Consider the following 144,179-nt stretch of genomic DNA (forward strand, 5'->3'; position numbering starts at 1 on the left):
GACCATATGTCATCAATTCTAAATATGCAATTTTTCTCATATTTTTAACATCAATGGCTCACTTGGAGTTTCCAGCACCAGCATTTCATCTTCACATCAAATGTATGATGTGGATTTGCACTATTATTATTCTCATCCCATGGAGGCAGAAACAGGCTTAGCATGATAGTGACGTAACTGGTAACTGGGGAGCTGGGATTTGAATAGACATCCATCCTCCTCCTGAGCCCAAGCCCTTAGACCGTACTCTATGACATAAAATATATACTTTTATGTGCATAGCTTTCATAAGACAATTTTAACCTCTTTGTCTTAAAAAATACAAATCAGGGATTTATTTCTCATGAAATGAACATTGCTCCTCTGAGAGACACAGTCTGGACTAAATAACCCATGTTCCCTTCATCTACGTGATTTTTCTTCATTGTAGTACCTAATAACTATATCCTTTAAAAAGGGGGAGGGAAAGCAATGCAACGATGAGTCATCCCCTGTGCTAGGCTGGCTCCTCATTCTTCGGTGCTGAGAGGAAAAAGATCTGACCCAGAATCACCAACATGTTTGACTCTCAGATCAAAAAAAAAAAAAAAAAAAGACAAAAGGATGGGAGAGGAAAGATGTGATAGCAATATAAGCAAAAGAGTCAAAAGGAGTAGCTGGTCAGGAGCAGAAACTTAGTTGGGGTAGAGGCTGAGCTCTGTTTGGCGAACTTTATTCTCTCCTGCCCTCTCTCACCAGCTTAGATTTCAACATTGTCTGGAGGGTTTATCAGGTGGTACCAACAGAAAGATTCTCTTTCCTGCTCTGATCATTTCTGCTCCCTAATTTCCTCTCAGGAGAAGCTAAATCTCCTTCAAAATGAACATAATACTTCATTAACATAAAAAAAATTGAGCATTAACATAAAAAAAAATTGAAGACAATAATAAATCACCGACTGTAATCACTTCCCTCAGCTCCTGTCACCAAAGAAGAAAATGTCTAGAAGATCATTGGTCTAGGAATAAGGTGATCAACTTGTCCTGGGCTGCCTGGGACTATCATGGTTCTAGCATTGAAAGTCCCACATCCTGGAATCCTTCAGTGTCACCCAATCCAGGAATTACACTTGGATTCTAATCCTGATTCTGTTGTTGATTAGCTGTGAAAATCTGGGACAAAGCTTTGCTGAGCATAGTTTTCTATGAAACTAAAATGAGGGGAAGGGACTTCCCTGGTGGCACAGTGGTTAAGAATCCGCCTGCCAATGCAGGGGACACAGGTTCAATCCTTGGTCTGGGAAGATCCCACATGCTGCAGAGCAACTAAGCCTGTGCACCACAACTACTGAGCCTGTGCTCTAGAGCCTGCGAGCCACAACTACTGAGCCTGCATGCCACAACTACTGAAGTCCGTGCTCTGCAACAAGAGAAGCCACCGCAATGAGAAGCCCACACACTGCAATGAAGAGTATCCCCTGCTCGCCACAACTAGAGAAAGCCAGTGCGAAACGAAGAACCAATGCAGCCAAAAAAAAAAAGAAAAAACAGACTGTCAGATTAGATTGAATTTGATTAAATAAGTGAATTTTAATATTAAGTGTGAAAAGGTATAAAACTAGAATTTGATTTTTTTCTCTAAGTTTTCTTTGAAATGTTAATTTGCTTTTAATAACAGATTGTGAAGTTTCTTTACCAGTGACTTTCTGCACTTGCCTTTGAAATCGTTTACTGTCACTTTGGTTAAGTGAATAAATATTAAAAAAAAAAATGAGGGGAAGGGCTTATCTTTGCAGATTATCTCCCAAAGTGAGCTTATCCAGTTTAAATGCCATGTATTGCCAACACAATATTGTGGTCTATAACAATAAATACATATTTGATCTTCATCCCCATTCCTGGCCCAGAGCTCCATAAAACCCTCAAAATTTCCTAAGTGATGAGAGCAATAAAGCTGTCTTTTTTTATGATAATGAGATGACTTGGACCACTCCTAAGGATGGGAGCTGGTTGCCAGAGGAACCAACCACGTGATTAGAGGGAGGGGCTTTCAGTCTCACCCCTAGATCTACTGTGAAGGGAGAGGGGCTGGAGATTGAGTTCACTCACCAATGGCCAATGATTTTAATCAATCATGCCCGTGTGATGAAGCTTCCATAAAAACCCAAAGGATGGGGTTCAGAGAGCTTCTGGGTAGGTGAACACATGGAGGTTTGGGGGGAGCAGCAAGCTTGGAAAGGGCGTGGAAACTCCAAGCCCTTTCCCCTTACCTTGCCCTATGCGTCTCTTCAATCTGGCTGTTCCTGAATTATATATATCCTTTTATAATAAACCAGTAATCCAGTAACTAAAATGTTTCTCTGAGTTCTGTGAGCTGTTCTAGCAAATTAATTGAACCCAAGGAGGGGGTGTTGGTAACCTCTGATCTAGAGCAGATCTGTTAAAAGCACAGGTGACAACCTGGACTTCTGGTTGGCCTCTGAAGTGGTGAAGACACTATCTCCAAGTAGATAGTGTCAGAATTGAGTTGAATTGTAGGACACCCGGCTGGCGTGGGAGAATTGCTTGGTGGTGTGAAAAAAAACCCCACACATTGGAGCCAATTACTCCAAAATTTGTATCTCTAGGCCTGACCAAGCTCTCCTACCCACAAGCCACAGACCTGAACATCCAGCTGCCTTTCTGACAATATCAACTCGATGTCTAATAAGCATTGAACACTTCAGTCCCCAAACAAACTCTTCATTTCCCTCCCAAACATGTTCTTCCCTCTATCTTCTCTTTCTCAGTAAATGATACCATCAACCAGTCAATTGCCCTAACCCCAAATCTAAGAATCATCTTTGATTTCCTCACTTGTTCTCTGGCCCAATTCTAGGCCCAAAATCAAATTTTGAGGGCTTAACCTCTAAAGTGGATCCAAATCCATCTACTTCTCAAATCAGTAACCAGAGGGACCTTTAAAAAATAACACACACACACACACCCCACCAGTTCCTTGCTACAGCCCATGAGGCTTTGCCAAACCAGCCTCGGCCTTGCTGTCCCATCTCACCTCCCTCCCTCAGCTCAAGCCACCCTGGCCTTTCCCAATCCTCAACCACACTCAGAGCATTTGCACTTGTCCTTGACTTTGCCTGGACTCCTCTTTGCCCTGATCTCCATGCAGCTGGCTCCCTCTTGTCACTCTGATATCAGATCAAACGTTCCGTCAGTAGAGAGGCCCGCTCTGACCACGCATCCTGTACTGGGACAGATTCTGCCTGGGGAGTGAGAGCTGGGCTGGAGCCCTTTGGACTCCTGCTCAAGAGGACAGCTTGGGAAGGTGATGGGCTGCAACAGAGGGAGTCTATGGAGTGGACCCCTGGAACCAGAGGCAGAGTGGGGAACGGCAGCCACCCAGCCCCCAGCCCAGGAGTGGCAGTTAGAGAGGCCCAGCAAGGGAGTTTATGAGGACACAGAAAAGTTCTCAGGCAAAAACAACAACAAGGAAACAAATAAGAATTTACAGTGTCAGAAGACCCTGACAACTAAAGCAAGCTTTTAACTGTCAAGTAAGAACTCTCGATTCCTTTCCCCTTATTATTTGGCAAATTCTGGAATAGGGGAGTGAGCAGGGAAGTGATGTGAGCTGATCAGAACCCCTCCCCTACAGCAGGTTGGCCACTTCCAGCAGGCCCTAGCAAGGGGGAAGGTGAGGAGAAATCTCTGAGTGCAGACTGACTTGTTGATACCTTTGTAGGACTTGCCATTCTGATTTCTGAATTGAGACCAAGTTTACAATCTTCAGTGACTATAGGGCTTTCTCTTACCTAAGAGCGCTCAGAAAAGTCTTAGGACTGCTGGAAGTGGCAGGAGAAAACCTTCCCATTTAGGATACATTTTAAAGGAATGCCATATTGTAATCATGTCCCAGGAGCTGTGCTACCCACTGTGCTGCTTACAATGACAAGCAGCCCAGCCTGGAGCTGAGCCTGGGTCTGTCTGTCTCCCAGGCCCTTGACCTGAGGCTGTTAAATGTGATCAAGGCTTCAATAGTAAATGTAGGGTTACCAGAGTTTCACCCACTCTATCTGCTTTGTCCAGAGGCATTCCCATGTTTTAACCTTGAGGCAAAATGAAACGCAGAGGACTATGTACCCGGTGAAGGAACAAGATAAAATCCCAGAAAAACAATTAAATGAAGTGGAGATAGGCAACCTTCCATAAAAAGAATTCAGAATAATGAGAGTGAAGGACCTCGGAAAAAGAATGGAGGCAAAGATCGAGAAGATGCAAGAAATGTTTAATAAAGATCTAGAAGAATTAAAGAACAAACACCTAGAAGAATTAAAGAACAAACAGAGATGAACAATACAATAACTGAAATGAAAAATACACTAGAAGGAATACACTAGAAGGAATCAATAGCAGAATAACTGAGGCAGAAGAACGGATAAGTGAGCTGGAAGACAGAATGGTGGAATTCACTGCAACAGAACAGACTAAAGAAAAAAGAATGAAAAGAAATGAAGACAGCCTAAGAGACCTCTGGGTTAAACATTAAACACACCAACATTCGCATTATAGGAGTCCCAGAAGGAGAAGAGAGATAGAAAGGACTGGAGAAAATATTTGAAGAGATTAGAGTCGAAAACTTCCCTAACATGGGAAAGGAAATAGACACCCAAGTCCAGGAAGTGCAGAGAGTCCCGGCAGGACAAACCCAAGGAGAAACATACCAAGACACATAGTAATCAAATTGACAATTAAAGACAAATAAAAATTATTAAAAGCAACAAGGAAAAAATGACAAATAACATACACGGGAACTCCCATAAGGTTAACAGCAGATTTCTGCTGTTTTCTCAGCAGAAACTCTACAAGCCAGAAGGGAGTGGCATGATATATTTAAAGTGATGAAAGGGAAGAACCTATAACCAAGATTACTCAACCCAGAAAGGATCTCATTCAGATTCGACAGAGAAATCAAAAGCTTTACAGACAAACAAAATCTAAGAGAATGCAGCATCACCAAACCAGCTCTACAACAAATGCTAAAGGAACTTCTCTAAGTGGGAAACACAAAAGAAGAAAAGGACCTACAAAAGCAAGCCCCAAACAATTAAGAAAATGGTAATAGGAACATACATATCAATAATCACCTTAAATGTGAATGGATTAAATGCTCCAACCAAAAGACACAGGCTCGCTGAATGGATACAAAAACAAGACCCGTATATATGCTGTCTACAAGAGACCCACTTCAGACCTAGGGACAAATACAGACTGAAAGTGAGGGGATGGAAAAAGATATTCCATGCAAATGGAAATCAAAAGAAAGCTGGAGTAGCAATACTCATTTCAGATAAAATAGACTTTAAACTAAAGAATGTTACAAGAGACAAGGAAGGACACTACATAATGATCAAGGGATCAATCCAAGAAGAAGACATAACAATTATAAATATATACGCATACAACATAGGAGCACCTCAATACATAAGGCAAATGCTAACAGGTATAAAAGAGGAAATCGACAGTAACAGAGTAATAGCGGGGGACTTTAACTCCCCACATACACCAATGGACAGATTATCCAGACAGAAAATTAATAAGAAAATATAAGCTTAAATGACACAATATACCAGATAGATTTAATTGATATTTATAGGACATTCCATCTGAAAACAGCAGATTACACTTTCTTCCCGAGTGCACATGGAACATTTTCCAGAATAGATCACATCTTGGGTCACAAATCAAGCCTCAGTAAATTTAAGAAAATTGAAATCATATCAAGCATCTTTTCTGACCACAGCGCTATGAGATTAGAAATGAATTACAGGGGAAAAAACGTAAAAAACACAAACACATGGAGGCTAAACAATACATTACTGAATAACCAAGAGATCACTGAAGAAATCAAAGAGGAAATAAAAAAAATACCTAGAGACAAATGACAATGAAAATACGATGATCCAAAACCTATGGGATGCAGCAAAACAGTTCTCAGAGGGAAGTTTATAGCAATACAATCCTACCTCAAGAAACAAGAAAAATCTCAAATAACAATCTAAGCTTACACCTAAAGGAACTAGAGAAAGAAGAACAAACAAAACCCAAAGTTAGTAGAAGGAAAGAAATCATAAAGATCATAGCAGAAATAAATGAAATAGAAACAAAGAAAACAATAGCAAAGATCAATAAAACTAAAAGTGGGTTCTTTGAGAAGATAAACAAAATTGATAAACCTTTAGCCAGACTCATCAAGAAAAAGAGGGAGAGGACTCAAATCAATAAAATTAGAAATGAAAAAGTAGAAGTTACAATGGACTCTGCCGACATACAAAGCATCATAAGAGACTACTACAAGCAACTCTATGCCAATAAAATGTACAACCTGGAAGATATGGAAAAATTATTAGAAAGGTATAACCTTCCAAGACTGAACCAGGAAGAAACAGAAAACATGAACAGAGCAATCACAAGTAATGAAATTGAAACTGTGATTAAAAATCTTCCAACAAACAAAAGTCCAGGACCAGATGGCTTCACAGGTGAATTCTATCAAACATTTAGAGAAGAGCTAACACCCATCCTTCTCAAACTCTTCCAAAAAACTGCGGAGGAAGGAACACTCCCAAACACATTCTACGAGGCTACCATCACCCTGATACCCAAACCAGACAAAGATAACAAAGATACTACAAAAAAAGAAAATTACAGACCAATATCACTGATGGATATAGATGCAAAAATCCTCCACAAAATACTAGCAAGCAGAATCCAACAACATATTAAAAGGATCATACACCATGATCAAGTGGGATTTATCCCAGGGATGCAAGGATTCTTCAGTATATGTAAATCAATCAATGGGATACACCATATTAACTGAAGAATAAAAACCATATAATCATCTCAATAGATGCAGAAAAAGCTTTTGACAAAATTCAACACCCAGTTATGATAAAGACTCTCCAGAAAGTGGGCATAGAGGGAACCTACCTCAACATAATACAGGCCATATACGACAAACCCACAGCAAACATCATTCTCAATGGTGAAAAACTGAAAGCATTTCCTCTAAGATCAGCAATGAGACAAGGATGTCCACTCTTGCCACTATTATTCAACATAGTTTTGGAAGTCCTAGCCACAGCAATCAGACAAGAAAAAGAAATAAAAGGAATACAAATTGGAAAAGAAGAAGTAAAACTGTCAGTGATTGCAGATGACATGATACTATACATAGATAATCCTAAAAATACCACCAGATAACTACTAAAGCTAAGCAGTGAATCTGGTAAAGCTGCAGGATACAAAATTAATGTACAGAAATCTCTTGCATTCCTATACACTAACAACAAAAGATCAGAAAGAGATATTAAGGAAACAATCCCATTCACCATTGGAACAAAAAGAATAAAATACCTAGGAATAAACCAACTGAAGGAGGTAAAAGACCTGTATTCAGAAAACTATAAGACACTGATGAAAGAAATCAAAGCTGACACAAACAGATTGAGAGATATACCATGTTGTTGGTTTGGAAGAATCAATATTGTGAAAATGAGTATACTACCCAAAGCAATCTACAGATTCAGTGCAATCCCTATCAAATTACCAATGGCATTTTTTACAGAACTAGAACAAAAGGTCTTAAAATTTGTATGGAGACACAAAAGATCCCGAATAGTCAAAGCAATCTTGAGGGAAAACAATGGAGCTGGAGGAATCAGACTCCCTGACTTCAGACTATACTACAAAGCTACAGTAATCAAGACAATATGGTACTGGCACAAAAACAGAAACATAGATCAATGGAACAAGATAGAAAGCCCAGAGATAAACCCACGCACCTATGGTCAACTAATCTACGACAAAGGAGGCAAGGATACACAATGGAGAAAAGACAGTCTCTTCAATAAGTGGTGCTGGGAAAACTGGACAGCTACATGTAAAAGAATGAAATTAGAACACTCCCTAACACCATACACAAAAATAAACTCACAATGGATTAAAGACCTAAATGTAACGCCAAACACCATAAAACTCTTTGAGGAAAACATAGGAAGAACACTATTTGACATAAACCACAGCAAGATCTTTTTTGACCCACCTCCTAGAGTAATGGAAGTAAAAACAAAAATAAACAAATGGGAACTAATGAAACTTAAAAGCTTTTGCACAGCAAAGGAAACCATAAACCAGACGAAAAGACAACCCTCAGAATGGGAGAAAATATTTGCAAACGAATCAATGGACAAAGGATTAATCTCCAAAATGTATAAACAGCCCATGTAGCTCAATATTAAAAAAACAAACAACCCAATCCAAAAATGGCAGAAGATCTAAACAGACATTTCTCCAAAAAGACACACAGATGGCCAAGAGGCACATGAAAAGCTTCTCAACATCACTAATTATTAGAGAAAATCAAGTCAAAACTGCAATGAAGTATCACCTCACACCGGTTAGAATGGGCATCATCAGAAAATCTACAAACAATAAATGCTGGAGAGGGTGTGGAGAAAAGGGAACCCTCTTGCACTGTTGGTGGGAATGTAAATTGATATAGCCGCTATGGAGAACAGTGTGGAGGTTCCTTAAAAAACTAAAAATAGAATTACCATATGACCCAGCAATCCCACTACTGGGCATATACCCAGAGAAAACCATAATTCCAAAAGACACATGCACCCCAATATTAATTGCAGCACTATTTACAAATGCCCATCGACAGACAAATGTATAAAAAAGATTTGGTACATATATAGAATGGAATATTAGCCATAAAAAGGAACGAAATTGGGTCATTTGTAGAGACGTGGATGGACCTAGAGACTGTCATACAGAGTGAAGTAAGTCAGAAAGAGAAAAACTAATATGTATATTAACGCATATATGTGGAATCTAGAAAAATGGTACAGATGAACCGGTTTGCAGGGCAGAAATAGAGACACAGATGTAGCGAACAAACGTATGGACACCAAGGGGGGAAAGCAGCGGTGGTGGTGGTGTGATGAACTGGGAGATTGGGATTGACATATATATGCTAATACGTATAAAATCGATAACTAATAAGTACCTGCTGTATAAAAAAATAAAATTCAAAAAAAAAAAAGTTAGCCTTGATTTTGCTCAAGAAGTAGTAGGTGAACTGTCCCTATTCTTCTTTTAGAGTTCTCAAAGGTGTTTTAGAAGGATCTTTTCTTTTAAAGGATTAATTTCCTGTGCTCGTTCAAATATGAATATACATATTTAGTTGAATCTTTCCTGGTTGTGACAGCCAGGGAGAAAGCTGGGGTGTCTTAAGGACAGAACCAAACAGGTCTGCACAGGATCTGCAGGGGTGTTGCCAGCTTCGTCCAGTATGCTGGAATGGGGCATTCTGTCTTCCTAGAGAACAGCATCGCATATTTGATGCCAGCGGCTGGACATTATTAGTGCCAAGGAAAACTGTGGAAACCCCAAATCCATGGCTGTACCACTCCTCACACGGGACTCCTTTACATCTAAAATCATGTCTCACTTGCTAGTTACCAATCTGGGGACGACTACCCTCCGGAGAACTTACCAATGAAAGCTCAGACAAGTTTAAAGGGACAGCATAAAGTTTCCAGAACCCAAAACTAAGCAAGCTTTCTTCCTCTGCATTATCCTGGGTCAGTTCTTCTGCCCAGAGTAAAGCACAGGCTCCTTAGGAAGATTTCTTGAAGATGGTTGCTGTCTTCATCTCATGATGCCCAAGGTACATTTTGTATTGGATAAGAAGTACTTATCTTGGGCTTCCCTGGTGGCGCAGTGGTTGAGAATCTGCCTGCCAATGCAGGGGACACGGGTTCGAGCCCTGGTCTGGGAAGATCCCACATGCTGCGGAGCAACTAGGCCCATGAGCCACAACTACTGAGCCTGCGCATCTGGAGCCTGTGCTCCGCAATGAGAGGCCACGACAGTGAGAGGCCCACGCACCACGCATCATGAAGAGTGGCCCCCGCTTGCCACAACTAGAGAAAGCCCTCGCACAGAAACGAAGACCCAACACAGCCAAAAATAAAAAAAAATAAAAAAGAAGTATTTACTTGGGAAAAAGGTACATTTATGGTGCATGAGAAGAAACAAAGTACTTAAGTAAGGAGCCAGCTCTCTGGTACATTTACCTTTAAGAGCTGAATTTTATATGTCAGGCCTTGCCCATGTCCTAGAATTTTCAGGGCTGGATAACAGTTCAACAGTAATAAACAACCTTGTGTTTATCCTCATATGCTGGGCACTGTGCTAAGAGCTTTACATGTATCAATACATCCTTACTAAATCCTCCTGCTATCACTGAGACAGGCTGGGACCTGAAACATGGGACCTGAGACCATTTGCTGCAGTGCTTGCACCTGAACAAACATCTGCTGGAGCAACAAAATACAGAGAAACTATAAGGGACTAAAAATAACTGCAGTGCATGCTCAGTTGGGACAAATTATGAACAACAAGATACAAAAAGACCAAAGACTTGACTGCCACTTCTGAGGAGCTGGGAGCAAAAGCAGGGGACTGTGTATGCACCCTGCACACAGCACCACCAAGGAGGGGGTGGGCAGACCACCTAAGCTGCCCCTCCTGCCGACCAACCAATCAGCCCCCATCCTCACCCCATTTAAGGGACCAGCTCGCGCCCCCCCCCCCACCGCCCCCACTTCAGGGAGGAAGCAGGGGAACCTGCTACTTGTTCTGGCTCCACCCTGCTGAAGCAGGAGCCCCAGTAAAGCCTTGCCTGAATTTCTTGTCTGGTCTCTTGTCAATTTCTATTGTTTAAGGAGGCCAAGAACCCTGGTCAGTAACACCATGAGATACTCTTAGCTTCATTTTATAAACAGGCAAACAGGAACATGAAGAGCTTAAATGACTTACCCAAGGTCATAAACCTAGTCAGCGGTGAAAACAGGATCCAAACCCAGGGAGTCTGATTTAAGACCCTCTCAGAGAGTTTTGGAGACACTAATTCTGTCTGTGATCTGCTAAGGCACTGGTTCTAAATCCTAAATGCGCATTTGAACCCTCTTGGGAGTTTTGAAACGTCTTAATATACAGGTTGCACCCTAGACCAATTAAATCAGAATCTCTGGGGGAGGGAACAGGCCTGAATAGTCGTTAAAGCTTCCCAGGTGATTCCAATGTGCAGCCATGTTGCAAACCGTCAGTGCTAAGCAATCATAATTCTTTTCCACCTGCTAATTTTTTTTTTCCACTAGAAACTAATTCTATTCCATTTCATCCCTTTCTATAAGTCACAATGCTGCCCTTTCTCCTGGGGGACCCAGCTAGCCCAGGCCTTCATCTTCCTATTCTAGAACAAAGAGGAAGGAGGGATTACTATGATAGATCTATAATACTTAGGTTTGCAATACGTTTTAGAAAGACCCCCAAATTTACTAGTATTACCTTCAGAGGAATTTTAATATTGTGGCACAACCAAAAGATGGCTACTGCCTTTGCTGCTGTTAAGAAAAAAGTTTAAAAGAAACAATGATGAAATTCAACAGATTTGTATCCAGGGTGCTGTCATTGATCCTGGCATTAACACGGACAACTTGGTGGTGCTGAGACACCAATGCTATAAAAAGAGCTGTGAAGTCACTTGCCATCCATCATGACAGGAAGAAGATTAACACATTCTAGGTACTTACTCATGGTGCAGTGGCCAGAGCAGGGGTTTTCCCAGACAGGCAGACATAGGTTCAAATCCCAGCTCTGCCGTTTAGTAGCTGCATAGCCTTTGACCTTCTAGTCTCCATTCCTTTTATCTGTAAAGGGGGGCTAACAAGGCTCATGTGGCGGGACAGCTTTACTGATTACAAGTCGTGTGTGTGACACAGCAAGCACTGTACCTGGCACAGGGCCGTGATTATTACGTGGCACACAGTATGTTATCTACATGTGTTATCTCACTTAATCCTCACAACACACTCTCAGAAAGATGCTATTATTTCCCCTGAGAGGCTCCACCATTTGCCCCAGGGCACAAAGCTGTTAGATGCCAGGTTAGGATTTGTCTCCTGCACCTGAAGCCTGTCTTCTCTGCTTTTCCTGGCTGGCTGGCTGCAGCCCCTTGTTTCAGAGGCCATCCCATGGTTGATTTATCTATTAGAACAGAGGGAGACTTTCTCTGGATAATAAAATTTAAAAAGCGAACAAACTCAGCCACCTCCCTGGCACACGGCGATGTTATGAAAACGGCTATTTGGATCAGAAAGGGCAATATTATTTACCCCTTTTCCTTTTAACACGAAGTCCTACCTGGAGAAGGTCTAGTTAAGAAATTAAAACTGCAATGCTCGCTCTGGCAATACGTGCCCAGACTTAGCTCTCTGCTGGGTTGCAATCTGGGTGATCCATTGTCCGATAACGTCAGGACCGTTTCACTGTTCCATATTCCCAAGAGAATTAAGTATGCATCCCTTCTGATGCTGGCTTTTATGGTCTTCCATCAGGGATGGTTTTAAGGAACAATTTGAAGTAATTTAAGGAGAATTAAATATTGCTGAAGTAGTTTAGGAACTTACAGCAAGGCAGGCTGGTAAACATGGCCCAGCTGAGAGAGCCACCCACCCTGTCAAAAAACCCAAACAAGTTTTTTCACTTCGTCTTATACTATCTTACCAAGAACTCTGTTGATCAAAAAAAAAAAAAAAACTTAGGAATCACATTGGTTTGTCCCTTCTCTTCATTTCCTACAACCATGAGCAAATCTTAATGTTTCTATTTCCAAAATGTACTCAGCATCCATCCACTTCTACCCATCTTCACAACCATTATTCTGTTCTTTATATCTCTCCCCAGGGCTGCTGCAGTGGCCTCCTAAATGGTCCCTGCTTCCATTCCTGCCTCCCTCCAATCCATTCTCCTGTTAACATTATTTTTCAGCATTCATCACCACCTTAAATTATCGTAATAATTTCTTTCTTTATGTCGTTATTGTCTGTTTTCTCCACTAGAACACCAGCTCCACGAGGGCAGGGTACAAGTCTATTTTATTCCTCACCATATCCCACGTTCTGACACATTAAACTTCTTGGTAAATACGTATGGAGTAAGTGAAAGGGGAAGTGAATATAGAATGTTAACCATTAAATCATGTTTGTAGTTTGCCTACACATAAAATTCTCCTGAGATTGACTTTCCAGAATGTGGAATGGGGTAAAAGGACCTTCTATATTTTGATGACTCCTAAAAAGAACATGAAAACAATATATTGGGAACACAGTTTGGAGCAGGGGTTGCAAACACAAATGTCTCAGAGCTCCAGCAGGTAACAAATGGGAAGGCTGCCGTGTGCCGGCCACAGTGAGTGGTGGGGGCCCTCATGAGCTGGAGACCCCCAACTTCAGCTAACACAACCTTATCAGCTCTGGCTTACTGTATGTGAGTGATGACAAGGGCCCAAGGATGAAAGATCGTCCAAGTTTTCAAAAGAAGATAAAGTTTGTATATTAATTCGAATTAGGTTTGGCTGTGAGTAATGACCTGAAAAAGCAGCTTAAATGAGGTAGAAGTATATTTCTCTCTCACAAAAAGAGGTCTGGGGTGTATGGTCCTGGGCTCATGGAGACTCAGTGGAATCGGGGATCCGGGCTTCTTCTAACTTGTTGCTCAGCGTGGCATGTCTTCCATTCCCAAGGTTACCTCATGATCCTGGGGACTGCTGTGACTCCAGCCATTACCTCCTCATTCCAGGAAGCAGGAGGGAAAAAGGGGAAGAAAGGGCCTGATCATTCTTTTATAAGGAGACTTCCTGGAATCTTCCAAGCGTCATTCATTTCATTGGCCAGAACTTAATAATGTAGCTACTCCTAACTTTAAAGGAAGCTAGAAAGTATAATCTTTATTCTAAATGGGCAAGAGGAAGAGGAGAATGGATACTGGAGTTCTAAACCAGGCGTCTCTGCCAGAGCTGACTTTTCTGTGACATTCTCAAGCTTTTAACACCATAACAGCCAAACAAAGCCCACCTGCCATCTGGTTCAGCAGGGCTGACAGTTTTGTGAACCCTACTTAGGGGAGCAAATAAGGATGGGATACATTTCTGTGGCATGTGGGGCAGCCAGTGAGCAGGGCTGGTGAGGGTCATAAACAGCAGGGCTTAGACAGGGAGTGGAAGCAGCAGCGTGTTCAGGTGGCCTGGGAGGTGGGGGTCGGGTGGGATCACTGGGGGGGGGGGGGTGACAGCCGGGAAAGGATGAGGAGGTACAGCCCTTCACCTGGGCACCCAGAGAGGGCTCGGGTGTTGGCAGAAGTGGCTGCCCTGGCTTCCGTCTCTTAGCAGCTCTTCTGAGGGGGGCAATTTCAATCTCCTCTGAATCCTAAAGTCTCTCCTCTTTCTGACCTTCACGGAAGATGCCTCTCACACTAGGTCAGGGTCACCATCTCTGGAGGGAGAAGGGAGCCTGGCCAAACCCAAATGCCCCAGGAGCTCACCAGCCCTCTCTTGTCACTGTTGTCACCCTCTTAGATTTGTGCCCAGCTTAATCTCAGCTCCGTGGCAATTCCCCTCCAAATGAATCTCCCAGCCACGCCAGACCTTCCTGCTGGGAAAGGCCTCATATTATACAGTAGAAAAAGCACTGGATGTGCCAGCAAACTTCCCTCACTTGAATCCCTGCTCTGCCACTTACTGGATGCGTGGACCATAAATACTTTTTAAACTGTAAATGGGGGCTAATTGTGTTCCCCTTACCTATTTCACAAGGCTTTTTGGAGGATTCACTTAAAAGCCCTTTGTTTGAAAGAAACAAAAAATCTAACCAGCTCTACACACAAATTTAACATTCCAGTAAAGATTCTCTGTAACTGTCCGTGTGTTTGAAATTGATGACTTTACTGACACAAACTTTGCAATAGAAAGTGTTATGCTAATAGGACAGTAAGAATCGCTTCCTGTATCATACACACATGAAAAAGTTGCCAGATGAACTTCCAGTAACATGGTTTAACTTCTGGTCTTGGTGAAATCCAGATTGTTCTGGAGAGGGGAGGATCATATATGCCCTTCATTCTCCTCTCCTCCAGAAGTGAGAAACTGTTTCTATATAAGACAGAGACACCCTCTCAAGTTGATAAATTCCAAACAAGGAGCTGCAGTTAAGTGATGCAAAAACAAAGTTGCAAAGAGGAACGAGGTTAGCTAGTGACTGGTGAAGAAACACTCTGCACAAAAACACAGTGCAGGTGCCCTGGGACAGCAAGCCCTTGAACTTGCAGGATCAATGCCAAACTTTGGCAGTGGGTGGCTCCTGCTGAATCATACCAGAGGGGTCATGGAAGTCACAGGTTTTGCTTTATTATTATATTTAAAAGTTTCGGAACATGAAGTTCCCTAAAAGCCCTTTCTCAAAGAATCACAAAATGACAAAGGTTTGGGAAAGTGTAGTTTTGTGCACAGTAAAGGCCTGGACAGTGATTAGGAGAATGCCCATATCTGGAGTTTAGGACAGAAACCTATCCTGGCTATAAAATTAAAATTACACTGCAGAGCAATTCACACCATACACTATACCCCAGCGTCTAAGCCAGGCCCCTAGTTATTAAGTTCACCGTCAAATTCAGGATATACAACCGTGACTGGCCAGACTCCAGATCTCTCAGCACCTGCACGGTGACTGACACAGGGTTGGCATTTAATGTTTACTGAATAAATATACAATCCATGGAAGGAAGGAAGGAAGGAAGGAAGGAAGGAAGGAAGGAGGGAAGGAAGGAAGGGACGGACATTGCCCACTTGTGTTTGAGGAATAACAGAGTTGGCAGGTAAAGAGGCCAAGTATCTGAATTTTTAAACTTCTCCGGACTATGATAGATAAATACACACCATCAGACTACCTATTTCTGCTAAACATGGAGTTTATTGGTATCATTCGGTACAACTTTAGTCCTACCTTTCCTAATTCCAGGCATGTTGACAGTCCTTTAAAAATCATGCTACATTACTTCGGAGGAAAATACTTCTACCTTAACATGTTTAAAGAAATGCTAGAAAATTTTATTCCTACCAATTTTGGTTTTTTTACTGCCTCAGCTACAGATTTCTAACACAGTGCATGTGGATCTAATGTCCATGTGAACGCACACCAACTAGTTACTGACTTTTTAAAGCAATTCCTTTGCAGATACCAAATGACACAGTCCTGGGCTGTGCAGAGAGGCCAAAGGGAAGCCAACATGTTCCAGATTTTCTCCCTCTTGTGAGCCTGGTCTTTGATTAACAACTGCAAATGGCCTTATTGGAGAGAAAAAACACTCAAGAACACAAGCAAAGGGAAGTGGAAAGCTGGAAAAATGCAATGTCTGCTGAACCCTGAGGGCTCCGAGGTGACCACTACCGTGATACTATGGTTCAGAGGCTGACGTGGACCCTGGCCTGGGGGGATACTGAAAGCAGATGAGAGAGAAATGGGTGTGACTGTATTACAGAGGCCCTCCCTGGGACATACCATGGGTGTTGGTGGGGTTAGTTTGTGTGAAATTGGATCTGAATCCACCTCATCCTGAGCTAAGGAAACAAGGGTAACAGAGAGTTTTCCTGTTTCTTGATTCCTCATACATGTGGGTTTAGAGTTGGGTGAAAGCCAACGTTTAAGTGAACACAGTAAGCTTTGAGATGGTGGTATTTCAAAAAGGAAGAATGAAAGAATAAGCTTGCCTGAAACAGTGCGCACGACCATGGCCAGGAGAGCTCAGAACCGACTGTGCCTCTTTCAGCCAGGAACCTACCCCTTCTACTTTTCTGTTTCCTAAACTGGCCCGTGCTTTTGCTCGCCACTTTTCCATCAGACCACACTGCAGCAGTTGCAAGGGGCAAACTGAACATACATTTGCAGTTTATTACCCTATGGGAGTACCCTGCCAATACATTTACGTGATAAATAGGAGGCTGAGAACGTCCCAACAGGCTAAGACAGTCTCCCAAGGCACTCAGCAGCGTTCCCACACAGCAAGGACTACCCACGTCTTCAAGGTTCCGTGATGGGGTCCAGGATGTGAAGGGCACCAAAGAAGTCCCTCTGCCCTTCAACTGGCTGAACACTCTGCTAGTTGACGCAGTTCTTTGTGATTCTTCGACTTCTGTCCACCTGTCGGATGCTGTCTGCGACGTTAATGGTGACTTCTTTTCCAGACGTCCGCTTAGTGTCTCTTTTAGCCTGTTAAAAAGTTTAAACACAGTGAATTGAGTTACTAGGAAATATCCAAAGGTCCTGACATTTGCATTAACCTCTTGAAGTTGTTACACACACACACACACACACACACACACACACACACAGATGCAGGAAGAACGACCCACAAGGACACATGCACATATACTCCTTTTCATAGGCTGCTCTGTTGAATCTCTAATACCAACCTAGAGCAGAGCCTGGCATAGAAATGCTCGGTAAAGCACCGTTGAATGAATGGATGAATGAATTGGCAAAGGTCCATCAAAGGGCAATGTGATTCCATATATATGAGTCAGTATACGGTATTTGTTTTTCTCTTTCTGACGTACTTAACTCTGTATGACAGACTCTAGGTCCATCCACCTCACTACAAATAACTCAATTTCGTTTCTTTTTATGGCTAAGTAATATTCCATTGTATATATGTGCCACATCTTCTTTATCAGGAATAAAGAGGTAGACATAGAAAACGGACTTGAGGACATGGGGTGGGAGGGCGAAGCTGCGGTGAAGTGAGAGTAGCATCGACATATATACACTACGGAATGTAAAATAGATAGCTAGTGGGAAGCAGCCGCATAGCACAGGGAGATCAGCTTGGTGCTTTGTGACCACCTAGAGGAGTGGGAGAGGGAGGGTGGGAGGGAGGCTCAAGAGGGAGGGGATATGGGGACATGTGTATGCATACGGTTGGTTCGCTTTGTTGTGCAACAGAAACTAACACAGTATTGTGAAGCAATTATACGCCAATAAAAATCTATTTAAAAAAAGGGCAATGTGAGAGGTTTCACAGCTGGCTTTGGTAGAGCAGCTAAGGGTTTGAGCTTTGGAGTCAGACAGACTTTGGTTTGAACAATGACTATATAATTTCACTGTGGGCAAGTTTTTTCTAACCTCTCTAACCCTTAGATGAGTTTCCTCATCCATAAGATGGAGGATAATAATAGTACCTAACGCATAATGTTATTATAAGGATTACTTAAGGTAATGAATGTAAGGTACTTAGCACAATGCCTGTCATTAACTAAAAATGAGGGGAAAAAAAGACTTGACAAGTATAATAAGTAAAAGTAGGATATATTATCCATTTCTTTTTTTCAATTTTTTTACTGAATGAAAGGTTCTTTAAATTCCATGGTGCCTTGCAATTTTCAGAAGTTTCACATACATGATTTCATGTAATCCCATAATAACCCATTTTTCCCCCAATCTTATATTGCCCCTCCCTCCTTACCTCTCCCCACTGGTAACCGCTAGTTTGTTCTCTGAATCTGTAGATTATCCACTTATAAGTGAGGAAAGTCCAGAATCTATATTAAATACTAAAGTATTGACTAAATTGCAGGTTCTTCAAGCATATGTGCACAATTCTCCCATTCCCCCTCAAGAGAAGACAGCTGGACCACTGGGGGGTCATTCTGTGCCCGTTCCATTCAGTGATGTGTGCTTGGAGTGAGCCCGAGACTGGCCTCACGAGTTGTCTCCGTCGGGGATGGACAGAGATGTGTGCCCCCAACCCCACTCCAGGAAGGCCCTCTGCCCAGCTGCAGGGGGTGCAGCAGGCAAATAGCCTCCAACTGTCCCTTCAGGGCGGCCTCAGCTACAGAGAAACCCCTCACCCAGGGCCTTCCCTTCCTAGGTGGCCCAATGCAGGGGTATAAACGCCTGGCCATCTGACCCAAAGCAGGACAGCTCTGACCTGCCATTTAACTTCAGAGCTTCCCATGGGGTGGGGTCAGCCGTGGCTGTGAGCGGGCCTGCATTGTGGCTCCACTTCTCCCTCTGCCCGCTCCTGCTTCCGGCCCTCCCTCCCGCAGTGTTGACAGGGCACTTCCCAAAGAACATCTCATATAATGACATCTCAGAGTCAGCCTCCTGGAAAACAGTCAGTCTCAGATCTGTGGGAGCATCTCCCACAGCGTGAGCATCTCCCCATTCTGGATATGAGTCTAGTGTTGATAGATGCAGATTTTTCATACAATGTGGTCCCTGCACATAAGCCAAGTATCAATACTTCATCTGCAGTGCATCCCAAGAAATGGTGGTCTATCACACCACTGGAGAAAAATAAATTGCTCTGTTGTATTTGTTAGCAAATGATATGTAGGTTTTTAACAGGGCACATGTATCCTGTGTAGTAGCCGCTGCTGATGCCCCTTTCAGATTCCGTGTACTTGGCTGGTGCATCCAACCCTCAGCTGCTTTGTGTTTTGGCCGCTAATCACTCAGAGCTGCACCCTTCTTTTGAGACTTGCCCTCATCTGATCAGAGTCACCTCATCCAGAAATACCAAAGAGGTTATACCCTAATTTCCAGAGACAGCCTAAAGCCAATGCCTGATTATTGGGAATATAAAAGCTGGTCATTTTGCCTCAAGGGGGTATAAATCTATGATGCCATTCATGCTCTGGAGTTCCCTTTGGGATCAGGCTGAGGCTACAGCTGTTCAGTTGAGCTCACATATTTGCTGAACTCTGCCCTACCCTGTTTCCCACTACCTTAAGGGTTTCTTTCACCTGAGACTATGCTTTCACTCACTTACTTGCACAAGAATCCTCATCGCAGGCTCTGCTTCCAGGGACCCTGACCTAAGATAATACTCTATGGGTAATTTGAGGGATGTTTAAGGATCATTTTGACTATATGCAACTTTAGCCTTCTCCATTGATTTCATGAGATACGATTTCATTGCTTTCCTCTTCAAGTTCCCAGTGCCTAGCACAGTCTGAGACCTAAGAGGCCCTCCATTTAACTTTGCTTGAATAAATGGATGAATGAACGAATAAACACCATGCATTTCTTTTTTTTTTTTTTTTTTTTGCGGTACGCGGGCCTCTCACCGCTGTGGCCTCTCCCGTTGCGGAGCACAGGCTCCGGACGCGCAGGCTCAGCGGCCATGGCTCACGGGCCCAGCCGCTCCGCGGCATGCGGGATCCTCCTGGACCGGGGCACGAACCCGTGTCCCCTGCATCGGCAGGCGGACTCTCAACCACTGCGCCACCAGGGAAGCCCTAGGGGCTCTTTTTAAGAGAAGGTCAGATTTCAAATGTAAAATTAAATGGAGCTCTGAGGCTTGAGGTCATTAGCTTCATGGTAAATCTGCCTCTGCCTTCCAGTGAAAACACACAAGGCCTATTGTTTTAAACTATCCTGTTTCCCAATCCACATACCATGTCTGGAACACCAAAGCTCTCAAAAATTTTACATTCCATTGCTTCCGAAAGCCCACCTCCTCTATAAAATCTTTTCTACTGAACAGCAGAAACAGTGATATTTCTTTCATTCCAGTTTCTCTAAAATTTAATTCCATATTTTCCTCCACTTATCACCCTACAACACATACTTATCCCATTTGTTTTAAGTCCATTTCAGAAAATGACATATAGTCATGAGCAGCCCATGATGCACAATTAGGTATAAAGTTGGCTTTGCACATCAAAGGACATTAGTTATTATCTTTATCATTACATTTGAGGCAGAAGCCCTTTTCTAGGTGCAACAAGATTTAGGGAAATACAGTTTCTAGTATTTGACTTAATATAGCTGATTGGCTAGAAAAAGGGACAAAATATTAAATATTAAAGATGACCAGATGGAAGGTAGTGAAGCCACTAAAAACAAAACCAGGGCTTCCCTGGTGGCGCAGTGGTTGAGAGTCCGCCTGCCGATGCAGGGGACACGGGTTCGTGCCCCGGTCTGGGAAGATCCCACATGCCGCGGAGCGGCTGGGCCCGTGAGCCGTGGCCGCTGAGCCTGCGCGTCCAGAGTCTGTGCTCCGCAACGGGAGAGGCCACAACAGTGAGAGGCCCGCGTACTGAAAAAAAAAAAAAAAAAAAAAATCAGAAGTCAATGCTGTCTAAGGACTTAGTCTTAATGCTCAGCTCCTCCAGGCCTGAACCGGCACTCGGGCCTAGCAGTGACTTTTATGGGTTTATTTCCTCCTAAAAGCAGAGAACTCACAAAGTCCCACAACCAATTTTGTTTCCAAAAGAAAACGGTGGCAATTATGAGGCTAATTCCACCTGATTTCCATTTCGGGTGTTATTGCATAAAAGCTTCGAGGACTGGGACATGGAATAGAGACACAGAGGCCTTATTTGAAATGAGCCAAGTTGAGGGCAGCATTCCCCTCAAACCAGTGGGCAGTAAGAGAGCTTTCCAGAATGGAAATGTAAACTTTCTAAACTGCATAACTGCTTTTCTTTAGAGTTATTGGCAAGATTTCACAAAAAGTTATTAAAGATTCTACACAGAAAGTGCTCTGCTCTAAGTTTCAGTCTGCCTTCATAAGCTTAAAAATTCAAGCAAACATTCAATAGTTGGATGATTCTTAATTTTTCAGCCTGTTTAAGAATCAAAGGCTACAAAATAGTCATTCCCAGAACAGCCACAGAATATGTATGGTTTGCATCTCAAGTATAGTGGGGCAATCTCTTAAATCTGTGTAGCAAAAGCCTGACAATGGAGATGTTCAGAGGACAAGCTTCGGGGCCAGGCAGACCCGGATTTGGCACGAGGCTTTGCCATTAGTTAGCTGCATGAGACATTGCTTTAACCTCTGAATCTCAGTTTCCTTATCCAAAAGCGGGGATAATGCCTACTTCTTAGTGGGTTTTTTTGTTTGTTTGTTTGTTTTGGGGGGGGAGAGAATTAAGCATGTCACTTTGCATTAACAGGGTGATCAACTTCTTCTGGCTTGCCCAAGACTGTCCCGTTTTCAAACGGAAAGTCCCACATTCCAGGAACCACCTCAGGCCCCTGCAAACCAGGACAGTTAGTCGCCCCAATTATATAGCTTTTGACATTAATTCTATTCGCAAAATAATGTCAGTCAAACATACCAAATTTAAATCAAAAACTTTCTTGTTCTACTGAAACCATGACTATTGCTACGACTACTTCTAAATACCAATAATAGTAATAACTCTATAAGATCCACATTTGGATAAAGAACAAACTGGAGTTCTGTATTCTAATGATGGGCACAGAAGGTTCCAAGCCATAAACAAATCCACTTTCAAATAATTACACTGTATTTAATTTGGCAAATTAAACAATCAGAACAACAATGCATTGACTTGAAAGCGTTTTATAAAAGAGAAACTTCCGAGTCTGAGACCTCAGAGAGGCGCCCACCCTTTTTAAAGCAGCATGATTATCTAGGAGGTTGGTAGTTGCTGAAATCTAGTCACAGCTTGGAAACCTCAGATTTGAAGCCCAAATGAGAGGGACAAAGATGAATGAGAAAGAGAACCACAATGCCAGATAGTTTCTCTAGAAGTTCCAAGAAAGAAGTTGCTTTGCCCTCCTCTGAGAAAAGAGCTATATAGATACGTGGAACAATTACACCATTTGTACCTCTGGGACTATGGCATTTTGTATGACATAGATATTTTCCCCTCTGATGTGGTTTTTAGCCAGCCAAACCTTTTAATTTAACAGCCAACCCTCTTTATTCAATGACAGGAAAAGAAAACGTGTCCCTATTGCAATTACTGGCTTAAAAAAAATCTTATACTTCCCAACTCAATGCTGAGAGAAACCTATTTAGTACCTTTTCCTTTTGCAGCTGTCTGCTAATTTCACTTCTAAAATTCTTGTTTTGGGCTTCCCTGGTGGCGCAGTGGTTGAGAGTCCACCTGCCGATGCAGGGGACAGGGGTTCGTGCCCCGGTCCGGGAAGATCCCACATGCCGTGGAGCGGCTGGGCCCGTGAGCCATGGCCGCTGAGCCTGTGCGTCCGGAGCCTGTGCTCCGCAACGGGAGAGGCCACAACAGTGAGAGGCCCGCGTACCGCAAATAAAATAAAATAAAATAAAATGCTTGTTTTGTGAGTTTTATCACCATTAATTTTTGTTAATGGGCCACACTCTTGTTTCTCACCTGGTTTTACAGCTTTTCTATTCTTCCCTTGCCTCATTTTAACTTCCGCAGGTTTAGAATCATAGATTTTAGTCCTCTTGATACTGCCTCTTTAATTAAAAGTCATTTATTAGCTGTCATTTCTCAAAGGTAACCAGATTGACTGTGATAACTTCCTGGCAGATGGACATGTTTCTCTTGGGGTTTAGAAGTCAACCACCCAGCTCATTCTCGTGGAAGGAGGCCCGGACCCAAGAGGGCAGCTAAGTCAGCTCACCTTTTCTCATTTTCTCCCAAATGGAAAGAGCAATGTTCTCTGCTTTAATTTGACTGCACAAATATACCTAACACACGGCTGCACCAACCTTTTCACAGTTCCTTTTAGACAATGAAGAAAAAAGGCTTACTGAGTTCATGATTTATCAGACACCAATTTTCTGCATAACTAGTATTCTTTAATTATAGAAATGATACATAATCATGGTAAAAGAAATCCAAAGAATAGAGAAAAAGCACAGTGAGAAGTAACACTTGTTCCCATGCTCTGGCCACACTGTGTTTTCACCAGAGGTAATCACAGCCAGTCATTTCCTAGGGAGTGTTGCAGGGATTTTCTAAGCAGACACAGTACGGGGCCGCCTTATTCTCTCTCCCGGTATTCTGTACTTTCTGCTTGGCCTTTAACCAGACTTTGGATTATATATTTATTTGCTTGTTTACTTGCTTATTTCTACATCTTCATCAGATTAAAACTTCAAGGAGGGAGGGACCCAGTCTGTTGCGTTCACCACAGTGCCCTCAGCATCTAACTTAGTGCTCATCACATAATAGACCTCTGCCAAATAATTTGATGAAGAACATGTGTGTGAAGATTCATCTTCAGAAAGAAAGAGAAAAAAATCCTGGGGAATAGAACCTGTCTGCATTGCCCTGCCTAAACGTTCTAGAACTTTCCTAGGATTTCAATCATGCTCGTGATTGATTGTTCCTTGCACCATCCCTGAGACACGGCCAGGAATGTAGTTGTGTTCACTCTTCCCGAGGAGGCAACTGAAGTCACTCAGTCTAAAGCAATTTGCTTGAGGCCAATGTCAACAGAGGTGGTGAGTTGAACTAAAGATTGTGGGAGGCTGGACGTGGGCTGTGGGCCTCACACCCAGCCTCCCGCAACTGCCAGTGCTCACACTAAATTCTCCACCATTTTGCTTCAGGAAATGAGAAGGAAGATCATGAGGTTTAGAGGCAGACAGACCTGGGATTGAACTCCAGCACAGCCAAGTCACTACTCCCTCTGCCACGCTGGCCAAACACTTAATCTTCCCGAGCCGGTTTTCCCAGCTGGGGAGTGATGCTACTTACCACTCAGAGCTGTGAGGGTTAAAGAGGATGCCATCTATATAGGGTGTCTGGCTCACAGCAGACACTCTTGACAATGTTAGTTCCTTCCTCTCTGCCTTCCTAAAAGATTAAAGCCTGAGCCTTGTCAGCTGCAACTCAAGACATTTTTCTTCTTTTCAGTCAAGTCCCATTAAAAGGAGACACACAATAACAGACTCCGAGCTGTCCCCAAATTCCATGAATTTATTTGCTGCTGCTTTATTGGTATTAATGAGAGGTCATTCAGGAAACATCTGATCTTAGCAACTCCACCAAGGGCCAGGATGCTAGCCTCCAGAGGCAGGGATCAGACTATGCCTCAGGCAAAACTGTCAAGAACTTCCCAAACCTCAAGCAAATCCTGTGCAGACCACAGCCACTTGTACTAATTCAGGCTAACTCAGTCTAGGGGTTTTTATTTATCAGGTATCGGATGCCAAAGGGAGTTGTTGCTTCCCAACTTAAACCTCAGATCAAACACTAGGAAGGCAGTAGAACCTGCTTTAGAAGAGCAGTTGGGCTCCAACAGAACAGTCATCAATCTGCATTGCCCTGCCTAAACATTCTAGAACTTTCCTAGGATTTCAATCATGCTCGTGATTGATTGTTCCTTGCACCATCCCTGAGACATGGCCAGGAATGTAGTTGTGTTCACTTTTCCCGAGGAGGCAACTGAAGTCACTTAGGCTAAAGCAATTTGCTTGAGGCCAGTGTCAACAGAGGTGCTGAGTTGAACTAAAGATGGTGGGAGGCTGGACGTGGGAAGGGAGTGAGTGGGGAGTGGAGCCGTGGGAAATTTTTCTAATCTTTTTTTTTTGGCTGCGTCCAGTCTTAGTTGTGGCACGCAGGAATCTTCATTGAGGCCTGTAGGATCTTTCGCTGCGACACATGGGCTCTTCGCTGCAGTGCACGGGCTTCTCTCTAGTTGTGGCGCCCAGGCTCCAGGGTGCGTGGGCTCAATAGTCTGTGGCACTCAGGCACTCTAGTTGAGGTGCGAGCTCAGTAGTTGTGGCGTGCGGGCTTAGTTGCCCCGGGGATCGAACCCGCAGGTGGATTCTTAACCACTGGACCACCAGGGAAGTCCCAATTTTTCTAATCTTAATGAAGTCCTAGGCCGACCTCATTCAAGCAACAATCAGTGAGTACACACTAGGTGCATACCCCTGAAGCAGGCTCAGGGGGCAAGGGAAGAATACAAAGAAGAAGAAGGTCTCTGCCCTGAGAGTCTTCTAATCGAATTGGTTTTTCTGCAGACCCTCAGGTGAATACTGAGTTTTGCAATTCTTCGTCTACATAAGGTAACAGCTGATATATAGATGCATTGTGGAAATCACCACACACACACACACACACACACATCCCTATGCTGCTACATTGCTTCCTTTTCCCAGGCTTAAACTAGAATATGCACCAAAGTGTCCTTCTAAGAGGTTTCCCTCTCTGGTTGTCCTCAATGGTTTCTTTTTTTCACTCTCCTTTTAATGTCATGTTTTTGTTTCTCTAGGAGAGACTCATATTTACTTTCCAAACTCTCCTCACAGATCTCGTATTACCACCAACCAGGAGAAATTCTGGGCTGGTCCCATCCTCCTTTCCGGATTAGGCCTCCCTCTTTGGTCACATCCACGTCTCTGAGGCTTCACCTACCTTTCCTGGACCGCACCAAGACTTGCTGACAGACACTGGAGGGGGGGGGGGGGGGGGGGGGGCAGGAAGCGCAGAAGGATGAGGCTACTTAGCTGAGAATCAGTCCAGGCATCAGCTAATTTCTTTGGCAAGGTCCGGACACTTTGCCAAGAATAATAAAGCAACTAAAAGAGATGCAACCTCTGAAGACGTGAAGGCTCACTGGGAGGCCAGCCACAGACTCAGAGCTTCGTCTGCCCCGAGCTACATCCACCACCCACTTTTCTACCTTAGCTGAATACTCGAGGCTATACCTCTGGAGGAGAAATACAAGAGTCCTAAGCCTGAAGAAACGGCACATTCACGTTGGAGAGTAAATGTCTGGAGGCAGCCCAGAGTTCCTGAGGAATTAATTAGCAGGAGAGAACAAGCAGCTAGAGAGCTTCCCCTTGCTTGTTTGTTGAGCTCAGGGAAGGCGGCGGGGGGGGGGGGGGGAGGGGACAGTCGATGATTTATCGGGTGCTGCACAGTCAGAAAGGTCCCAAGTGACTGGAGCAAATCAAGGTTTACTAGAGAAAGAGCGCCCCACTGAGGCAGTTCTAATTTGTGAGACATCATTTTTGCCACAATCTTTCTGCCAGTTAGCACCTATCAACGCTGGGCATGAGACAGGGGCCAGAGGAAATTGAAAGAAGATGTAGTTTGTTTGATGAGACAGAGAGTGGAGAAGGGCTCCGAACGCTGCTGCTCCCAGCTGCTCCCAGGCATCAGCAAAGCCAGCTGGCCCTCGTGGCCCTTTGGAAAGTGCTCTGAACTGTGGACCACATCTATGTTAAATCGAGTAGCTGCTATCCCCTTCCAGGGGCCTTCTCTTTCCTTCGCAGCACCATTTCAAATCTATCTTCATTTATTCTGTATTATCTGCCTCCCCAGGCTCAGCGCCATTAAAATTGGCAGCTGCTGGCTTTGCAGGAGCAAAGGGTGTGTACTGAGAAGACTGCAGAAAACAGGGAGACTAAGCACGGTGGAACCAGATGACAGGATCAAAAAGGACAGACAGAGACATCTGGATTCCGAGGAAGTAGCACCACATTGCTCAACTCCAAAGGCAGCACCTGCATTGCAGGCTGTGACTGCCCTGTGCACACAGTGCAAGGGAGTGGTAGAAGCTGCTTCCTGAAGTTGCACAACAGAGGCCTGAATAGAAGACCCTACAGGGTCCCCGTGGTTTCACTGAGCACCTACTATGCACAACATCCTGAGCTGGGCACATGTTCCAGAACCTGGGAGAGTTCAAGGCACATTCCGCTGCTATATCACGTGCCCCTTTGTCCCAACCCTAGTCCACCACTTTCACCTGGCTAGCCCTCCCCCTTCCTTCTCCTGCTCTCAGATATGGCTTCTCTTCCCCCAGAAGGCTTTCTCTGACATCCAGGTTGGGTTTATTCATTCACTCCCTTGACAGACTTTTGTTGCTCCCCTGCTAAGTGCCAGGCGCTGTACTGAGCACACAAGAGGTGCCCCTCCTGGGGGTTCCCTCAGCATCACATGACCCCCTGTATAATAGCACTTACCACACTGTGTTATAATAGTGTATTCACTGCTATGTCTCTTCTACTAGACTGTGAACTCCTTGAGACCAAGGACTCTATTTTATTAAATCGTGCCTTTCTAGAACATCAAAAAAGAAAAAAAAATTGGCAACTGCTTCAGAGCAAAGGGCATGTGTGCCTGTTCCACTCTTGGATCCTTGGCATCAGAACAGTGCCTGGCACCCAGATGGCACTCAGTGGACGAACATTAGATGAAGGAATCTGAAGAGTGCTTATAGGACCTGATGAGGAAATCTTCCAGGCCCAGTGACTGGACAAACTTGGTCTATAAATCTGAATGGGGGCTTCCCTGGTGGCGCGGTGGTTGAGAGTCCGCCTGCCGATGCAGGGGACACGGGTTCGTGCCCCGGTCCGGGAGGATCCCACATGCCGTGGAGCGGCTGGGCCCGTGAGCCATGGCCGCTGAGCCTGCGCATTCGGAGCCTGTGCTCCGCAATGGGAGAGGCCACAACAGTGAGAGGCCCGCATACCGCAAAAAAAAAAAAAAAAAAAAAATCGGAACGGGAACACTGTGTAGACATGTGCATGAGGATGCATGCTTTATGAACGGGTTCTTCTGGAGAAGGAAAGCTTTTAAAAAAGTGCCCAAGAACCATCAGCCAGTGGCCCGATGATGCCCAGGGGAACGCGGTGAGGTGCTAATAGTTCATCCTGGGGGGGGCAAAGGCGGACCAGAAGAGGTGAGCCAGACGCTGCCTGAGCCAGGCACAGAAAACGCAGGAAGCTCTAGCCTGGAGTATGAAACAAGCTAGGAAGCGACAGTATGTCAAAGGCCCTGGATGGAATAGGAAGAAAATTATTTTCCTTAGGCAGATTCTAGGCAGCTGAGATCTGTGTTGGTACGAGATAGCTCTGCTGACAGAAGCTTCAATCAGAGGTTGACTTGTCTTGTAAGCTGACACCTTAAGTAGAAACCTTTGCCTTTGAGGAAGTCAGGATGCCTGGTGGCTGGTGAGGTCTCAGGACAGGAAGACCCCTGATGCATTTCAGCAATTGTCTGAATGCTTAAAACTGAAGCTATCCGCTCCCTGATCTTATTCTGGAAATACTTACAACACAGCATTGTTCACTGAATCGTGAAAACAAAATTTCACATTTGGTTTTGTGACCAGCTTATCAGTGTGTGGCATCTGCCCCCTGGTGCTGTTTGGTGAGGTGCATGGTCCTCACTCCCCTGCGACACAGTTTTCACTGTGGCTGGAGTCCGAGGCGGGCTGGCTCCACCCGGCCCCATTTTAACTACCACACAAGCTCCCAGAGTGCACGCCTGTGTGGTGTGCGGAGAGCTTTCCTGAGCCGCCTGAGTCTCCATTCTTATCTGTGAACTGGAGACAACAATATCACACTGTAGAGTCATTGTGAGGATCAAGTGAGATAATACAAGGATGTGCTTAGCACCCCCGGCGGCACCTAGAAGGCTGCTCTCACGGGCCTAAGAAAGACAGGACTAAGCACGACTTACTGGCCTTAAATTCTTATGGTCCGTAACTGGAACTTATCTGCTGCCCGTCAGCATGTAAAGTGGTATAACCACTTTGGAAAACTGTGTCAGTATCTATTAAAGCCAAATATATCCCCATCCTATGAGCCAGGAATTCTACTCCTGGGTATATATATATATTCCCCAGAGAAGTGAATGTCCACCTAAGGGTACAAGAATGTTAACAGCTATATTGTTCACAATAGCCCCAAACTGGAAACAACCCAAATGTCCTTCAAGTAGAAGGGTTAAATTGTGGTATATTCATTTAATGAAATATACATAGCAATGAAAATGAGGAAATTTTTGCAACTCACAACAACATGCATGATTCTCACTAGCATAACGTTGAAGAAAAGAAGCCGGACACAAAAGAGCAAATACTGTATGATGCCATCTATAAAAGTCAAAAATAAACAAAAGTGATCTGTGATGCTAGATGTCAGGACAGTGGTTATATTGTTGGGGTGTGGACAGTGACTGGCACATCCCAGTCACCGTGGTGAGGGGCACACAGGGGATTTCTGGAGTAGTGATACTGTTCTGTGTCTCCATATGGAAGATGGCTACACAGGTGTGTCACCTTATTAAAATTCATTGGACTTATGACAGACTTGTACATTTTTCTATATATATGTTATAAGTGGTAGATTGCACTATTGCCCCTAATCCTTTGCTGTCTCTCTACTGGGGACAGAGCACACTGCCTTGTCCTACTGATGTTGGGTTTGGCCAATAGGGGGTTAGATGGCATGGTGTGAGCAGAGACATGAAATGCGTTTGCCCTCTTGGGCTATCTGCCATAGCCATGATAATATACCTCAGAGGGCTGCTGCTCTTTTAGCCTGATTCACAGAATAAAATACACAGAACAGACTGAGCTAGACCTGGAGCCTGGAGCCTGAAGTCAGGCCTAGCCATTCAAATTGTGGCTGATTGTGAGGAGAAAAAGATGGTTGTTTTAAGCCACTGAATGTTGATTTGCTTTGTCATGCAGCATTATTGTGGCATTAGCTGACTAATACATTATTCTCTGACAAAAAAAGTACTTTAAGATCTCTACGCTCCACTTTTCTAATAGTCACCTGTTTCAATTTAAAGTTACCAACACTCATCTCTAGCACTTATATGACCTATTCATGTCATCAATCAAGTGCATCTCAGTTTCCTTGTCTTTGAAATGGGATGACGCTTACTTTACATGCTCTTGGGAGGATTCAATGAGCCACTAGAACTAAAAGCACTTTGTAAATTGCAGAACACAACTTGAAAGTGATGGATGACGGAAGTGAGGTTGGAAAGCAAGCATGTGACAGGCAAAGCCACTTCCTCCCATTCATGGAACATCTTGGCTCAAAAGGTGAGGGCACAGTGTGGGGAGGAGGTTAGGGTACAAAAGTCAGGGCCTGCCCTAGAGCAATGACCAAGCTTCTGAGCATAGTTCTGTGGGGCCCAGACTGCCTTGGGAGATGGCAATGATGCTTGGGCCTCTAGAAGGCCAGCTTATGCACAGACAAAGCAGGCAATACAGGACACCAGGAAGGCCACTGCTGCCCTCAGATCTACCCCCCACCCATGACCTCCTACATGTCTGAAGAGCCACCATCAGTGTTTCCTTTAATTGGCTTGTGGTGCTGGGTGCCTTACTGCCTTTCTCACAGCACCTCTCAGTTCACAAAGAACAGGCCCATCTGTTCTCTCATCTTGGTACTATTTCCATTGTGTGGATAAAGAACCTGAGACTCTGGGAGACTGAGTGATTCCTGCAAAGCTACTTACTTAATTGAATTTGCAACAGGTTTTCTGACCAAAGATTAGAAAGGGAACTCACTGATGTGGGCAAGAATTCCACCATTAGATAACCCAGTTGGATCCTCGAAAACAGACGGCGCTGGCCTGAGGGACAGGACCAGTAAGTTTTGACAGGGGAGAGGGGAAAAATGGATTTGGAGTATTGGGTAAGTAGTGGACTTTGAAGGTGGGAGCTAGAGGGGATGGGGAAGATGAGGGAGGAACGGCAGACGGCTGCGCTGGTCTGCTAAGGAGCGGTCGGGACAGCAGGAGAGAAAAGAAAGAATCAGACAGGATGCCAGGTAGGTCCAGGGACTCCGTAGCCCTGCCTCATCTCCAACAGCAATAGTGTGGGGTGATGCTGTCACCACATTCTGCAACAAGAACCCCCCTTGCAGACCCTCCCACTGCCCACCTGGTTGGAGGGTGTGAGGTAGAACACCAGGCTTGTCTCCCACCACGCTGGTCTTCTTCCCTGCCAACCCCTGCGACGGCCGACTGCCTGGCCTGAGACTAGTTCCCGTAGCCAGTACAGACCTCACTATCAAGATGCTGAGAGCTGCGACAGCAAAGGAGGTCCTTGAACAAATCTGTATTTAAACAAACACACACTTCCTTTAGAGCGCTAATAACAAGGACCCATTTCCGCTGATTCAACAAAACACAGCAACCCTCAAGGCAGGGGGTGGGAGGGGGAGCCTTGCTATTTTCTTTGCAACAATTTTCACACGGGTGGGTGGAGAATTTCCTTTGGCAAGGTGAGCTGTCACCGCTCCTTCCCTGGGTGCTGTCTCAGCTTGGCTCTGCCCTGAAGCAACCTTCTCCCCCTGTCTCCGGTCCCAAGTCTGTTCTGTGGCTGCGACCTACCTCTGTGGTCCGGAGGCCGTTCTGTTTCTGGGTCAGGGGGCCTGAGCTGAGGCCCTGGGGATTTGGGCACTGGGTCCCACAGCTCATCTTCTTCTCTGGGTTGGATATTCCACTTGGGGCTGTCGAACGGGGCACACTGTTGGAGGACATGCCATCTTCCAGCCCACCTGGGGGAGGGAAGCAGAGGATGCGACTAGAGTCTTGCACATAGCAGTTACTGAAAACAGTCTCCAAGAGTGTGGAAAAAAAGACAGCCAAAAACAAGAAAAAAAAGTCAAGCAGAAATCCCACCATGCAGAGCTACCATTTTCTATAAGAACATGTGTGGTGTTTTTTTTTTTTTACAAAAATGAGACTTTAAAATAATTTTGTAACCTGAAATTTCTACTTAATACATCAATGACATTTTTCTATACCCTTAAATATTCTGTCATATTATTTTTCACATACTTACTCTGTCATTGTATGGATGTGTCACCATTTATTTAATTAAACCCCTCTAATTGGATATCTGTTTTCACTTTTTCATATCAAATGTTACTATGATGAAACTCCTTGGGGTTAAAGCTTTATTCTTAATTACTTCCTTAGGATAAATTCCTAGAGGTGGGTTACTGGTTTGAAGTTTATATATCGTTTTTTACATAATTCCACCTCAAGGTATTGGACTGAGCATGTGTTCCTTCCATGAAATGCCAAGAAATGATAGAATGAAGTTTAAATATAGCCTAATTGAAAAGCAAGAGGAGGGAATTCCCTGGCAGTCCAGTGGTTAGGACTCTGCATTTACAATGCCAAGGGCATGGGTTCAACCCCTGGTCTGGTCAAGGAACTGAGATCCCACAAGCCACGTGGCATGGCCAAAAAAAAAAAAAAAACAAGCAAGAGGAGGACTACAGAGAGAAATTCATGGATAAAGAGTATCTGATTGAAAAGATAAAACGCGGTCCAGGGAGCGTGAGGGCGAGTGCCAAGTGGGAGACGAGAAGCCAGTAGAGGCTCTGTCATGGCCACAGGGAGGCCAAGGGCAGCCAGGTAGGTCAGTCATTCTATTCCTCCACCAGCTGAGGCCAGACGGCAATGATGGAGCAGTCTGTGAGGGTAGGACATTGTGATATAAAAAGAAATACATATTTGGTCTTTGTCCCCAGTTCCTGGCATAGAGTTCCTAAAACTCTTGCCATTTCCTGAGTAACAGGGGTGACAGCAGCATATTTTGTTACAACATTTGGTATTTGCTCGCACTTCGTGACACAGAGCTCCCAAATTCCTTGGAATTTCATGAGTGATAGGACACAGAGGAGCCCTATTTGTTATAACAAGGCAGCTCCTGGTGGGCCCTAGATAGCTTCAGATGGGGGCTGGTTGCCAGGAAGACCTAACCTTGATTAGGAGCTTGGAACTTTCAGCCCCACCTCCTAACCTCTGGGGAGGGGAGAGGGGCTGCAGATTGAGTTAGTAACTGACGATGCCTCACGATGAAACCTCCATAAAAATCCCTAAGTGACAACGTTTGGGGGAGCTTCCAGGTTGGTGAAAGCATGTATGTGCTGGGAAGGTGGCACACGCCAACTCCATGAAGTCAGAAGCTTGTCAGAAGCTCCTGCACTTGGAACTCTTTTGGAGGTCTTGTACCTCTTTATCTGGCTGTTCATTTGTATCAGTTATAATATCTTTTACAATAATCTGGTATACATAAGTAAAGTGTTCCTGAGTTCTGTGAGTCATTCTAGCATATTACTGAACCTGAGGAGGGGGTATGAGAACCCTGATTTATAGCCAGCTGGTCGAAGTACAGGTGGCAGCCTGGGACTTGCAACTGGTGTCTGAAGTGGGGGAGAGGCAGTCTTGGGGGACTGGGCCCTTAACCTGTGGGTCTGTGCTAACCCCAGAGAGTGTCAGAATTGAATTGAGTAGTAGGACACCCAGTTGGTGTCTGGAGAGTTGGAGAATTGGTTGATTTGGGGGATAAAAACCCACACATTTGGTGTCAGAAGTATAGTTGAGTAGAAACAGCACAGAGAGGGCCTTGGCTCAGAGAGAAGGGCAGTGCTCTCAGGGGCTAGTGACACCTGAGAGAAAGAGAAAAGTCATGCCAAGAAGCCTTGCTGTCTGAAAACAGTACCAGTAGAGTAAGCCAATAGTTGTTTCCATCCTTGCCTTCCAAGCTGGCTTCTTAAAGAGATGCAGCTGATGTTGTAACAGGAAATTTCAGTGACAGAAATTAGTACAAAAATAAGAATATACAAACAGTTGGAGAAGGTCAACACCAAAAAAGAGAGACAACAGACTCTATAATGGAGACCTCAAAGGAAATGGAATTAATACAGAATGTAGCACAGAATTTTAAGTAAGTGTATTTAATCTGCTCAGAAAAATAAGGGAAGATAATATGAGGACAAGAGTGACCAAAAAGGTTCAATCAGAAATATTTGGAATAATAGTTACGGCTTTTTAAAAATTTATTTAGTTTTGGCTGTGTTGGGTCTTCGTTGCTGCGCGTGGGCTTTCTCTAGCTGCGGGGAGCGGGGGCTACTCTTCATTGTGGTGTGTGGGCTTCTCATTGCGGTGGCTTCTCTTGTTGCAGAGCACGGGCTCTAGGTGCGCAGGCTTCAGTAGTTGTGGCTCACGGGCTCTAGAGCACAGGCTCAGTAGTTGTGGCGCACGGGCTTAGTTGCTCCGCAGCATGTGGGATCTTCCCGGACCAGGGATTGAACCCGTGTCCCCTGTATCGGCAGGCAGATTCTTAACCACTGCGCCACCAGGGAAGCCCCTGAAATAATAGTTTTAACTGTTGAAATGAAGTTTAAAAACTCAATAGAGAAGCTGAATAGCAGGACAGGCACAGTTAAAGAGCAATTTGGTGAACTGGAAGAGCAAGCCAAGGAACTCTCCTGGAAGGGGTAAGTGAACGTATGAAAAACACATTAAGAAACACAGAATAGGGCTTCCCTGGTGGCGCAGTGGTTGAGAGTCTGCCTGCCGATGCAGGGGACACGGATTCGTGCCCCGGTCTGGGAGGATCCCACATGCCACAGAGCGGCTGGGCCCGTAAGCCATGGCCTCTGAGCCTGCGCGTCCAGAGCCTGTGCTCCGCGACGGGAAAGGCCACAACAGTGAGAGGCCTGCGTACCTCAAAAAAAAAAAAAAAAAAAAGAAAGAAACACAGAATAGAAATCCAGAAATTACAACCTTAATCTAAGAGGAGTTCCAGAAAGAAGGAGCAGAAAAAAATTGAGCAGAAGCAATACTCACAGAAATAATACTAAGTATTTCTCAGAACTGAAGAAAGACATGAAAGCCCAAATTGAAATAGCCTACCAAGGGAATGTAAATTGGTGCGGCCATTATGAAAAATCGTATGGCGGTTCCTCAAAAAACTAAAAATAGAGTTGCCATGTGATCCAGCAATCCCAATCTTGGGCATATACCCAGACAAAACTATAATTCAAAAATATACATGCACTCATGTTCACAGTGGCACTATTTATAATAGCCAAGACATGGAAACAACCTAAACGTCCATCGACAGATGAATAAAGAAGATGTGACATATATATATACAGTGGGATGTCACTCAGCCATAAAAAAAGAATGAAATAATGGCAACATGGATGGACCTAGAGATTATCATACTTAGTGAAGTCAGAAAGAGAAAGACAAATATCGTACGATATCACTTATATGTGAAATCTAAAATACCCCACAAGTGACCATATCTATGAAACAGAAACCGACTCACAGACATAGAGAACAGTCATGTGGTTGCCAAGGGGGAGGAGAGGTGTGGGAGGGAAGGATTGGGAGTTTGGGATTAGCAGATGCAAACTAGTATATATAGAATGGATAAACAACAAGGTCCTACTCTATAGCACAGGGAACTATATTAAACATCCTGTGATAAACCATAATGGAAAAGAATATGAAAAAGAATATATATGTATAACTGAGTCATTTTGCTGTACAGCAGAAATTAACACAACATTGTAAATCAACTATACTTCAATAAAATTTTTAAAATGTATATGAAATAGCCTACCAAGCACTTGGCAGGACAAATAAAAAGAAAAACACAACCCAGAGAGATCTTAGTGAAATTTCAGAATGTCATTGATAACAAAAGTTTCAGAAGAGGGAAAAAAATCAAGAATGAGATTGACATCAGGCTTTTCATCAGCAACTAACAGATGTAAGGGAAGTATGCAACAATGTCTTCAAGATTTCAAAAGATATACACATTTTAAAGTCTTTTGCAATTCATTGCCAGATTTATCTCTATAAGTCTTTCTCCAATCACCCTATTGCCCTTCTGCTAACAGTATATGAAATGGCAATGTTCCCAAAACCCTCACAAACACTGAACGTTTTCTTGCTTCTTATCTTTGCCAATTTAAGAGGCAAAATAAATTATCTCATCGCTTTGGTTTATACTTCTTAATTTACTAGAGATATTTACGTGCCTGTTGGCTAATTGCGTGTATGTGTTTTATAATTGTCAAGTCATTTGCCTATCTTACTTTTGGGGTGATAGCCTAGGTTTGCTTTCAACGAAACTTAAAGAAAACAAACAAAATCCTTTCCCAGAGTGTTGAGAAATTATTTGCCATGAGGCAGGCACAGTGTATCTGATATACTAAGGGAGGAAGGAGCAGAACTAATGAGGCAGCAGTCCCAACGCAGCTGAGGGGGTAATGATCCAAAGGACACACATGTCCACGTGTCACCCACCTGCTCTGCAAAGTGCAGGCTCTCGACCATGGCCATGGGAAAGAAGTCAGAATTCAAAGCATTGTAAGTCACAATAGAAGATGCCTGGTCCAAAGTTTCCTGACTGGCATGCACTGTGATTAAGTTCCAGATGTGCAGAGAAATGGATTCCTTCAGCTGGGCTCGCGCCAAATCTTTGTGCCCCTCTTCCTCCACCAGCTGGAAGCCTGCCCCCCTTCTCTTCCCATCCTCCCACCATCCTGTATCAAGAGTGCCTCAATGCATGTGCATAGACACCCCAGTACACATACTCAATCTCCATCCCCACTGCTCCTGCAAACAGCTGTCCCTTGGCCTAGGGGAGTGCAAACCCAGAGAATGAATCAGGTGAAGAGGCCCATGAAGACCCTGGAAGCAGGTTTGGTGTGATTTGGGCTGGTAATTCCAGGGTCCTGGCACCCACAGAAGAGTCTAAAACAGAGCTTTGGGACTTCCCTAGTGGTCCAGTGGTTAGGACTCAGCGCTTTCACTGCTGTGGGCCCCGGTTCAGTCGCTGCTCTGGGAACTAAGACCCCACAAGCCATGCAGCATGGCATGCATAGATAGATAGATAGATAGATAGATAGATAGATAAATATAAATAAAATACAGCTTCTCATTTTGGTCCAGGCAAACTGTTGTTACTGGTCTGCTGTGGGATAAGTATAAAAACTGAACACAAGCATTTGGAAATATCTATGGCCATCTGACATTGGAACACCCAAGATTGAACTTGTCTGATCGAAGAGGGTATAAGACCAGTACCAGTGCTGTAAAACTCACACGGTGAGTCACAAGTGCTGTGAGCTGTGTATTAATCACGCTCATAGGATCACATATTTGTCTGCGATGGACTGGGGGAAAAAAGGCAACTGGTCCTGAAGGAGGGATGGAGGCTTTTGTAGGTATGATCCCTTGGCCCCTGGATAACCTGCCCCGTATGGAAGGGGGTGGTGGGCAGAAAGGGGGTCTCTAAAGCACAAGACCAAGGCAGGTACCTTGCTTACCTAAGTGTAGGGTGCTTCCTGCCCTTGGGGCTGCTGAGTGGAATTCAACATTGGCCAGTATTGCCTTGACTGTTTACCGCAAGGGGCCATATGGATGTTACCATTTTCTCTGTGGGTCATAACTTGGTACCTGGGTTGAGGGCAGGTAAGAGGCCCTCCTGAGCCATCCACTGAATGCACTATGGTGCTTCCAGCTTGCGTCCAGATGACCCCCACTTTGTCCCACCCTAAGACACTTCAAGATGCAAACCTGACCCCAGTCCTCCCCTTGCCCATGGCCAGGCCCCTAAGGGGGTTAGAGGACATGGAACACAGCTCCCTTCCCCCTTCCCCCACAAGGTAACCCAGCTGTTGACCCATGAGGAAGGTGGCAAGGCAGGAAGAGGAGGCTGAGGGCACCAGCGGCCAAGAGCAGACAGTGGAGAACACATCGAGGGAAGCAGAGAGGCGACAGGAAGTGGGACCAGGCATGATTTAGAGCTCCAAGCCCCTGGCACACGTGCCATCGTTCCATAGTATTTCACATACAAAACACAAATTCAAAGACAAAATTATTAAGAATTTCAAGATGGCGACTGCAGAGCATTAAACCCTAAGCACAGGCCCCTTCTGAACCCGGCAGGCCCTGTGGGGCTGCACTGGTTGCACACCCACGAAGCCAGTCCTGACAACACTTAAAAGAGATCAAGGCAGAGCTGCTGCGGCTGAAGTACAAATAGGCAGTCCTTCCCTCTAAGCAGCCCAGTTATTCCCTGGGCATCTCTACCGAGCCCCAGGGCTTCTAGAAACACCGCTGGAAAGTCACTCATTTGGTCTAGTGTTTTCAGTTTTCATTGGTAACTGAACAAAAGTTAGAACTCTGTTTCATTTTGTTTTTAATATTAATTTTTATTGGAGTATAGCTGTTTTACAATGTTGTGTTAGTTTCTGCTGTACAGCAAAGTGAATCAACCACACGTATACATATATCCCCTTTTTTGGATTTCCTTCCCATTTAGGTCACCACAGAGCACTGAGTAGAGTTCCCTGTGCTGTACAGTAGGTTCTCATTAGTTACCTATTTTATACATAGTAGTGTATATATGTCAATCCCCATCTCCCAATTCATCCCACCCTCCCTCCCCACCTTGGTATCCATACATTTGTCCTCTACGCCTGTGTCTCTATTTCTGCTTGGCAAATAAAGAACTTTGGTTTCTTAATCCCCAATCTAGGGACTTCGTCATTGATTAAATGGGAAGAACAATGCCTACTTCACGGGCTGTTTTAAGGATTAAACAAGACAATATATATTAAGGTTCTAACGTGTTTGGCACATACATTGTACTTATTATTACTTATGGTCCAACACCAGCTGCCTTGTCTCCTCATGGCATCTCGCTCCATTAGCCATATTAGTTACATTCTTGATTTATGAGTCACACAATCAGGCCCTGTGAAGTGCTAAAAGACTGGCCCACTGAGGCTGATACACAAGCAGGAAAGCTCTGACCATAAGCAGGGAGACAGGGCCAGGCTTGGGGCTGGCACTGCCAGCGAGCAGGCTCATCTGCTCAGTGTGGTCAAGGGTTCGCTGCAGGGGGTCAGGAATATGGGGTCATTTACTGTTACTTCTGCCTGCAATAAATCAGCTGGTTTTGCTGCATGGATTTAATTTGACTTGTATTTTCTAGTTCCAAAAATAATAAACTCAATATTAGAAAACCTGTAAACTACAGAAGCGCACAAAGGAAAAATAATTTTTACCTCACCATGCAGAGATAACAAGGAGGCGATGTCCTTCTGACAGATGCTACTGGTGCCCCCGCCAAGGTTCACTCACCCGACCCCTGCACGCATCCCCCGGCTGTGGTGGATGCTGGTGGCTGATAGCTCATGCCTGCCCTCTTCTCCTAAGGCTTGTCCTTGGCCAAAGGAGGCCCCCTCACGGGCAGAGGCTTGGCTGACTATGTCAGGTACAGCCCATGGCCGATAAGTGTCTAAAAGTGTGTAGGTGGGATAGGTGGGGGAGAGGTGTGTGTACAACAGCCCAGCCCCCTTGCCCCTGAGCAGGACAATTTCTACAAAGCAACTTTTCTCCAGAGCAACTCAGGGGATCAGGCCAGGGCTAGACTGATCCTGAAACTGCATCTTTGCCCAGCTCCCGCCCCTGGCCCATCCTGCTTCCCTTGTTCCCTCCCTCACACGGTTCTCCTCCAAGGAGCATCTCTAGGAGTCACTCACATAAAATCCCCATGTCGGGCTCTGCTTCTAGAGAACCAAACCTAAGACAGCATATATACCCTGCGTGCTGGATATGTTCCGTCTGCCCCTCTACACTCACCCTCCCCTCCCCTTCACCCTGCTCCAGGTCCCAGAACACTGACTTGAAAGCACCATATTAACAGGCTCCCTTGCCCACTGGCTTCTAGTTGGGTTTGCCAATGGGCGTCGCTAGCTACTGAGGTGGAGGCTCTTCAGCAGCATTCTGAGGTCGGGTCTTTATTTTTGTAGCTCCCTCCCGGCAGGGTTTCCACCGGTGCACCATGTCCTCTATACACTCCTCCACCAGAAAAGGGCAGAGAACCAAGAAAATCCAGGGAGGTTGTGCCATTAGGAGGTTCCTGAAGACTTCAAGGAGAGCTCATAGGAGTGGTGGGAAGAGAGAACAGATGGTAAGTTGCTGAGTAGGGGGGTACAGATGCTGTATCAGTCAGAGTGCATAGCTGCAAGCAACAAAAATTGACACCGGTGAATTAAAGTAGAAAAGTGACTCATGTGAATGATCTGAGGTGCTCAAAGAACATCTGGAAGGGCTAGAGGTTGAGACACAGAGGCTATCAATCAAGGAACAATGTCCCAAATCCTTCTGTGGACCTTGTCCCACCAACCCCTGGACCCTGGCAACTCACCTCAGGATTGCTGCCACACTTAATACTGAAACACTGTTGTTGCTTTTCTGAAATTCAAGTTTAATTGGGTGTCCTGAATTTTATCTGGCAACTCTACTGGGTGCCAAGTGCCCCAGACTGGGGGGACATTGTTGTGACAGTTGCATTGTACTAGACACCGATCTCCATCTGCATCTCTACTCCACACCACCCCTCTCATGCCTAGTGCGTGGAGGAGCGACCCTTATTTTATAGGAGAGAAAAACCGAAGTTTAACTCAGGTTACGTATATTTCCAAAGTTTGTGGTCTTAGTAAGTATTCACATTTCCTTTGAGGAAAAACTCCCAAGCAGGCAGTTCTCAAATTTTAGTGTGCATGAGAGCCACCTGAAGTGTCTTTTAAAATACAGATCCTTACATCTAATCTCCAGAACTCCTGATTCAGTAGGGGCCCAGGAACATGCATTTTAACAAGTTCTTTCCATCCTTCCTCACCTCCAGTGATTCTGAAGCAGGGAATTCTAAAGACTACACTTTTAGGCTCCTGACATAGAGATCAACACTCCTACTGGTTTTGAAGGTTGCCTGAAAAATGTCCATCTCTATTTCTCTCCACAGTGGTAGTAAATTGAGGGACATTTGTGTGCCCCTAGGGTATGTCTTTTTTGGACACCCTTCACAAAATGTTCATTCCACCCAGAAGACAAGCCAAATCACTGACTTTGCCAAAAGATGGCAAACAGCTGTGTCCAAAGCTTGATGACAAATTGCAGCCAAGGACTTCTTGCCAGTTTCTTGCTATTTTGGAAATGGAGCTGGGAGAGGGGCAGAACATAGAAGTTAAGGATGATAGCCAGAAGCCATGTCGGGAGCAGGACAAGGGGCAATTCCTCCTTAGCCCTCAGTGAAGGTGATCACAGATTTCAAAGTCACTGAAACAACCTGCAAGTCATTCCCTCAATGATCAAAATCCAAAGTATAAGTCATTAGCAGTCTGTTTGGGAAGAATCTCCTACTGTCACATCAGATAAAATTCTGGCTCATCAAACACTATCTGGGCTCAGGCTCAGAACACATAGGTGATGGTAATTCTGTGTGAACTGAGTTATAAATTAAATAAACTGCAACTACCCAGCCACTTACCGAGAATCTGTTTCCTCATTTTTCAAAATGAACTAGAATAGGAAGGTGCCTGTCATTTCTTCAATCTGATGGGTAATTTTTGAACATACATAATGTGTAAGAGGCTTATACGAAACTTTTTGTATGGCTAGTATAAGAAAATCCTTAAAAATGGTGAGCAACCCTTACATTTACTGTCAATTGATTTTGGGCAAGGGTGCAATTCAATGGGGAAAGAACTTTTTTTTCAAGTGTGTAGGATAACTGAATATCTACACGCAAAAGATTGAAATTGGAACCCCACCTCGCAATATATACAAAAGTTAACCCAAAGTGGATCAAAGAATTGCCAAACGTAATTGCTTAAACTATTAAACACTTAAAAGAAAACATAGGCATAAATTTTCACGGCCTTGGATTACACAATGGTTGCTTAAAAATGACCCCAAGAGCACAAGCAACAAGAACAAAAAGTAGACAAATTGCAGATCATCAAAATCTTAAACTTTTGTACTCCAGAGGACACCATGAGTAAAGTGAGATGACAGTTCACAGAAGAACAATTTTTGAAATTATGTATCTGGTAAGGGATTCTTACTCCCCAAAACCCATACAACTCAACAATAAAAAGACAAATAACCCAATTAAAACATAGGCAAAGGAGGTGAACAGACATTTCTCCAAAAAAGATATGCAAATAGTTAATAAGCACATGAAAATATGTTCAACAGCACTAGCTATCTGGAAGATACAAATCAAAATCACAATGAGGTATCACTTCACAACCACTGGAATGGCTACAAAAAAGACAATAAGTATTCACGAAGACGTGGAGAAGTTGGAACCCTCATACACTGCTGGTGGGAATGTAAAATGGTGCAGTCACTTTAGAAATCAGCCTGGCAGATCCTTCAAGGATTAGACATAGATATCATACGACCCTGAAATTCCACTCCTAAGTATATACCCAAGAGAAATGAAAACATACGTCCACGCAAAGACGTGCACATGAATGTTCATAGCAGCATTATTCATAACAGACAAAAAGTTGAAATACCCTAAATACCCACCAATTGATGGATGGATAAATAAAATAGGTATATACCTACAGTAGACTATTATTTGGCAGCAAACAAAATGAAATACTGATACATGCTGCAACATTGGTAAACCTTGAAAACATTATACTAAGTGAAAGAAGCCAGTTACAGAAGGCCACATATGGTATGATTCCATTTACATGAAACGTTCAGAAAGAGGCAAATCTATAGACAGAAACGTAAATTAGTGGTTGCCTGGAGCTGGGGTGGTTGGGTGGCGGGGATGAGGAGTGACTGTTAATAGACACAGGATTTCTTTTTAAGGTGATGAAAATGACCTAAAATTGTGGGGATGGTTTCAGAGCTCTGAGACTATACGAAAAACCACATAATCATACACTTGAAATAGGTCAATTGTATGGTATATGAATTACAGCTCAATGAAGCTGTAATTTAAAAAATGGTGAGCAACACATTTTGGAATGTTATACTGTTTAGAGAGAATGAAGCACATTTGGATTTGAACAGCAATAGTCAGGGAGAGGGCTTCCCTGGTGGCGCAGTGGTTGAGAGTCCGCCTGCCGATGCAGGGGACACGGGTTCGTGCCCCGGTCCGGGAAGATCCTACATGCCGCGGAGCGGCTGGGCCCGTGAGCCATGGCCGCTGAGCCTGCGCGTCCGGAGCCTGTGCTCCACAACGGGAGAGGCCACAACAGTGAGAGGCCTACATACCGCAAAAAAAAAAAAAAAAAAAAAAAAAAAGGCAGGGAGAGGGATTGACCAGTGATTTCAAGTCTATACGGACACCTGCAGTACTAGCCTCACAGTCCCCAAAGGTCATGGGGTCCTGACTAGGAGAGCACTGGAGATGAATCACCAGCCTGTCACATCTGCCCCTGGCCGTGGGGCTTGGTGGTGGAAATGGTTCCGCCACCGTGGTACCCAGCAGCGTGCAAGAAAGATGCCTGCTGACAGCAACAGCTGGAACGGAAAGGACCACGAGAAGGAAGGAAAGTCCCATCTGTCCTTGGTGAAATCAGGCCTGAATTCTTCTCTCCCCAAAGAGACACCCAGGAGACAGCAAACAAGCTAGAGAACTGGGAGGCAGCCCAAAAGGAAAACTCAAAACCTCATTTTTCTTCTCCCTACTGATGCCCTTACAACCTGTCAGTCTTACCCTTCCCTCTCTCTTTGATCCCTCAGTGGCACCTCCCTTCCTTGCGGCTTCCACCTCTGCTCTGAGATCATTACAGAGCAGATTCTCCAGGGTGGGTGAGGGCCATATCTCTGCGTTAATTACCATGCAGCTGTCTCAACTCTGTAATGAAAATTCAGTTCTCCAGCCCATCAAAGATATTACTTTTCTCTTCTGACTTACCTCACTCTGTATGACAGACTCTAGGTCCGTGTATGTATAGCTGATTCACTTTGTTATAAAGCAGAAACTAACACACCATTGTAAAGCAATTATACTCCAATAAAGATGTTAAAAAAAAAAAAAAAGATCTTGTTTCTAAGGTAGGCAATACTGCTATGTCCATAACAATACCTTATGCTTTTCTGAAGCCTTCCCCCCAAATTGCTCAAAACACGTCTCTGATGTCCTTCCCTGTCCTCTTTGTCTTTCCTTGAATAATTCTTTTTTTTTTTTTTTTTGGTGGCTATAAGTTTACAGGTTATTTTTGTTTGTATTAAAGAAATATTTTTTAATTGAAGTATAGTTGAAGTACAATATTATAAAAGTTACAGGTATATTGAATCTTAGACTTTAAAAATGTCTACCTTGTGTTTTAGTTTGCTAGGGCTGCCACAACAAAGTACCACAGGCTGCGTGGTTTAAACAACAGAAATTTATTTTCTCACAGCTCTGGAGGCTAGAAGTCCTAGATCAAGGTGTCAACAAGGCTGGTTTCTTCTTTTTTTTTTTAACATCTTTATTGGAGTATATGCTTCACAATGTTGTGTCAGTTTCTGCTTTATAACAAAGTGAATCAGCTATACATATACACATGTTCCCATATCTCTTCCCTCTTGCGTCTCCCTGCCTCCCACCCTCCCTATCCCACCCCTCTAGGTGGTCACAAAGCACTGAGCTGATCTCCCTGTGCTATGCGGCTGCTTCCCACTAGCTATCTATTTTACATTTGGTAGTGTATATATGTCCATGCCGCTCTCTCACTTCGTCCCAGCTTCCCCTTCCCCCTCCTCACGTCCTCAATTCCGTTTTCTACATCTGCGTCTTTATTCCTATCCTGCCCCTAGGTTCTTCAGAACCTTTTTTTTTTTTTTTCAGATTCCATATATATGTGTTAGCATATGGTATTTGTTTTTCTCTTTCTGACTTACTCCGTATGACAGACGCTAGGTCCATCCACCTCACTACAAATAACTCAATTTCGTTCCTTTTTAAGGGCTGGTTTCTTCTTAGCTCTCTCTCCTCGGCTTGTAGATGGCTGTCTTCTCCCTGTGTCACCCCTTTGTCTATCTGTATCCTAATCACCTATTCTTAGAAGGACACCAGTCATACTGGATTAGGACCCATCCAAATGACCTAATTTTAACTTAATTACTTCTTTAAAAGGTCTATCTCCAAATCTAATCACATTCTGAGGGTACTGGTTGTTACATCAATATCCCAATTTTGAGGGGACACAGTTCAGCCTGTAACACCTTGCTTTTCCTTTTATAAAATAATGTTTCTATTTTGCTGATATAAGAAATAGGTGTTTCATGTAGAAAACTTGACTATATTGGTAAGAAAAATATAAGAAAATGAAAATTATTCATAATCCCACCAACCAGGGATAGCTGTTAGTTGACGTTTTCCCTACTATGTCCTCAAACATTTTTCACTGCATTGACACACATCGTTTTTAAGAAATGAGATTATACCCTAAGCCTGTTCCATTTTCCCCCTTATCTATCACACCATTTCTACTCAGGCTCATTCCTCCTTCATCTGCTTCTTCCTCTTCATAGATCACTTATTCTTCTATCATCCGTCTCTCAATTATCCCAACATTTGAAAAATATTTATTCAGTGCCTACTATGTGCCAGGCGCTATGCTGGGTGCTGGGCTTATACCTGCGACTGATAGTCCAGTAGGGCTGCAGTTTCTCAGCTCAATCCTCCCCCCACCCACCTTCCTTTTCCTCCTGCCTCTCCCGGTCTCTTCTAAGTCCCCGAGTTCCACACCAGAAAGGATCCCGAGGATGGAGGGAAAGATTGAATTCTCATTGATGGGAGAAGGAAGACAAGAATTTGAACTGGTGTTGACACAATTCTCTGTGAGAGATGGAGGGTGAGGCAAGGCAGAGGACACTTAGAAGACAATAAATCAGATCCATCATGTATCTGACTCTGCCTTCCTCATCCACGTGGCCCAGTCTGGAGCCCACCTTCTTACTCAGGCTGAAACTGCCTCTCCAAGGAACTGTTCAGCTGAGCAACCACAGGCACCTTGACAAGCGGTGTCCTTCCCATGGAACACTCTCTCAGGGAGATGCACCAATGCCTCAGGATAAGGTCCCACGGACTCGGGTGGGAGGAGGACACTCCTCCAGTGGCTGGGGCAGTCCTTGGCCACAGCCCTGCCCCTCGAGATCCCATTTCTTGGTAAGTAAGCTTGAATGGGGAGGCTTACTTTGATCTTTTTTTCTTAGCTCATTTCCTTATGTGTCCAGACAGGCATCCTGCTTGTGGCCTGGCTTCTTTCCACAAAGTCTGCAGATCTAATCAGTCAGGGATTTAAAAACACCTGGGGGGCTTACACCTCACACTGCTCCAAAAGTGGCTGGCTCCATGTGAGTCTTCATGGCCTGCCCTAGACTCTTGCTTAGTCAGTGAAACTTGTCCTCAGGGAAAAAGTCTTCCAATGCAATTCTCTTTTTGCCTTGGTTCAATCACTTTTGGGGTGGTTAGCCCTTTAAGGAAGTGGCAGCTGGTTTCCTGTTTTTTGTTTTAAACTCCTTGACATTTTCTAAGTTTAGTACAACCAGCTTCTTCAGCAGGCTCTTTCCAGGCCAGCTGTAGCTGGTACTAAATTGTTCTCTTAGGTGGACATTAGAAATTTCGTGGTAAAGCCTTATTAGATGTAAGAAGTATATTTGGGTCAATCAGAATTAGGAGATTTAGGTCAATTGAATTGAAATTTTAATCTTGAACATTTAAAATCATCCAAAGAAATCTATCAGTCCTCTAGCATCTCTGAGTGCCTCCCCTGTGCCTACTAGCACTGGGCTGTCCTTAGGGGATATAAAAGACTTGCCTGCCTGGATCTTTCCTGCTTCTGTAATTTAATTGGAAATTTAATAGCTTATTTAAGAATTACTGGAAAATAGAGCCATGCAAACTTTAAATAACAAGGTATCATTTCTTACCCATCAGAGTGGCAAAAGTTAAGAAGTCTGATAATATTAAATGTTGAAAGGGTGTCAGCGAATGAGTTCTCTCATATATTTATTACTGGTGGGAGGGCAAACGGAACTATATATTTTGGAGGACAATTGGTAGAATCTACGCAAGTGTAAAATGTGTGCACATCATGACTCAGCAATTTCAGTCGTCAGTATCTACTGTAGAAAACCACTTACCAGAGGCCTGTCAAGGATGTTCTTTACACCCCCATAACAGTGAAAAATGGAATCAACGTAGCCATTCATCAGTTGGATAATTACTAAATTAACTGTGTTTTATCTATACTGTGGAATTCTATACAATAATTTAAAAGTATACAGATTTATGCAGATAGAAGTCCAGTATATAATAATGAATGGAATAAAGCAAGTAGAGGATAAATATGTACAAATGACAGCTTTTGCATAGGAAAGAAAAAACTATATTACATACTATGTTATTGTTATTTTTTTGCATAATGATACATACACACATATAGATGTGTATAAATATATCTATCTATATGTATATATATGTGTGTGTGTGTGTGTGTGTGTGTGTGTGGTGTGTATACACCCAACAAACTGATAACAATGTTTGTCTCTAGGGAAAAGACAGGGGACCAAGATCAGAGGGTGGTTATGGGGACTTATCTATTACAGTTCTACTTTTTAAATATATTACTTGTGAAATAAAAATGATTTTTAAAAAAACAGAGCTAGGTCATATTCTGTCTTTTCTCCTTGGTAACGGCTTTGGACCCACCCAGAATATTTGGCTATCTGTTTATTTATTGGCTGTGCTGCTCAGCTTGCAGGATCTCAGTTCCCCCACCAGGGCCTGAACCTGGGCCACGGCAGTGAAAGCATCGAATCCTAACCACTAGACCACCAGGGAGCTCCCAGAATATTTGGCTATTTAATTTTTAGTTGTTAGATTACATTTAATCATCAAATATGCTATCAAAAATGGTAATCAAATATAACGACGCCCAAGAACAAGGACGATACACAAGAATTACTGCATTGCTATTAGCCTATTCTATAAAGGCAGTTCAACCACTTTAAAATCAAGGGGTGAGGGACTTCCCTGGTGGTCCAGTGTTTAAGAATCCACCTTCTAATGCAGGGGATGCGGGTTCAGTCCCTGGTTGGGGAACTAAGATCCTACATGCTGCGGGGCAATTAAGCCCACGCTCTAAAGCCGGCGAGCGGCAACAAAGTTCCCACGTGCCACAACTAAGACCTGACGCAGCCAAATAAATAAATTTTTAAAAATACTAAATAAATAAAATCAAGGGATGAGATGTCTGACTCTCTGTGGGGCAGTCAGACAGTTCACTGAGGCACCCTAACAGTAAATGTGGATAGAGCAAATTATAGTTGTTGGTAAGAACCTGGGGATTACTCATGTGACTGAGTTCAGATGTGGTTAGTCCTCACAGGAGAGAGGATTCTTGAGCAGTGTTTAAAAGGAAAGACTGGGCGGTTTGGGCATGAAGGGTAATAGAAGAAATGAAACGAAATTCACATTTGTGGGCTCCCGATAAGTGCCAGCCCCATGCTCAGAGCTAAAGATATAAAGATAGGGCTTCCCTGGTGGCGCAGTGGTTGGGAGTCCGCCTGCCGATGCAGGGGACGCAGGTTCGTGCCCCGGTCCGGGAAGATCCCACATGCCGCAGAGCGGCTGGGCCCGTGAGCCATGGCCGCTGAGCCTGCACGTCCGGAGCCTGTGCTCCGCAACGGGAGAGGACACAACAGTGAGAGGCCTGCGTACCGCAAAAAAAAAAAAGATATAAAGATGGAAAGACTCCTGAAATAACTGATAGCTCTTAAGAGCATAGGTCTGGAATTTGATTCCCAACTCTACTGTCACACCAAGCTTCAGAGGACGTGTTATGATCCTCCCCCCATACTTTTTTTTTTTCCAGAAGAGGAAACTGAAGTTCAAGGAGGTTAAGTAACCTGCTTGAGGTCAATACCAGGCTTCTACCCAATGTCAGTCAGACTCCAGAACCTTTGCTTTCACATGCATTTGTGTTTACTCACATCATTAAAAAAAATCTACAACGAATCATATTCTCCCTTTTCAGGGCTAGGCAATAACAAGGAGATGTATGGTGCCATCGAAATAAATGAAAGGCTTTTGGTTTGTTGTTTTATAGATAATCCACAGCTCAGAGAGGTCTTACTCCTCCAGGGTGGAGCAGGTCTTTGGAATACTTCAGAATCCAAGTAACTTGCCAGCAGCATCAAGGTCACAGTGAAGCACAGACAGCCGGGAGATGAGTACATTTAATGAAACTACATTTGTGCATTTTCTACCCGTCGGACCCCTGATACTGTCCTCCTGCCAGGTGCTCAGCCCGCTGGTCCCCCATGGAAAATTCAGCATCTATTCCCTAACACTCATTTTCTACACTCAGCACCTCCCGTTTCAGGGATGCAGCCAGTTGGCCTTGGACAATATCTATTCCAGGTGGGAACATGACTACTTGCTTGGGGATGGAAAATAATTCCAGGGACGCTCACAAAGCCAGGGGGTTTCCGGCATCTGGTGATCCAAGCAAGAGGACAGAGAGAAGCAGCCAAACGAGGAGGAGAAGGGCTGGTGGCCTGTGGACTCCATTCCTCCCAGGCAGCCAGAACAATCTCTTAGAACCACGAATCTAATCCTGGCCGATCCCTCCACTGACTTCTCACCGCCTTCAGGCGAAAGACCCCAATCCCGACACGCCCACAAGGCTCTTGGTGGGTTCTCCTGCCTCCTTGGGCTTCACAGGTTCATGTCTGCTACGCTCCTGCCCTGTTGTGTGCAAAAGGTGCCTCACCCCCTACACACACTCTCCCTTCTACTCACAATGCTCTTCCCTCGGCCTGGCTGATTCTGTCTCAACCTGAGCGTCACTTCCTCGGGGGGCCTTCCCAGACTCCTCCCTCACACTGACTTGGGTTCTCCTGTTTCCCTCCCAAAGCACCCTGTACGTCTTTGAAGCATTCATCACTGTTGGGATTTTTTGTTCCAGACCTGCCTGCCCCACTAGTGTGGTTGCTCCACCAAGCCAAGGACCATGCCTGCCTTGTTCATGACCAGATCTGGCATGCATTAGGCATTCGAGAAGTGTCTGTTGGAAGAGTGGCGAACCACTGAGCAGGTTGCCAGAGCTCGTATCATCACTCAGGAAGAGGCTGCCGTAGAGACCTCTGTGTATTCAGTGTTTTCTCCCTTGATGTACCGAACAGCCGGAATTCCAAAGGAAGCAAGTGCAAACGTGCAACATGCCAGCAGTTCCAATGACTGTGGAGGTGTCAGGGAGTAGAGGAAAGAGCTCACATAAACAGTATCATCAGCCCCCAGGAGAGACGTGTCAGATGCCGCCAGCCACTCACCCCACACTCCTCTTCAGGTTACTGTGACTCCCAGGGGCTCCCAAGGCTGCCGTCTTTCCAGGATTTGGGGCTGCGTGCAAACCCGAAGGCAGTACTGTAGGTCTCCCCAGATTCCATTTGCCCTTTGGGGGCTCGTGCTGCAGGAAGGAGGGATGGCTTCCCCTTATCATGAATGTCACAGCCCTCTGGCAAAAGCAGTTCTCCCACAACGTCAGCCCAGTAAGGTCACCCTGTACCCACCTACAGGAAGGGCTGGTGACCAGACTGGGCAATGCTGCCTGGGGGCTGGTGACGGTACAGGCAAGAGGTGAGTCACACAGGCCCTTCCTTTCCCCTCTCTACAGATGGCTGCCTCACTGCTGGGAAGGGGAGTTTTGATGGTGGGGCCTGGGAAAGGTGCCAAGGGCCTGACCCCTGGGCCTTTTGAGTCCAGGCAGGAAGGTCTACAGGGCCAGCTTTGTACAGAAGAAGAAAAACCCCCCAGCCTCCAAACTGCTCCCTCTTTTCCACCAATACTTGAAATTCCTTACCCAGGGGACAGTATCTTTTATACTATGATTAGTGCTAAGGTTTAAATTTTAGTTCCAGGAGAGAGAGCATGGTAACTTAAATTCACCTCTCTCCACCTCTCCTAATCTTTTAAAAGCAGAGAGGACTCTTGCATGCTAGAATGATCTCATGGCTTGCTTCTGAGTTGAAGAATCCAGGTAATTAATGGGTAGAAAGGAAATCAAAGAACAAGGAGACATTAAGTTGATTTACTTATTAGGGTCTAGGTGGAGAAGGAGCAAGAAACAGAAAAGCCATGTCAGGGACAGAAAGAGGAAGGAGAGAGATTTACGGAGAAGGGAGCCACTGCCTGGTTTGTAAAAAATGTCTGGGTCAGAGGATTTCAAAGAGGTTTTGTTGGGCTTCCCTGGTGGCGTAGTGGTTGAGAGTCCGCCTGCCGATGCAGGGGACACGGGTTCGTGCCCCGGTCCGGGAAAAATCCCACATGCCGCGGAGCGGCTGGGCCCGTGAGCCATGGCCGCTGAGCCTGCGCGTCCGGAGCCTGTGCTCCGCAACGGGAGAGGCCACAACAGTGAGAGGCCCGCGTACCCCCCGCCAAAAAAAAAGAGGTTTTGTTGTGCATCAAAAGTAAACTCCTTCCAAAATCCTGCCATTTGTGACAACATGGATGAACCTGGAGGGCATTTTGCTTAGTGAAATAAGCCAGACAGAGAAAGACAAATACTGCATGGTATCACTTATATGCGGAATCTTAACAATAATAACAAAAAGTTAAACTCATGGAAATAGAGAGTAGAAAAGTGGTTACCAGGGGCTGAAGATGGGGGAAATAGGGAGAGGTTGGTAAAAGGGTACAAACTTTCAGCTATAAGATGAATAAGGTCTGAGGATCTAATGTATAACATGGTGACTGTTATAATCACCATATAATACTATATGGGCGGGTGATAGTATTATAGTGGGTGATAATACCATATTGTATAACTGAAATTTGCTGAGAGTAGAACTTAAGTGATGGGTATGTGTTAATTAATTCGATGGGGGAAAATTCTTTCACAATGTACGCATGTATCAAGTCATGTTGTACACTTTTAATATCTTACAGAGTTATTTGTCAATTAAACCTCGACAAAGCTGAAAAAAATTTTAAAAACTCCTTCTTTTGGGATACTTTTCTTGTAAGATAGAGCAGGACTTGAATTGCTTGTTTTCCCTTCATTCCATATCTCTGAATCTGCCTCCATTTTGAGACTGAACTTCTTGGGGCCCTAAGTGCCTGTGAGCTGAATGACTTAAGTTCATAGTCATTCAGCAAGCGTCACTGGTGGCCTGCTGGCTGTACGTCCAGGACACGCGTGCTACAGTGGGGCAGCATTGGAGCCAGGCAGGCCTGGGTTCAAATCTCAGCTCTGCCCCTTACAAGCTGTGTGGCCTTTCCAAAGTGACTTAACAATAACGTTCACCTCTTTTTCCTTTTTTGGCCTACCAAGTATCAAACTCTCTGCTATAACTATTTCCATTTACAGACTAGGACACTGCCTCGGAGAAGCCACGAAATTTGCTCAAAGACGAACAGCCTGCCAATGGCGGAACCAAGACTCAATACTCAGATCTGTGTGACTCCAAAGACATCTTGTTCCCATCTTCTGTTTCTGTCATTGCCCCACTACTTAGCATCACTAAGCCTCAATTTCCTTGGGTAAAGGATGAGAATTATGATATCTGCATCAAAGATTGGTGATCAAAGGGAAAAAGGGTAGGCGAGCCTGGCTCTGGGCCTGGCACACAATCAGGGTTGATTCCTCAACTTCCCACCCCCAGGCACAACAAGAGCTGATATCAGATCTTTTCTTAAGAATAAAGGGATGTGGGGGTACTAGGTGGGTGAAAGAAAATGGAGAAAAGAGATGGGGAAAAAGAGTATTATCAAAGATCAACTGTGGCAATTCTACAACTTTGTCCCAGAACCAGTCAGGGCACAGCAACTCCTAAAGGGTGTAGGACCCAGAGACTACAGGGCCCCAGGGAGCCCATCAAGAGGTCAGAAGGTTGAGCTAATGCAGGAGCCCCAGATTACAGAGCTGGCTGGTACATTAGGGTCTCTTTACTATATGTTATCAGAGGGCTGATATGTGACACATGTGACAGGGATAAAAGATAAAACACAGTATCCACAAGCCCTCACTGGGCCTCACCTTCTTTAGAAGGACAGATCATTTGGTGCGTGGCCAGCTATGGGCCTTTGTTGTGCTGAAGAGAAATGCACAGAGCCAGAGAAAACAGGCCATGGACCAGCAGTTCATGAATATTTAGTGCACTTTTCCGACGTGCCAGGCTCTGCTCTAGGGCTGGGATGCAGCAGTGAAGGAGGGAGAGAGTCAGTCCTTGCCCTTTGGTGGAGATATTCAGGATGCAGGCAAGAAAGATGTCCAAGAGGTACTGTTGGTGGCAAAGTACAAAAATAGGCCAAAGGGAGGCAGAGGCCAAATCATGGGTGGTCATAGGTACCTTGTCAAGGAGTTTGGACAGTGTCCTGTGGGCAATGGCAGCCTGAGAACAGTGTGGAGGATCCAGTTGAAGGGCTTGAGCCTGGAGGCAGGGAGTCCAACAAGGAGAGCCTTGCCTTTGGGGCTCTGCCCCCTTCTGGAGACTCCCTTAGCCCTCTGAATGCATTTTTAAGGTGATTATCTTCCCAGCTGGAGTCACCAAATTGGAAACCACTCTCAGAAGGCCGCGACTGGTAATTATGCCACTTCAGAAAGATGCCTTTTGCCGAAATACACACCTGACAAGTGCAACTGAACATTTAGAAAGAAAGGGGCAGAAAAGGAAAACAATAGTAAATTAATTAGGATAATCAACTGTAACCACAGTCTAGATGAAAAGGTTTTCAGTAACAATTTCAAAAGGACACAGCCAGAATGGACAGGATTAAGCTTCACAAGCCATTTTCTACAGCTCACTGTGAACGTTTAAGTAGTTGGTGAGATCTAAAATCCCTCTGTAGCAGTCACATAAGACAGATACCGTGAGATTTCTACCAGAAGCAGAAATAAAAACTCCCGTGGGGCTGCTTTGATTTTGTATTTCTAAAATGCACTAATTGGCCCTTATATCCCCAGTTCCTGTCTCTGATCTTTCCCTGGATAGTTTTAAAAGCAGGTTTAAGCTTAATTTTTTCTTCTTTGAAGTCAGGTTCAAGCTTCCCACCCTCAACAAGTTCCTGCAAGGTTCCAGGAGTAGGTGCAGTTGGCTTTGCTGTAAATCATATTACCGTTCTCGATATTTACAGAAGGAGGTGGCTCTTCCAATGGAAGGGTTTGGCCCACGTTATCTGTAAAGTCAGTAACCTGCTTGTGTGACCTGATTCCATCCCAAATGCACGGATTCCATTTTGAAACAGGTTCTGCTGAGTTTGGTATAATAGAACCAAGGGATGTGAAGCCTGAGAAAAATCAAAATCCCTTCTAGGGATTTTCTTCATTGTAAAACAATAGCAAAACGGATTTTTCTCCAAGTTTCCCGAAGTATCTGGATCAGACCTCAGGAACATACCAGAAGGTAGGTAGCCCTGTGGGAAAACTTCATGAGCCCAAGGCCATGCAGGGACTTAGACAGATGCAGTCCTGGGACTGGCATACTCAGGCCACTACTGACCCCTGGCTCTGCTGTTGCTGTCCAAAAAAATCAGCACATGGCGGCTGACACTTCACTGAGAAGATGGCTACTCTAAAAATCCTTTCCAGGGTGGAGCCTGTGCAGGGTGGCAGGGCGCCAAGGCCTGAGCCGTGGGACCCGATCGAAGGCGGCACTGAGGCTGCTGGGGCCCAGCGGGCCGCCCTAGCCGCTGCCACGGGCATCACATTTTTAGAAGTTATCAAACCTTTCTGTGCAGTTCTAACCAGAAATTCAGAAACCTGGAAGGAAAATCCAGTTTAGAGAGAAGGTACTATGGACTGCTATAATCTTCTTACTATGTTGTCAGATGCCACTATTTGGAATCATGTCATCAGATTCTGCAGATCCTTTCTTCTGGATGAGAGTTATTCTTGCATCCAACAGAGGAATTTTAATGGAATTGGGTATCTCCCCAATTGTAACATCTGGTTTGATTATGCAGTTGTTAGCAGAAGCCAAAATCACTGACGTTGGAGATACACACAATGATAGAGCCCTATTCCATGGAGCCCAGACACATGAGCATCAACACAATTAAAGAGCACTTTCCAAATTTGAGAAAAAAACAAAAAAAATCTTTTCCCCGCTCTGTTGTAATATATTCCTCCCTCAGAGACTACATCCATCTTCACCTTCAATTTCAACTTCATCTTCAACTGAGTTAAACTTCAATTTAACTCACATCCGATATCCAACCCTCTGCTGCTATCAGTTCACCTCAACCAGTACCTGCTGAACCCAATACATGCCAGACACTTCACCAGACTCTGGTGCCTCACAGAGACACAGTTACAGTCTTCACCCAACAGGTACTCACACTGAGTGAGAAAGTCAGATATACAAATCACTGCAGTCCTTATATATCAAGTCATCCTCGTGCTCCAGTCTCAGAATGACATCAGACTGAAGGAAACCACGTTCAACACTCCTAAATTATTAGAAAATAATCTAAATCCTTTACTTGCTTTCCTTAGAGATAAACAAAAGGAGTTCCAGTCATAATCCACTGCAACACTTTTTAATATCCCTAGATCCATACTGAATTAGTAATCTGGAAAACCAAATTATGGGCATAGTGGAAATAGGAGGAAAAGTTCAATGACATGGAAGATGATGGATTAAAGAGGATGAGACTGGAGGAAGGAAACTTGGTTAGGCCTATTACACTCTCTGGAGCCAGGAGGGGATGAAGACTTCAACTCAAACAGTGGGGTGGGGAGTGGGTTGAACGGGATGGATTCAAAAGATAGTTAGGGGAAACGAGAGGGTGAGATTCAGGAGGAGATGCCCACGGTCCTGCAGAACGAGCTGCAGTCCAACTTTTCTACATGGAAGTCCCTCAGGTCACGTTAGACTTGGCGTATGCAAAGGGAGCTCACCATATTACCTTCAATCCAGTTCCCTTCCTGACTCTCTCATGTATGTCAGTTATGCCATGAATTTTCTATTCTAGCCTCTGGTCTTAAAAGCTTGTTATTACCTTTCTCTTTTTCTTCTTCCCTACAATCAAGTCTGAAACTAAGCTTTGTCATTTCTTTCTTTTATGCATCTTCCCCAATAGCTCTTTACTCTCCTTTTGCTCCCATTGGAGAGGTCCGGCTCACCTCTCCTCTAGATTACTGCAATAGTTGGCAGCTGGCCTCCTTGATTCCAGTCTCTCTCCACTGTCCAGAACATCTAAATCATGACAGAAAGACGAATCTTCCCAAAGCCTGGCTTTCCTCCTCATACCATATTGCCGCCCTGAATCAGATCCAAACACCTCTGCCCTGCTCTAAAGAGCTCCATTGTGTGGGCTCACTGTCATTACACAGCTTGGTTCTAACTACATACCTTACCCTCCAGGTAGGCTGGCGCCCTCATATTCCCCAGAAGTGCCAGGCTCACGCCCACCTCGGTAACACTGCTCGGTAACACTGCTCAGGGTGATCTCTTCCCTGCAGGGCTCTCCTTCCCTCCTTCACCTTTCCAACCTGGTGAGGGACGACACGGACCAGTGCTTGCTCAACAACATCCACACCTGTCATCAACATCCCCCAGTTCAGCACTAAATGGTTCCTTGTTTATTCCAAGTGCCAAGGTATTCTCTCCCTAGTTAGGATGTTCATCCCCTAGGGAACAAAGTCTGTCACTTTGCCCAGCTACTTCTGCTAACCTAAGAAGAAAAAAGATCTCAAGGGAGCTTTGGCATTTTAGTTTTTGCTCTCATTTTAAGAAAAAAACACTATGCTTTTCTTAAATAAAGCATGGGAAATATAACAATAATTTTGGAACAAATTTGCACACAATTTGTTCTCTAATTCATTTTTAATTATTAAATTACATATTTTATTTAAAATGAAACTATAACATAGGTTTAAGTCTTATAACCTCTTAGAAAACATGAATATCACCATCTCTACAAACTATAGTGGATATAGTCCATTTTTTTTCCTTCATCAGAATTTTTAATGGTCCCAAAAAGAATCAGAAGGGAGTTTCTATTTATAGAGAGCTATTACATGTCAGGTACTGACTAGTTGCTTTCTTTTAAGCCTTCCTACTATACTGAGACAGGTACAAAGGCATTTTTTTCTTTAAAATTGACTTTTATTTAAAAGATATGCTTAAAAATAGCACTTGGGTATGAAGTTGAAGAAATGCAGTTTAAAGTCTAATGGAAATTAAAAGTACTTCAATTGCCACATTTTTAAAAAATTAATTAATTTCTTTCTTTTTGGCTGCATTGGGTCTTTGTTGCTGCGTGCAGGCTCTCTCCAGTTGCGGTGAGCAGGGGCCACTCCCCGCCGCGGTGCACAGGCCTCTCACTGCAGTGGCCTCTCCTGCTGTGGAGCATGGGCCTCAGTAGTTGTGGCACGCAGGCTCAGTAGTTGTGGCGCACGGGCTTAGCTGCTCCGCGGCATGTGGGATCTTCCCAGACCAGGGCTCGAACCCGCGTCCCCTGCATTGGCAGGCAGACTCCCAACCACTGCATCACCAGGGAAGCCCCAATTGCCACATTTTGAGTTTCAAAGAAAATAATGAAACATTGTTTTAGAAAGTTGCCTAACAAAATAAAGATGTGAGATTTCACAAGAAATTTTAAGAAAAAAATTTTCTAAGCATGAATAAATTAAGATATAGAAAAATATAAGTGTTCATCACAGTTGAATACATTGTGGCATATTATCAAGCAAATATCAAACAAAGTGTTTATACATTTCATGTATTGAAAGGTTGAGGCAGGGGAGGGTGTGTCAAATGAGGGGACTCTATAAAGAGTATAACTGGAGGAACATGCAGGCAATATTTCCTTTCCATCAGAGGTTCCTTTAAACTCCCTGCACCTTCCCAGAACCCATGCTCCCCACACCGTGCAGTCCAGTTTGCTTAAGCATAAAATTATCAATCCTTTCTCATTTTAAAATGATATATTCTTCATTAGAGATTCTCCCCCTGATCTCCGTAGTAATCCCACAGCCCCTTTGATAGAACCTAAGATTCTAAACCACTGCAGTCAGCTTGTCCCCCAGGGCTACAGTATCTTTTTCCCAGTAACCTCACCCTCCCACCTTCTGACTGGGTCATCTGAGTTGGAGCATGTGACCAAGGGCAAAGCCAATCAACACTCTGCATTCTCAGGGACCATGGGATTGGCTTAGGGGTATCACATAACCCAAGCCAGAAACTCTCAGGACCTCTGCAGGAGCTAATGGAGGAAGCTCTCTTTCCCACTAGACTTGAATCTGGGAGCTTTGAGGTGGGGCTGTGGCAGTGCAAGGGAAGACCCTTTCTGAGAATGGAGCCCACACAGAATAAGGGGCTTGAGAGACGGAGGGGAAGACATGGGGTCCCTGACATCATGTAAGCCTTGAACCCAGTCTCACCGCAAGGCAGTCCTACACCTGGCCTTTCTGTTACCTGAGCCAATTCCCATCCCTTTTTTGCTTACAGTTTTCTCTTGGTGGATATTGATCTGTTTGTTTATTACTTGCCACCAAAAGAATCCTAACTGACTCACGGTGTAGATCTTCAATAGCACTCATCCAAGTTCTGTTCTGAGTTGACTGGACATCAACTCACAAAAGATGCTCTCAAGTTCGCGCTTAAGCTGGGACCGGCACTGGAGTTCAGACATGTCAGGACCAACTGGTGGGAGCTAGCAGCATATTTGCATTAGCCTCCCCAAAATAACTCACCCTAAGGGAAGAGGAGCCAGGCCCAGCAGGCCTCACCCAGTATGGAGAAGAGCCAAGCCTCAAGGTTGGAGGGGAGGAGCAATTTTAAAGAGGATCAGCCTTTAGCCCTGAGATCTGTCTTCTGTCCACAACCTGACCCAAGGGAGCATAAGCAAAAACTCAGAAAGCTGCTTGTCAAAACTTTGTCTAAGTCATAGGGTACAAACACCACCACTGGGGGACCCCGCTAAGATTACAGCATAACACAGAAATGGGAGAGAAGTCTTCTTTCCTACTTGATAATATAACTCTGCTCATTCTGGACATCCCGGGCCTAAAGCAGGGTTTCTCAGCCTCAGCGCTATTGACATTTGGGGATGGATAATTCTTCGCTGGGGTGACTGTCCTGAGCATTGCAGGAGGTTTGGCAGCACCCTGGCCTCTACCCACTAGATGCCTACAGCACCACCCCCGAGTTGTGACAACCCAAAATATCTCCAGACCTTGCCAAATGTCCCCTAGGGGGCAAAACTGCCTAATTGAGAACCTCTTCTTTAGAGTCTTAGTGGTTGTGGCCATAACTAAGAGGGGACTTCAGTGCCCACTGGAAGTGGCGGTGATGCCCAGTTGCAAAAATAAAGGTACTTGGAAGATACGCCAGTGCCCGGGATATGGGTGTGGGGAGTGAGGACAGCAAATGAGGGGGCAGTTTCTAAAACAGAAAGTAAAAAAAAAAATCCCCAAAAGCAAAAACAGGACCCCAGGCTAGCAGAACAGCAGCTGGCCAGTCCCACCTTGGGGACACCCTGAAATACTTTGGGAGACTGCAAAGGGCTAGGGGACCGAGAGAACAAGTAAGCAGTGGTGAGAAACAGTGAAACAGGCTTTTTGTTTTTCTTGTGAGCTCCTCTGTACCCAGAGGCCAGTGAGACCTGAGGATCTTTGGATTAAACCTGGAAAATCCCATAACTTTGAACCATACCAAATAGTTTTGGCTCAAGATTACCCACTACTATTCTCTCGGTCACAAGTCAATTTACCCACAACCAAAGGGGAATAAACACCAGACTCTATTTCTGGGGTGTGGACATTCCGGTATGTGCACTGGCAGAGAGAACGCAAGAAGGTGTTTCCTAGGCAAATTTAATCAAGAGTCTCCAGGGCAGCAGGAAGATTAGCTTGGGTGAAGAGGAGGCATTGAGACAGAAAACAATCCCTGGGCAATGGAAGTGGAGCTTGGTGACAAGAAGCAAGGCCCCTTGGAATTTTCAAAAGGAACCAGATTCAATGACTCACCACATTTTCCTTGGCCTCTTATGTCTGATGCTGAGGTGCTATAGAGTCATGGGAACTGGCTTTACTGTCAGACAGAGCTGGAGTCCAAGCCCTTCAACATCACCTATTTGTTAAATGATCTTGAGCAAGTTACTTCTCTAAGTGTCAGTTTCCTCATCTAATAACGCAGCTAGAGCAGGCCTGACACTAGGGCAGGTGCCTTACGACATGCTAGCTGACTTTCCCCAAAGGGAAGCAGGAGGTGACTCCTGGACATTCCTTCAGTGGACAGTGATCACTGGGTGCTGTTACTTGATGGACGCTGTGGGGGAATCACAGGCCAATGAGGCTTGGTCCCTGCCCTGAAGGGGCTTGACATCTCATTTTTCAATCCCACTGAACAAACATTTAAATTATGTGCAAGTATAGAGCTGGGCATGTGGGCTACAGTGAGTGCTAACACAAGACCCTGGCAACAAGCAGAGGAAAGAAAAGAGGACTCATATAAAAAGGAAATGGAGGGTGGGCCCCACACTCCAGGCATGTAGTAAGTGGGGAAGGAGACAAAGTAGTGAACCCAAGCTTCCCACAAGTGTCCACTCCCATGGTGCCTTGTATTTCAAGTTCAAAGCCGTTTACACACTTGTGACTATTTTATTAATGACTTGGCTACTGTTTGTCTCCAGTGTTAGAGAATACGCCCCATGAGGACAGGGACTGTGTCTAACTTGCTCTACACTATACTCTTAGCACCAGCACTTAGAAGATACTAAGAAATAGTGTACATCTAGATATGATACTATGCATAGAAAATCCTTAAAAAGCCCCTGGAAAACTACTACAGCTCATCAATGAATTCAGTAAAGTTGCAGAATACAAAATTAATACACAAAAATCTGTTGCTATACACTAACAATGAACTATCAGAAAGAGAAATTAAGGAAACAATCCCATTCACCATCACATCAAAAAGAATAAAATACCTAGAAATAAACCTACCTAAGAAGGTAAAAGACCTGTACTCAAAAAACTATAAGACAATGATGAAAGAAATTGAAAATGACACAAACAAATGGAAAGATACACCATGTTCTTGGATTAGAAGAATTAATATTGTTAAAATAACCATACTACCCCAGGCAATCTACAGATTCAATACAATCCCTATCAAAGTACCAATAGCATTTTTAACAGAACTAGAACAAATAATTTTAAAATTTGAATGGAAACACAAAAGATGAATAGCCAAAACAATCTTGAGAAAGAACAAACCTGGAAGAATCACACTCCCAGACCTCAAACTATACTACAAAGCTACAGTAATCAAAACACTATGGTACTTAAAACTCCTAGAAGAGAACATAGGCAAAACATTCTTTGACATAAATCATACCAATGTTTTCTTAGGTCAGTCTCCCAAAGCAATAGAAATAAAAGCAAAAATAAACAAATGGGACCTAATCAAACGTATAAGCTTTTGCATAGCAAAGGAAGCCAAAAACAAAAGGAAAAGACAACCTATGGACTGGGAGAAAAGATTTGCAAACAATGCGACCAACAAGGGCTTAATTTCTAAAACATACAAACAATTCATACAACTCAATAACAAAAGAACCCAAATAACCCAATCGAAAAATGGGCAGAGGGGCTTCCCTCGTGGTGCAGTGGTTAAGAATCCGTCTGCCAATGCAGGGGACACGGGTTTGACCCTTGGTCCGGGAAGATCCAACATGCCCCGGAGCAACTAAGCCCATGTGCCACAACTACTGAGCCTGCAGTCTAGAGCCCGCGAGCCACAACTACTGAGCCCATGCGCCTAGAGGCTGTGCTCCACAACAAGAGAAGCCACCACAATGAGAAGCCTGCGTACCGCAACAAAGAGTAGCCCCCGCTCACTGCAACTAGAGAAAGCCCACAGGCAGCAACAAAGACCCAATGCAGCCAAAAATAAATAAATAAATGGGGAAATAAAAGAAAAGAAAAATGGGAAGAAGACCTAAATAGACATTTCTCCAAAGAAGATGGCCATCTCCAAAGATGGCCGATTGGCACATGAAAATATGCTCATCATTGGTAATTATTAGAGAAATGCAAATCAAAACTACAATGAGGTACCACCTCACGTGGGTCAGAATGGCCATCATTAAAAAGTCTACAAATAACAAATGTTGGAGAAAAGGGAAGCCTCTTACACTTTGGTGGGAATGTAAATTAGTGCATCTATGATGGAAAACAGTATGGAGGTTCCTCAAAAAATTAAAAACAGAGTTGCCAGATGATCCAGCAATCCTGGTCCTGGGCATATACCCAGACAAAACTATAATTTGAAAAGATACATTCACCCCTATGTTCATAGCAGCACTATTTACAATAGCCAAGACATGGAAACAACTTAAATGTTCACTGACAGATGAATGGCTAAAAAAGATGCAGTATGGTAATCCCCTGGAGGTCCAGTGGTTAGGGCTCCACGCTTCCACTGCAGGGGCCACGGGTTCGATCCCTGGTTAGGGACCTAAGATCCCACAAGCCACATAGTGCAGCCAGAAAAAATAAAAAGAAGAAGATGGGGCATGCATATATTATATATATATATATATATATATATATATATATATATATATATATATACACACACACACACAATGGAACATTAGCCATAAAAAAATGAAATAATGCCATTTGCAGTAATATGGATGGACATAGAGATTATCATACTTAGTGAAGTAAGTCAGAAAGAGAAAGGCAAATACCATATGATATCACCTATATGTGGAATCTAAAATACAACACAAATGAACATATCTATGAAACAGAAACAGACTCAAAGACATAGAGGACAAACCTGTGCTTGCCAAGGGGGAGGGGTGGTGGGGAAGGGAAGAACTGGGAGCTTGGGACTAGCAGATAGATGCAAACTAGTATGTATAGGATGGATAAACAACAAGGCCCTACTGTATAGCACAGGGAACTATATTCAATATCCTGTGACAAAAAATAATGGAAAAGACTATGAAAAAGAATATATATATATATATATATATATATATATATATATATATAAAACTGAATCACTTTGCTGTACAGCAGAAATTAACACAACATTGTAAATCAACTATACTCCAATAAAAATTTTTTTAAGAAGTATGGTACTGGCACAAAAACAGTCACACAGATCAATGGAACAGGATAGAGAGCCCAGAAATAAACCCACACACTTATGGTCAATTAATCTCTGACAAAGGAGGCAAGAATATACAATGGAGAAAAGACAGTCTCTTCAATAAGTGGTGCTGCGAAAACTGGACAGCTACATGTAAAAGTATGAAATTATTATAGAACATTCCCTAACACCATATACAAAAACAGTCTCAAAATGGATTAAAGACCTAAATATAAGACCCAAAACCATAAAACTCCTAGAGAAAAACATAGGCAGAACACTGACATAAATCATAGCAATATTTTTCTGGATCTGTCTCCTAAAGCAAAGGAAATAAAAGCAAAATAAACAAATGGGACCTTATTAACCTTAAAAGCTTTTGAAAAGCAAAGGAAATCATCGACAGAATGAAAAGACAACCTATTGAATGGGAGAAAATATTTGCAAATGATATGACCCATAAGGGGTTAATATCCAAAATGTATAAACAGCTTACACAATTCAACATCAAAAAACCAAAGTCCTCAACTGAAAAATGGACAGAAGTCCTGAACAGACATTTTTCCAAAGAGGAAATGCAGATGGTCAACAGGCATATGAAAAGATGGTCGACATCACTAATCGACAGGGAAATGCAAATCCAAACCACAAAGAGGTATCACTTCACACTTGACAGAATGGCTATCACCAAAAAGAACACAAATAACAAATGTTGGCAAGGAGGTGGAGAAAAGGAAACCATCGTACACTGCTGGTGGGAATGTAAATTGGTGTAGCCACTGTGGAAAACAGTATGGAGGTTTCTCAAAAAACTAAAAATAGGACTTCCCTGATGGCGCAGTGGTTAAGAATCCGCCTGCCAATGCAGGGGACACGGGTTCAAGCCCTGGTCTGGGAATATCCCACATGCCACGGAGGAACGAACCCCGTGAGCCACAACTACTGAGCCCACGCGCCTAGAGCCCGTGCTCCGCAACAAGAGAAGCCACCGCAATGAGAAGCCTGTGCACCACGACGAAGAGTAGCCCCCGCTCGCGGCAACTAGAGAAAAGCCTGCATGCAGCAACAACGACCCAATGCAGCCAAAAATAAAATAAATAATTTTCTGAAACCACCAAAAAAAATTAAAAATAAAAATAGAACTATGATATGACCCAGCAATTCCACTCCTGGGTATATATCTGAAAAAAACAAAAACACTAATTTGAAAAGATACATGCACCCCAATGTTCATAGCTGCATTTACAACTGCCAAGATATGGAAGCAACCTAAGTGTCCATCAACAGATGAATGGATAAAGATGTGGTATATATATACAATGCAATACTACTCAGCCACAAAAAAGAATGAAATCTTGCCATGTGCAGCAACATGAATGGACTTGGAGGGCATCATGCTAAGTGAAATAAATCAGAGGAGAGAGAAAGACAAATACCATAAGATATCACTTATATGTGGAATCTAAAGAATACAACAAGCTAGTAAATATAACAAAAAAGAAACAGACACAGAGATATAGAAAACAAACTAGCGGTTATCAGTGGGGAGAAGAAAGTGGGGAGAGGTAATAAATATAAGGGATTAAGAGGTACTGTTATATATAAAATAAGCTACAAAGACATACTGTTCAATACAGGGAATATAGCCAATATTTTATAATAACTATAAATGGAGTGTAACCTTTAAAAATTGTGAATCACTATGTTGTATACCTGGAACATATAATATTGTACATCAACTATACTTCAATTAAAACCAAAAGGAAATAGTGTACATCTTGAATTCCAAACAGCACATTTTTGTTTCTGATATTAGAGTATATTTTTAAACTGATGCCATACTTTATCCTCTCAGTGTTTTCCCCTCTTAAAAGCTGTTAAGCTGATCTCACAACCTGCAGAGTTCTTAGAATTGCAGAAAGGTGTTTCCTAGCTAACTGAACAATGCAAGCAGGGAGCGGTAAACTGCTCCAATCTCCTCTCCTCCCTTCAGAGGTGAGGGATGGGTTTCCATTCCAGTTCTAGTGCCCCCCAAAATTCAGCGATTGAGATGCTCCACCATTCAACCATTTCTAAGAGAGACATTGTTTCCCACAGGTGTATTTGGGAAGGAGAAACAAACACACACAAATTTAAGGCAGGTGCACCTAATAAAATAGACCTCTAGGTAAGCACATATGGTACCTTTGGAATTGCAATACCAAGCTATTGCTTGGAGGTTAAGATGTGCTCCATGGAAACGCAGCTGACCTTCAAGAACAGAGTCCCGGCACTGGAAGGATGCACACCTGGCTCTTGGTAAAAGGCACACTGGTTTCTGTTTTCCCAGACCACGTATGAGGCAGTAATGCAGGCCAGCTGGGTCGAGAAGCCCTGGCATAAACTAAAGTATAATGCTTTATTGGGGGAAAAGGTAGTCTCTTAAGTAAATGATGCTGGGAAAACTGGATATCCACATGCAAAAGAATGAAACTGGACCCCTGTCTTATACCACTCACAAAAATTCGAAATGGATTAAAGCCTTCAGTGTAAGAGCTAAAATTTTAAAACTCCTAGAAGAAAATACAGAAGGAAAGCTCCTTGACACGCGTCTTAGTGAGGATTTTTTGCATTTGACAGCAAAAGCACAAGCAGTCAAAGCAAAAATAAAGAAGTGAGACTACATCAAGCTAAAATTCTTCTGCACAGTGACGGAAACCATCAGCAGAGTGAAAAGGCAACCTACAGAATGAGAGAAGATATTTACAAATCATGTATCTGACAAGGGGTTAATATCTAAAATATGTAAGGAATTCACATAACTCAATAGAAAAAACAACCCAATTTGAAAACGGGCAGAAGATCTAAATAGACATTTTTCCAAAAAAGATATACAAGTGGCCAACAGGTAAATGAAAAGGTGCTCAACGTCACTAATTATCAGGGAAATGCAAATCAAAACCACAATGAGATATCACCTCATACCTGTTAGAATGGCCATTATTTAAGAAAAAGAGAGAAATAAGTGTTGGCGAGGATGGAGAAAAAGGGAACACACGTGCACTGTTGGTGGGAATATAAATTGGTACAGCCATTATGGAAAACAGTATGGACGTTCCTCAAAAAAATTAAAGCTAGAACTTCCATATTATCTAACAATTCCACTTATGGGTATATTTGAAGGAAATTAAATCACTATCTTCAAGAGATATCTGCACCCCCTGTACATTGAAGCATTATTCACAATAGCCAAGATATGGAAACAGCCTAAATGTCCATTGGTGGATGAACGGATAAAGAAAATATAGTACGTACATATACATACATAATGGAATATTATCCAGCCATAGAAAGAAAATATTCCTACCATTTGTGACAACATGTATGAGTCTTGAGGGCGTTATGCTAAAGGAAATAAGTCAGACAGAGAAAGACAAATACTGTATGATCTCATTTACATGAGGAATCTTTAAAAAACTGAACTCATAGAAACAGAGAGTAGATGGGTGGTTGTCATGGGTGGGCGTGGGGAGTGAATGTGGTCAAACTTCCAGTTTTAAGATGAATAAGTTCTGAGGATTTAATGTACTGACACATCTTAATGACTATAGTTAACAATACTGGATTATATACTTGAGAGTTGCTAACAGAGCAGACCATAAACGTTCTCACCACAAAAAAAAAAAGGTAACTATACGACGTGATGGATGTGTTAACTTACCTTATTGTGGTAATCACTTTGCAATATTCATATATCAAATCATCATGTTGTACACCTTAAACTTACATGCTATATGTAAAGTTTATGTTATATGTCACTTATATCTCAATAAAGCTGGAAAAAAATAAAGTATGCTTCATTAGTACCATGGAGGTTAAACCCTTATGTTCAAAAGTACCCTTCGGATGTGGATTTTTTCACAAATGCATTAGAAAGGATTAGTATACTTACTATAGTTAAACTTATTACATTTATTAGTATACTTACTCTATTAGTACAATGAGTTGAATTGTGTCCCCCCCCCAAAATTCATATATTCAAGTCCTAATCCCCAGGACCTCAGAATGTGACCTTATTTGGAGGTTGTTGTAGATGTAATTAGTTAACTTACTTAAGATGAGGTAATTGTCCTAATCCATGATAACTGATGTCCTTATAAAAAGGAGAAATTTGGATACAAACACACATAGGGAGAAACCATATAAAGGCAGAAGTGAAGCTGATGCTTCTACAAGCCAAGGAACCCTAAAGATTGCCAGCAAACTACCAGGAGCTGAGAGGCATGGAACAGGTTCCCCCTCACAGCCCATAGAAGGAACCACCCTGCCGACACCGTGATCTTGGACTTCTAGCCCCCAGAATAGGGAGAGAATACATTCCTGTTGTTTTAAGCCATCCCATCTGTGGTACGTGGTTGCAGCAACCCTAGAAAACTAACACACTTAGTATCAAAGAGAAAGGACTAGCAGAAATCAGAGCTGGTGACAGGTGACTGAATCCTTTCTCGAATGGCCCTGCTTGGGGGAGGAAAGATACACAGTATCAACAGACTCCAGTTTACAAACTCCCCAGATCACTCACTGAGGTGTCTTTGGTCACAAGTTTCATCATTTAACTTTGAGGCCCGGGACAGAGCCCCACGTGTTACTCTCAAGCACCAGTGTCTTTTTTTTTTTTTTTCCCTAGGAAGGAATTAAGCTCACACAGGAACAAGGAAAGGTATTTATAAACTTCAGATTTTGATAAATTAAGTGTACATGTTACAACTTTAGGATAACCAGTAGAATAGAAAAGAGATTGCGAAAATTCCAAACTAGAATGGGGAAAAACATCAGAAAGGAGAAAAACAACAACAATCCAGAAGCTGAAAACAGAGGGAAAAAAATAGAAAAGTTGGGAGAAGAAAATTTGAAGAATTTCCTTGGTCCATATCTCAGCAGAAGTAGGAGGCCCTATGCTCCCCTGAGAGGAAGGGGGCCAGTGATGGGAACAGGGGTCTGCAGGGCGGTGAAGGTTTGGAGAGTCAATGAAAGGAATGAGAGACGAGGCCAATCTAGATTGAGTCAAATGGTCGACTTGCAGTAATCAGGGCCTGGCTGAGGATTAAAATCACGGTTTTGCAGGACAGCCAATTAGCTATAAAAGACCAAATCAGGCAGAAAGTTGCTTGGTGAGTACAGAACAGAGCACAAAGAATGAGAAGCTTCTGAAGCTATTCCAGCCAGGCTTTGGAGTGGTGAAGCCCAGGACAGGAAGATTGCTCTACTCTCTGTCATGACACTTGTGCCCTCCCTTTACAGAGGGCTGGATAAAAAACTGAGACATTCTTATGACACAGATCCTGCTTTGATCAGACTCCAAAGGTAGCCCTACATCAGGCAAGTTATAAATCAACAAAGTAAATGACAGCCCTCTGTGCTCTAGTCCAGATAGGTCTCCCGAGCCTGCCCCCACCATGGCCTTCTGTTGTCTGCAGTCGAATAGTCACCAATACTCTTCGGATGAGTCACCGCTTCTGGTTGCCCCTCTCATCTACGTTAACTTGATTCTCCTTGGCTTCAAGTTCAGAGGTGACTTCTTACTGTGTTTTTGTCCATCAACCCCACATATACTTACATTTTGAAGCCTCTGGGCCTGTTTGAGAGGAGCAAAGGGTAGCAGAAGGCAGCATGGACTGGAGGACATACAGACTGAATTCCACAGTCACCAGCTGTGTGACTAAACCTCTGTGAGCCAGCATTTTCTCACTTGTAAATTAGGGCTTGAATGTTGACGGGTTAAATGAGATACTTTATAAAGCACCTACTTTACTGTCTGACACACAAAAGACACTCAATGGATGGCAGATCTCAAGGTTTCAAGCACAACTCTGACTGGGGACATGGTGTGGCAGGCAGAAATAATGCCACTCCACACACAACACAAATGTCTGCTCCTAACCCCCAGAACCTGTGACTGTATTAGGTTACATGGCAAAGAGGAATTAAGGTTGCAGATGTAATTAAGGTTGCTAATTCCAATTAAGGTTGCTATATTAAGCTGACTTTAAAATAGATTATCCTGGATTATCCAGTGTAATCACAAGAGTCCTTAAAAGTAGAAGGGGGAGACAGAAGAATAAGACTCAAAGGGTGACCTGGCTACAAAAGGAAGGCATGGAGAGATGCGATTTCGCTCGTTGGCTTTGTGGAGGAAGAGGCCATAAACCAAGAAGTGTGAGCAGCCTCTAGAAGCCAGACAGAGCAAGGAAATGAATTCTCCCCTAGAGCATCCAGAAAGGAAAGCAGCCCTGCTGACACCTTAGCCCAGTGAGACCGCATCAGGCTTCAAGCCTACAGACTGGAAGGTAATAAATCGTGTTGGTTAAGCCACTACATTTGTGGTAATTTGTTACAACAGCAACAGGAAACTAATATACCTGGCATCATGGAAGTTTTCCCCTCCTGCTTTCAGGGACCACACATTGGAATTCGGTTAGTACCTAACAGTGCTCTGCAAACTTAGGTATTCCAACGACACAACCATGACTTCTATGCCTGGGACCAACTTGAGTAATTATACACCTAGGTTAGTGGGGCAGTATGCAGCAGGGGTGATGGGGCTTGGTAGGTGCAGTACTCACCCCAAGCTCTGTGTTGGAAAAGTACTGACCACTGCTAGTGATTCTGTGGCAGCTGTACTGAAGCCTAAATGGTCCACCTACTGCAGGGACCTCCTGACACCTGGGGCAGGGTGGCTCTCCCACTGGTCCCTATTTTCTAGTTTACTTCTCTCCGGACCCTGTAGTGAGTCACGAGGAAGGACAGAAGATCCTGAAGGATGCTGAAGTTGGAAGCCTCTTCCCTGAACTGCTACTGTGGTGAGGTTGACGCCCTGCATCTAAAATATCTTGGAAGCAGACCCTGTGCCAGCCAGGCCTGGATTCTGCCAAGATGTTTTGGAGGTTAGCATTCAAACCCCCGTTCCAGAGGCCGTATCTTCCCCGTGGCCAAGCGCATGAGCCCTGGTGCAGGCAGCCTGGAAGACCCGGATTCAGGTCCCCATGCAGTCAGCTCCCTAAGGACCGATGACGTCTAGTAACAACGAGCCACTGGCACTTCTGGGTTCTGAACACGGTGCAGTTGCTTCCTCTGCCTTGCGCTCCACTGTCTTCCGTTCTCCATCTTGGAACTGTGTTCCTCCCACTAGCCCACTCTGTCCTACCTTTGCCCTTATCTCTTAGCTATAAATCTGCTCCTTTCTCTCGCTTGTTCTTCACAGCTCCCCAATTCCGCATCCCCCTCTCTTATCATTCTCTCCTGGGCTGCCAGGAATCCCAGGACCTGGCCTGGGCCTCGTGTTCTCTCTGGCCAAGAGCAACAACTCAGGGCTCCAGCAGTGGGTACAGCCACCCCTCCTTGATCAGGAACTGGGAATTCTAGTCCTCATTACACATGCCTAAGCCCTGAGCCCCTAAGGCCACCATGACCCTCGACTACCCCCATCCACCTCAGTACCATTTCCAACACATCAGTCCATAACTGATGCTCACAGAGTTGTAATGACTCCACAGTGACTGGCTCAAATCCATTTTGGAACAAGAGAGAGCTTAACTGAATGCACTCTGCCAGGAACTAGCTGTCTGCCTTTAGAGAAGCCATCTCCACTCACAGCTGGCAAATGAGGAGGTTGGACCAGACCCAGGGAATGTCTGAGGCGCCTGTTCTGCTAAAAGTCTGTGACTCTTGGTAGAGCTCATTGTGCTTCTGTCCAGCACAGTGACCCTGTAATTGGTAGTTTTATTTGTGAAGAACAATGACCCAAAAGCTGGAAGAGATGATAAATGTCATCTCTGCTAGGAACACTTCCTAACAAGCTCACCTAAAGGTCTTCAGGCTCCATGGACCCTGAGAGTCTAATACCGTGGTTCTTAACCAAGATGACGTTACCCGCTAAAGACATCTGGAGACGTTTTCGTTGTCAACTGGGGGGCAGCTACTGGCATCTAGTGGGTAGAGGTCAGGGATGCTGCTAAACGTCCTACAATACACCTGACAGCCTCCCACAAGAAAGAATTTTCCAGGCCCAAAATGTCAATAGTGTTGAGGTTGAGAAACCCTGTTCTAGAGTATGCAACTTTGTTCGCACATTTGGTCATGACCCAAATATTTTATAATTCTGGGAACTGATAATGTGTTTCTTTTCACTTGCTAGAGAGGAAACCCCAAAGACAATGTTTTTTTTTCTTTTTTGCCCCATAGGATATAACGAGTTTTATATTTAATTTAGTAACTTTATTTCAGCTTCCTTCTTTCCACCGCCTATTAAAAAGAAAAAAAGTGTCTCATATTTTTTTCTGAACTATATTTTGTTTTTAAATTAAACTTTTTATTTGTGTAGATTCACATACAGTTGTAAGAAATAATGCAGAGAGCTCTGTGTGTCCTTTACCAGTTTCACACAGAACTATATACAGGATCCCACCCAGGGTGCTGACATGGGTACAATCCATCCATCTTACTCAGATTTCCCCAGCTGTTCTTGTATTCATCTGTGCATCTGTATTTAGTCTCATCCAGTTTCACACATATGTAGGTTCATGTAGCCATCACCACAGTCAAGATACAGAACAGTTTCATCACCACAAGGATCCCTGTTGCCCTTTTAATAACCACACCCGCATATTCTCTTTTGACCTGGCTTTATCATCCTGCTGTGACCCTTATTAATGAGTTAAAGAGTGACACCTGCTCACTATTTGTATGAGAATTAAGGTTTTAACATTTTGAGAAATACACTTTGACATATTCCTCTGCCAGTACAAAATCACCCTACTAAGTAGCAGCTCCAGGCTGAGCTCTGATGACAGTGGTAGACCAGATGGTTCCTAATTTCTCCACCATTGAGTATACTAATGGAAACCATCACTCTATGTGCCAGGAACACAGAATGACCATAAGAAAGCTACTTCTCTTCTCTGTGATTCAGTTTCTTCTTCTGAAAAATGGGAACAACAATAGCTCCTATTTCAAAAAGTTCATGGAGAATTCAACAAGTTAATACATACAAAGCGCTTGGAATATTGTGTGGCACATAATAAATTCTCAATAAATTTCAGTTACGGTATGTTCTCTCATTTAATACCCACAACTACCCTACTAGGTAAGTGCTCTTATTATCCCAGGACAACAGATAAGAAAACCAGGGCTCAGAAAGTTCAAGTAACTTTCCCAGAGTCTTAATCTGGTAAGAGAGAAAGTCAGGATTAGAACTCTGGACTCCGTGACTCCAAGTATCACCTTTGCCCTACTCACTGTGTGGGAATATTAGGCAGCTGTACGCAGAGTAAAAACCAGAAACTCAGGTTCCAGAGGGACACAGGTTGTTGAGGAGGTGGGGAATTTTGCATGGGATAGGTGGCTATCAAAAGAAACTGAAATTCTCAGATCCAAATATCCCCACCATCTTATTTCTAGAGTTTGAGGACTATCCATCTGAACAACAGAAACCCAAAGGAAAACCTTTGTAAAATGAGTAAAAGAATATTTTGTCTAAACTTTCTTCCCACACAAGGCTTGGAAACACATGGGGAAAAGAAACCAGTACTCATCAGCTCAAACTCATTCAAGCCTAGCAAAGGGACAGTAGTCAGGAGAAAGGGAGGACAGGGTCCCAGAGCCGCCATGCTCAAAAAGCAAAAGTTTTTTGATCCACAGTTCTTCCTTTGAAATACTGATTTACACTGAGGCATAATGAAAAACTTCCTGGATCATGACTTAAGCAAGATAAAACCCCAGCCAATTGGTAGCCTAGGAATTGAAAGCCCACAGTCGGAAAAGACTGGAAGGAAACCAATCATAGGCAGAGATTGAACCATCCTCACCAGCCCCTCCCATCTCAACTTCTTTGGAGCTGAGACAGCACAGGGTAGAGGTTCCCAATGCTGGGTCACAGGGATGAGACCCCCAGTGTGCTGCACGATGAGAAAAATGAGTAACTGAAGAGGGTAAAACAGTCTGCCACATTCTGACCAGCTCTGTCCTGTATAATTGCATGAAGTGGGGAAGCCTCCTTCAGCAGTGGTTCCCATATTTTTTAAATGATCTGAAAAAATTGGGGGAATCATGGCCAGACTGCTAGCTGCCATCTAATGTTAATCCTTTGCTTTTGCCTTAGTAACAGAATCTTGGTTTTTAGCTTGGCATGTTGCCACTCAGCTAAAAGACTTTTCCCAGCTTCCCTTGCAGCTAGATGTGGCCATGTGACTAAGTTCTGGCCAATAAGATATAAGTGATATAGGATACTACCAGGAAGTTTCCTTAAAGGAAGGAGGCAGGTCCTTCTCCTTTCTCTTCCCCTATCTTTTTTTTTTTTTTTTGCAGTACGCGGGCCTCTCACCTCTATGGCCTCTCCTGCCGCGGGGCACAGGCTCTGGAGGTGCAGGCCCAGTGGCCATGGCTCACGGGCCCAGCCGCTCCGTGGCATGTGGGATCCTCCCGGACTGGGGCACAAACCTGTGTCCCCTGCATCGGCAGGCGGACTCCCAACCACTGCGCCACCAGGGAAGCCTCTCTTCCCCTATCTTGATATCTGGAATGTGAATGTTATGCCTGGACCGTAAGTTTAAAGGCCACCTGGGCATGGCGAGGCAGTAAGCTCATGGCAGAGCAGTGAGCTAGAGGAAGCCTGGGTTCCTGAGGACTTAAGAGCTGCCATACTGGCCCTGGAGGGAAATAAACATTCATCTTGTTTTAAATCACTACTTTTCAGGTTTCTTCTTCACAATTAAACCTAAGCCTAATTGATGCAGGAAACAAAGCAGGGCTTTGGACTTTTTACTTTGCTAAATAAAGCTTGAAAAAATCAAACTACTATATACCATCACACTAAGAAATATCAGAATAAAGAACTGTCTTTTCAATTGACTAATTTTTTCATTCACTCAATAAACAGTGAACATTTACTCTGTGGCACCGTACTAGGGGCTAAGGATACAGCAGTGACCATATGAAGAAGACATGGCCCCTACCCTTGTAGGGCTAACACTTCAGTGACACTGTGAAAATCTCACTAAACTGGCTCTGTTTCTCGTTTTGCTGCAAGCCAGTGATAACTTGGTCAGGACTGATACTGGTCCATACGCCATATTTGGGAACCACTGCCCAGGTGGGTTATGGTAAAGTCTGCAAATTCAAGTACATATTAAGCATTGCCTATAGCCTGAAAAAATGCTATGTCTCACATGTTAACTACTGTTTTCCAAATGTAGGTGAACTCAAAAAAGGAAATTCATTTAAAAGCATTACTGAATTCATAATAGCTTTTTGTCAATTGGGGGGGCAATTTTTCTCAATTTAAAAAAAATTAATTAATTAATTTTATTTATTTATTTTTGGCCACATTGGGTCTTCATTGCTGCATGCGGGCTTTCTCTAGTTGTGGTGAGCAGGGGCTACTCTTCGTTGCGGTGCACGGGCTTCTCATTGCGGTGGCTTCTCTTGTTGCAAAGCATGGGCTCTAGGTGTGCGGGCTTCAGTAGTTGTGGCACACAGGCTCAATAGTTGTGGCTCGTGGGCTCTAGAGCACAGGCTCAGTAGTTGTGGCACATGGGCTTAGTTGCTCCGCGGCATATGAGATCTTCCCGGACCAGGGCTCGAACCTGTGTCCCCTGCATTGGCTGGCGGATTCTTAACCACAGCGCCACCAGGGAAGTCCCCAGACAATTATTTTAAAGGCAGTCTAGAAAAGTCTGCTGGAACTATACACTGTCCCATGCAGATGCAGAAGCAGACAGGGACAGGGGCAGGGGTTAGAACAGGGGCGGAAGCAGAGCAGAAGTCCAAAGAGAGAGTAAGGACAGCAAAAATGGATTTAAAGGAAAGCCTAGTCGTTCACACTTAAACGAATCCTGGAGTAACAATTCCAAGATAAAGCAGCTGCAGCAAAGTTGAGGCAGAACCCAAACTGGGGTGCTACATAATGACAATTTGACAGTGTTCAAGAAAAGTTAAGACATATACTACATGAAGCTTCCAGATAACAAATGGTGTAGAGAACAAATTCCTGTTTCAGGGAAAATCACCTTCCATTTCTCAAAGCACATTTCATTTCTAAGAACACTAAGTTACATAACAGTATTCATCTGTGTTAGTTTCTGGGGGCTGCCGTTAACAAAGTACCACAAACTGGGTGGCTTAAAATAACAGAAATTTATTTTCTCACAGTTCTGGAGGCTGGAAGTCTGAAATGACGATGTTGGCAGAGTTGGTTCTTTCTGGAGGCGCTGAGAGAGTCTGTTCTATGCCTTTCTCCGGCTTCTGGTGGCTGTTGGAAATTCTTGGCGTTCCTTGGTTGGTAAATGCATCAGTCCAACCTCTGCCTCTGTCTTCACATGGTGTTCTCTTTGTGTCTGTGTCCAAATTTCCTTCTTATAAAGACATTAGTCATTGGATTAGGGTTTACCTTAATCCAGTATAACATCATCTTAACTTGACTACACCTGCAAAGACTCTATGACCCCCATAAGATCAAATTCAGAGGTTAGGGTCAGTGGGCGGGGAGGGGGGCGGGCAGCGGTTAGGACTTGAACATATCTTTCCGGGAGACACAATTCTATCCACTACCTCATCCGATACAAAACCGCCAGAACCATCAAATCCCTTTTCTCTACTATAACCAAGGTTTTATTTTCTTTTTAAGCAGGCTCATTGAACTCTAATTTTTAAATGGAAAGTTTTATAACTGCAATTGCAGTTAGCTCTATTCTACTCCCAAGTCCCACTAAAACAAATGTAAGGGATTTTTTTAATGGAATAAACCCACAAGGACGAAGAGAAGAGGAGAGAAAACATAATACAAAATTTTGGAAGCTGGAAAGGACATGAGCATGTGGTTACTGGCTTAGCCGTCTAAGGAAGATGAATCCTAAACAGAAGATGGGAAAGCTGAGAAGCATGAACATGGTTCATATCCTTTAATTAGAGACAGGAATTAGAGACAATGGAGACTTTTGGAAGTGGGAGAGAAGGAATTTGTGGGAAATCAGGTTAAAAAGCAGTTAGGATCCCAGGTGCTCTCCCCAACATAGTAGATCTGAATGACTGACCCTCCTCCACCCTGAAGGAGGTTGTAGTGTTATTTTCTGGTGAAAATTTCTGGACTGAGGATCACTTAGAACAATGGTGGTCAGGGCCATTAAACTGAAAATAGGGCGCGTAAGACACCAGACTTCTTCCCCAACTCAAACAGGCAGATACCCTCCATGCAGGAAATTGGAAGAATCTGCCCAGTGGAATCTGATCACTCCCTCCTTTCAAAAAGGCCTAAAAATACAAACATCAAGAGTTCCTCAATGGAATGACCCAGCCAGATACTCCACAGTGAAAAGGACAGACTTCAAGCCCCAACTTTGTGCATGGAGCTTCCAAAATCTTAGTGGTCTCTCCTTATATATGAGCAAACAGCCAAGGGCTGAAAACTTCCAAATGAACAACAGGCAGGGAAACAAACAAGGGAAAAATAAACGGGAAGAAACGAAGACTGTAGGGGAAACAACCTAATTAAAATCATCACCAAAAAGCTACTGCATGTAAAAACTGAGAATGGATGCGACAAAAAAGGAACATTCAGAAAACCGAGAGGTTTTAGAAATTAAAAGTAAGGTAGGAAAAATGAAAATTCCACAGAAAAGTAGGAAGATAATGTTGAGGAAGTTTCCCAAAAAGTAGAGCAAAAAACCAAAGAGAATCTTCTAATTTCATTCTTTCACATGTAGCTGTCCAGTTTTCCCAGCACCACTTACTGAAGAGACTGTCTTTTCTCCATTGTATATTTTTACCTCCTTTGTCATAAATTAATTGACCATAAGTGCGTGGGTTTATTTCTGGGCTTCCTATCCTGTTCCATTGATCTATGCGTCTGTTTTTGTCCTCTAACACCATAAACAAAATAGACTCAAAATGGATTAAAGACCTAAATGTAAGACCGGATACTATAAAACTCCTAGAGAAAAACATAGGCAGAACATTCTTTGACATAAATCGCAGCAATATTTTTTTGGGTCCGTCTCCTAAAGTAAAGGAAATAAAAGCAAAAGTAAACAAACGGGACCTAATCAAACTTAAACGCTTTTGCACAGCAAAGGAAACCACTGACAAAAAGAAAAGACAGCCTACTAAAGGGGAGAAAATTTTTGCATATGATATGACTGAGAGGGATTACTTTCCAAAATACACAAACAGCTCATACAGCTCAATATAAAAAACACCCGGTTAAAAATGGGCAGAAGACCTGAATGGACATTTTTCCAAAGAGGAAATGTGATGGTAAACAGGCATATGAAAAGATTCTCAGCATCATTAATCATCAGGGAAATATAAATTAAAACCACAATGAGATATCTCTTCTACACCTGTCAGAATGCCTATCATCAAAAATAACACAAATGACAAACGTTGGCAACGATCTGGGGAAAAGGAAACCACCGTACACTGTTGGTGGGAATGTCAATTGGTGCAGCCACTGTGGAAAACTGTATGGAGGTTTCTCAAAAAACTAAAAATAGACCTACCATATGACCCAGCAATTCCACTCCTGGGTATATATCTGAAAAAAACAAAAACACTAGTTCAAAAAGATACATGCACCCCAACTTTCATAGCAGCACTATTTACAATAGCTAAGACATGGAAGCAACCTAAGTGTCCATCGACAGATGAATGGATAAAGAAGCTGTGTTATATATATATATATATATACAATGGAATGCTACTCAGCCATAAAAAAGAATGAAATTTTGCCATTTGCAGCAACAGGAATAGACTTGGAGGGCATCATTCTGAGTGAAATAAGTCAGACAGAGAAAGACAAATATTGTATGATATCACTTATATGTGGAATCTAAAAATTACAACTAGCTAGTAAATATAACAGAAAAGAAACAGACTCACAGATATAGAGAACAAACTAGTGGTTACCACTGGGGGTAGAATATCAGGTTGGGGGAATGGGAGGTACAAACTACTGGATGTAAGATAGGCTGCAAGGATGTATTGTGCAACATGGGTAATTTAGTCAATATTTTGTAATGACTGTATCCTTTAAAAATTGTATAAGAAATTTTAAAAACCCAATGGAAAAATAAAACAAAACAGAAAAAGCCCAAAGAGATGTAAACTAGGAAAGAAAAGATAAGAAAAATAGAGGACCAGTCTACAAGAAAAAATAACTTGAGAAAATGTTTCCATAATTGAAAGCTCTCAGGTTCCAGATTTTTTAAAAAGTCTTGCAGGAGGGAGGAAAGAGTATGCAGGGGGATGTGGGCAGGGTGGGGAGCGTAGGGATGGGGGAGGACGCCAAATTTCATACAAATGATCACAAATCAGAATGACATCAGATTTCTCAACAGCAACTTCGGAACCTAAGGAATGTGATTTCCATCCTAGACTTTTATATCCAGCCAAGCTATCAATTAAATAGAGAAGGCATAAAGAGATGTTTGAAATGCAAGGTCTCAAAAAACATTACCTCCCTGTAAATCAACTATACTTCAATAAAAATAAATCAATTAATTAAAAAACAAAAAGTTACCTCCCACACAGGAAGGTACTTGAAGATGTTTTGGGCCAAAATAAAAGAACCAACCAAGAAGGAAGACACAGGACCCAGGAATTCAACACAAAAGAGAGGCCAAGGGGATCCTCAGATTAATGGCGAAGGCAGATTCTGAACCAAGAGCTGTGCCACTCGCCTGGAGAGCAGCTAGCCCAGGACTGCAGCAGGTCAGAAAGCTCCAAGGGCAATTTCTTCAAAAAGAAAAAAACTGAAAGAATTCCTAATGTGCTTGAACATGTTGAAAGGAGATTTGCACAACCGGAGGACAGTTTAATGTGAATTAGTGATGAGTTCAAATTAAAAAAAAAAAAATTCTTAGTGCAGCAAAAAAAAAAAATTCTGTGAAAGGAAAAGTAATCACAGTATATTACATGGTTCAGCTGTAAACAGTGTTAACAAAATGTACCAGTAGAAACAGTGAACACTGATCTAACCAAACTATGTACAACTATATCGGGAGTGGTGCAGGCGGGGGTGAAAGAGAGAAATCCTCACCTTCCATGTGGATAATTAACAGATCAGGCCTTAAACTGAAACATCAAGACAAGATCTGCATATTATTTAGAGACAAGTAAATACCAAGAGAATCAGCTGAAAGAGGTGAAAATAATGTCCCCTTGGGAATTGAAAAACTAGGAAGTTGTAACAGGGGCTTGTTGATTTTCATAACAAGCCTTACAGAAATGATTGACTCTGAACTATGCGCATGGATAACTGAAAAATATTTTTAAAACGTAATTGGATCAAGTTACTCTCCTGGTCATAACAATTCCAAGGCTTCTCACTGCTGTTCGGGTGACATCTCAGATCCTTATTACGGCGGACAGGGTTCTGTGTGATCCAGCCCTGCCTACTCCTCTCACTCACTGCTCTGAAGATGCTCCAACTGCGCTGCACTGGCTGGAGGCCTGCCCCAGGCCTTTGCACATGCTGTTCCTTTCGCTAAAAATGTTCCCATGTCAACCCAAACCTGGTGAATCCCAAGCCCTCTTCAGTTTTTGTTTTTGTTTTTTTTTAAAGGGCGTATGTGTTTTTGTTTTTAAAGAAGATGTTGGGGGTAGGCGTTTATTAATTAATTAATTTATTTTTGCTGTGTTGGGTCTTCATTTCTGCGTGAGGGCTTTCTCCAGTTGTGGCAAGCAGGGGCCACTCTTCATGGCGGTGCGCGGGCCCCTCACTGTCGCGGTCTCTCTTGTTGCGGAGCACAGGCTCCAGACGGGCAGGCTCAGTAGTTGTGGCCCACGGGCCCAGTTGCTCCGCGGCATGTGGGATTCTCCCAGACCAGGGCTCGAACCCGTGTCCCCTGCACTAGCAGGCAGACTCTCAACCACTGCCCCACCAGGGAAGCCCCCTCTTCAGTTTTTAACACAAACATCGATATCTCAGAGGAGTCTTAGCCGACCCTTAGATTGGGTTACATTTCTGAGTTTTATTTTCCCATAGTACCTGGCTTCTCCTGTAGCACTTACAATGCTTGTAATTCATTAGCTGTGTGAATCAGTTAATCTACCTCTTCTTCTACCTGTGTTTTCCAATACAACAGCCACTAGCTACAATGAGCTATGTAAATTTAAATTGACATTAAAGAATATAAAAAATTCAGCTGCACTAGCCCCATTCCAAATGACCCATAGCTGTCGCTAATGTATCGGACAATGCAGACATAGAACCTTCCATCATCACAGGAAGTTCTACTGGACAGAGTTGCTCTGACTGTAAACTCCACAAGGGCTCTTCATAGATCTATCCTGAGTGCTTAGGACCATGTCTTGCACTTTGTCAGGGCTCCCTAAATAACTGTTGAATAAATTAATTCATTCATTTTTTAGGGTAAAAAGTAGGGACACTTCGATGACTAGGAGGATGTCAATAATTGGTTCGCCTTAGTCTCAAGCCCTTCAGTAATGTCTATTTCTATATCATCCCAATAGCAAAACCTGCACCAAAGAAAATTAAAACTTAGGTAACAAAATAAATATTTATGACATCATTTGAGGCATAATTGTGGAGTCAAGGGATTCATAGGGGCAAAAGGATTACATTTCATCCAGAACTAGATTCTCAATTTGACTTATGAACCAACCATTCGAATTAACCTGTAAGACATGTATTTTCAAAGTCCATTTGGATGTAAGCATCCTAATGTATCTGTGACTGTAGTAAGCTAAGTCACTTTGGGCATTGTGGAGTATAAATCCACTTTAGATGCTGTATTCAGCATTACACACACAGAAAGAGATTAAATAGATATGATTTTCTCTTAAGAGGATTATTACCAGGCTTTCAAAGATGCCCAAGCACCTCATTAATGGTTAATGTGTTTATTGGGTTTGAACAAATTCAACAAACCAGAGACACATTCAAATATATTTATCTGAATAAACCACTCTGGAGATTTTAAAACTAAAATTGGATCTTTCTGGATAACAATAAATCACTAGCTCCCTCTCCCCAACCTGCTGGCAATGGGAGAACCTGCTTGCCAAGTGTCCTGCCCATATTCCAAAACATGGAATCTGTTTTCAGGTGCTCCCCTGCGACAACATCTTCATTTCAAGCCCTGATTCAAGGAGGTCCCTGGCAACAAAGAAAGTATTCCTGAGGCCTGAAAAAAGCAGTCTGGGAAAGCAGGGCTCTCTCTTCAGTGATGAATATGTAGTTTCTACCTCCTTTTTTATCTGCCTCCCTCGCCTCTTGTTCTCTCACTCTCTGAACAAAAACAACCACGGGGTAGCCCTGAGCGTTTCAGGAGCAGAGACTGGTGGAAACAAGTGCTTCTGTAATTACAGAAGCAAGTGGATTCTAAGAACCAAGCATGACACGGAGTGGCAGAAGTTTAAATTCTGGGTCCCTAAAGGCACTTGTGAAAAGATGACCTCCTCTCCCAAGATATATCTGTGTCCTGTACCCACAATGTGTGTCGTTTCAGGGAAAAAACAATGGCGGCCCTACTCGGACAACAGTTAGATCTAGCACCTCTGAAGCCGAAATTGTATAACCTAGAGGAGGGAAGGGCACGGGGAGGAGCACAGGGGGACAAAGGCACAGCCGTCATGAACGATGGCTGGCGTTTACCGAGCACTACTGAGAGCTGAGTCTTTGACATATATTACAGCACTCGATCCTCCCCATGACATTCTGGGGGTGCGCTGTATCATTTTTCTTAAGTGGCATAAAGAAAGTAAGTGCTGTGTGGCCTCATCTGCAAAGTGGGTGTCATCTGACCTCGCAGGGTTGCTACAAACATCCAGTGAGTTTTGTTATGTGGTTAGAGCAGTATCTGGCCCAAAGTAAGTAAAATACACACGTATTTGTTATACAAAAACAAGTAGGGACTTCCCTGGCAGACCAGCGGTTAGGACTCTGTGCTTCCACTGATGGGAGCCCGGGTTCGATCCCTGGTTGGGGAACTAAGATCCCGCAAGCCGCAAAGCACGGTCAAAACAAAAAAAGTAAATCCCTATTTTACAGATAACAGATTTTAAAAATGCTTTCTAGTTTGGGTCCTGTGGCTGACAAGCTGTGGGACTTCAGGCAAGGCCCTTAAGCTCGCAGGTCTTGATTATCTCATAAAGACCTCAGGACTTGTGCTTAACGATTACGTGGATCCCTTTCAGCTCTAAGCTTTTTCTGATGAGTACAATTTTTTTTTTTAACATCTTTATTGGAGTATAATTGCTTTACAATGGTGTGTTAGTTTCTTCTTTATAACAAAGTGAATCAGTTATACATATACATATGTTCCCATATCTCTTCCCTCTTGCGTCTCCCTCCCTCCCACCCTCCCTATCCCACCCCTCCAGGCGGTCACAAAGCACCGTACAATTTCTTCGTAACTTTTCCTTCACCTTACTCCCCTGTCCTCATGATCTAGCGGTCTTAACAGATGCGGAGATGGGGAGTATGGAAAGGCACGGGGACGTTTTGGGTTGTCTTGATGATGAGAACCATACTGCAATTTGGTGGCAGGGTTAATGGTTATGACTGCACGCAGCAGCCCCACCCCAAACGCCAATGGCTTCCCTATGGAAAACCCAACCAACCTCAGAATGTTGGTAGAAATCTTGATGCAATTCATAGAAAAGCAAAGGGAAGTTTTTCTGTCAAAGCAATGGAACCACATGGCCATGCAGCCACACAGCCATATGGCAAAGTGGCTGGCCAGCCATGCAGCTGTGCAAATTGTGGCCGGCTAGCTATGCTTCCATATACTCATGCAGCTAAACAACTGCACAGCCATGCGATTATGCAGTTACGTGGTCATGTAGCAAAGCAGTCATGAGGTCACTGCAGCACACAGTTATGTGACCGTACAACCACACAGCTAAATGCCCGTGGAGCCGTGCCCGAAACCCCACTGTGTTACAGCCAAGCAACAGCCCAACATCTTCTTCGAATGCAAGAGAGAATAACAAACTGGTCTTTGCCTATCTTGTCAATCTCAGAAAACATTAATGGAGCTCCTATTTCTCAGACAATGAGCAGGACAAAATTTCTGCCCCCAGGAAGCCCTCATTCCTGCAGAAGGACGGACCTGTGCACATGCACCCAAGGCTGACCAGAGAGCAGTGGAAATAATGATTAGAAGAAAAAGAAGAAAAATAGGGAAGTAGGGAAACAGAGATTGGTTCTACCTGGGGAGAACCTAGGGCGGTTAGGAGGTTTTGCAGGGAGCGTGGCTTTGGAGTTGGATTTGTGCGATGAGCAAATGTGAAGGTAAAATGTTCCATCTGAGCAAGCAAGACTAAAGACATAAAGAAGAAAGGAAAGGGCAGGCCTGGGAAGCAGTGAGGGTCAAGAGTGTGGAGATGGTAGGGATAGAAGGTTCAAGCCAGAGGCCCAAGGGCCTAGAAGGCCATGCTGAAAATTTTCATCATTTGTCCAGTGGGAAACAGGGCTCATGAAACATTTGGGGGTCTGAGTGACAGGATCACATCCATGCTCCAGAAAGATCCTGGCAGGAGTGTGAGGAATGACTGAAGAAAGGAAAGGTCAGAAGTAAACGAGAGGCTCAGACCCTCCATGGGAGTAATCCCAGCCCTGCTCGCACTGCCCCGGGAACGAAGTCCACACTCCTGCCCGTCACCCACAAGGTGCTACTACATATTCCATCCCTACACATATCCTCTCCTACTATCCCCCTCTCTCAGTTCCCTCCAATCACTGTGGCCTCATTCTGTGCCTCCATCACATCAAGCTCATTCCAGCCTCAGGGGCTTTGCACTTGCTGGTGGCTGTCCAGGAGCACGCTGGCCCCTAATGTTCACAAGGCCAGCTCTGCTTTTCACTCACAGTTTAACTCACGTACCACTTCCTCAAAGAGGCCTACTCCGACCACACAATCTGTTAGCCTTCACCCTATCCCAAGCTCCATCTATTTCATTACCTTGGTTTTTTTCATGGTGCTTACAAATATCTGAAATTACTTTGGTGATTTACTTCTCTGCCCATCACCATTACACCCAACCTGAACGTAAGCTCCAAAAGCAGAGCCTTGTCTGTCTCGTTCACTGCTACAATATCTAAAACAGTGCCTCCTACCGCCCAAGTGGGTGCTGAAGAATATTCGTGGAAAGGAAGGAAGGAAGGGAGAAAAGAAGGTTGTTCACTGGCTGAGAAATCTAAAAACTTCAGCTGAGCCTGTGGTTAAGGGAGAGACAAGTATGGGGCAACGAGAGAGGAGGGGGATGCCTGCCTCACCATCAGGATGCCCCACATGCAGGAAGGTCGATGGGAGGCTGTTCAAAGGTGAGCATTAAGGAGGCCCTGAGCTAAGGCACTCGTCCTGGGGCCTGAAGACAGCTATTCATTCCAAGAGACATTTCAGACACAGTCTGTGGGATTTGGTGCCACATCAGATGTGCAGAAAAAGAGAGAGAATGATGGGAGTAAAACGAAAATAACTTTGAAGACTTGCACCCAATCAGAGGATGACTGTGGTAAACTGAGAGGGAATGTACAGGAGGAGGGGCAGGTGTGTGGAAGAAGAGGTGAACTTGGTTTTGGGAAAACTGAATTTGAGGCACCTGGTTGGCAGCAGCCAGAGGTCTTTCGAGCAGTTGGAAATGTGATGATTCCCCAGCAGTGAGCATGCTGAATGAGGAAAGGGAGCCAGGACAGGGCATGAAGAGCCACATACCCACGGGAGTGGTGTGAGGGGAAACCAGGAAAGAGGAGCCCGAAAGGGAGAATGAGGCAGAGAAGATGCAATCAGAGGTAGAAGGGAAACTCACCAGTGGCGGGGGCGGGAAAACTCAGGGAGAAGGTTGATTTCCAAAGTGGGGAGGAGGGTGTGGGCAGAGGAGATTAGCCAGACCAAGACAGCGCTGAAAGCTGCAGAGAGGCCAAGGGCAATGAGCGCTGACTCTGCATTTACAATATCGCTCTTTGGGAGAAGAGCTTCAGTGGATTCGTAGGCACAGAAATCTCCTGTAACGCCATCTACTGTGGGTGCAGGAACCTGGACCCATCTGCGTCACCCCTGTGAGACTTGGGGAAAAAGGGAACTGATGAAAATGCTAATTCGCACGAGGCTTGCTGCACCATAGTGCTCAAGTCCTTTGTTTCTGACCCGGGAGTTTCATGTCTTAACCAGCTTCCAAGACACTGTCACAGGCCAACTTGTCAGGTAAAATCTCAGACCCTTAATAGTTCTTAAAACTGCCATGCTCTTCTAAGAACCCTGCTGTTCTTTCATCAAGGGATGGTGTCTAATTCCCTCCCTTTGAATCTGGGCAGGTTTGTGACTCACTTGTAAGCAAATGAAGGCAGGAGAAATGATACCACGTGACTTCCAAGGCTAGGTCACGAGAGGTAATACAGCTTCTGCCTTTTCAGCTGGGACATGTGCTGGAGCTCGGAGTAGTTATGTAAACAGTCTGACTGCTCCGAGGTCACCATGCTGTGAGGAAGCCTAAACTAGCTCATGCAGAAAGACCATATGGAGAAGCCCTGGGACTGTACTCATAAGGAAAGATGCCCAGCCAGCCCCAGCTGCTCCACCTGAGAGCAAAAACCCAACAATTTCATTCACCAAATAACTTTAGGGACTTTTTGCTCTTCAAAATATCTCAGTCATCCTCAAAGGATGAAGAGTCCCAACTACTGAATATGGTCAAAAGAAGAGGCCTAGAGATGTAAACAGATTGGATACACCTAGGAAAAAGGCAATTTGCCCATAATCATATGAAAAGACAGTGACCTCACTCACAGTGACGCACATTAAAACTAACTCACAGGGCTTCCCTGGTGGCGCAGTGGTTGAGAATCTGCCTGCCAATGCAGGGGACACGGGTTCAAGCCCTGGTCTGGGAAGATCCCACATGCCACGGAGCAACTAGGCCCGTGAGCCACAACTACTGAGCCTGCGCCTCTGGAGCCTGTGCTCCGCAACGAGAGAGGCCGCGATAGTGAGAGGCCCACGCACTGCGATGACGAGTGGCCCCCGCTTGCCACAACTAGAGAAAGCCTTCGCACAGAAACGAAGACCCAACACAGCCAAAAGTAAATAAATAAAATTAAAAAAAAAAAACAACTAAGTGACAATTTCTTACCCATTAAAGTGACAAAAAACCCCTATATTGGACAATATACTCTGTTGGCAAGGCTATGGGACAACAGGCACTCTCAGACACTGCTGATGGGAATGCAACATGGTACAAGTGCTGTGGAGGGGAATTTGGCAGTACCTGCTTGCATTCAGCCTTTGGCCTAGTCATCCCACTTTTAAGAATCTACCTAAAGATACACTGGCAAAAGTGAGAAAACACATGGACAAAAGTCTAGAAACAACCCCAATGAACTATGACATATCCACACAATTGAGGAATATGTAGTTATGAAAAGAAATGAGAAATTTATCTATCTACTGCTCTGAAGTGATCTCTGGAATGTACTAAGTGAAAAGGACAACATACAGAAAAAACAGAGGGTATAGTATGCTACTTTTTATCTCTAAAAGGGAGCATGTGAATGTATGTGTATGTGTGCTGTGTGTGTGTGTGTGTGTGTGTGTGTGTGTGTGTATGTATATATTGTATAAATATATGAAAAGATAACCAAAACTAGGGCTTCCCTGGTGGCGCAGTGGTTGAGAGTATGCCTGCTGATGCAGGGGACACGGGTTCATGCTCCGGTCCGGGAGGATCCCACATGCCGCGGAGCGGCTAGGTCCGTGAGCCATGGCCGCTAAGCCTGCGCGTCCAGAGCCTGTGCTCCGCAACAGGAGAGGCCACAGCGGTGAGAGGCCCACGTACCAAAAAAAAAAAAAAAAAGATAACCAAAACTAGAGGAGGACAAAGGGAAGAGAGTAGATGGGGCAGAAATAAAAGTTAGACTTCTTAAATGTAGCTTGTTTTGTAGATTTGTCATTGGACCCATGTAAATTTTTTACCTAAATATAAAACAAAATTAAACTGAAGTTTTAAAAAGCAACAATTTGGCCACAAAATGAAACAAATAACCTACCTCTATGGCAAGTTGATAGCTTAACGATACAGCAAGAAATTATTTCAAGTTACTATAAAACATAGCAATCTAACTGTATATTTCTATTGTACTACACCTTAAGGACAAAACCCCATAAAAATTTAAAAATATTTTCAGTAACATATTGTTAGATATATAAAAAGTAAATAAGTACTTCTAATGTTGTTAGGAACCAAGATTTTTGCACCTAAAAAAAAAGAAATACAAAAATAAAAAAAATAAGAAAAGGGCTTCCCTGGTGGCGCAGTGGTTGAGAGTTCGCCTGCCGATGCAGGGGACACGGGTTCGTGCCCCGGTCCAGGAAGATGCCACATGCTGCGGAGCGGCTGGGCCCATGAGCCATGGCCGCTGAGCCTGCGCATCCGGAGCCTATGCTGCGTGGTGGGAGGGGCCACAGCAGTGAGAGGCCCGCATACCACAAAAATAAATAAATAAATAAGAAAAGCCCTACAAGTGAACATTTTGAATTGATAATATCAATACAAATATATCATCTCTTTAAAAAAGAAAATAACTCCTAGCTCTGTCCTCTGAAAAGGTCTATAAACAACAACCAACCCAATAGCAATGAGCACCCCAGGTGCCCAGGCTGTAGTCTCTAAATATCATATTTCAATTAAAGGAACCAGGACTCCTTAGAGAAATGGTTAATTCCAAGTCTAGCACAGGAAAAATACAACGAGTCTAGAAAAAACATCATACCAGAAAGCAAGGACTATCAAAGACTACTGGAGTTGTGTAAAAAGGAATCAAACCAAGGGCCTCACATTAGTCAAAAATGGAACAGTTTAGGCACACACAAATAATAATAAGTGCAATGAATTAAAACTTATCAAATAGAGGGGAGACCTTCAAGATGGCAGAGGAGTAAGACGTGGAGATCACCTTCCTCCCCACAAATACATCAAAAATACATCTACATGTAGAACAACTCCTACAGACCACCTACTGAACACTGGCAGAAGACCTCAGACTTCCCAAAAGGCAAGAAAATCCCGCAAGAAAATCCCCACGTACCTGGGTAGGGCAAAAGAAAAAGAAAAAACAAAGACAAAAGAATAGGGACGGGACCTGCACCTCTGGGAGGGAGCTGTAAAGGAGGTAAGGTTTCCACACACTAGGAAGCCCCTAGTGTGGAGGGGCTGGTGGAGATGGGGGATGGGAAGGGGGGAAGCTTTGGAGCCACAGAGGAGAGCGCAGCAACAGGGGTGCAGAGGGCAAAGCGGAGAGATTCCCGCACAGAGGATCGGTGCCAACCAGCACTCACCAGCCTGAGAGGCTTGTCTGCTCACCTGCCAGGGCAGGTGGGGGCTGGGAGCTGAGGCTCAGGTTTCAGAGGTCAGATCCCAGGGAGAGGAGTGGGGTTGGCTGCATGAACACAGCCTGAAGGGGACTAGTGTGCCACAGCTAGCCAGGAGTGAGTCCGGGAAAAGCTCTGGACCTGCCTAAGAGGCAAGAGACCATTGCTTCAGGGTGCTCGAGGAGAGGGGATTCCTTCCCTGTCTGCCCACAGAAGGCAAAGCACCGCCTAAACGAGCTCCAGAGATGGGCACGAGCCATGGCTATCAGCTCGGACACCAGAGATGGGCATGAAATGCTAACACTGCTGCTGCAGCCACCAAGAATCCTGTGTGCAAGCACAGGTCACTTATCCACACACTGCCCCCCCCCGCCCCCATGCTGGGAGCCTGTGGAGCCCACCACTGCCAGGGTCCCATGGTCCAGGGACAACTTCCCCAACAGAACACACGGCGCGCCTCAGGTTATTGCACCGTCACCCTGGCCTCTGCCGCCGCAGGCTCGCCCCGCATTCCGTAGCCCTCCCTTCCCACAGCCGAAATGAGCCACAGGCCCCTAATCAGCGGCTCCTTTAACCCCGTCCTGTCTGAGGGAAGAACAGATGCCCTCCGGCGACCTACACGCAGAGGTGGGGCCAAAACCAAAGCTGAACCCCAGGAGCTGTGCGAACAAAGAAGAGAAAGGGAAATCTCTCCCAGCAGCCTCAGGAGCAGCGGATTAAATCCCCACAATCAACTTGCTGTACCTGCACGTGTGGAATACCTGAATAGACAACGAATCATCCCAAAATTGAGGTGGTGGACTCTGGGAGCAACTGTAGACTTGGGGTTTGCTGTCTGCGACTGACTTGTTTCTTATTTTTATGTTTATTTTAGTATAGTTTTTAGCGCTTGTTATCATTGGTGGATTTGTTTATTGGTTTAGTTGCTCTCTTTTTTTTCTTTTTCTTTTACATTTTTTCTTTTAATAATTTTTAAATTTTAATTATTTTATTTTATAAATTTTTTTTTCTCCCTTTTCTTCTGAGCCATGTGACTGACAGGGTTTTGGTGCTCTGGTTGGTGTCAGGCCTGAGCCTCTGAGGTGGGACAGCTGAGCTCAGGACACTGGACCACCAGAGACCTCCCAGCCCCAGGCAACATCAATCAGCGAGAGCTCTCCCAGAGATCTCCATCTCAACACTAAGACCCAGCTTCACCCAACAGCCACCAAGCTTCAGTGCTGGAAGCTCCATGCCAAACAACTAGCAAGACATGAACACAACCCCACCTGTTAGCAGAGAGGCTGCCTAAAATCATAATAAGTTCACAGACACCCCAAAACACACCACCGGACGCAGCCCTATCCACTAGAAGGACAAGATCCAGCCCCACCCACCAGAACACAGGCACCAGTCCCCTCCACCAGGAAGCCTACACAAGTAGACACCAAAGACAAAGGGAACTACAAACCTGCAGCCTGTGAAAAGGAGACCCCAAACACAGTAAGTTAAGAAAAATGGGAAGACAGAGAGATATGCAGCAGATGAAGGAGCAAGGTAAAAACCCACCAGACCAAACAAATGAAGAGGAAACAGGCAGTCCACCTGAAAGAATTCAGAGTAATGATAGCAAAGATGATCCAAAATCTTGGAAACAGAATGGAGAAAATACAAGAAATGTTTAACAAGAACCTAGAAGAACTAAAGAGCAAACAAACAATGATGAACAACACGATAAATGAAATTAAAAATTCTCTAGGGGGAATCAATAGCAGAATAACTGAGGCAGAAGAATGGGTAAGTGACCTGGAAGGTAAAATAGTGGAAATAACTACTGCAGAGCAGAATAAAGAAAAAAGAATGAAAAGAATTGAGGACAGTCTCAGAGACCTCTGGGACAACATTAAACACACCAACATTCGAATTATAGGGGTCCTAGAAGAAGAAGAGAAAAAGAAAGGGTCTGAGAAAATATTTGAAGAGATTATAGTTGAAAACTTCCCTAACACGGGAAAGGAAATAGTCAATCAAGTCCAGGAAGCGCAGAGAGTCCCATACAGGATAAATCCAAGGAGAAACACATTAAGACACATATTAATCAAACTATCAAAAATTAAAAACAAAGAAAAAATATCAAAAGCAGCAAGGGAAAAGCAACAAATAACATACAAGGGAATCCCCAAAGGGTTAACAGCTGATCTTCCACCAGAAACTCTACAAGCCAGAAGGGAGTGGCACGACATATTTAAAGTGATGAAAGGGAAGAACCTACAACCAAGATTACTTTACCCAGTAAGGATCTCATTCAGATTCAATGGAGAAATTAAAACCTTTACAGACAAGCAAAAGCTAAGAGAATTCAGCACCACCAAACCAGCTTTACAACAAATGCTAAAGGAATTTCTCTAGGCAGGAAACACAAGAGAAGGAAAGAACCTACAAAAACAAATCCAAAACAATTAAGAAAATGGTAATAGGAAGATATATACAGATAATTACCTTAAATGTAAATGGATTAAATGCTCCAACCAAAAGACATAGACTGGCTGAATGGATACAAAAAGAAGACCCATATGTATGCTGTCTACAAGAGACCCACTTCAGACCTAGGGACACATACAGACTGAAAGTGAGGGGATGGAAAAAGATATTCTATGCAAATGGAAATCAAAAGAAAGCTACAGTAGCAATACTCATATCAGACAAAATAGGCTTTAAAAAAAAGACTGTTACAAGAGACAAAGAAGGACACTACATAATGTTCAAGGGATCAATCCAAGAAGAAGATGTAACACTTGTAAATATTTATGCACCCAACATAGGAGCACCTCAAAACATAAGGCAAATGCTAACATCCATGAAAGGGGAAATCGACAGTAGCACAATAATAGTAGGGGACTTTAACACCCCACTTTCACCAATGGACAGATCATCCAAAATGAAAATAAATAAGGAAACAAAAGCTTTAAATGATACATTAAACAAGACGGACTAATTGATATTTATAGGCCATCCCATCCAAACACAACAGAATACACTTTCTTCTCAAGTGCTCATGGAACATTCTCCAGGACAGATCATATCTTGGGTCACAAATCAAGCCCTGGTAAATTTAAGAAACTTTAAATCATATCAGGTATCTTTTCCGACCACAATGCTATGAGACTAGATATCAATTACAGGAAAAAATCTCTAAAAAATACAAACACATGGAGGCTAAACAACACACTATTAAATAACCAAGAGATCACTGAAGAAATCAAAGAGGAAATCAAAATATACCTAGAGACAAATGACAATGAAAACACAATGGCCCAAAACCTATGGGACACAGCAAAAGCAGTTCTAAGAGGGAAGTTTATAGCAATACAATCCTACCTCAAGAAACATCTCAAATAAACAACCTAACTTTACACCTAAAGCAATTAGAGAAGGAAGAACAAAAAAAAAATACACCGAAGTTAGCAGAAGGAAAGAAATCATAAAGATCAGATCAGAAATAACTGAAAAAGAAATGAAGAAAACAATAGCAAAGATCAATAAAACTAAAAGCTGGTTCTTTGAGAAGGTAAAAAACTGATAAACCACTAGCCAGACTCATCAAGAAAAAAAGGGAGAAGACTCAAATCAACAGAATTAGAAATGAAAAAGGAGAAGTAACAAGTGACACTGTAGAAATACAAAGAATCATGAGGGATTACTACAAGCAGCTATATGCCAATAAAATGGGCGACCTGGAAGAAATGGACAAATTCTTAGAAAAGCACAACCTTCCAAGACTGAACCAGGAAGAAATAGAAAATATAAACAGACCAATTACAAGCACTAAAATTGAAACTGTGATTAAAAATCTTCCAACAGGGCTTCCCTGGTGGCACAGTGGTTGAGAGTCCACCTGCCAATGCAGGGGACATGGGTTTGTGCCCCGGTCCGGGAAGATCCCACATGCCGCAGAGTGGCTAGGCCCGTGAGCCATGGCCACTGAGCCTGCGCATCCAGAGCCTGTGCTCCGCAACGAGAGAGACCGCAACAGTGAGAGGCCCGCGTACCGCAAAAAAAAAAAAAAAAAAAATCTTCCAACAAAAAAAGCCCAGGACCAGGTGGCTTCACAGGCAAATTCTATGAAACATTTAGGGAAGAGCTAACACCTAGTCTTCTCAAACTCTTCCAAAATATAGCAGAGGGGGGAACACTCCCAAACTTATTCTACGAGACCACCATCACTCTGATACCAAAACCAGACAAAGCTGTCACAAAGAGAGAAAACTACAGGCCAATATCACTGATGAACATAGATGCAAAAATCCTCAACAAAATACTAGCAAACAGGGCTTCCCTGGCGGCACAGTGGTTGAGAGTCCGCCTGCCGATGCAGGGGACACGGGTTCGTGCCCCGGTCTGGGAAGATCCCACATGCCGCGGAGCAGCCGGGCCCGTGAGCCATGGCCGCTGAGCCTGCGCGTCCGGAGCCTGTGCTCTGCAACGGGAGAGGCCACAACAGTGAGAGGCCCGCGTACCGCAAAAAAAAAAAAAGAAAAATTACGAGCAAACAGAATCCAACAGCACATTAAAAGGATCATACACTATGATCAAGTAGGGTTTATCCCAGGAATGCAAGGATTCTTCAATATATGCAAATCAATCAACGTGATATACCATATTAACAAATTGAAGGAGAAAAACCATATGATCACCTCAATAGATGCGGAGAAAGCTTTTGACAAAATTCAACACCGATTTATGATAAAAACCCTGCAGAAAGTAGGCATAGAGGGAACTTTCCTCAACATAATAAAGGCCATATATGACAAACCCACAGCCAACATTCCTCAATGATGAAAAACTGAAACCATTTCCACTAAGATCAGGAACAAGACAAGGTTGCCCACTCTCACCACTCTTATTCAACATAGTTTTGGAAGTTTTAGCCACAGCAATCAGAGAAGAAAAAGAAATAAAAGGAGTCCAAATTGGAAATGAGGTAAAGCTGTCACTGTTTGCAGATGACATGATACTATACATAGAGAATCCTAAAGATGCTACCAGAAAACTACTAGAGCTAATCAATGAGTTTGATAAAGTAGCAGGATACAAAATTAATGCACAGAAATCTCTTGTATTCCTATACACTAATGATGAAATTTCTGAAAGTGAAATTAAGAAAACACTCCCATTTACCACTGCAACAAAAAGAATAAAATATCTAGGAATAAACCTACCTAAGGAGACAAAAGACCTGTATGCAGAAAATTATAAGACACTGATGAAAGAAATTAAAGATGATACAAATAGATGGAGAGATATACCATGTTCTTGGATTGGAAGAATCAACATTGTGAAAATGACTCTACTACCCAAAGCAATCTACAGATTCAACGCAATCCCTATCAAACTACCACTGGCATTTTTCACAGAACTAGAACAAAAAATTTCACAATTTGTATGGTAACATAAAAGACCCTGAAGAGCCAAAGCAATCTTGAGAACGAAAAACGGAGCTGGAGGAATCAGGCTCCCTGACTTCAGACTATACTACAAAGCTACAGTAATCAAGACAGTATGGTATTGGCACAAAAACAGAAATCAATGGAACAGGATAGAAAGCCCAGGGATAAACCCACGCACATATGGTCACCTTATCTTTGATAAAGGAGGCAAGAACATACAATGGAGAAAAGACAGCCTCTTCAATAAGTGGTGCTGGGAAAACTGGACAGCTACATGTAAAAGAATGAAATTAGAACACTCCCTAACACCATACACAAAAATAAACTCAAAATGGATTAAAGACCTAAATGTAAGGCCAGACACCATCAAACTCTTGGAGGAAAACATAGGCAGAACACTCTATGACATAAATCACAGCAAGATCCTTTTTGACCCACCTCCTAGAGAAATGGAAATCAAAACAAAAATAAACAAATAGGACCTAATGAAACTTAAAAGCTTTTGCACAACAAAGGAAACCATAAACAAGACGAAAAGACAACCCTCAGAATGGGAAAAAGTATTTGCAAATGAAGCAACTGACAAAGGATTAATCTCCAAAACATACAAGCAACTCATGCAGCTCAATATCAAAAAAACAAACAGCCACTCATTTATGTATCTCTTCCTATGGCTGCTTTGGTGCTAAAAACAGCAAAGTTGAGTAGTTGCAACAGAGGTCAGTGGCCCACGTAGCCTGAAATATTTACCATCCGGGCCTTGAGAGCTTGTTAGAAATGCAGAATCTTGGCTCCACCACAGACAGAGGGAATGCCTCTCAGTGTTGACCTAAAGAAGCTGTTAAAGATGCAGGAGTTCCGGCCCCACCCATCTACCATATTTGAAGCCCCAGGTTTGGGGTGCAGGCTTTATTTTAGGTTCCCCAAGAGAACCTGATGTGCAGCTCTTGGGCAAGGTACCTCACCTCCCTGACTTCCCCCAATCTGTAAAATGGGGGTAACGAATTAGATACTGAATACGCAAGTCCTGGCACATGCTGGGCACTCAGTTAACAGAAGCCACGCTCACGAGGCAGTGGCTATGTTCCTTAGTGTTGGCACACACATCACTTATCTCCCCAGCAAGCAAATCTGAACCTGACTGCTAAGAAGACAGTCCTTGAAAAGTGACTCTCGGACGTAACAATTTATGGATGCCTCGTTGTCAAACACAACTGTTGTTTATGGAGGTGTTTAAACCTGAATCGTCCCTCCTGTGAAGGGCGCTGGCCATCACCACTTCCCTTGTAACTGCTGCTGTGCTGTGCCCTGTTGTTATGGCGACCAGTTTCCCAAACAGCCCTGCTATTTTCTACAAATCCTTTTGGTTTCCCCGTGCCCTAAAGTCCACCAGACCTGGAGACAATAGCAGGGTGATTTTTTTTAAACTTTCATAGGAAATACTGTCAACTCTTTAAATTAGACAATTGGCTGTCTGCTGCTTCTCCAGCAGAAGCCCCCAGCCCGGGCATCAGAGCGACCCTGCACAGTGAACCTGCACAAATGCTCCCACTAATTGGAAATAGGTACCACAGAGGATCAGCTGGCACATCAGTTTCTGGCTGGCATTAACTTTGCAAGAAAATGAAGCGGAAAACAAGGAAACGTTCACCACGCGTCGCATGTACACAGCACAGAGTCTGATGTCAAAAGACCATTTAAAAAGATTTCAGTTTGGGCTATTACTGCAGTATTTCTGAGATTAGTTCAATATTGGCACATGTAACTTTTTCAGCAAATATTCACCTTTATGAATTCACTTGACACATGGGAAAGCTAAAAACACACAATTATTATTATTATATATTATTATTACAGCAAAATCTTAATACTAGTAATTATGTTGTCTTGGTTTCTGGCAGACCTACGCCTCTCCCCTCTCTACTTCCTTTTCTCCTTTCCCCTGACTCCTGCTACTCTTCTCTCCTCTGACATGGTCTTCGGATGAAAGGTACATGCACCTGCCTGCAGCCTACCCAATATCTGTTCTCCCCGTTTTTTCTTTGCAAAAGGACCCATTACTTTTAGGGGGTCATGAGCGCAGCTAAAAGTCTTGATTTCCTAGGCTCTTGAGGCCTGTGATAGCCATGTGACACGGTTCTGGCCAGTGTGACATGCAAGCAAAGTTTACTGGATTCTGGGAAAGCTATTGTTTTACAGATTAAAAAGAAAACTTAGGTGGAATGCTTGTTTCTACCTTTCCCCCTTCTTCCTATCTAAAATAAGATGCCACAGCAACTTGCAACTATGAGGATGAAATCCACACAACAAGGATGGCAAAACAATAAGCTCAAAGAGCCTGGGTCCTTGATAGCGGCCTTGAGCAGCGTGGCTACCAATCTCCAGACTTTTTGTTAAGTGCAGAAAAAATACGGAACCACCTGTGATGGCCTCATCTATTGTTACAACAAGAAGCAACCTCATCAGTGGGCCTAGAATCCAAACAGGCAGATCTGAGGACAGAGGATGGCTAAAGATGTTTTAAAATGCTGAGGTGGCAAGAAGGATATACAATAGGTGATTGGAGGAAAAGATGGGAGAATTCACAGAAAGTCTTCCATTTTTTTAGCATTCAGAGGGCAAGAACAGAATAATATCGGGAGTATTACATGGGGACTAAGACAGCACATTAATAAGGAACTAACAGAACTGCCGAGAACTGGTAAGGACACTGAGGTTCTAGGCATGAATCACTACTGGATGCAATGGCCAACACTCACGACTTTCAACAGCAATGCCAAGCAATTCAGAAACAGAGGAGGGGTGGCCCCGGGTTCGCAATTGGCGAGACTGAAGAGGCGGGGGATCCTGGGTGCCAGGATGGGCAGCACTGAAACACTATGCCCTTATTCTGCTTTTTACCTTTAAGGAAGAGGAACCAGTGAAGAAGATAATGGAAAAGAAATACCACAATGCTGGTCTTAGTAAATGTGAGATATAAGTAGCCATGTCGAAGGAACATCATCAGTGACAGCAACAGTGGGGATCCAGGGGAGGATCTGCAGGAAGAGCTCGCGCAAGAGGTGGGGACCAGCACAGTGGTTATGGGAAAGTATCCAGGTGAGGTGGTCATCAAAATAGCTGCAAACCATACTAAATTGTTCCATTTGCAACTTAGCCCCAACAGGTGGTGAAGCACTATTTTCCAAATTGAAGATTCACTTAAAGGTGGCCCCTGCCACCTGCTGATAGCAGTTCAAACTAAATTTTTTGTATCAAGTCCCCGAACTGGAAGTATGATGTTGGGTCCCTCTGGAGTTTAATTCTGAGTTCTCATTGAAATAAATTTGCTTTCATTGCTTTATTTCTTAATTGCTATGCTTCAGAATCAATTTGTGTTTTATGCCCCGCCCTCCCCAGTATTGTAGAGCAAGTCTTGTGTTAAAAGCCCAGGGTGACCGTGTCATGATATAGTAGGGTCTTACTGGTTTTTTAATAAATCCTTTTGTATAAAAAGAAGAAAGAGGGCTTCCCTGGTGGCGCAGTGGTTGAGAGTCCGCCTGCTGGTGCAGGGGACGTGGGTTCGTGCCCCGGTCCGGGAAGATCCCATGTGCCGCGGAGCGGCTGGGCCTGTGAGCCATGGCCGCTGAGCCTGCACGTCCGGAGCCTGTGCTCCTCAACAGGAGAGGCCGCAACAGTGAGAGGCCCGCGTACCGCAAAAAACAAACAAACAAACAAAAAGAAGAAAGAAACACTATGCCCTTCATATTTGTGAGTACATGAATTCTGCAATGACTCCCATCTTACAATGTGGAAACTGAAACCCAGAAAAGCTAAGAAACTTGCTCAAGGTCACACAGCTGGTAAATGTCTGTTGTTCACGTCTAATTCCTTAACCACTGAACTATACTATCTCCACGCAAAATAACAAGGAAGTTGTTGATGTTGATGATGATGACGATGATAAAGAGAAAAGTTAGGACATGGTCACATGAGAAGGAGATTGTAAACAGAGGTCAGATCTGGCTGAGTGGTCCCTCCCGTAGGTGTGGCTGTCTGACAGCTGTGGGTGCAGTGGCTTGGAGGAAAAGGTCTAGAGGCTCTGGGTTGGACTTCCAGGCTGAAGGGCATCTAGCTAGGAGCCGCTGACTCAGCCTTGCCCAAATGCCCATTAAAATGCCTATGAAGACAGAAAAAAACCAAGACTCACAACATTACCCAAAGTAAGGACTAATGGACAACCTAATCCTGGAATCTGGGAAAAATTGGCACTATTCGTAAAGCAGATAGAGCTAGATTAAGGAAAATCTACGCAGGCTTCTGGCTTTGCTTCATTACACAGAAGCCACATGGCAAGATGTAGGCAGACACTCCATATCTATTCTGTCTGACACAGAGACCCAGAGCTGCAGTGTATGGGGTTGTAGCAACCCCAACGCTGGGCAGCCAACCTGCACGACCTCATGGGCATTTGTGGCTCAGACAGAGAGCTGGTACACGTACACACGCACACACACACACACGCACACACACACACACACCCCATGTTTCTACACCCATAAAGCCACTCTAAACCCCAGCAAACAGCTAGGCAGAATATAAAACAGCATCCTCAGCCCGAGCCAATTGTGGGGGATGGAAGGGAGGTGAAAGGGGGAGGTGGAGGGGTTACACACAATGGACTCACACTACACATTAGCCTAGTATATAACTTACCTGAATTCAACTACGTTTGCTTAGTACTGAAAGAAAACAGGGAGAAAAATCCCTTCGCTGATCCACGGTCTTTGGCCCCTGCTCTTCCCGCATTCAAACTAGACTTTGGCTGCCACGACCTCTAAATATTTTCCTCAACACAAAGAAACAAAAAAGTTATTTTTCTTGGCCTTTGAGCTTCCAAGCAATTTGAGGGATATTTTTCCCATGCCCCCTCAAACTTTAAACATAAACCCTACAGAAGATACAATGTGCACCATATACACCTAGATGCAGGACCTTAAGGACAAAACCTAAATGTTACAGAGGCGTTATTTCCTTCTGTGTGCTTCTCTGCACTTTCTAGATTTTCTTGAGGAGCACCCATTTCATTTGAAACCAGAAAAAAATCTCACTCTGCCCAAAGACTATTCCATCTTTAACAAGCCCATCAGGTTGAGTGGGATGCAGGTGATTTTCTGAGCAGCCCCGGCAGCCCTACTTGGGGACACTCAGCACAGGCAGGGGGTGTCATTGGTGTCACAGAGCTGCACGTGTCTCTTCAAAGACTCCTGTCCTCATCCTTGAGAACGCTGGCAGGAGGCTCCCACTCCAAGTGGCTCATATTTTCAAAAAAGCCAAACCAGATGGGGTGGAGGAGGGCCCTAAATTTGTGCTTAGTTGTTAGTACTGCCCTGCATTTAGAAACTAGAGAACTGGATTCTGAGCTGGGTGCTTCCACTTCCTGGATGGGTGACCCCGCTCAATCTCTTTTATTACTAGTATTGTTATTTTTTAAATTTTATCGTAGTTGATTTACAGTGTTGTGTTTAAACCGCTCAATCTCTTAATCTCACTGAACCTCGTTTCCTCATCTGGTAGATGGTGATGGCAATGATTTCTGAGGTTATTTTAGAGAGTTATGTAAGCTAACATCCCAAGAGAAAAATTCTCACCTATAGTAGATGCTCAATAAATGCTATTTGAATATAAATGACAAGGAAAGAGACCCAATCTCTGAAGGAAGTGTGAGGTAGTGACCACAGAAATCCTCTCTCTTATTATTTCCAAATGTTCAGTGTCTGTGCTCATAAATACATGTTTATTAGTCTTCTGTAGCTGCTGTAACAAAGTACCACAAACCAGTTGGCTTAACAGAAATGTATCGTCTCACAGTTCCGGAGGCTAGAAGTCTGAGATCAAGGTGCTGGTGGGGTTGGTTCCTTCTGAGGGCTGTGAGGGAGAATCTGTTTCATGCCTCTCCTGTAGCTTCTGCTGCTTGGCTGGCCATCTTTGGCCTTCCTTGGCCGTTCAATCTCTGCGTTCATCTTCACATGGCATTGTCCCTGAGTGTCTGTCTGTGTGTTCACACTTCCCTTTTCATATGGACACCGGTCACATTAGATTAGAGCCCACTGTAATGACCTCATTTTAACTTGATTACCTCTGTAAGTACCCTATCTCCAAAAAACGTCACATTCTAGAAAAGAACATAGGCAAAACGTTCTCTGACATAAATCATACCAGTGCTTTCTTAGGTCAGTCTCCCAAGGCAATAGAAATAAAAACAAAAATAAACAAATGGTCCTTATCAAACTTATAAGCTTTTGCTTATATAAAATGAAAGGTTTTGCATAAACAAAATGAAAAAACAACCTATGGACTGGGAAAAAATATTTGCAAACAATGAGACCCGCAAGGGCATAATTTCCAAAATATACAAAGAGCTCATACAACTCAATAACAAAAAAGCAAACAACCCAATAAAAAAAAATGGGCAAAAGACCTAACTAGACATTTCTCCAAAGAAGACGTACAGATGGCCAATAGACATGTGAAAAGGTGCTCATCATCACTAATTATTAGATAAATGCAAATCAAAACCACCAGTGATGTACCTACCACCTCACACCCGTCAGAACGGCCATCATTAAAAAGTCTACAAATAACAAACGCTGGAGAGGTTATGGAGAAAAGGGAACCCTCTTGCACTGTTGGTGGGAATGTAAATTGGTGCAGCCTCTATGGAGAACAGTATGGAGGTTCCTTAGAAAACTAAAAATAGAGTTGCCATATGATCCAGCAATCTCACTCCTGGGCATATATTCAAAAACTCTAATTTGAAAAGATACATGCACCCCCATGTTCATAGCAGCACTATTTACAATAGCCAAGACATGGAAACAACCTAAATGTCCATCAACAGACGAATAAAGAGAGAAGGTGTGGCACATATATACAATGGAATACTACTCAGCCGTAAAAAAGAGTGAAATAATGCCACTTGCAGCAACATGGATGAACCTAGAGATTATCATACCAAGTGAAGTAAGTCAGAAGGAGAACGGCAAATACCATATGATATCACTTATATGTGGAATCTAAAATGTGACACAGATTAATTTATTTACAAAACTGAAACAGACTCATAGACATAGAAAAGAAACTTATGGTTACCAAAGGGGAAAGAAGGTGGGGGAAGGATAAATTAGGAGTTTGAGATTAGCAGATACAAACTACTATATATAAAATAAACAACAAGGTCCTACTGTATAGCACAGGGAACTATATTCAATATCTTGTAATAAACCACAATGGAAAAGAATATGAAAAATAATATGCATATATATGTATAACTGAATCACTTTGCTATATACCAGAAACTAATACATTGCTATATAACATTGTAAATTGAATTCAATAAAAATAAAACAAAAACCAAAAAATGTCACATTCTGGAGGTTAGGACTTCGACATATACACTTGGTGGGACACAGTTTAGCCCACAGCAACATTCTGAAAGAGCTTTATCTCCGGCGAGAAGGAGGCAGTTGGGCGGGGGGCAGAGTGGGAGGGGAGCACGTGAGGAAGTGAACTCTGCTGGTGGCTGAGCTGGAAGGGGCCGGACCACAATGTGGCTCAGGGTTCACCCACCCAGTCCCCTCTACAGATGGAAGCAAAGGTGGCATGGGGACCAGCCAGAGAGCCTCTGTAAGAGTCCTAGCAGGGTCAAACAGTCTTCTGAGAGGGGCTAGAGGCCATGGGCCTGACACAGAAGGGCTCCTGGGATGAAAGCCCAGACACCATGGGTAAGGAACAACAGGCTCAGACTCCCAGCTTCACTCAAGGACAGAATGGTCTTATCTGCGGGAAGGGGCTGAGGGTCACAGGTGCACAGATCCCAGGGTGAAGGCAGGACCTCCAGGGGTTGGGGGACTGCTGAGTGCAAGAAAAGACTCCCTGCTGATTGAGAGGGGACTCTCTTCCTCGCATTGGGGCCCAAGCCTGGAGCCTTAAATTCATTTCTGATCAGAGCCAGAATAGCTTTATCTAGTGTCCAATGAAGACACGGTTCACTGGACTAATGTCCAAGACAAAATCATCTAAGATAGGACTCAGGAAAGAGGGTACAAGACAGACAGACAAAACTCACTTGCCTAGCTGGATCATTCATCCACCTAGGTACTTTTACAGTCATTCAACATACATGTGGTAGGTACCAGGCATGCAAATGCCAATCACGCAGTCCGCAACCTGGCAGAGCTCACAGGCTACCCCGAGACACAGACGGGAACAAGCCCGGCAGTGCAGTATGACCCCTGCTCTCACTGGGCTGGACAAAGCACCTGGAGAGCCTGGGGCAGGACGGGTGACTACTCAAGAGACCAGGGCCATGAGAGGTGAGACTTCCTAGATGTTGATGAACTGCCCGGGTTTGCTGCCACCTGTTTCTTGAAGTGATTTTTGCAAAACCACCCTTATAACAAAGGGGCTTGTGTTTGGCAAAGGGGGTGTAGAGAGGTGGGGATGTTTTCTTACTATACAACCCATCAGATAGACAAGAACCTGAAAAGGACGAGCAGATGGAACTTTTGAGGAAAGAAAACATTATCTCTGGGCACTGCAGGAAGAACGAAATGGACACAGAAGTTTTAGGAGATGTATTCATTCAAGAGAGATTGCTTGAGGTCCTACTATAGCCAGGCCCAGCATTAGGCACAGGACTACAATGGCCAGTGGAAAGACACCTTACCTAACTAACGGAGCAAGTCATTCCCACGGGGGAAGACCTTAGTCAGTAATTGTTAGAATATCTTGTCATAACCTATAATGGAAAAGAATCTGAAAATTATATATATATATATATATATATATATAATCACTTTGCTGTACACTTAAAACTAACACAACATTGTAAATTAATAAATTAACTATACTTCAATTTAAAAAATTGTTTGAAAATATAACCAAGTGGTAACAGGTATATAGAGAGAGCTGGGGGAAGCAGGGAGGCTCATCCACCAGGAAGCCCCTGGTGGGTTCTGCATAGGTGCCTTCACTCAAGGAGGGAATCAGGGTAACCAGCTGTGCAAGTCTGCAGGAGCAGTCCTGCTTCCTTCTGCAGGGAAGCCTCCTGCAGGGGTCTGTACACACTGGCCCCTTCCCAGGCAAAATGAACTACTCAGTCCTCTGCACTCCCCCAGCACCCTTCCTTCATGCTGTTCCAGTGTGCATCATGCTGACCTGAAGTGTGTCCACCTGTGTCCCCTGTACTATTAAGTTCTTCAGGTCGAGGAACATATCTCACTCATCTTTGTGCCAGCGGTATATTGAATAAACAAACGAGCAAATAAATGTCCTTTATCTTTAGACTTCCAACAGAGGGCAACGAAGACCTAGACTATTGTCTTCATGGCACTACCCAAATGAGTCAAGGTCAGTAAGTTTAAACATGAAACTGAAACCAACACGATTAGTTTTAACAAGAAGAATTGTAAAAATCCCAAATTTGGGATATGGAAATCAATAGTACAAATGTAGGATTCATTAGGGAAAAAAATTCACTCATTCCACAAACATTTATTGAGTGTCACCTATATTCTAGACACTGTTCCAGGTGCTGGGTATGTAGAGTGAAAACCAGACGATGTCACTGATGTCATAGAACTTAAATGTGACCAGAAAGAAAGATCTAAGGGTTTTAACTAATTGCAAGCTTCATGTGAGTCATCAAGGTAATATGGCAACAACAACAGCAGGAAAACAAACAAATCCTAACCTGGTTTTACCTGCATCGGGAAAGGGTCAGTGTCCACATCATAACAGACCTCATATTTCCTTCTGCTCTTCAGCTGACGTCAGCAGCATAGGTCCCTTGTATCAAGAGGGACTTTGACAAACCAAACGGTGCCTTTGTAGAAATATGGTCAGTCCCACAGAAGTCTGAGAAATGACTGAAGGAATTGCATGTGTTTGGCCTGGCGGACCAACAGTGAGAGAAAATACAACAGCAATCTTCAAATGTTGAAGGAACGATCTATGTGAGACCAGGTGGAAATTACAAGGCAGCAGGAAGAGTTTCTTGCAAGGGAAACTGCTCCACAAAGGTATGGGTAGACCTCCATCCCTAGGGAAGAGATATCCCTTCCTCAGAGATGCTGCGGAAGAAAACTGTGCTGAGACTAGACTAGACTGCCAAGAGACCACACTAGACTTTGAGTTCCGTCCACTGTCAAATCAAGAATTCTATAGTTGATCCCCCCATTCATCAGGAGGGCAGGATTTAGGAGTGCGGGCTTTGGATTCAGAAAAAGCTGGATTCGAGTCTTGGATCGGGAAAAGTTACTGCACACTCTAAGCCTCATTCCCTCACTTGCAAAAGAAGGATAGCATAGTTCTACCTCATCCCCCCTCGTGAGGATTAAGAGAGATGATTTACATAAAGTGCCACTAAGTATAGTGCCTGGCCCTTGGTAAGATATCAATAAATGTTAGCTAATGGTAATACTAAGTGCTCTTCATTTCACCTGACATATTTCAGTTGATTTAGATAAATCATTTTGCTGTGAGTCTAATTCTGCAATCTTCCATCTTGCATTCACTAAAGCACTTATTATAGCAATTTAAAACTATAAAGTAGAAGCATTTTAGAGAAATTTGAAATGTTTTATTCTCTAGAGACATTAGAAAAATACTAACAGTAGAAAAGGGGAGGGACCTGCCAATGCAGGGGACACAGGTTTGACCCCTGGTCCGGGAAGATCCCACATGCTGTGGAGCAACTAAGCCTGTACGCCACAACTACTGAGCCCACGTGCCACAACTACTGAAGCCCACGCGCCTAGAGCCCGTGCTCCACAACAAGAGAAGCCACCGCAAGGAGAAGCCCACACACCACAACGAAGAGTAGCCCCCGCTTGCAACTAGAGAAAGCCCGCGCGCATCAACGAAGACCCAACCCAATGAAGCCAAAAAGAAAAAATCTATAGACTATCTAAAATAGTCTATGTCCTATACTAGGTTTAAAAAAAAAAGAAAGAAAAGGGGATCTTTAAGGATGTAATTTAAGGGACTCGTGATTAAACTGAGGTGAAGCTAGGAAGTTATTCACGTATGGAATGGCTGAGCTAGGCTGGGGCAGAGCAACCTCAGAGACCCCCTTTCTCCATAGGAGACCTCCATCAGACCACAGAGGTAAAAATCAATCCAGTAAACTGATGTTATGAGAACTAAATCACACCAGACCAATTTAATTTCCTCCTGTGACAGAGAGACAGGCTTCGATGACACAGAGAAGCAATGGATATCAGATACTGCGGCTTCAGTTAGGTCTTTAATTCCAGCCTACATAATAGCTAAATCTAAAAATCGAATTCTGCTGGGAAGTGGAGGTGATCCCCAAACACAGAGATCAAAGGCTCAGGATCATGTAAGGATCCTGTAAGTAAGGAGAAGAAGGAAAGAAACTCTCTCCTTTGTGGGACTGGCAGAAAAACATGCCTCCTTCCTGCGGTGAAATGCAGAATTCATTCAACAAATACTGAACACCTGTCATGTGACGTGACCTCAATCTGGACTGGACTAAGAGAAATAGAAATGAGGTTTACAAGCAGATGTGCTTAAATAGGGCTTTTTGGTAGATATGGGTGTGGAGTTGAGGTTGAGGGGTGGTGGCGCTACAGAAGAAATGGCATCTTTGAGCTGGGCCAGGGGTTTCAATGGGGTAGGGCAAAGCTGGGGGCACTTGTTAAAGAAAAGCTGTGGGCTCAGAAAGACACTTGGAGGAATCTAGGTTAAACTCATTCAAGTGGGAAAACATCGGCAGCAAGGGATGCAAGGCAGAGCAAAGGGGGAGGGAATCTAGGAAGAGCTGACAGGGGAGGGGAGGGTTAAACGGAGAGCCTACGCATTCAAGAAAATCCCAGCTGGGGGCTCCACAGTGTAACTGGCTAAGCACAAGATATAAAGATGCATTAGTCCACTCCCTGCCCTCAGAGCTCCTGAGGTTGGGAGGGCTAGAAGAAAAGTGGCTTCAATTTGCTACTAAAGGAGAGTGACCAGGGGCCCAGTCTTGAGGACTGAGGGAGCTGGGGGTAAGAACTGTGAAAGGACTGGGAGGCTGTGCAGTGCAGACAGGGCAACTTAACTGAATCCCATCTGCCTTCAACAGATGACCTTCAGAGAGCCTCTCCAGCTCTAGAGTTCTAGTCATGAAGGCCTTAGTGATGATTTTACAACCTGAATTTCCCTAAATCCAGCTTTTCCTTTTGTCCCCCCATCAGAAAAGAGTTGATGGAAACAGGAAAAAGTGGCATTCTGGCTTCTCATCACCACACAGTCACTGCGGGCCAGTGGGTGCCCCCCAGAAGACTGGAACTGAATTCACAGGTGGTGCACTGGCAGCAGGTGGGTGAGGCTGGGGGAGCAGGAGGGAAGAAAAAAATAAAGGATGCTGGCTAATCTCGCAGGGTGGCTGAAACCCAGGAGAACGGTCGCTTTCTCCAATGACCCACTCTGACCAAAGATGGCAAGTTGCTAGTCTGGAAAATCCACAAGAATCAAGAAGACATTTTTTCTAAAGGCTCTAAAGGGAATGCCAGTGGATTTCCAGGGACAGCTTGAGTCCATCTTGATCTTCAGAAATGTTCCTCTCCTCTGAGGCTGATGGAAATTTCTAGGGAATTGAAATGATCCTGCCCATCTAAGTGTCTTGCCAATTTCAGGGCACTGTTCTGAGACTGGAGCCGAACCCTTCCTGTGAATGACTCAGGTCTTCAGGACCACTTGCCTGGCAGGGCTGTCCCATGTTTGGTAGGGTACCACGAATGAGCATGCTTGTCCCGGACCCCACCTGTTGCGGGAACCAGATCTCATGATGCATGATGGGACATGACTCAGGATGGCAGAGTAATAAATGAATAAGCATTGGAAACAAATAAATATGTACATATTTAGTCATCCCATAATAACTCTCTCACACTCATACACATGTACACACATACACTATATACTTCCAGTCACCAAGGCAACCATTCCCTGAAGCTGTACTTTGTTCTTTTCCATGTTAGATGTTTTTAACCTTATTTCCTTGGAGTGCAGCTCTGGTCTTTTTGAGTGTCTCCTGAGAGGTACCATACCTCCTCAGGAAATGTTGTTACATCTAACATTTACCAGGTCTATTTTGAAGGCTCATGTCTTATCCTCATTCTGACACTGAATTCAGCCAACACCATTTGAAAGCCCACTGAAAGCAGCAATACGAAATAACCATTTTGATTGCTACTGTGAGTCAGAAAAATTAGAGACAAATGAAGTATTATGCCTTGCACAATTTTCACTGACGGCTCTCGCTTAAAAAAAAAAATCACAAAGTTCATGTGAAAAAGGACCCAGCTTGGTCCTAAAAGATGGAGACAGAGTCTCAGGATTAAAGTGACAGCTCTTATTCAGGAGGCAGGAATTTAGGACTACTGATGTGTTAGGAGTAGTTGACATTTCTCTCCTCCTCCTTATAATATATGCTATTCTTCAAATTAACCTCATTTTCTATTTTACATTTCAATATTTAAAAATGCCAGCAACATAAAGGGAAATAGTTAAAACATTCTTATACAAATATTGATCTGGCTTCTGACAACATCCATGTAATAAGCAGTGAGGTTTTTTCCGTTTAACGTCACTAACAAGTTTATGATTAAAGGTCAGTCTGTGGCAAAGGTCAGTCTGTTTTCATCTCTACGTTACAATTATTACTGTCTGCTTTAAAAGAAAAAACAAAATGTGATTTGTGACAGGTCCAGAAGGTTCTTTGCATATCCTTCTATCAGATTTCTGCCAGAATGGTAAGAGTATTTAATTTATAGTCGTAATCCGCTTTCATGCCCTGCCTCATATAAAGCATCGAGGCACCGTGGGGTAGAAAGTCCTTGCTATGAAACAACTGCCTGAAAAGTAAGCTTAAGTGCAGAACTAGTGATGGGGCGGCCGTTGTTTATTTTGCCCTGAACTAGGATTCTGGTTTTCAAAACTCGAGACACGGGAGAAAAGGGGGAAGCCACGAGGAAGAAACCACCCAGGTAATCTGGACCAGTCTATAAATCAAGGGAGAGAGTGCCCAGGCGGCCAGAGGAGGAAACGGGCCAAAATCCAGCGGAGGCGAGTCCAAGCGGGCGAGAAGCCTGGGTGGGCGGCGGGATAGGTGTGCGAGCCGCGCGGGCTGTCCTCCCACCCAACCCGGCCCCGGCCAATGAGCAGGCACGGGCGGAGGCCAAGAGGTGCGGGGTTTCCGCGAGGCCCAGGGGATTAGCTCAGCCTTTTGTAGGGGTCTCTGGTTGGCCCTGCTCCCTGGGCCTGGGTCGGTCAGTCTGTCAGCAGACAGGTGCTGTCTGTTTCCCGCCTCCCCGCTCCTCCCCCGGCCCCAACACCACCAACACCATTCCGCACAGAATTCTCTGGGGGACTGGGCTGCCCCGGCGCCCCGCGTCCCTCCCGCTTCCCCCTCCCGTGCCCAGCCTCCCAGCGCTGGGGGTCTGCGGGAGCCAGGCGCACTCACCTGCGTGCAGGCCGCCCGCCTCGGGGCCGCTGTCCGGGGTGGCGTTGCTGGGCGACGCGTCCGAGTCGGTGTAGGTGAGCCATGTGGACTCCGTCTCGCGAGTCCAGCTCTCGTAGTAGCGGGGCTCGATGGCATCCGCCCGGCTTCCGCCGCAGCCCATCCTCCTGCGCTGCTGGCGCGCCCAGCGGCCGCTCGGTTCGCGGTTCTAGGGCGGCTCAGCCCCGGCGGCGCAGCCCCGGCCGGCGAGGAAGAGGCGGCGGCGGCGGCGGCGGCGGCGGCGGCATCGCGTCCCTCGACCCGCCTGCCCGCCCGCGCCGCAGCCAGGCGCCCAACTCCCGCGGCGCCAGTCGCCCCCTCCGCCGCGCCGGCTCCCAGCGCGCCCCTCCTCTCCTCCTCCTCCAAGGCCCTCCCCTTCCCCACCTCTCCTCCCCCACCTCCCCTCGCCCTTGCTGCCCTACCCCCAACCCCGTGCCAAGTCAAACGCTTCCCCGCATGCTCCCTCGGTGCGCCCCAGCCGGACGTGGGACGCAAGAGCGGCGGCCTGAGAATAGGAGGAGGGCGGTATGGGAGTGGGTGGATTCCGCGAGGGGTTCAGCCTCGCCGGCTAGGGTTACTCCTTTATTTTTCCGTCTCTCCCAACCTCCCTCCCTCCCTCCCTCCCTTCCTTCCTTTCTTCCTTCCACCTTCGTTCCATTCATCCATCCTGGGGGCTTTGGAAGGTACCCCAAGCTTTCTGGCCACTTGTTCAAAACCAGTGGAGCTGGTGACAGCCCAGAAACAGGGGAGAAACTATTGCTACGAAGAATTAAGGAGCAGTCAGACCCCCTGCCTGTCCTAGTTGGTCTGAGGAGCAGAGAGTAGGGCCTATAATTTCTGAGAGAGCTGGGCTGGACTCTCTGTCACTAACACCCTTTCCAGTTCTGTGACTTCGAACTTTGTTCTCAGGAATCGCAGGGCAGCCGGAACACTCTCTCTGGATGGGGCTGGAAGGTGTGGCAGGCTTCCCTCCAAACCCACTGAGAGCCTTGATATTCCAGGTGCACACTCAGCTCTGCGTGCTCCATGTGCGCACACTTAGAGCTCAGACTTGGGTAAGCCAAAGAATTTGCCTGTCCCAAAGGAGCCAGGACACGTGGTAAAAGAAGGAAACTGCCTTAAAGAGACAGCTAAGAAAGAAGGGTTGAAAGAATAAATCCTCAATGACGAGGCTCTGTCAGAATGCCATAGTGTTGAGTAAGTATTGTTTTCATTCATTCAAGATTATATATACACTTTTAATTGAAATATATTTGATGTACAATACTGTGTTAGTTTCAGGTGTACTACATAGTATTTGACATTAGTATCCATTATGAAATGATCACCATGATAATTCTAGTAACATCTGTCCCCGTAAAGTTATTACAATATTATTGACCATATTCCTTATTCTGTATATTACATCCTCGTGGCTTATTTATTATATAACTGAAAGTTTGTACCTCTTTATCCCCTTCACCTATCTCACCCACCTTCCCACCTTCCTCCCCTCTGGCAACCATTCTTTTGTTCTCTGTACCTATGAGTCTGTTTTCAGCTTGTTTTGTTTGTTTGGTTTGGTTTTTAGATTCCACATGTAAGTGATATCATACAGTATTTGTCTTTCTCTGTCTGACTTATTTCACTTATCACAATACTCTCTAGATCCATCCAGGTTGTTGCAAATGGCAAGGTTTCATTTCTTTTTAATGGCTGAGTAATATTCCATTGTCTATATACCACATCTTCTTTATCCATTTATCTGTTGATGGACACTTACGTTGCTTCCATATCTTGGGTATTGTAAATAATGCTGCAACGAACACTGGGGTGCATATATCTTTTCAAATGAGTAGTTTTGTTTTCTTCTGGTAAATACCCAGAAGTAAAATTGCTGGATTATATAGTAGTTCTACTTTTAATTTTTTGAGGAAACTCCATACTGTTTTCCATAGTGGCTATACCAACTTACATTCCCACCAGCAGTTCCTGAGGGTTCCCTTTTCTCCACATCCTCACCAACACTTGTTATTTGTTGTCTTTCTGATGATAGCTATTCTGGCAGATATGAGGTGGTATCATTGTGGGTTTGATTTGCATTTCCCTGATGATTAGTGACGTTGCGCATCTTTTCATATGCCTGTTGGCCATCTGTTTGTCTTCTTTGGAAAAATGTCTATTCAGATCCTCTGCCTATTTTTAAATTTTTCAATTTTTTTTGATGTTAAGTTGTATGAGTCCTCTGCATATCGTGGATATTGGAATTGTTTGCAAATGTCTTCTCCTGTTCAGTAGATTGCCTTTTTATTTTGTTGGTAGTTTCCTTTGCTGTGCAAAAGCTTTTTAATTTTATGTAGTCCCATTTGTTTATTTTTGCTTTTTTTTCCCTTGCTGAGGAGACAGATCCAAAAAAATATTGCTAAGACCAATGTCAAAGAGCATACTGCCTATGTTTTCTTCTAGGAGTTTTATGGTTTCGGGTCTTACATTTAAGTCTTTAATTCATTTCGAGTTTAGTTTTGTATATGGTTTGAGAAAGTAGTCCAGTTTCATTCTTTTGCATCCAGCTGTCCAGTTTTCCCAACACTATTTATTGAAGAAACTGTCTTTTCCCCATTTTCTGTTCCTGGCTTCTTTGTCATAGATTAATTGACCATATGAGCATGGGTTTATTTCTGGGCTCTCTAGTCTGTTCCACTGATCTATGGGTCTGCTTTGTGTCAGTACCATACGGTTTTGATTACTGTAGCTTTGTAGTATAGTTTGAAATCAGGGAGCATGATACTTCCAGCTTTGTTCTTTCTCAAGATTGTTTTGGCTATTGGGGTCTTTTGTGTTTCCATACAAATTTTAGAATTATTTGTTCTAGCTCTGTGAAAAATGCCATTGGTATTTTGATAGGGATTGCATTGAATCTGTAGATTGCCTTGCAGAGTACGGTCATTTTAACAATACTAATTCTTTCAAACCATGAGTGCAGTATATCTTTCCATTTATTTGTGTCATCTTCAATTTCTTTCATCAATGTCTAGTTTTCCAAGTCTTTTACCTCTTTGATTAGAATCATTCCTAAGTATTTTGTTCTTTTTGATACAATTGTAAATGGGATTATTTTCCTTATTTCTCTTTCTGAAAGTTCATTTTTAGTGAATAGAAGTACAACAGATTTCTGTATATTAATTTTGTATCCTGCAACTTTACTGAATTCATTTATTAGTTCTAATAGTTTTTTGGTGGGGTCTTTAGGATTTTCTATATATATTATCATACCATCTGCAAACAGTGACAATTTTACTTCTTCCTTTCCAATTTGGATTCCTTTTATTTCTTTTTCTTATCTGATTGCTGTGGCTAGGACTTCCACTGCTGTGTTGAATAGAAGTGGTGAGAATGGGCATCCTTGTCTTGTTCCTGATCTTAGAGGAAACGCTTTCAACTTTTCACCACTGAGTATGATACTAGCTGTGGGTTTGTCATATATGGCCTTTATTATGTTGAGGTATGTTCCCTCATTCAACATATATTTACTAAATACCTATTATGGCAAAACACTGCTAGTAGATATAATACCCATCTAATACATTTTGTTTATTACCAATCGTATATATACTGTAATGTGTACTGTTATTATATCTTATAAAGTATACAGAATATAGGTATAGTATTCATTATATCCTATATAATGGATAGAATATAGACTAGGTTACATGGTCTATAGCACTCAGTATGTAGCATCTAGTAGGTAGGCTAAGTCCAGGGCATTCCTGGCACATAGTAGGAATGAGTAATGTGGACTAAAGAAGATCTAGTTTAGCACAGAGCTGTTAGACGTCCCTCCGGCAGGTACTAATCAGGATCCATAATGCAGAAGTGAGCAAAGACTCACTGAGCCAAGATCAGGGGCTCCTCCTCCTCACGCTGAGCCCAGAGCCTGCCAAACCCCAGGGCCCAGGCTGGCCATTCCTCTGCAGGCTTTGCTTCTCCTTTTAAGACGCCCCAGCAGGTCTTCTCAACCTTGTTTCAGCTGCCAGAGCATTGTGAGCAAAGGAAATGAGATGAGCATGAGAGGAGTTGCAGGAGTAGTCTGGGCCAGCCCAGGCATGGAAAGGACTATAGAAAGGGATTTAGACTTCATCCTAAAAGCAATGGGAAACACTGGTAAGCTTGAAGCCACGCACTGCCAGCATCAGATCTGCTTTAGTGAACTGTCACTCTGGAGGTAGGTGGAGAACGGGTGGCAGAGAGGCCAGACTGGGTCCTGGGAGAGCATTAGGAGGCTCGCAGAGAGAGATGATGATGTGGGAGGATGCGAAGAGTTGGGTGGATAGGATTGCCAGTTACTGAGAAGAGGAATCCTAGAGGCAAATTAGTATTGTTATCTGCATGGAGAGGTCTGGAAATGGCAGGTAGATGAGGAATACTGTTTTGGTTGAATTTGCAATGCCTCTGAGACATGAGTTCACATAGGTAAAGCACTTAGCTTAGTTGCCAGAATATAGTACAAGTGGCTTTATAAGTGCTAGTTCTCCTCATCACATGGCTCTAAGTCTACAACTCAGGAAAGAGGTCTCAGCTAGAAAATTAATTTAGGAGATATCAGCATATGAAATATACCTGAATAGCTTGGCCAAATAGCTTGGCCTTCCCTGTTCTTGTTTTCTAGTGTTCAACCTCCCCAGCTCCTGCCTCCCGCCCCCAACCCCTTGCAGCTCAATCTCTCCTGTCCCCCGTCTTGCTCCCTTTCTTATGAGAAGCAACTTACCTCTGTCCCAGCATCTGACTCCTCGTTTGATATTTCAACCACAGCTTAACACTTTCTTCAGGCGTATCAAAGACTTGAAGGGCGAAGATATTGTCCACATTCAGCTTTGAAAGATCCTCCATTACCAGGCAGTGGAGGATCATAAATAACAATCATTTTTTCTTGTCACATATTCAGATTCTAAATAAGGTATCTAACATATGTACCAATTGGGAATAGGGCCAATTGACATTTTGCCAGTGACCGGAGACAGGAATGGAAAACTGCGTAAACCGGCATCATGTTTCTGATCGATTCCAGCGATGTTTCAGTGCCCATGTGGATTAACACCCCAGGAAGGTACTCTGCCAACCCAGCTTCCTGAGGCTCTGGGAGGAGGCTAAGCTGGAGTGGTGAGTGTGAAAAGAGGCGGGAATGGGGATCATCAGAGTCAGATTAGGGAGCAGGTGCAGTGAAATTGTGATCTCGTTGACTTTGAGCTGCCCAGGTGACATGTGTAGGAAGATGTCAAGTTGGCAGCTAGATAAATACAAAGCTGGAGTCCAGAAGAGAGGTCCAGGCTGGGACCATAGGAGTCAGTGAGATCCTAGGGAGGTAGCATGGGAAGAGAAGTCTGGTAGTGAGCACGGAGGATGTTCAACATTTGGAGGGTGAGTGAAGGGAAAGAGCCAGCAAAGGCCATAGAGGGGAAATCGTAGAGGAGCGTGGCACGTCAACGATCTTGAGAGAGGAGAGAGTTCTGACTGTGCATCTACAAAAGGCAGATCGCATCACACGGAGACCGAGAAGCGGACCGTGGGATCTAACATCAGGGAGGTCAAGTTCAGTGGAATGTTGGCAGTGGATGCCAAATTGAAGTGGGTTCAAGAGTAAAGGAGAGGCGAGGGATGAGACAGCAATGTAGCAGCTGGAGGGAAAGTCCACATTAGAATTCTTTTTTTAATTGAGGAAACTAGAGCGTGTTTAGGGCTAGAGGAGGAGGTGAGGATACTGAAACCTGGGGGTAGGAGGGGGAGAGCCACAGAAGTGCGATGGGATTGCCCCCGTGGGAGGAGGGCACCTCTATCTGCACTATTGTAACAGGAGTGCAGGAGGAGGGCTGGGAGGATTTCAGATTTGGAACTAGGATGTTGAGGGTTCTCCAAAGGGATGGGGTTTATCTTCTCTGTGAAGTAAGAAGCAAGGTTAGCCACTGAGAGTGGGTGGAGGAGGATTTCAGAGACTGAGAAAAATAGAGAAGGATTCCATCATTATTACAGAGACTGGAAGACTGAGCTGTGGGTTTTGGGGGGCAGTCCTCAGCCCAGTTGAGGCTGCTGACTGTGGAGATTCCTCAGCAGAGTTCAGCTACCCGGGTGCAAGTTCCAGATGAGTGAGGGTTCAGCCAAGCCTGGGAAGAGGTAATGTGCAAAGACAGAGGGACCAGGAAGTGACTGAAATAGTGGCACATGGAACCCACTGTGTGGGAGGGAGCTGATGGGGGAGGAGGACGAGGTGAGGCTCCATGGCGGCCAAGAAGCTTCTACTGTAGGGCCCTTAGGTAGCCGGTTGGGAGAAGAGGGGGTTGATGGTAGAGACAGCAGCAGCAGGACTTTGAAACCCCATGTAGAAGGACCCCTAAAAAGTGCTGAGATCAGACAACTGCCCATTCAAAACCTGTGGACAGGCTAAGGGGCCTGAGTAAAAGTATAAATGGAAACCCTCATACCATATATCTACTTTTTAAAGGTTTATAAACCAAGTTAGCACACTTAGGAAAAATATGTTCTATCCTCTTATCTCGACAAGTTATCTTCATAACGACCTGAAAGGCCAGGTTCTAAAGTAGAATTTTCGGAGTCTTTGAAGTTCTGCGCCGAACATGGCAGAGCAGGCCCAGCTGACCCAGTCTGTGACTCCTCTCCCTGCCCCCAAGTCAGTCCTGCTCTGCAAGAGTCCTTGTGGACACACGTCGCTGTAAACCCACAAGTCCACGTTCCATCTACACTCTCCTCCTACAGATCGCTGCCTTTGGCCACCCGCTGGCTGAGGAGTCTGTGGCTGGGGGATGCAATCTGCCCTCAAGGGGCTTGCTTCCAATGCAGGCTCTGGAAGTAGGGTCAGGGCCTTTGGGGCAGGGAATTGCAAGGTCCCGGATACCCAGAAGGGAGGTTAGAAGGAGCTGGGGCCCAGACTCCAGGTGGAGGCAGCCCATGGCCCCTGGATTCCTGGCCCCTAGAGAAAACCAGAGTAGGGCCTCTAGAACAGGGGCCTGGAGCAGGGCTCCCTCTTGCCAGGTACTGTCCACTGATGTGAATGGAATTGCAAACACTTCCAGAAAACAGGAGATAGTTGTAAAGTTCTCGGATTAAGTGTGGTCACCGATTGCACACACATTTCTGAACATCTACCATGTATATTTTAAGCTTCTCAAGGACAAGGATGTTGTCTCATTTAGCTTGGAATCCTTAAGAAAGATTAATTCAATGCCTTCATGTAGTCAATGCTCATCAAATATTTGCTTAATGAATGAATGACAAGAGGCAGAATGAGGATGTGGTTAAGAATATAGATTCTAGAGCCCAACTGTCTGAGTGTGGAGCTTGACGCTGCCACTTACCAACTGGATAGCCTTGGACGAGTTACTATCACCTATGCCTCAGTTTTCTCATCTGTAAATGGGGATAATGAATTGTGTGAGTAGGTGTAAAGGCTTGGAAGAGTGCCTGGCACATAGAAAGCACTCATCAATGTTACCTATCACTGCACTTTGGGGGAAAGGAGAAACAATGGCATCTCTCTCCCTTACAGAGGAAATGTCCGAAATTATGTGTTTTCACGTGAGATAATGTCTGTGAATTTGCTTAGCACACAGCAAAAGTTTGGTAAATGGTAGCCTTTTTTTCTTTTCCTTCCTTCACTTTATGATGTTACTACTATCAACCTTCCTAAAAACAAAATTTCTTACCACCATCCCTACCAAATCATTATCGCAGAGGAACAGTCTATTTTTTTCATGGAATCTCTTCTGGCTATTATGTAGTGCCATAAATTCAGAGAAATTTTGAACCCAGAAAAACCTAGAGATCAGCTGATCCAGTCCTTCGATTTTACCAACTAGGAAATCATAGCTCAGAAAGGTTTGTGGAATCACCCAGAGTCACAGAAGAAGGTGCTGTCTCTGGTAGAGCTGAAGTTTCAATAGGGGCTTGGAGCCTCTGCTTGGCTCTGTGCTCCTTTAATTACGACTCTCTAGCTGGTACTGAATTTTCTCCCAAAACTTTCAGAATAAGTGTAATAAATTAAATGTAATATATAAAGTGTAATAAATTATGTTAAACCATCTGTTCAGAATCTAGAACTCGACTGGCATGGATTAGTCATCTTTTTCCATCAAGTTGAAAAACAAACAAAAGAATGAATTATTTTAAAGTGGGGATGGCTGCAACTTTGGAAAGCCTTAGCCAAAGTCATCCAGAGCAATGAAGTCGATTATGCCTTTCAAAACTATTGCTGAATGCAGTATCTCACACCTGTCAGAATGGCCATCATCAAAAAATCTACAAACAATAAATGCTGGAGAGGGTGTGGAGAAAAGGGAACCCTCATACACTGTTGGTGGGAATGTAAATTGATACAGCCACTATGGAGAACAGTATGGAGGTTCCTTAAAAAACTAAAAATAGAACTACCATACGACCCAGCAATCCCACTACTGGGCATATACCCTGAGAAAACCGTAATTCAAAGAGTCATGTACCACAATGTTCATTGCAGCTCTATTTACAATAGCTAGGACTTGGAAGCAACCTAAGTGTCCATTGACAGATGAATGGATAAAGAAGATGTGGCAATATATACAATGGAATATTACTCAGCCATAAAAAGAAATGAAATTGAGTTATTTGTAGTGAGGTAGATGGACCTAGAGTCTGTCATACAGAGTGAAGTAAGTCAGAAAGAGAAAAACAAATACCGTATGCTAACACATATATATGGAATCTAAAATAATTGTCATGAAGAACCTAGGGGCAGGACAGGAATAAAGACGCAGACCTACTAGAGAATGGACTTGAGGACACAGGGACGGGGAAGAGGAAGCTGGGACGAAGTGAGAGAGTGGCATGGACATATATACACTACCAAATGTAAAATAGATAGCTAGTGGGAAGCAGTCGCATAGCACAGGGAGATCAGCTCGGTGCTTTGTGACCAGCTAGAAGGGTGGGATAGGGAGGGTGGGAGGGAGGGAGACGCAAGAGGGAAGAGATATGGGGATATATGTATATGTATAACTGATTCACTTTGTTATAAAGCAGAAACTAACACACCGTTGTAAAGCAATTATACTCCAATAAAGATGTTAAAAAAAAATAAAACAGGGATACAAGCTAATATTAAAAATATAAATGTAGACTTAGATTATAGAAGGAAGGTGGGAAAATATATAATAATAATTAATAATGTATTTAAGTCCTTCATTTAAAGAGAAGGCTTTTCAGATTGGATTAACAAACAAATAATATTGGACTACATACTTTTATGAAATACTCACTAATGCCAGGTGTACAGAAAGTTTTTTTAAAAATAAGTATTAGCCACGATATGCCAGATAGATAATGGTCAATATATTAAAATTTAAAAAATACCTGAATATGTGGCAAAAAACATTGTATGGCGTACAGGCTTTTTTTTTTTTTTTTTTTTTTTTTAAGGAGGAGACAGTACAAAATAAAACTTACACACCTTAAAAAAAAAAAAACTATCGCTGAGTAGTATTTGTTACGTGATGGGATTCTCAAAATAACATATCTGAGACTTTAACACCCCTTGTGGTGGGTACCACCCCTGACTCATTTCTATGGAAACTGGAGCACTGGGCTTGGCTCTGCCCAAACTTTGGTGAGCCAGGGAAAGGAGACCTTGGGTGAGGCGGTCAGGGTTCAGAACAGAAGCTCCACAGGACCCCAAACCTGCCATCAGGATCAGTCATCTGAAAATGAGTAAAGATAGATTCACCGCCTTATAAGTTTCAATTTTCCAAGTGAAAAAAAGTAATACAGAGGAAGAGCAATAGCAGCAATAGTTCTGGCCTCCAGGGCGGACCCCAGGTAAGTCTCTTTAGGCCTGAATGCCAGCCCTCAGCAAGGACTCCACTGCTCCAGATTCAGCAGAGCAAACCAGAACTGCAGCCCCTACCCTCCCTCTGGAGGACGTTAAAGCAGCTTCCACTGAGCACCCCTCCTAGTCCCCAGTCTTGGCTAGCTGACAGGTCCTCATTATTCTACAAACTGTAATTTTTGTCTTGAAGGAAGAGCGTGAGGTTAGCGCCCCAAACGACAAAATCTGATACCATTCTCTGCATCTGGGTAAAAAAAGTCAGCAAGTGCCAGTTGACGTGGGCCCATTCATGCATCTCTCGCCTTTGAAGAATGACTCCATGCCCCGGGGGAAATGTACGATGCACCTGGACTTCAGGTGATGCAGACAGATGGGGTAAACGTGACAACCAGGGTGGAAACAGGAAAGGGAAACTGACATATCAATATTAAAATGGCAAAAGGGGAAATGGGTTTTTGACTTGGTTGAGGAGGTTAGAAAATGTGAAAAAGGGAATTTTGGAAAACAAAAGTAATTAAATATGATACCACAAAACATTTATATAGGAAATGAAATTTAAATGTGAAATGAAACACTGAATTCTCCCTCCACTCATCTTTAAACCAAATAATTCTCATGAGAAGAGAGGTCTGCTCCTTTGGGTTAATTCTAAAGAAATTCAGCAAGTTCTTTCAGTAACTTCAAAATCTGTCTCAGTGCCTGAATCAGTGTCCCGTGGCACTTTATCATACCCCGAATAAAAACCCGGGACAAAGCAGTTGCGGGTATTTCCGAGTTTCTGATTTCATTATGCTTCCTTTCTGTGTAGCACTGCTCATTAGTAAGATGTAAGGAATAACCAATTTGTTCTTTCACAAAGGAATATGAGCCACATTCTACTGGAAATGGCCTGGAGAGGAAAATCTGGTGATGATGAGGTGGACGGGTGAGTTTTTTAATTGTCAGAACAAATTCAAATTGTAGATTGTGATAGTTGGAAAAGAGGGGTACTGAATTAGAGGTGAGAATAGATCCAGAAAGGCATAGTCACACAGAACTACTTCCAAAGAGAATTCTGAAAACCCAGAGAAGGTCTTGATAAAATACCCACATAGCATTACATATTCTTAAGAACCTTTAGAGTCATCATGATCTATGTCTTCTAACATTGTACTGGCTGAATTAATAATATCGTCCTCTGCACTTCCGGGGCTTGCATTTCTAAGGCAAAGCTCAAAGATGTGAAACAGAATGTTCTCCTCACCTCTGACCGTGGCCTGGAAAATGGAGGCAACTTGTTTCTTGGGGCTCTTGAAGGTTCTCAGAAATGTTCACGTAGCACAGAGTAGGCTAGATAATTGAGATTCTTTCTCTGAAAGAAAAGAAAGCACTTTCAGACCATTTTTGTTTGCTGTTTGCTTAATCATATCACAGTTAACCTGGACTTCTGATCACTAAAGAGAGGTGGTGTGTCTTATTCATTTCCCTTTGCAAAGAGTTGCTTGCCTCTACAGGCAGAGCAAATAAAAATGAGTCCCAGGCAAGTGAAAAAATTGATTTTCATATTTATTACACTTCTCCTTCAGGCGAGGCAGACCGTTAACTAGACCTAAGTATAAAGTTAGATCACACCACAGCAGAGCTCAGGGCAGCAGATGGCAACTTTTATTCATCATTTCCCAGGTGAGGGGAAAAGGACCACAGTCATTTACACTGTCAATGCCATTTCGGTGGTGGCTGTTGTGGTTGATGCCTTCATCAGATAAGGAATAGACCTAGAAGAGACGGGGTGAGACCCTGGAAAGTCAGGCCATCTCTCAACCCTGTCCCCATAAAATTAATGTAGAAATGAGGCTCAGTTTGCTTTCTGCTAGTCTTCAGTCAGCAGAAAAGTAATTGCCTTACCCTAAATGAAAAACATGACTTCCTGATTATAGTAAATAGGGGAAGGAAAAAAAAGAGCAGGACAGACAATCAGGTCTTTCATTTGTAATAATCCAGTGAAAGCACTGCCTCGGCAGAGAGCTGGCAGCTCAGGAGCTGATGAAAAGAAGCCGAGAGAGCCCATGGGGCATTTTGAAGGCAGAATTTGTCCAGATGCATGAAGCTCCCGGTGCGCTGTCCGTTAGGGAGGTTCACCTGACTCTGCCTGTGCTGGGGGGTAGGTAAACCAAGGATTTAGAATGTTTTGTGCATTTTCCCCCTCAAACAAACCTGTGTTCAAATTTTGGCTCTGACACTTACTAACTGTGAGACCACAAGCATGTTTCTGTGCCTTGGTCTCATTTATGACATGGAAATAAGCATGGTACCTGCCTCACAGTGTTGTTGGAAAGAGGGCACGGTGCTTGGAAAGTTCTGAACACAAGTCCTAACACATAGCAAGTCTTCAAAAGATGGCAGCTATGATTTTAATCCTTAAAAATGTTTTATTCTTGTCACTGTTGCTCCTTGACTGACTGTGACAGCCGGGTCTTCTTTCTGTCCAGTTTTTGACATTGCTGGGCTGCCTGGACCTGCTCTCTCACAGTGTCCTTAAAGCCCTGGCATCCTCAGAGCAAGACAAAGAGTGGGGACAAGCTAAGTTAACCCCCAGTGGGACTCCGAAAGTACAGAGGCCCCTCTCCCTTTCTTGGTGTCTCCACTTCTGGCCAGACAGGCAGAGAGCTCATAGACAGGTACCAGTTTCTGCCCAGAGGCATCTGCCTTTTGCACCCAGAGGTGACCATGGAAACTGACCGGGCCTACTGGCTGGTGTCCATCCCCACAAGAACACCTTTCTGATAGACGGTGGATCAGATGGCCCTTGGCTGCACACAGACGGCTTCCAGGCTGGAACAGGTATACTCGGGGGAACAGCAGTCCTTCACCCAGCTCCTGTGACTAATGATAGCCAACATTTACAGAGAACTTATATGTCCTAGTCTTTGTATAATAAGCACTTTGAACATGGATTAGCTCATTTACTCTTCACAGCAATGTTAAGAGGTAGGTGCCATTAAAAGCCCCATTGTCACGATGAGAACACTGAGACCTAGGGGGGCTAAGTGTCTTATCCAATGTCAACCATAACACCAAAGCCAAGAGTTAAACCCAGGTCTTTATGACCAAAGTCCATGCACTCATTGATCACAAGGCTGATCTCCCACTTGAGAGCTGTTCACCTGGGCTGGCGACCTGCAAACATCTAAGTAGCTGCGTATGTCATGGCTCCAGGGTGGAGAGCCTGCAAGGTCTTCTCCAAGGGCAACCCCACTGCGGGAAAGCTACGTGTGTTCTCCTACTGTTCACAGGAGAAAAATGAAGATTAAAAAGGCCGTGGGAGAAATTTTCCAGTTCCAAGCAGTGTCTATGCTGTGAGTAATCCTATCTAGGATTGAGAAAAATAGAACAGTTACTGGAAATAGGGTGAAAAATACTCCTTCCACAGTTTAGAACTCCCTCATAAACAACCATGAGACCAAATCCAGGAACAAGCCACAAATATGAGAGCGACAATTTGATTTTGTTTATTATCTGTGTTGCATAGGGTGTGATCCTGGCAGCGCTGGGGAGAAATAAGCTAGCAAAACATTACGTGTGGGCTGGTAGAATGTTTGAATTATCTGCATTAATTGATTTTACCTCCTGCTAGATTCTTTCATAAGGCTGAATGAATTGATGTGAATTTCAGGTTCTCAGCTACCAGCAAGCAACTCACTTCCGAATCTCAGAGAATTGCTGCTATCACACAGGCCAGAGAGCAGGTGTTTTCACTCTTAAAGCATCTCAAATAAGAAAAGAACTTCAGGATTTTTTAGGTGCGTTTACTAATAAGCCCCATACAGAAAGAACAGTGTATTTCTTTTGGTCCCTCCAGCATGTATGCAGATATTTTAGGGGGGAAAGGCAGGGCCTGGAGTGATTACAGAGTTTTTGAAAAGCAGGTGATTGTGGTGGGGAACAGTGTAAAGCTAAATTGTTCAAATATATCTAAATCTATCTAGACATAGGCTTGGGTGGCTCTATTTGCTTGAGAGGCTGAGAAGCCTCTTGGGAGGACGATTTGGGGAAAGCAAGCTGGCTCAAAGAGCAAGGTCTTTGCTATCAGAAAGAGGGATGGTTCCTACTGCGTCCCAGTGCTGTTATTAAAAGTCACCTCTTGCCCTCCTCATGCCCCTGGTCTCCCAAACTCCCCCCCTCTGTGAACTTGTGTCCAAATCCTATAGAAAGGAGGAGGCTGTAAGCAAAACTAGACAATAGTTTCACTCAAAAGATGTTTGCTGTTAGGGCATAGAGTTCCCTCCCTTGCACTCAACCAACCAGATGAAACATATACAAAAATAAGAGAGATATGTGCTTTGGCACCTCTAGGGCTCCAATGTCCTGGCGGGAGACTTGGTACCCAGAAGAAGTAGATGCACCCAGAGAAATAACAGGTGCCCAGTAGAAAAACCATGGTGTCTGCTGTAGACCATGGTAAGAAGTTTGGATTTTGTTTTAAGAGCAATGCAAAGTATTTTTATCAGAAGAGAGAATAACCTTTGGTTTTTAAAAGATCACCTGTGTGGAGGACAGATTTTAGAGAGCCAAGAGAAAAAGTAGGGAGACCAGTTTGGACATTTTTGCAAGAGTCAAGGCAAGAGATGACAGTCGCTTATAGACTAACGTGGTAGCAATGAGGATGGAGAAAATGGATCAATTTGAGACACATTACGGAGGAAGAGTCAAGAAAGCTGGCTGATGCTTTGGATGTCGGGATAAGGAAGAGGGAGAAAACAAGAACGACTCTGATTTCTGCTTGCATATTTGGGTAGATGTGGGAGACTATAACAGGAAAGAAACTTTGTATTCTATTACAAGTTAATCACTAAAGGGATGTTGCCTATGAACTTAAATTATACTTAATAGCCCATCTCTAGGAACCCTGCCTCCCAGATAATGAGCATTAAGCTAAAATACCTTTGTTTAGCTCACAGGAAACACTCTGGCCAGTCCTACCAGGAATGGCTGCATGAAGGAAGAAATTAATACATCCCCTCCGGAGTCTGGCTGGAACCAGGACTTTACTCCCTCCCCTTTTAGTGTGAAAGAAGCCTAAATTCTAACTCGGGGAAGATGGTTCTTTGGGATATTAGTCTACCATCTTCTTGGTCTGCTGGCTTTCCAAATAAAGTCGCTATTCCTTGCCCCAACAGCTCATCTCTCAATTTATTGGCCTGTCGTGCAATGAGCAGTATGAGCTTGAACTTGGTAACAAGACTTGATGAGGAATAAATTTAGAGAAAAATATCAGGAATTCTGCTTTGCAAATCAACAAAATTATCAATGTAAAAGGAGACATTAGGGACTTCCCTGGTGGTCCAATGGTTAAGGCTCCATGCTCCCAATGCAGGGGACCTGGGTTCGATCCCTGGTCGGGGAACTAGATCCTACATGCTGCAAAACTAAAATATCCCACATGCTGCAACTAAAGATCCCGCACGCTGCAACTAAGACCCGAGCAGCCAAATAAATAAATATTTAAAAATAAATAAATAAAAATAAAAGGAGACATGACAACTGACATCACAGAAAAACAAAGGATCATATGAATAACTATATATCAACAAACTGGATGATCTAGAAGAATTGGAAAAATTCTTAGAACTATACAACCTACCAAAACTGAGTCAGGAAGAAATAGAAAATCTGAATAGACCAATTACTAGTAAATAGATTGAATCAGTAATCAAAAATCTCCCAGTGAAAGAGTTCCATTTTGGCTCCTTTGAACTTAAACATGCTTGGGAGATAAATAGGCAACTGGATAGAGAAGATGGCAAGTCAAAGGAAGGTGGGTGTCGGAGCCAAGAACAAAAGTGAGAGATTCCCTGAGTGTAGAAGGGAGAAGAGAGGATGCCCTGGGATCAAACCTTGAAGAAACCACTCTGTAGAGGATGGGTAGAGGAAAAGGAACTTGAGAAGAAAGTTGAGAAGAGGAGGGCAGAGAGGGGGAGGAAAACCAAACAGGTGTGGTGTCCCAGAAGCCGAGAGAAGAAAACCTGCAGCACACGGCAAGTGATACTCAAATATTTCTTCTCTGGATATCTCCAATGTGGCAATGACCAGCTTGGGGTTGCTGAAGTGAAAGTTCGTGTCTGAGGACCTTCAGTTTCTGGACTAAATCTCTCTCATCTCTCTGGGCGGGAAGTGCCTCATCTTCCACGGAGCCCTCACTGGGCAGTGGCGGCAGCTGGCTGGGCTCCTTTAGTTGGCAGTGGTGGTTCATGATGTGGTGTAACCGTGGCTCTGTAAACTGAGTTGTTTGGTTATCATGATCTACAAGATATATTCTCCCAGAAACTGTACTCTGGACTTCCCAACCGAGTGGCAGTGGTCCAAGTTCATCACAGTTCACGCTGTTGAGGTCTCTGGGTATCCTGGGGTCGTGCTGTGTGCTAACTCCAGTCTGCGTGTGCAGGAAGTAAGAGAGTATTCAGGGGTTTTTGTTTTTTGTTTTTTGTTTCTTGCGGTACGCAGGCCTCTCACTGCTGAGGCCTCTCCCGTTGCGGAGCACAGGCTCCGGACGTGCAGGCTCAGCGGCCATGGCTCACGGGCCCAGCCGCTCCGCGGCATGTGGGATCTTCCCAGACCGGGGCACGAACCCGCGTCCCCTGCATCGGCAGATGTACTCTCAACCACTGCGCCACCTGGGAAGCCCTGTTTGTGGATTTTTCGATGATGGCTATTCTGACTGGTGTGAGGTGATACCTCATTGTAGTTTGTTTGCATTTCTCTAATGATTAGTGATGTTGAGCATCTTTTCTTGTCTTTGTTGGCAATCTGTGTATCTTCTTTGGAGAAATGTCTATTTAGGTCTTCTGCCCATTTTTGGATTGGGTTGTTTGTTTTTTTGATATAGAGATGCATGAGCTGCTTGTATATTTTAGAGATTAATCCTTTCTTAGTTGCTTTGTTTTCAAATATTTTCTCCCATTCTGAGGGTTGTCTTTTCGTCTTGTTTACGGTTCCCTTTGCTGTGCAAAAGCTTTTAAGTTTCATTAGGTCCCATTTGTTTATTTTTGTTTTTATTTCCATTTCTCTAGGAGGTGGGTCAAAAAGGATCTTGCTGTGATTTATGTCAGAGTGTTCTTCCTATGCTTTCCTCTAAGAGTTTTATAGTGTCTGGCATTACATTTAGGTCTTCAGTCCATTTTGAGTTTATTTTTGTGTATGGTGTTAGGGAGTGTTCTAATATCATTCTTTTACATGTAGCTGTACAGTTTTCCCAGTACCAATTATTGAAGAGGCAGTATTTCCTCCATTGTATACTGTTGCCTCCTTTATCAAAGATAAGGTGACCGTATGTGTGTGGGTTTATCCCTGGGCTTCTGTCCTGTTCAGTTGATCTATATTTCTGTTTTTCTGCTGGTACCATACTGCCTTGATTACTTACTGTAGTTTGGTAATATAGTCTGAAGTCCAGGAGCCTGATTCCTCCAGCTCCATTTTTCTTTCTCAAGATTGCTTTGGCTATTCAGGGTCCTCTGTGTTTCCATACAAATTGTGAAATTTTTTGTTCTAGTTCTGTGAAAAATGCCATTGGTAGTTTGATAGGGATTGCATTGAATCTGTAGATTGCTTTGGGTAGTAGATTCATTTTCACAATGTTGATTCTTCCAGTCCAAGAACGTGGTATATCTCTCCATCTGTTTGTATCATCTTTAATTTTGTTCATCAGCATCTTATAGTTTTCTGCTTACAGGTCTTTTGTCTCCTTAGGTAGATTTATTCCTAGGTATTTTTTTATTTTTGTTGCAATGGTAAATGGGAGTGTTCCTTAATTTCTTCTTCAGATTTTTCGTCATTAGTGTACAGGAATGCAAGAGATTTCTGTGCATTAATTTTGTATCCTGCTACTCTACCAAATTCATTGATTAGCTCCAGTAGTTTTCTGGTAGCATCTTTAGGATTCTTTATGTATAGTATCATGTCATCTGCAAACAGTGACAGCTTTACATCTTCGTTTCCAATTTGGATTCCTTTTATTTCTTTTTCTTCTCTGATTGCTGTGGCTAAAACTTCCAAAATTATGTTGAATAATAGTGGTGAGAGTGGACAACCTTGTCTTGTTCCTGATCTTAGAGAAAATGGTTTCAGTTTTTCACCACTGAGAACAATGTTGGCTCTGGGTTTGTCATATATGGCCTTTATTATGTTGAGGTAGGTTCCCTCTGTGCCCACTTTCTGGAGAGTTTTTGTCATAAATGGATGTTGAATTTTGTCAAAAGCTTTTTCTGCATCTATTGAGATTATCATATGGTTTTTATCCTTCATTTTCTTAATATGGTGTATCACATTGATTGATTTGCATATATTGAAGAATCCTTGCATTCCTGGGATAAACCCCACTTGATCATGGTGTATGATACTTTAAATGTGCTGTTGGATTCTGTTTGCTAGTATTTTGTTAAGGATTTTTGCATCTATGTTCATCAGAAATATTGACCTGTAGTTTTCTTTTCTTGTAGTATCTTTGTCTGGTTTTGGTATCAGGGTGATGGTGGCCATGTTCTTGGATTGGAAGAATCAATATTGTGAAAATGACTGTACTACCCAAAGCAATCTACAGATTCAATCAGAACTAGAACAAAAAAATCTTAAAATTTGTATGGAGACACAAAAGACCCCAAATAGCCAAAGCAGTCTTGAGGGCAAAAAATGGAGCTGGAGGAATCAGACTCCCTGACTTCAGACTACACTACAAAGCTACAGTAATCAAGACAATATGGTACTGGCACAACAACGGAAATATAGATCAATGGAACAGGATAGAAAGCCGAGAGATAAACCCACGCACATATGGTCAACTAATTATGACAAAGGAGGCAATTGAATACAGTGGAGAAAAGACAGTCTCTTCAGTAAGTGGTGCTGGGAAAACTGGACAGCTACATGTAAAAGAATGAAATTAGAACACTCCCTAACACCATACACAAAAGTAAACTCAAAATGGATTAGAGACCTAAATGTGAGACTGGACACTATAAAACTCTTAGTGGAAAACACAGGAAGAACACTCTTTGACATAAATCACAGCAAGATATTTTTTGATCCACCTCCTAGAGTAATGGAAATAAAAACAAAAATAAACAAATGGGACCTAGTGACACTTAAAAGCTTTTACAAAGCAAAGGAAACTACAAGCAAGATGAAAAGACAACCCTCAGAATGGGAGAAAATATTTGCAAATGAATCACTGGACAAAGGATTAATCTCCAAAATATATAAACAGCTCATGCAGCTCAATATTAAAAAAAACAAACAACTCAATCCAAAAATGGGCAGAAGACCTAAATAGAGATTTCTCCAAAGAAAACATACAGAAAGCCAAGAAGCACATGAAAAGCTGCTCAATATCACCAATTATTAGAGAAATGAAAATCAAAACTACAATAAGGTATCACCTCACGCCAGTTAGAATGGGCATCATCAGAAAATCTACAAACAGCAAATGCTGGAGAGGGTGTGGAGAAAAGGGAACCCTCTTGCACTGTTGGTGGGAATGTAAATTGATACAGCCACTATGGAGAACAGGATGGAGGTTCTTTAAAAAACTAAAAGTAGGGGCTTCCCTGATGGCGCAGTGGTTGAGAGTCCGCCTGCCAATGCAGGGGACACAGGTTCGTGCCCCGGTCCGGGAAGATCCCACATGCCGCGGAGCAGCTGGGCCCATGAGCCATGGCCGCTGAGCCTGCGCATCTGGAGCCTGTGCTCCGCAACGGGAGAGGCCACAACAGTGAGAGGCCGTGTACTGCTAAAAATAAAATAAAATAAAGATAAAAATAAATAAAACACTAAAAGTAGAATTACCATATCACCCAGCAATCCCACTACTGGGCATATACCCAGAGAAAACCATAATTCAAAAAGACACATGCACCCCAATGTTCATTGCAGCACTATTTACAATACGCAGGTCATGGAAGCAACCTAAATGCCCATCAACAGATGAATGGATAAAGAAGATGTGGTACATATATACAATGGAATATTACTCAGCCATAAAAAGGAATGAAATTGGGTCATTTGTAGCGACGTGGATGAATCTAGAGATTGTCATACAGAGTGAAGTTAGTCAGAAAGAGAAAAACAAATATCGTATGGGGCTTCCCTGGTGGCGCAGTGGTTGAGAGTCCGCCTGCCACTGCAGGAGACACGGGTTCATGCCCCGGTCCAGGAAGATCCCACATGCCGCAGAGCGGCTAGGCCCGTGAGCCATGGCTGCTGAGCCTGCACGTCCCGAGCCTGTGCTCCGCAACGGGAGAGGCCACAACAGTGAGAGGCCCGCGTACCGCAAAAACAAAACAAAACAAATATTGTATATTAACGCATATATGTGGAACCTAGAAAAATGGTACAGATGAACCGGTTTGCAGGGCAGAAATTGAGACACAGATGTAGAGAACAAACATATGGAAACCAAGGGGGGGAAGTGGCGGGTGGGGGGTGTGGTGGTGTGATGAATTGGGAGATTGGGATTGGCATATATACACTAATATGTATAAAATGTATAACTAATAAGAACCTGCTGTATAAAATAATAAATTAATTAAAATTTTAAAAAATTAGAAAAATAAAAGATTCATTAGGAAAAATAAAAATATAAAAGAATCAACAACAATGAATCAACGAGGTAAAACAGAATCCCAAACTAAAAGAGGTAAAAAAAAAAAAAAAGCCTGGGTGTGGGGGGGGGAGTTAGGGGGGGGGGGGGGGGATTGGGCTGGGGGGTCCGTCCGCCCTGAGGGGGACATAGGCGGGTGGGGAGTGATGTTTGAGTGTGGGGCGGGGCCTAGGCGGGCAACGTTCAAGCGTGGGGCGGGGCCTCTGCTTAGGACCTGCGCAGAAGAGGGCAGGCAGCACGTGGAAAGGAGGGCCTCTGGAATGTGGGGTTCCCGAGTTTGGAGGTAGGGCCCTGAGTGAGGGTGTTTGGGTGGGGTTTAGGCCCATCTCGTTGGAGGGGGTCTCCGAGTGTAGAGGTGGGGCCCTGGGTGGGGTTTAGGGGCGGGGCTCGGGCTCTGCACGGCAAGAGGGAGGCTCCGAGGGCAGAGGATTAGGCCCAGGAGCCCAACAGGCTTCTCCGTGCCTAAGTGGACAGGGAAAGCACTGGCCTCGTTCCCTTCTGTTTCTTCGTACTCCTCCCCCACCGTCTCCGCCAGGGTCTCCCCCGTCGCCACTGGACCCCTAACCGTGGGTGGGTCCCGCTCGGTACAGGAACTCCTCCCCTCCCCCAGCCGCCCCTCAGGGGTACCGGTCCCGGAGGTCCAGCCTTTACTTTTGCTCCCCCTTCCCTCCCTCCCACTCCCTCAGGACCCGCGCGGCTGGACCTCCTCGGTGGGCTGAGGATCACGCCCGGGATCTCAGCAGGTTCCTGGGGGCCCAAGTGGGCAGGGGAAACCTGGCCACACTCCCTTTTGATCCTCTGTCCTCCCAGCGGTTCCCCAATTTCCCCCTTCGGGCGAGGGATCCCTTCCCCTCCCCCAGCCGCCCTTCAGGGGTGCCAGTCCCGTCCCGCCTCCACTTCTCCCCCTTCACTCCCCCCATGCCCCATGTCCTACCCAGTCGCTGGGGGGTTCTTCCTGTCCCCTTAGGTGTCCGTGGTCCCCCACCGGTGCCTGGTAGGTGCCCTAGTTTTGAGGAGACGCGAATTCCGCGTCCTCCTAGTACGCCATCTTGACTGCGCCCCTCCAGAAGTTTTTGAGAGTAAATCCTGAGTTCTCATCACAAGGAAAAATGTTTTTTTCTATTTCTTAAATGTTGTATCTATATGAGATGATGGATGTTCACTAAACTCATTGTGATAATCGTTTCATGATGTATGTAAGTCAAATCATTATGCTGTACACCTTAAACGTATACAGTGCTGTGTGTCAATTACATCTCAATAAAATTGGAAGAAAAAAATTCTGAAGAAGTTATTTTTGTCTAGATTTTTAAAATTCCCAACAATTGATTAAATGTTAGAATAAAGGCAGTTTCACTTGCACGCTCTCGAAATTTTACCTTTCATACACTCTTCTCAAGAAGGAGAAAACAAAAACAGGAAAGATGAAGAGTTTGAATTCAGGCCCCAAGAAAAAGATGAAGAGAATCCGTAGGATGAAGGGAAGGGACCTCCCAGGAGACAGTGCTCCGCCAGGTCTGAAGGGTGGACTGGAAAAGATCTAAACTGGCAAAGGTCTGAAGGCTCTGGAAGAGATTTCTTCAAGAGGATAGAATTGAGAGCAAAATCTAAACATTTTGAGGGGAGAGTTAAAGAACGACAGTTTGAAGTGAAACTGCTGATAAGTACATAGAAAACTAAACGAAGAAAGTTATTCCTAAGGAAAATGAAAAGTTGTATAAGAAAAAGTAATCTAGACTTACTACATGGCTCCGTTTTCAATATCACCATGTAATCGATAAACACTGATTATCAAACTAAACAGAATTATGATGTAACTATATGGGCAGGGTCCACGTGTGTGCTGTGGGAAGAGAAAAGAATGGAGTTAAAGTCTCGTCTTCTCTAAGGGAAGGTCAGTAGATACTGCTTAAAACTGAGGGATCAAGAAGTAGCAAAATACTAGCATTTTTTGAAAAACCCATTTTTTTTGCTGTGCTGGACTCCTGGTCACACTTCAGTGACTGCAGTGCACAAGATAATGTGGTTGAAGATGATGGGAAGTGGGGGGCCATAATAATTACTAATGTTATAATAGTTTAATGTAGACCGTGTTCATTGGGAATTTAGAAGTGCTTAAAGAATCCCTGAGGTGGGCTGTCGGGAGACTCTTTGCAGGCGGGACCAAGGAGGGGCTGGGAGAAGAACTCACTCTTAAGGAAGAGAGAGTCAGGCATAAGCTGGGTCCAAAGACACTGAGCCCATTTCACATAGAAGAGTTGATCTGGGTACAGCAGAGGCTGATTCTAATTTACCAGGGCCAGTCTCCAATGGCCCTTATTCTAGAGAGTACTGGAAAAACAAAAGAGCAAAAATGCAAACAAAAGTGCCGCTTTGAAGTTTTGTAGCTTAAGAAGCATGGGACAGGCTAAGAGGAAAATGGAAAATCCCTGTGAGGAAATTGGCAATGACACCAATAGCCAGCCAAAGTTGAATGGCTACTATGTGCCCAGCAGGGTGGAGTGTTACGACAGTCCTATCTGGCAGGCACTACTGTTATTATTTTACAGATGAGAAAACCGAGTTCAGAGAGGTTGAATAATTTGTTCAGTATCACACAGCAATAAATTATGGAGCCAAACTCAAACCCAGGACGGCTCGACTTCATAGGCCATATCCTTAAATTTCTTTTCTGATATGATTAAGTAGGTGATTTAATTTCATGCGTTAAAGATTTAGAAGAGTTATTAGAATTATTACGCTGAGAATTCCTTCTCTTACCACTACCACCAGTCACCCAGCTCCCCTCCTCATAGACAACCAATGTCATTAGATGATGTGTGATATTCCCAAGATAGTTTATGGATTTTACTTTGCTATATAAGCAATAGATTATACATACTGTTCTGAACCTCACACTTTTCCCTTGGGAACATGTCCTGTGGACCCGTCCATGGCGGTACGTAAAGAACTTCCTTGCTCTGTTTCCAGCTGCAGGGTTGACTGCTGTGTGGAGGCACCATGGCTCTGTTTACAGTCTGCAGCAATAGACAACCACGTTTCCATTCGTGGAGTAGCCAACCAGCCAATGCGCTTTATTCTGAGCAAATTCCACTCCCTCAGGACGGATCTTGAGGCTCTCCCGTGACAGTTAGGCTCCTTTAGCTGCAAGACACATCAGCACTCTCAGGTCGCCTTGACCCGTGGGGATTTATTGTAAAGACACTAGCAAGAAAGGAAACGGAAACAGCTGGAGAAGCAGGAGGCAGAGCAGCCCCGCCCAGCACCCTTGCCCCCTCTGCTGGGAGGTGCGCCAGGAGCTACCCTTCCTCTGCCGCTAAGGCTCCCAGCCCTCGGCATCATTGGGCTCCCTCTGGTGCACCTGGGTCCAGACCTCCACATGGGAGAGGTCAGGGTCTCCAGCGCCTGGCCCCCGGGCAGGCTCGGGGAGCTGCTGGCCAGTCAGCTGCCCCGGGAGCACAGCGCACCCCCTATCCCCCCCAGGTGTAGCCAGGCTGACGGGGTCAAGTGGGAGAGCATGAGTAGCCAGTGCATAAGGATCCATTTCCTCAGAATGAGCTTGGGACCCCTTGCTCAGAGCAAAAGAGACTCCTTGGTGGCACCCCCTGCCTGGGAATCCCAGAAGTGCTCAGGAGGAATTTGCGTGGGCTGCAAGTCCTGTTGAGCGAGTGAGGCCAGAGTCACAGAGTCCCTCTTGAAGTTACCTCGTTTTGAGACCCAGGCTGATTCAGTCTATGGAGAAAAAACTGATCACATGGAACCACTTATCAGGCTTTCTAGCTTAAAAAACAATTTGACGAACCTTAACTCACCAAAGTCTCCTGAGGTAGGCATTATCGGTAGCGTTCCCATTTTACAGATAAGAAAACTGAGGCTTAGAGAGGTTGCCCGAGATTGCACAGCCAGTAAACGAGACAGAGCTGAGACTCCAACCCAGGTCTTCTGACTCCAGTTTCCCTCCTTCTGATTCCTCATCAAGACAAGCCTTTTTGTCAGCTCCCCTTCCCTCCTGCTCACCTGCTGAATGTCGACACTCCCACGGTTCTCTCTCAGGCCTTCCATTTCTCCCCTTTCTCCATATGCTTTCAGATTATTCTCATTTACTTCCTTCCCTTGGTCTAATTCCAAAAGCTTGATGGCCCCCGGTTTCTCTCTCCAGCCCAGACCTTTCTCCTGAGTTCCATACCTTTATATCTACTATCCTACCAGACACCCACACGTGGCTGCCCAAGTTACCTCCAGTGCAGTGTTTCTAAAATGAAACTCACTGTCTTTCTCTTTCAATGGCTCCTCCTTCTGTGTTCGCTGTCTCAGGAGCAGTAGCTTCTACTTCTGAAGCATCGACCATGTGCCAGTCACTTTATACTGCCAAGATAGTATCATCCCACTTCACAGGTGAAGAAACCAAGGCTGAAAGGTCTGAGCTTACTTGCACAAACTATAATACGAAGTAGTTGACAGAGCCAGGATGCAAACTGAGCTCTATTCTGCATTGCTTCCACTGGGCTAGGCTGTCAGGTAACTGTAGGGCCACAGCTGTTCACTCTGTTAAACAAGCCAGAAGTCATGGGTCATCTTCCCACCTGCCCCAACCCCAGCTTCTCACCCTCACAGCTGCTCCAGAGCCAAGTCCATCCCCAGTTCTACGTCCTAAATATTTCTCAGGTTGTCATGCCTTCCCTCCATTCCTCCATGACCAATCCACTCCCGTAAGTCAACCCCTAAATGATTTCTCCCCCATTACTGAAATAGCTTGCTAGTTTGTCTAGCTAGTAACTAGTTTGTTTAGCTAGTAACTAGTTTGTCTCTACCAACACCCCCCACTTCAAATCCCGTCTCCCTGAGAATGGGTTTCCTAAAATACACCTGATTATTGCCCCTAAGAGCCTCCAAAGTCTTCCTATTACCTTGAGGATGAAACCCCAACTCCCTGTTCCTGCCACGGCCTGTCCATTCAGGGTCTCTGCAACTGCCCATGGCATCATTAATAGAAATGGCTTTATCTTTTGGAGGTTTCCACTAAGCCAATATGCATACACCCTCATCACACATTGCACTGAACCCAGCCATCTATACTGTATTCCAATGAACTACAGAATAATGCTGCGTGAGAGCCATTTGTATACAAAACAGAGAAAGGCTGAAATGTGCAGGAACTATTGACAAGTCTACAATAATCTATCCTGCTATTATTTGCAATAGTGTGTTTATGTTGTCTTGGGTACCATGTAATTTGGTTTTATGACAGTGTAGCCAATTAGACCCAGGATGGCAGGATGTGAGTGTTGCTGAATCATTTATCCGCACCTCAGGGAGAAGTACACTTCATAAACTATCCACAACTGTTCAAGAGAGCATGATTTGTGCTCTGCAGGCAAAGCATTCTGTTGTATGCACACTAACATATTAAAGGCTCAGAAAAACCCAGCAATGGAGAAAGTAGAGCAATTTTGTTCTCAGGAATTTTGTTCACAGTTTTCTCTCTGCACATCTATCTAGTAATATCTCCTGAAAGCATTTTCCCTCCACAGATGTTTGGGGGAAGCACTGGAATGGAATGCAGACACCCTCAAGGCTTCTGGAATTTCACCTACTCTGATGTCAGGATGCAAGTGCAGACCTGCCAGTCTCTGCAAGCAACAGCTCTGGTTAACTCCTGCTGGTCCTTCAAGGTTTGGTTCGGGTGTCACTTCCTCCTAGAAGCCATCAGAGACACACACACACACACACACACACATTTGTGACATGTAATCATACGTGATCCCATAACGCCCCTCCCTCATAACGCTTCTCTGTATTTTCTATTGGTTGATAGAAAATTCAGCTCAGACTAGAACCTGAGGAGAACATACAGGCTCAGGCATCCTGACTGCAGCAGCCTCTACCTCAACCTCTTGGGTTCAAGTTCAGCAGGAAAGCAGGCTCCCTCAGCGGGCCCACCTCTTCAGTCACGTGTCCACTCACTGTGTGTGTGGGGGGGGGAAATTAGTTCAGGATTGTTAATACCTGTGGCCTGGACCACAGGTGCCACCTCTGAAGTTGAGAGGAAGCAGCCTCTCAGGTATGGGATGGTTTCCAAGAGAAAAGGTGGAGAAGGGAGGATATGAGATGGCCCTGGACTACCAGTGCACAGCCCCAGAGCAAACACAGCCAGAGTTCTGTTTACTTACCGATCTCCCCTGGCTGAACTCCGGGAATGTGGTCCAGGTCTCAACTCCATATCCAGCCCCAGCACCTTACCTGGCATACGTTGTTTGGAAAGAATGATAAAATGGGTACACAAAATGTTCAAAGCAAGACTCCTACCTTGAAGGAGTTTATGGTCTAGTCCAAGAGTTAGTATTCGTACAGTAAAAATCAATGAACTGTGACAGGATGACAGGATATAAGTGCCAAATGAGTGATTGGGGTATTGTCAGACAGAGGACAGAGGAAGGGGACCACAGAAACCTGCCGCCAAAGCCCTACTCTCACTAGCCCCCAGGCCTCAGTAGGAGATCCAGGCAAGCTACCCCCGCAGGGGCCTGCATCCAGGTGGCTGGCTTGCCCCTGCAGAACTCCTGGGAACGGGGTTTTCCAACCTCAGTCTTTGAAATTCTTGGCTTTGAAATCTGAAACCCTAGGCCTCTCCTATTGCTAACTCAAGATTCAACCTAAATAAAATTAATGAAAGAGAACAATGGTTTCTAGCACCCCGTATTTAATAATTGTTTAAAACATGTCCCTATGTGGATATGTGTTTAGACACAATAAAGAGAGTGGGCTCTGTTGATCCTTTTATTCCCAGGAAAGGAGGTTCTAAGGTTAATTTATCTAACTAGAAGCTCTTTGTTAAGAGAGGAAAATTCAGTATGGTATGAACAGAAAAACATCTTGATTCTGACCACTGCTTCTTTAAGCAACTGCTGTCAAGTTGTTCTTCCCTCTCCCTGGATAAATTCCAAGAAAAGTCCCATAGATTTTCCAGTCATTCTATTTATTAATGAATAGTCTCCTTTTTCGAGTATTGGAAGTCCAGTTCAGTCTACCTCAAAGCGATAACCCCACATCCAGTTTACAATTCAGGCCTGACTCAGGCTAAGAAACTCAAAATAAAGGAGGAGGAACATGGAGGACTTCTCCCCAGTTCCTCACCTTGCTCAAATCCTCTTCTGATCCCTCCAGACTTGGAGCAGAGAAGGGGGACAGGGAATGCCAGGAGACTGCTTGATCAGCGCGGGTGTCTGGAACCAGTCCCTGGGTATGTCCTGCCCAGACGCTTACTCGTTCCCATGGGGAGCTTCTGCAGATCCCCCGGAGATCCCGCTGTGAGGACGCACTGCACACAGGTGCTGCTCCTTAAGCTGCCCACGTACAATGGCTCCCAGCCCTGGCTTCTGCCACCCACCCCACCCTGAGTCACTCTGCTGGGGTCACCTTGCCTTGCAGATGGTCCTTTGGGGCAGAGTCCCTTTCAAGGCAACTCAGCACAGCTCTCTTCTGAGGGTCCCCCCGCCGCCATGGAAACTCCCTCCTGAGCCCTGCGGTCCTGTGTGCAGCTCACTGCAACGCACCCCTTTCCTCAGCCCGCCACCCTAGGCCACTCCAACCAGTCTCTGTATCAGTGGCTCAAGTATCAGTCCCTTTGTCCCTCCAACTCTGGAGGGTACCTGTCGAGCTCTCTGTGGGCGTTTCGAAGCCTCTGAGTTTCACTAGGCTTCTTGTGGGGACCGGGGGGTGTGAGGGGAGAAGCACCTGCCCCCCCATTCCTGCACAGCTCTCACTCTGGAGAACTCCTCCCTGCCTGTCTCTTGCTGGGTCCCCCAGCCTCATCTTACTTAGTCTCCAGGCAGGTGATGGGCTAGCGGTTTCCACACTGATCTCATAATCTCTTAGTGAGGCCTAGATATGCAGCATCCTATTTTCTTTTCCTTTGGGGGGTCTCTGCTGAAACTCTGAACCAGCAGGACTAGTTAGTTGCATCTGACACCCTGGTGCAGGATTCACAGCAGGCTTTCAAACACTTCTGCTGCTCCTCGCTAGCACCCCAAGAGATGGACAGGCCAAGCTCGTCATGAACATCCTCGCGTGTTACAGATGAGGAAAGTGGAAATGTGAGTTACACAGCTACAAGCAGAGGGAGCGGGAGGCTGAACCCAGCTCCTGTGACTCAATCTGCATGCTCTCTCCATGGCAAGAGGCCAGCGTGTGGGGCTGGAAGGATCCCCCAGTGGCCACCTGGGGGCAGCCCACAGCCCAGGCAGGGGGGGACTATGGAGGCCCTCTCCTCACTCATCACCTCCAGCCACGTCGGCCTTCTGACCTTTCTCCAGACACACCAAGCTCTTTCTCCTGCTAGGGCTCCTGTATTAGCTTCCTAGGGCTACCGGAGCAAAGTACCACAAACTGGATGCTAAAACAACCGAAATGTATTCTCATGGCTCTGGAGGCTAGAAGTCAGAAATTAGGTGCTGGCAGGATTGGTTTGTTCTGATGCTCTGAGGCTGAACCTGTTGCGTGCCTCCCTCCTCTCCAGTGATGGCCAGAAATCCTTGGTGTTCCTTGGTTTGTAGATGCATCACTCAAATCTCTGCTCCGTTACTTTCTTCCCCCACACCCTCATGCAAGCCCACACTTAAGACAGATGGAAATCTGATGAATGTACAAAGGCCTCTAAAAATCTCTCTAGGCCCCCAATCTGATGATCTGCCGGCTCCATGATGTCTGTTTTGAAACACTGAATTACAATTCAGGCCCATCTTTCTCTGCCTGACCCTTAATTGAGGGTGGTAACCCGGTCAGAGAAGGGCGATGTCCCTGCCTTCGCCTAGCTGGAGCGATGGCTCATGTGACGGAGAGAGAGGCGTGTTTTCTCTCTACATTAAGTAAACACCAACAAGAGTTAGGTGATCTTCCTACCCCCTGCACTGCCTTGTTCAGAGGAAGGATTTGACTTAACCAAATACAAAACCTGACAGGTGTTTCTCCCAAATGAAATCAGTGGGGAGGAGCTGAAGTGACTTTTCTTTTTATTTAAAGAAATGTAATATTTAAAGAGAGAGTTCTATTGCCCCTCCTTGGGGAAGGGAGCCCTTAATTTTCCCATCAACTCTGACACGTGTGAATCACAGCCCTTTCCTTCCTATAAAAGCATCATGATTCCTCACCAGCCCTGCTAGCTGTGGGCTGCGCTTTATTCTTCTGACAGGGCAGGCTTTCCCACAGAGAAGAACGCTGGGAACACACCACTCCCAGCTGCGTGTTATTACGAGCCAGGCCCCTGTTTACTTCTCAGAGATCGCGGATGGACCAGGATAACCTTAACGCCCGTTTGAGCTTGTGACGTATTCAGAGGGCTCTGCAGAAGGGCTATGCTCCCATCTTCATACGAACCAGGTCACCTGGGATGAGAAAGCAAACTGCATTTTTTTATTTCAAATTTTGTGCGTGAAGAAAAACAGGATTAGTTCTTGAATTAACTTTACTGAAGTATACATTATATACAATTAACTACACCCATTTTATGTATACTGGTTGTTTTGATAAATGGATACACCTGTGCAACCTCCATCCTAATCAAGACGTAGAACATCTCCACCATCCCCCAAAGTTCCCACGTGCCCATCTGCAGTCAGTCTCAGCCACTTCCACCCCAGGAAACCACGGAGCTGCTTTCTATCACCATAGATTAGTTGGCTTCTTATAGAATTGCATCTAAGTGGAATCACGTAGTATATACTCTTTTGTGTCTGGCTTCTCTAGCTCAGTATAATGTTTTTGAGACTCACTAAGGTTTTTGCATGTATCAACCATTTATTTATTCTAATGGCTGAGTAGTGTTCCACAGTATGGACAGATCACAATTGTCTTATCTACACACCTGTTGATAGGTGTTTGGGTTCTTTCCACGTTTGGCTATCGTGAATAAAACTGCTATGAACATGAATGTACAAGTCATTCTGTGGAAATATGCACTCATTTCTCTCACACACCTACTTAGAAGTGGATCAAACTGCTTTTCTAAAATTCATCAAATGTGATGAAGCAGACCATGATGAGGAATTTGGGGGAAATCTGAACATTGTAAGTGATTTATAAAAGAAATTATAATAGTGTAATACAGTGAAAATCCAAATAATGTGGGCTCCTGTAGGATGGGTGATATGGCAGCAGGTACGAGAGTCCTGGAGTCCAGGAATTTAACAGTCCCTTGTTTTTCTCCAGGCTGCATGAGCTTGGACAAGTCCCTTACTCTCAGGAACCATCACAAAATGAATATCTGATCCTTCTCTAAGCTTTAAGATCATCTATTGGAAAATGTTGGATCCTTTGAGAGAACTTTAGCTATAAAAAGCCAAGGTGGCGTACACTGTACTTACAAATATGGACTTAATGCAGGAGGTCAGGCACAGAACAGACATATGGTGGGTACTATTGCGAAAATATAACTAAAAACAAAATCTTCTCCCAACCCAGAAATTCTCTCCACAAAGTAGTGGAGAACAAAATCCGTTTTGTTATTGAACAAGCATTAAACCAGAAGCTGATGCACGGCACAGGCAATCCACCACGGATTACAGAGGCAGACAGAAATCTCACCCTTTTAGAGAGCCACACAGATACAACCCATGACATACATGTTCTCAGGATAAACCATCACTGGTCCTCAAGTCAGAGGACTTGACAGCACCATTGGTCATACTCAGTTCATCCTAACTTTACGTGGTAATTGGGGTGACCAGTTAGTTAGCTAACTGACTTTATCCAGAGGAAAAACAAACTTCTCCTCCTTCCTGACAGGAGGTTGTTTTGCAATTTAGAGGGAGGGGGGGCGCCTGGCCTCCCACCTAAGCTGGAAGACAGGGGCCATCTCCCTTGGTGTTTGCGTTTCAAAGAGGTGCCCGAGGAAGCCATCCCTGGGTCATAAAAGGGACAAAATGCCCATCTAGTCTTTAAAAGGATTTATATCTCTCTCAAAGAAGGAAGAAAGTACTTACAATGACAAGCTTTCTGAAGGAAAGGGAAATCTCTTCCTTTATTTTCAACAGGGAAGATGGAACCTCTTGTTTTTCATTTGCTTTTGTCCTGACAGTACACAGTGAATGTTCCTTAGTCGTGCATCTCCCAATCTGGGGCCTCAGGGTTTGGAGTGAGCCACCCCAAGGCTTCTACCCCTGCAACCCGACCCACACAACAGCCTCCGTGCTTAGTGTTCTCTTCCAATCTCACCTTTTCCATCTCTAACTCATTTTTATTCATGAGCTCTCTTCTCCTAAGAAACCACCCTCCTTTTTCCTCCCACTGCTAGCCCAAGGGTCCCTGCAATCCTTCTGAAGCCCCAGAAAAATCCCTGATCGGCCCCTCACCTCCGGAGGCCCCCGGGGGTCAAGGGGGATGTAAGCGTCGCAGGGACCCAGGGGCCAGGCACTGTTTCGGTTCCATGAGTCAATCTCTGTGCTGGTCGCAGAGAAACTCACTAGCTCCAAACCCGGCCATGACCTGCACACCCTCTTTCCTGAGCTGACTCCCCTATTGTTCTGTCTGAAAAGAGACATCTGTGAGCTGCCTGATCCAATTATGGCAGTTGCTTTCTCTCTAAAATGCCACCAATTTCTAAATGGTTTTAACTGAAATTGGGTGGCTTCCCTTTCTAATTAACTCAAGTGGCCTCTTCGCTGACGGTGACAGCTAAAATTACACCCCACTTCACTCTGAAAGGACTGTCCAAATCTGGGGAATGTGCAAGGTGACCTTTTTATCACCCCTTGTTTATCTGGGCTTGGTTGTGGGGAAGAGAAGGAAGGACACTGCTGGGCAGATGTGTAGTTTTACCCCCTTGGCTGCGAGGGCTGCACTGTGACCTACATGCGTAGTTCCATGCATTTCCGGCCCGCAGAGACTAGCCGACTCGGTGGGTGCAGAGCCAGAGAGTTTGTGTTCGATGGTGTGTGACACTGCGGGAAGAGGAAGACGGTTGATACTGTCATTATTTAAAATCACTTCCACCCACTGGGCTGAGTCACTAGAACGTCACTGCCTGGGATTTTGCATCAGTCTCAAAAATATACCTCTGCAGAGCTTTCCACGCTCAGAAGCATGCCCGTTCCCTCATTCAGGCCCCCTCAAAAGGAAGCCGCGTGGATCTCACGCACAGCTACTCCCTGTCAAGTGCCTCAACTCTCCCTCTGCATCTTCCTGACGACAGTGATGCTGCATGTCTGTGCACACTTGACGTGCCAACCTGAGCTCTGAGGGAGGTGGTGCTATCCCCCTACTCCCACACGCAAGAAAACGAAGATTCCAGGAGCCAGAGAGCAGCCGGGTCTGGAATCCGGGTTCCCTGCCTCCTGGTCTGATCCTGAACCAATAAGAGAGGTAAAGGGAACTTTGGGTCTGAAAACATGGACCCTCCGCGCAACACACACACACACACAAAACAGACCTGCAATGGCCAAATGAAAAGAAACAAAAATCCACTTCGCTGAAATGATTGAACACTTGACATTTAGTTTCAGATTTCAAAACAAATGAGACCATTTCCTGTTTTTCTTTCTGCCCCCACAGTATGATAAATATTCTCTCCCTCCAAGCCCAGAACAAGAGCCTTCCTATAAAGGCTTGGCTGGTTTCCAGGATACTTGTGACTATTCACAAGGAAAAGAAGGATTTCCCAGCAGTAAGTTCTAGTGGTTCAAAGAAAGCAAGCTTGGGGAGAGCCCTGTGTGACTTTGGGCAGTTGACCATGACTCTGTCTCTGGTTACCTACAGTTATTATTATCCCAGGGTTGTTATGAGGATTAAATGAGATAATGAATGTAAAGCACTTAGTACAGACACTTATTAAACCTTCTATAAGTGTTGATGATAATGATATTATAAATTTTCAATAATTATCTCAAGCTACATATCTGACACATACTAGATACTGTGAATAACAGCTCTGGTCTTACTTTTTCTGAGCACCTTCTATAACGACAGCCCTTTAAGATATCCTTTGTAAAAGATATTTAAGCATGTATCTTAAACTCTACTTCCAATAACGCTACCAAAACAAATCTCCTACAATGCAAACATTTATGTTTGTCCTATGGGTAACTGGAGCCCCCTACTGTCAGGGGAGCCCTAACTACCTGGCTTTGGGTTTTTTTCCCATTCAATTCTCAGTCAAACTCCTAGGAACCTTCTAGGAGTCCTGGAAAGGCTCAGGAGGATTGGTTAACCATGACAACACATCCCACACTGCTAAGACCATGAGAAAACCAGCCCTCTCCATAGTAACAGGGCATGCTCTCCAAGAGTGTGGTTAAGTTGGGATTTCTTGATGCTTCTTGAGTACTCTAGAGCTTCCCCCCCCAGATAGAAGCCTCCGTCCTCCTCATCTCCTCCCAAAGAGCTGAGCCCCCTCTTGCTGCCCTTCTGTACCTGAGGTGTCTTGGGGGCTCTTTGCTGCATGGATACCAACCAGAACTACCCGTGGCAGACACCTCATTGTCCCCACTCTGCCCTGCTCTGAGGAAGGGATGGAGCCTGGGAGCCTCCCTCCACCTCCTACCCTTTAGAACAGCCGTCCCCAACCTTTTTGGCACCAGGGACCAGTTTCGTGAAAGACAATTTTTCTACGGACTGGGGTGGGGGGGGGGATGGTTTGGGGATGATTCAAGCGCATTACATTTATTGTGCACTTTATTTCTATTATTATTACATTTCAATATATAATGAAATAATTATACAACTCACCATAATGCAGGAATCAGCGGGAGCCCTGAGCTCGTCTGTACTTGCCACTCACTGATTGGGTTTTGATATGAGTCTGCAAGCAATTGATTTATTACGGTCTCTATGCAGTCAAACCTCTCTGCTAATGATAATCTGTATTTGCAGTCGCTCCCCAGTGCCAGCATCACTGCTTCAGCTCCACCTCAGATCATCAGGCATTAGATTCTCATAAGGAGTTTGCAACCTAGATCCCTCGCATGTGCAGTTCACAGTGGGGTTCTCGCACCTATGAGAATCTAAATGCCAGGACTTCCCTGGTGGTGCAGTGGATAAGATTCCACACTCCCATTGCAGGGGATCCGGGTTTGATCCCTGGTCAGGGAACTAGATCCCACACGCATGCCACAACTAAGGGTTCACATGCCACAACTAAGGAGCCCGCGAGCTGCAACTAAGGAGCCTGCCTGCCACAACTAAGACCCGGCTCAACCAAATAAATAATGTTTAAGAAAAAAAAGAATCTAATGCCACTGATGGGGAGCGGCTGTAAATACAGTTAAAGCTTTCCTCGATCGCCCACTGCTCACCTCCTGCTGTGCGGCCCTATTTCTATCAGGCCACCGAGCAGCACCGGTCTGTGGTCTGGGGCTTGGGGACCCGTGCTTTAGAAAGTGAGGTCTAAAATCGGCAGTGGAGGGATCCAGTCACGTGACATTGGCAAGGGCTGGAGTAGAGACGTGCCATCTGCACAAAATTCAGACCAGCACTCCCACTGCTGATGAGTGGCTACTCAAATGAAAAGTCCAGGTCCACCTGTTTGGTCATCTGAGAACTATAATAATAACATAACAACAGACAGACAGACGTATACAGCACTCTGTGCCAGGCGTGGTTCCAAGCACATTACGTGTATTAAGTCCTCCGTCTTCTCCTCAGGCCCCAGGATGGGGAGAGTGTGAATTCCTTCCAGGTCCTGGGGTAAGGAGGCACGGCAGGTAAAAGGAGGAAGGAAATGAGCGAGCTTTCTCTTTTCTGGAACATCTGCGGACTTGGAACCCCTCCCTACCTGCTCTGAGATGTTCTGGCTTGACAGCAATTCAGCCGATCTTGTACTTCAGAAATGCAGCATCTCCACGTATTTTCCCCCTGCAATGCCTGGTGCCCGTCCCAGCACCATCACCAGACCACCAGGTGGCCCCGAGGTTGCGCTTGCCTTCTCTGAGTCTCAGTTTCCCAGGTCATCGTCAGCGCCCTAACCTAAGCAGCTACCTCCATGTCCTCCGGCCTCAGAAGAATGAAAGACCCTCTATCCACAAGGGAAGGTCCAAAATGGACCCCTGAGCTGCAAAGTAGATAATATTTTGAGTCCTTTCAACATTGCCCAAGGGAAAAAAACAAACAAACCCATGAGTTTTTTCCAGAGTCAGAAATTTTTCTTTTGCTTTGTATCTCCTACAGCTAACAGTGACCAACATACAGTTGCCACTCAGCAAATGTCTACCCTGGAAATGAATGAATGATATATTTGTCCCACTGAGCACACTCGGAA

The 144,179-nt window shown here is 44.3% G+C and overlaps 1 protein-coding gene across 2 annotated transcripts; it reads right to left on the reverse strand.

Moving 5' to 3' along the window:
- Positions 1–15,843: 15,843 nt before the first annotated feature.
- Positions 15,844–108,590, reverse strand: BAALC (BAALC binder of MAP3K1 and KLF4). Of its 2 annotated transcripts, XM_029222889.1 has the most exons (3): positions 108,429–108,590; positions 31,786–31,952; positions 15,844–17,152 (listed from the first exon to the last, which is right to left on the reverse strand). In XM_029222889.1, the coding sequence occupies exons 1-3, from the start codon at positions 108,586–108,588 to the stop codon at positions 17,042–17,044; spliced, it is 438 nt and encodes a 145-aa protein (XP_029078722.1). In that variant the 5' UTR covers positions 108,589–108,590; the 3' UTR covers positions 15,844–17,041. The 2 variants fall into 2 exon arrangements, with proteins under 2 accessions (XP_029078722.1, XP_029078723.1); XM_029222890.1 differs by lacking the exon at positions 31,786–31,952 and having other exon boundaries at positions 16,957–17,152; positions 108,429–108,588.
- Positions 108,591–144,179: the final 35,589 nt, after the last annotated feature.

This window comes from Monodon monoceros, unplaced genomic scaffold (assembly GCF_005190385.1).
Source record: "Monodon monoceros isolate NGI ecotype Baffin Bay Population unplaced genomic scaffold, NGI_Narwhal_1 Super_Scaffold_14, whole genome shotgun sequence".
Lineage (NCBI taxonomy): Eukaryota > Metazoa > Chordata > Mammalia > Artiodactyla > Monodontidae > Monodon > Monodon monoceros.

Bases quoted from the DNA above. Each gene is read 5' to 3' on its own strand.
- BAALC (XM_029222889.1), bottom strand. From the start codon at position 108,588: ATGGGCTGCGGCGGAAGCCGGGCGGATGCCATCGAGCCCCGCTACTAC. The intron at 31,953-108,428 runs GTGAGTGCGCCT...TCCCTCCCCCAG, and splicing joins GGCGGGCGGCCTGCACGCAG to GTGGGCTGGAAGATGGCATG. The intron at 17,153-31,785 runs GTAGGTCGCAGC...ACTTTTTAACAG, and splicing joins ACGGCCTCCGGACCACAGAG to GCTAAAAGAGACACTAAGCG.